At 39.1% G+C, this 144,179-nt stretch overlaps 4 protein-coding genes across 5 annotated transcripts; 2 read left to right on the forward strand and 2 right to left on the reverse strand.

Moving 5' to 3' along the window:
- Positions 1-310: 310 nt before the first annotated feature.
- Positions 311-85,333, reverse strand: LOC118565229 (oxysterol-binding protein-related protein 10-like; the record flags this gene model as incomplete). 2 transcript variants are annotated; one of them, XM_036145339.1, is given in 7 exon segments in its annotated part: positions 311-383; positions 9,806-10,040; positions 31,568-31,765; positions 42,172-42,240; positions 44,788-44,867; positions 57,973-58,148; positions 84,598-85,326. In XM_036145339.1, coding segments are annotated over 7 exon segments (1,115 nt in total), but the record flags the coding sequence as incomplete, so codon positions are not given.
- A 17,433-nt stretch (positions 85,334-102,766) lies between these two features.
- Positions 102,767-110,022, forward strand: LOC105931655 (transmembrane protein 42). Its single transcript, XM_012870416.3, has 3 exons — positions 102,767-103,119; positions 105,905-106,051; positions 106,297-110,022. Exons 1-3 carry the CDS (start codon positions 102,943-102,945, stop codon positions 106,441-106,443), a joined length of 471 nt encoding a protein of 156 aa, XP_012725870.1. The 5' UTR covers positions 102,767-102,942; the 3' UTR covers positions 106,444-110,022.
- Positions 110,023-114,997: 4,975 nt separating this feature from the next.
- On the reverse strand, positions 114,998-131,667 carry zdhhc3b (zinc finger DHHC-type palmitoyltransferase 3b). Its single transcript, XM_036145341.1, has 7 exons — positions 131,303-131,667; positions 124,343-124,674; positions 123,294-123,418; positions 122,577-122,673; positions 122,406-122,487; positions 120,173-120,303; positions 114,998-118,086 (listed from the first exon to the last, which is right to left on the reverse strand). The coding sequence occupies exons 2-7, from the start codon at positions 124,643-124,645 to the stop codon at positions 117,928-117,930; spliced, it is 897 nt and encodes a 298-aa protein (XP_036001234.1). The 5' UTR covers positions 124,646-124,674; positions 131,303-131,667; the 3' UTR covers positions 114,998-117,927.
- A 2,556-nt stretch (positions 131,668-134,223) lies between these two features.
- exosc7 (exosome component 7) lies at positions 134,224-138,257 on the forward strand. Its single transcript, XM_012870415.3, has 8 exons — positions 134,224-134,350; positions 134,442-134,543; positions 134,899-134,993; positions 136,444-136,609; positions 137,281-137,351; positions 137,469-137,592; positions 137,673-137,828; positions 138,014-138,257. The coding sequence occupies exons 1-8, from the start codon at positions 134,294-134,296 to the stop codon at positions 138,116-138,118; spliced, it is 876 nt and encodes a 291-aa protein (XP_012725869.2). The 5' UTR covers positions 134,224-134,293; the 3' UTR covers positions 138,119-138,257.
- Positions 138,258-144,179: the final 5,922 nt, after the last annotated feature.

Below are 144,179 nucleotides of genomic sequence, written 5' to 3' on the forward strand. Positions count from 1 at the left end.
AACCAACCTTTGCTGTTGTGTTTTCCTCTCTGAAACTATGCCAATGACATTTTAAAGGCCAAAAAAAGGAAAGACATTGGTCACATTCTGCAACTGAGAGGTGTTGCTCTGTTGGAATTTTAAAGATTTTGTTTTTATTACATTCAGTTGGTTTCACAGAGGGCAGCGGTATGGGACAAGACACGTCCATCCCAAGATGACAGACTAAATTTAGAGGCGAGAAAATGAAAGTGGAACATCACGACTCTCACCTCTGCACCATGGGACATACTCCTTTTCCTGAGGGCCGGGGAGGCTCGGCTGATTGTTGGAAGGAGTCAGACCTCCGTTCCTCAGCGTGTCGCCTGAGGGCGACTTTGGTACAGTCCACACAGGAACACCATCTGCAACAAAGCAAACGGTAAAGTGGCGTCAGAGCCTGCTGTCAGCTTTTAGATCGCAAAAGCAGGTCAGAAATCCAGTGCTTGTTTTAGTTCTGATGGAATCAAGAGACGAAGGAGGAAAACTCATATCACTATCAGCCATTTACATCTGACATTCACTATTAAAAGGCGCGGGATGACTGATGGAGCTGAGACACCAGGAAATTGTGTGCAAAATTATTTTCTTCTTCGTAGATATTGGATGACTGAGTGCCACATCCAAGCTTGCTATGGCAGAATGACACAATCTGGACTTCAGCCCAGCAATAATAAAATGTCTTATGCAAAAGTAAATAGCGGCACCTGTAAAGGTAAAAGCATATATCCTTAACGTATTAAATTTGTTGGTTGTAATGTGAAAAAACATGAATAGGTCATTATAAAAAAGAAGAAAAAAAGGCATCAATAAGATGGTAAGCATAAAAAAATTATCTAGCCCCATAACTCTGATATTGTTCAACAACTTAATGTCCAATCAGTCATTAGTAAGCACGCCTAGTAGTCGTGTTTATGCCAGAAACTGTAATTCAGTTTCTGCATAAACACGGACTGTCCTGTGAAGGCCTCAGAGGTATCTTTGAGAACATTAGTGAACAAACAGCATCGTGACGATAAAAGGAACACAGCAGACAGGTCAGGATGACCCTGATGGAAGTTTAAACAGGGTTTCATTTTAAAACAACACACCAAGCTTCGAACATCTCAGAGAGCAGTGCTCAATCCATCATCTGAAATTAGATGGCTCTCCTGCAAACCTCCCAAGAAAGGAGTGTTCTACCTAAACGCATGCCAGACCAGGAGAGCATCGATCAAGAAAAAGCAGCCAATAAGGCGACGGTAACTCTAGATGAAGGCTTCACAGACATGCATTTCATGGTGGGGGGATAAGTTGTTCGCAGGACAAATTATTAGCTTTGCACTTCAGAAGTCTGATCTTTTTAAATAGTGAGCCAATATGGGAGAGACATTGTTGAAGAAAAGCTAGAAGAAGTCCCAGGTACGTTGCTACAAGCCACGTAAGGGGACCAGGGCAAACATGGGAGATGTGCTCTGAATAGAAAAGATCAAAATTGAACCTATGGCATGAGGAAGGAAAACCATGGTTCACATCACAGTGAAAACTAGATAGGTGGCAGCATCATGGTTGTGGGAAAAGCTGGTCAGAGTTGACGCGGTGTATGGGACCTAAGACACAAGGCGGTTGCTGGTAGAGACCTAGTTGCAAGGTTCTGTAAAAGTGCTATTGGGAAAAGGTTTCAACTTCCGGCAGGACAACAACACTAAAGCGTCGAGCCGAGCTACAATTTAGGATGTTCAGATCAAAGTCTTCTGGTTTTGCAAAGGCCTAGTCAAAGTCCATATGGAAATCAAGTTGAGAATTTGCGACTTGAAAATGTTGCCGCTCAAAACTGGCCTCTATCCAATCTGAGCTTGAGCTTTTTTGTGAAGAGGAATGGGCAAAAATGTCCGTATTTATGAGCAGAGCTGATAGAGACGCAACCCAACAGACGGTTCTGCAAAGCATCGTCTCAGAGGGACTGAATATAAACACACACCACACTTTTCAAATTTTGCTTTGTAAATAAAGAAGTTTGTGGTTGTAACATGACAAAATCTGAGTAAGTTCAATGGGTATTACAATTAATTTATTAGAGCTGGGTTTTTAACTTGAGGTATCACAAAAGTGGGACTAGAACTGAGACATTTGAGAATATTTCAGGGGAAATGACCTCAATACATTAAAAATTACGACAGGATTATTGAATAAAAATCTGCAATGAAAAAGCCGTTTTGAAATGATGCTGAAAAAGCTTGTGTTAGACAAATCAAGGAACATTTGTAGCAGCAGCACCAGCAACAGTGGCAGAGTAAACTTGCTCTGAAGCAAATGGGATTTTAAAAATAAGGTGACCTTTAAATGTCATGGCCTGGAAACAAACAATCCCGTATCAACATTGTAAAACGCTGTTAATAAAAGACAACGACATAAGCTCAGATAGGAATGGAAACCATGAGGCAATGTTATTGTGAACACAAAACATTTTTCTTATTCAGTAACGCTCCGTTAGGTGTTTAGAATATTTGTCGTTTCGTACCGTTTCTTTTTTATGTTATTGCTTCAGAGCCCTAACATAAATTTTCACACCTTCACGTCATGAAGGTGTGAAAAACCTCGTATTCATGCTATGCATGGGTCAGCATGCACCACAGCATTTTCTTTTTGCTGCATACATGTAATTTGTACATTGTTACCAAAGCCTGGGTTGCACCCAGTCCTCGGTTGCAGGGCTTCCCAGTTTGGTAGAAATTGTAAATTTAAACAGCATATTCTTTGTGGTTCAGCATCAGTAGAGCGGTTCTGGGACTATAAAGTAGCTCTCTGTATTTATTACTGTGGATGTGTCTGTCATTTGCTTTGCTCTTTGCTAGAATAAGACCAACTCTGAACATCGATGTAATGTTGTTTAAATGTTTTTTACTCTGCTGGTAAATAAAATGATTGCATTATTGGGTGGAATAAATTTACACGCAAGGTTAAGAAATTTTGCATTAAATCAAACAAAACAGGAAAGTTTTGTGTATTAAGGGGATTAAAAAAAAAAAACAGGCATAGCAAAATGGGCGAAGCGCGCCAATTAAACAGCAGCCTCTCAGAGTAGTTTAACTTATGCGCATGGAAATTGGTTCATAAGGAGTCACTAGCCACTTTATTAGCTACACCTTTCTAGTGATTAGGTAGGACCCACTTTTGCGTCGAAACTGCCTTAATTATTCATGGCATAGATTACACAATATGTCAAAAAACAGGCTTTAAACTATGAAGGTCACTGCAGTACAATGAACTCATTGTTATGTTCAAGGCGCATTATCCTCTATGAAGTCAGTAGGCGAGGTCACTGTGATTATAGAGGGGTGGACATGGTCACCAACGATACTCAAGGTAAGCAGGCGGTGCTTAAACGATGACACAGGTTCGTACTAAAGAGCTAAAATTGAGCCAACACCATCTGCCAGAATGGTCCATTCAAGGCAGGATGGTTAAATGCCTTCATGTTCACATTCTGACTTTACCATCTGAATGTCTTTAGTAATGATTTGTTGAGTGAGGGAACTGGTAAATCAAGCTCGGGTTTGAACAAACAGCTCAAGTCCAACAAGTTGTTATAGGGTTATATTCAAACCGTAAACACGCAGAAGATTCTATGACCATCAACCAATACCATGCAGCAGAGCTTGAAACGCCATTCTTCAAGGGTCTTGCAACTTTTGGAGGTGTCCCAAATCCAACACACCTGAATCTGGTGTCTTAAATCCCTCCTCAGCAGCCAAGCTCTATAGAGTCCTGCTAATGACCTCAAGTGCGGTGAGGCCAACTAACAACCAACAGTTGCAGGAAATGGCCCTCGAGGACTAGAGTTGGACACCTGTTGCCGTACAGAGTCCTTGACTATCAGCTAAAGTATTCCAACAACTTAAGACTCTTCTTAAGGGAGTATTGCTTTCTAGTTTCACTCAGCTATGGTCTAAGTATTATCCTGAGCAGGTGAGAAGTTCAAATGGTTAGCAAAGACAATAAATACGAAGGATGGGTGCACCGTACGCATAAATGTGCACCATCCGTCTGTTGATCTCTCACTCCCTTCTCCACCTTGCTCGTGAACAAGACCCCAACATACTTGAACTCCTCTCCTTAAGACAGGACCTCCCACCCCCAACCTAGAGGGGTAATCCCCCTTTTGGTTGGGGGCACCATGGCCTCTGACTTGGGAGGACCGCTTTGCTCTCTACTGTCTTGGTTAGAGTGGGCAACACAACCATGTCTTCCACAAAAAGCAAAAAGCGAAGACATCCTGCTGGTTCCTGAAACTTGACCCCTCCCCGGGCTTTGGCTGCGCCTAGAAATCCTTTCCATGAGTTATAGACCCCTAACCCCTAGTCAATGATTGTTGAGCTCCTTTTTTCTTTTAATTAATCACCCGGAACTATTCTCCTCTGATTATCAAAGCTTTTTCATCCAGACACCTGCTGTTCTCTAGATTTAACTTCATTCCTACCTTTGCCTATGGTCACAAAATTTGTGTCATGACAGAAGGAGATCCCGGATGCAAGCGGCTGAAATGAGCTTCTGCCGCCGGGTGGGCCAGGCTCCTCCTCAGAGACAGAATGAGGAGCCTGGCTATCAGGGAGCTCTCTGTGTTCTGAATGCCCTCTGGACGACTCCCTAGGGAGGTGCTCCAGGCATGACCCACCGGAAAAAGGCCCAGAGGGCAGCCCAGGACACACTGGAGAGTACGTCTCTCAGCTGGCCTGGGAACGTCTTGGGCGCTGGAGGAGGTGTCTGGGGAGAAGGAAGTCTGGACATCTGCTGCCCCCAAATAAGACGAAGATGATGAGTACAAGTACGGGGACCATTATCAAGGTCAGGAACTGTAAAGGGATTTGTTTGACGTTCTTGCTTGGCCCAACTTAAGAATCACAGGTCCAGTTCAAACTACAAAAGTTTGTCAAGACTTATCAAGAGTCCATAAATTAAAAGGGAAAGAACTTTTAGTATTTATTAAGGGTGCATTCAGTTAGTAAGTTAAAAACAAAACAAATAATTGAAATCAAGTTCTGAAATGGTAAATCAAAGCTGAAATGTGTAATTTAATTATAAAATCAATGAAAAAAATATATATTTAATTAGCATATGAAGTTAGAGTTATGATAAAAATTGTCTAAAGGGCACTTTTCTATACTCCATGTGAATTTCTTTCATACTTATCCAGACCTGGAAAATTAAAAAGTAGTTTCCAGGGCTTTTTCCAGACAGCATAGGATGCCTGTATAAACCCAAGGATTTTCTCAACTCAGTAGACGGTCCATGCTGCGTTGCAACTTTTTCAAACATTTCAATATATCCTGCAGGTGTCTTTTGCAATCCGTGTCCTTGGTGATTCCTCTTCCATTAAATATCAACTATACTACCTGAGTATTAGACAAGCACAAAAACTGTAATATAGGGAACAGGTCAAACTTAGGGTTGGAATATTATACGGTTATTACAGATTTTTGAAAACTTTACTTGTGAAAACAAAAGCATATCCAACTTTTATTTTCCTCTTAAATTTAGCCCCAATTAAGTCTTGTTAGCTGGATGTAACGTTGCTGGAAGGTCATAAGGGTAATTGATATCAAGTCTTGATTGGGACATCTGTAAGTCACCATGAAGCCCTAGAAGTAGAGTTAATTGATAAGCGGGAGCTATCCAATGTTATTGTTGGATAGAGGCATGCAAGTGGATGAGAAGCCTAACGAATGAAACAATGCAATGAAATTGTCATGCACCAAATCTCTCCAGTTGTTTCTTCCATTTCTGGCCAGTGACTACAGGTCAGAGTTTGTAATTCTGTAACTGCAAGGGTTGACCTTTCCTAAGAAAGGCTTTCATTAAAAGCAATTCTCATTGAGAAGGCTGCAAGGGGGGGGACACGTTTGCAAAGTAGATTTCCTTTATGGATTTTCATTTCCTTAAAGGAAAATGCTCCCGTGTACTGGTGAAGGGGTGGGGTGGGCGGTCAAGCTATTTTTAGCATTGGCAGAAGGGGAAAGAGGGGGAATCCAAAAGGGCTAGAGGGAGCAGCGAAGATCCTCCGCTGCATTACCTTAAGATCTGCTCTCTGGTTTTTGACTGGCAGGTTTTTTTGTTTTGTTTGTTTGCAGGGAGCTTCCAAATTTAGATATCTACTCTTTGAAACACCTCAAGCTGACTCCAACGGGTTGATTTGGTTGTTGAGGGAGCAGCAGGTGATCCGAGGAACCAACGTGCCAGCCAAACTCAGTGAACCTCATGCTTGTGAATGCTTTCCTGCGTGAAACCATTCGCCTATCTTGCAACTCTCTTTTATCAGCTGCATGAAGTCAGGATGCAGCCCATGCTGGTGAAGCACACCACCAAAAACTCTCAAAGTTGAGGATCCAAATAAGGTACTCTTCACTGAGGTGTGGAGGGTACATGCCGAATATGGGGAGCAGCCGGACCCCCACGGGACTCATCAGCAAGGCAGCGGAAGGAAGAAAGAGGTTTGTACTTGCGGCCCGGCGGTCCCACTCCACACAACCCGCTGCAGGATACGGCAACGGCTGGCGCAAAAAGAAGATTAAGAGACAGTGAGGAAGGGCAGATTCAGGGTGGCAACCTTCCTCCACCTAAACACAGATGCAAGATTACCTTTTTAGTAGTAGGATTAAAAAAAAAAATTAACTTTCTAGTTTGAAGTTTCAAAAAAAAAAAAAATTGCCGTTGAAATGTCACTACTCACACTTTGGTTAGAAACAGTTTGGATTCACAGCATTTCTATTGGATCTTTAAAAGAGGTAAGATAAACAATTATCAAAAGCTACAATTGTTTTGGATTGATTTTCTAAGATAAGATATAAAAGGCTAAATGTTTCATCAACATAACACAAAGTAGAGTTTCCCCTTGTAAATGATAGAAAACATTTAAAAAGCTACCTGCGGAGTTAGGCAATGCTGTTGGGTTGAGGTAGCAAAATTAAGTCTATCCATTTTCTCTCTTGATATGTTCTTGAACTCCTACTGGGAAATGTTGGAATTTAATTTTTATTTTGACATAAAATCCAACTAGCATGAACTTGTTTCACATTAAAAAGGTACACAGTTTCCCCTTTGAGTTAATTCTGATATACAATTCTGTTGGAAAGTTGATGATTTGCTCACTAAAAGCATGAATACCAAGTTAATATATGGCTTTTATCCACGCATTTTTTTGATGGAAAGTCTTTTTCAGGTTTTCTGTATCTGTTGGTTTCCCAAGGCAGACAGGGCTTTTAAGCAAAGTTCAAAAATTCTAAAGATGCATGAAAGCCGATCTTTTTGAAGATCATCCTAGAAACCTGCTTTGATCATTTCAAAACTGGTAGTGAACCATGTTTGAGCCCATTCTCATGTTGGGAAACCCAGGTGTGTCCGAGTTTCAACCATCTTACCCAAGTAAGACCCACCGACAGATGAAAAAGGGTGTGCCAGGAATATCAGAAAAACCTAGAACCCACCAAGGCTCAATCCTACAGAGTAACTGGAAGATGCTGGACCACCGGTGTTACTGTTCAGGGTGAAGCAAGTTTTACATCACCATGGACGGAGAACGCCAAATAAGAAATAAGCCTTTGCTCCAAAACTGGACACCTTTAAACTCAGCTGACATGTGCAGCTGTGCTCATGAACAGGAGTGAACATGATTCAATAATTATGTTTGGAAGGGTCAAAGTAAGGCTTTCAAAACTAGAAAAACAATCATTGTAGCAGCAAGGTAGTGGGTAGTACTGTAATATGGGTCTGTGTTGCAGCAAGAAACATTTGTGAAATGCAAGTGATGGCGCAATAAATGAGGACTAACTCAGGATTCTTAAACTTCACCTGAAATCAAAACCCAGATGGTTTAAACTTTGACACAATTAGGGATACATTTCAAAAAACAGATTTTTAAGCCCAACGCCAGGCTAACATTAAATCTATAATTGGTAATACTGTTCAGAAACACTTTGTTACATTGGGTAAAACTGTCCTTCCATCCTGAAAGTAGTCAATACGTTATGTATTCAGAAAAAATAGGTAAAATATGTATCTCTATGGCAGCTGCATGCCTGAAAAATCTCTAACCAATCTTTATTGTTCAGTCCGAAGGGCATAGATTTTTCATTGTTTTGCTCCTGCCCCCCGGTACCACCTTATCTATTAACACCAGTGTGCGTGCTCGTTCCTTGTTATTTTCTGCTTGCCGCCTGCGTATGTGCACTTCTGTGTTTATGAATCCGGTTAGCTTGGCGGTTAGCTTTGGTGTTAGCTGTTCATTGTGCCTATGCTGCTCTCACTGTATATTTTGAAAATGACAGAGTCATAAGAAACAAGCCGCGTACAAGTTTATGTGAAGTAGAGGAAGGTCTCAGTAGAAAGAAATTACACCATAGTGGATTTGGGAGATTTTTTCACGCGATCCCCCTCAGGAACGGAAGAGCAGGTAAGGCGGTCTTGCGTCTGCACAGTTATTCAAAAAGGGACTTGAGGAAACTTCCGGAAAAATCGCAGACTCTACCATTAAGCTTTGGCAGAAACGACTGTTACTGAATCATAGTAAAACTTCTGTCTGTACCGAACTCCTCGAACACCAAAAGAAAAGTGTTCAAATATCCAGACAGAATGATGGCTACATAATGAGTGTAGTCATTGTTTGGTTTGCCAACAGATGTCTCAACAAATAGTTTTATGTTTGACCCAGTGAGGATTAAAAATAAATCTCCATAAATTAAAACCTGTGCACCCAATTCGTGTTTTTAAAACTCACCAAAGTTGCTTATTTTATGATTGTTTGAACTGGGCAAAAAAAATCCAAATACATAATTAAAAAAGTAAGTTTTGCATTAAAGCTCGTAATGAGTAGAACTGAGGATGAACTGTAAGATCATCTCCTGTGTAGATTGAAACTGAAGAATCAACAAATAATTTCTCGGTCACCAAGCGTTAAGAGCTGCTCAAAGGCAAAATCAATCCGATCCTTTTTACGAGGGAAAAAAACCAAAAACATTTGTGGGTGTACAGCAACCTGAACACCATAAATTGATTACAAATGTGCATCTTTACTTGGGGAAAACAGGATTAGTCCAACAGTTGATGGATCGTTGTGTCCTATAACTGGATACTCTACTTTTAAGAAGTCCTTCCAGATATTTATCTTAATTGTGATTGCTAAATAGAACCACCCTCAAGCTTCAGATGGTATAAATCAAAAAATCTTTATTAGACCAGGCACAGAGAGGCTGAAACAAGGGGAAGGGCTGACATTTGAGGCACCAGAGCTGAATGTTTTGGTAAAGGTATAATCCGTTGAGAATTAGAAGCGCATAGGTATTTTTATTTTAAGCATACCCTTTCACAGAAGGCCATTTTTCTTTCCCCGACATGCAGTTTGACATGCTTTAAGGGCTTCTGTGAACAACACCTTCATACACACTTCTCATTCATGCTTATAACTGGTGCGACTTGAAGAATTTTTGGCTTTTCGATGGGACTGACGACATTGAAGCAACAAAAACCAACAAAACAAGACACACAAACAATAAACAAGCAATCGCAAACAAACAAATGACACAAAGTCAAAACATGTAACACATTAAATGCAACATTCAACAACATTTACCGCAAACGTTCAACTTTGTCGTACCCATCAGGCATGGACATGAGCCGCAGTTTAGCTGCCCCAGCTTGGCTTTGTGGATGTAGCTGGGCTCAGGAGGCGAGGACTGAAAAGATAAGGGGGATGGGGTGGATGGAGCGGTGGGGGGCTCCAGTAACAGTACCGGAATGGGTCCCGGGGCGCACTCACCAGAGGGGGTTCCACGGCTACGCTGGGAGGCGTGGGACTGAGGAGGTGCTTGGCTGCTGTGGCTCTGAGTCTGCTGGAGGATGTTCAGGCACTCGCCCAGGCAGCTGAGCGTGGCGGCCGACGTCGCCTTGAGCAGCAGCAGGTCCTGGTCCAGACAAGAGAGGGGGCCTTTGGTGGGTAGAGCGTCAATGGAGTGGACCAGGTTCTTCTGTTGGCCCTCTGCTTGGGACATCACCTGTAACAGAGGAGAACATTGACTTTAACACACAACCGACACTGTTACTCTGAACAGGGGCAGAGTCCAGCTGCTTTTTGGTGACATTTTATAAAACATATGACGAGATTTATTTGCACGTCTACAGGCAAGGGTATGGACTTGCAGGTACAACATCTGTACCCAACACTGCATGACTAATTTGAACCCCAGCTTTAAACAATGATGACACAGTGGCAATATCCCATGTAAGTAGATATTTTTATAGCACCTGTCATGTGAAACAATTGCAAAAGACAAAAAAAATCTAATAAAACGATACAGAAAGGATTGGTAAAATTATCAGAGAGCATGGGATTAATTTCTCCTATTATGCTGATGATACCCAGCTATATTAATCCATCATTTTAAGCAGCTAGGTAGACTACAGGCATGTCTTGGAGACAGAAAAACCTGGATGACTTTTAAATTCAGACAAGACAGAAGTTGTCATCTTTGGACCAGAGTTTTTAAAAAATAAACTGAATAGTCAGTTGCTTAATCCAGATGGCATTAAATTGTCCTCTGGTGATGGAGTAAAGGGCCTTCGTGTTATTTCAGACCAGGACATGTCATTTATGCCCTATTTCCACTGGTACCTAATCTATTCAGGTCGCATTCAGACCTCCATTGAGAAGCATCTCAATAGTTAATAGTTTCTTCTGTAAGGTTAATTTATTATAACATTTATTCAGTTTTATAACAACATTTGAACATTAATTTGAAAAGGGGCTGGACCAGTTTAATTCCGTGCAATCAGCAAGTTCACAAAATGCAGTTAAAAGCCTTAGCGCAACAAGAGTTTTGATCTATATTTTACACATTGAGGACAAAAATTGTGTGGACAAAAAGATCATATTTCTCTTATTTTAGCTGCCCTTCACTGGCTTCCTGTTAAATCCAGAATATAATTAAAAGTCTCCTTCTCACATATAAAGCCCTTAAAAATGAAGCTCCACCATATACCAGAGATCTGACTGCGACGTATGTTCCTAACAGAGCACTTCGCTCTCAGACTGCAGTTCTCGACTCTGGTGGTTCCTAGAGTGGAACGGGTTGCAAATCTTTTAGTTATGAGGCTCCTCTCCTGTGGAACCAACTTCCAATTTTAATCCGTGAGGCAGATACCCCATCTACTAAAGTCTTACAGCAGAAATTTTAGACCAACTGAAGCTAATAAAGAACTTATGCATATATAAAAGTGCAATATAATTGCCTAGATATGGAGGAAATAAAAGCCTTAATAACTATCTCAAACACCAACTTTGATTATTTGAATTATTTTCCACAAGTTTTTTTTTTTTTTTTTTTTTTTTTTTTTTAGCTATTGCGTTTGGATTTACAGGCGAGTTTAAATTTCATTATTTTTATTTTTTTGTCTAATCAGAGGGACCTTGCTCTCTGAGGGCAATGATCAAATGTCTCATCTTCTCAGAGCTCAGCTGTTCCTCTTTCAGGGAGTTAAAAGCAAACTAATTAACCTCTACATTTTTCTTGTCTTCCTAAAATTGGTAAGCACTGAGGTCACTTTTTGATTAATCGTTGCTACAGACCACCTTTAAACACACACAGCCACATTAATTCACAATAACCAAGCAATCTCCAAAATCACACCCAACACAGTTTATTCTTTGACTGTGCATTTTTTTAGTGGAATGAACATATAAGGCTTTATTGTGTTTGGGGCTAAGCACCAAAGACTGAGCATGAATGTGTTATAGTCCTTAAAGGACACATTTTGGTTATAGAAGCATTTGCTGATGGAAAGAAACAAAACAAAATTAGTCAGAGCTTTAACGCACAGTTTTACTGCTGACTCTTGAATTGTAGATGTAATCAGTGGCAGTTCTGGGGTTTCATTGTGATTCCATGTGTCATCAAATCCTTGGGAAAAAAAAGTAACTCGAGTGTTAAAATAGAAAAGAATAATTTTCCATTTATTTTTGGGGCTTATGTTTCAGCTGATAATTCCAATCTAAATGGAAATCTTTATTCACTCAGGGCAGAATAGGTTATAACCTTAACCAATAAAGCTACAAGCTTTTGTGTTGTTGTTTTACCCCCTGCTAATGTTTTTCCAGTTTTCCTTAAACATGAACTAAAAAAATTGCCTTTTGTTTCACATTAATTAGACTAAGATATCAACAAGTTTTAGATTTAATTATCTTTTGTTTTTCCATCAGCCTCTGCTTTTTTTTTTGCAATAATAAAGGGGTGGTCTCGTGAAGGACTGGTTGTTTTTGTTTCTCACAGGAACTGTCCCTATTTTTGTCCTCTCGTGTTAGTTTTGTTCATCAGACTCGCTCCCGGAGTCTCACAGCTGCACGTCGCAATCGCTGCTTGGTTTCTTTGTGAAGTTTTACTGTTCAGTGGCTGCATCTTTCACACAGAACTGATCATGGTGGCATGTGGCTCCAAGGTGACCTAGTGAGCAACTTGCATATTAATACGGACTCTGCTGTCAATCGCAGCCACAATGAAGAGTCACCTTCCCTTGTATGCTTTTTAACAGCTGATGTGGTGTGTCAAAATGTTTCCTCCTTGCACATCTCCCAGGAATGTTGAACTTGTGGCGTCCCTTTTTCATTATAGGGCCATGCACTTTCAAACTGACAGCTACAGAAGCCTGCTGTAGGACTCCTGGTGACATTTTAGGCCAGTGGTGTCCAAACTTTACAATTAGGGCCAAAGTTGTGGGATTGAGAGCATTTGCAGGTCTCAACAATTAGAAAATAATAATTAAAAAGATATTACATGATTTTTTATTTATTTTTTATTTGATCAATAATATACTAAACAAGAAATATTCTAAACAAAGTAGAAAAGTAAATATTGTTGATCCAGAACATAAAAATGTTTTTTTCTTAATACGACAACCCTGTGAGACCAAACAGAAACAAAAAACAAGCTAATAATTTAAGTTTTCTTTTTTTTTTTGCTCAATTGTTTTCATCTTTTAGCTAGAATTTTTTTTAAAAAGTCTACGTTTAGCAGCAGCAACAGGACATGGGTCAGCGCTTTCTGTACTTGGCCAAGTTTAATCAATAAAATTAATAAATGTTCTAACTTTTCCCCCCTGTATAATGTATTTTCTGTTACAATTCAATTCAATTCAATACAATTTTATTTATATAGCTCCAATTCATGAAACATGTCATCTCAAGGCACTTTACAAAGTCAAATTTAATCAGATTATACAGATTGGGTCAGATTATACAGATTGGTCAAAAATGTCCTATATAAGGAAACCCAGTTGATTGCATCAAAGTCCCGACAAGCAGCATTCACTCCTGGAGAAGCGTAGAGCCACAGGGAGAGTCGTCTGCATTGTACATGGCTTTGCAGCAATCCCTCATACTGAGCAAGCATGAAGCGACAGTGGAAAGAAAAACTCCCCATTAACGGGAAGGAAAACCTTCGGCAGAACCGGGCTCAGTATGAACGGTCATCTGCCTCGACAGATGACCGACAGATTGTAGTTTGCTGTTCTACTTGCTTTTACTTCTCTGCCTGCTTTTTCTTTTTATACAAAGCGAAAGGTTGGACTCCGAAACCAAATAACTTGTTTGTAACTACAAACCTGGCAAAATAAAGCTGATTCTGATAAAATGTAAGCAGAAACATTGTTTATAAGAGAGGAATATTTTGAGTTGTACCTCACATTCTTTTTAAAGTTTCCATCTCTATACTACTTGTGTTAGCAGGCCAGATTTGATCGTACTTTGGGCCAGGCTTCTTTTTGCATCCCCTGGACATTGAAACCGTAAAGTGCTGACAATTGTTTCAAAATGTCTCTAGTCGTAGACTATTTTCCATAAAGTAGAATGATTGATTTCAAATGATCTAAATTGTGTATATTTGTCATTTCCTAAACATAGTTCTATTACATTTTACAAGAAAATGGTAAATTACTTTTTTTCCAGGTTTGTTGTTTCTATACAGTATGTTATTAAAGTTTTCAGTTTTCTTAAAACTGCTATCAGTATGTCCAAATAAGTTGGAAAAAAAGCACAAATGTCCATTGGGTGTCCTTAAGTTTTGTGACGTATTGAGCTCAAGTTTTCAGGGTCTATAAAAGCTGCAACCTTCATTTAAACCTATTTTAAGCACACAGCTTTTGTTCGTGTCTTCTTTTTTAGCACAGTCATGACTAGAACCTTAAAACCGAAGATGGGCAGCATTAAAGAAATCTGTCACTAAGAAAAAAACAAAATTTTGTAGTCTAGATGTGCAACTGTATTCAGAGGCAAAAGCTTAAAAACATCCTACTGAGGTCAGATAACTCAAAGAAAATAGGATCATTGGCTTATAGTGAGACTTTTCTGTTTAAAAAAATGCCTTTAGAAAAAGACATCTTGTTGCCTCACTTAAAAAAAAAAAAACTTGCTCAACAGCAAGGGAAGACTGTTTGATTGAGATAGTGGTGTCAGACCTAAAAATACTTATTTAGGTCATTAGGAGAGTAAAGGCAAAAAATAAGGAAAAACCTGACTACAGATGAAGTGATAGCATTCAGAGTTTTACAGATCATTTACCTTTAGTAAAAACAGAGAACAGCTACACACAAAATAATAGACATAAAGGTCACAGCTTCTTTTTTTCCAACATCCAACACGTATATAGTGTTAGTTCTGCGTGGGAGGTGACACAGCTGAGCAATAAATCCAGCGACATCCTCTCAATTAGCTGCAGGCAGCAAGTCTTCCACACAAAGAAACTACTGTGAGAAAACAGCACTAAAAAAAAAGAGGCAAATGAAACTTTTCTGAACAGAAAACTTTCTCCAGAAACACAGATCCCTCCCTGTGAGAGTTATTCCAGTCTGACTCATTTATCAGAGTCTAAATGCATCACAAAGGGAAGGAGCCAACACTGGCGGGTAATAAGCCTCTCTCAGGGCTAATGAATCTAGGTTGTTTATCAGCTCAGAAATGTTCTAATCATTAATATTGTATGGCTTCACAAACACCTGTTTCCCTGCACAAAGCTCACTAAACACGTGTCTCCATGCATCAGTTCACTGAACTGTTCTGGAGTCCTAGATTTAAAAAGAAAAAAGAAAAAAAAAGTTTGCATTAGTTTCAAGTAAATAAGATTTTTATTGCCCTGTTTACTCAGGTCAGACTTGTACGTCTTCAGGCAGAAGTTGGCTAAATATTTACATTTTCAGGGAGTTTCATAAGAACCACTTTTTTGTTAACAGACAGAATCTTGATCAATTTATTCCAAGTTGCGCCTCTTCTGACATCAAATATTTTGATTCCAACAGTAACAATTATCTAATTAACTTGGGAATTACATGCAACTAGACGTCACTGCTTTGGTATCAGATCAGGGTTTCTAAACTCAACTCATTAACTGTTTTGTTGGTTTACTGTCTGATTTTTGTGTCAACTGCACCTACAGAGGGACCCGGTAGCTTGAACAAAACCGATTTGACCAAAATTAGGGTCTATTTCATGTGCAAGGCTTGCAAAATTGCAAACAGAGGCTATACAAAAAAATATAGTTGCAAATCACTTGGTTGATCCTATGAATCTGGGTTTTCCATCGTATTGTCATACAAACTTGACTGCTTGTGCCGTCCACTGATGTACCTGTGACCAGATGAATTTAACTTGTGGCTACAGCAGGCGTGTTAAACTTCTACCAAAAGAAAAACGTATTATTTTTGCGACCAGTGAATTATTCTTTTATCAGTTACCAACAGACGACAAAACCAATAGGAAGCCACCATCGGAAAAAAACTTTATATTTACTCCTTTCAATTTTTTGACAAAATCAGCACTGCTGAGAGCACGTCACGTACGACTTGAGGTCCCAACAAATTTGTAACCAAATGATGTTCTTTTATGATCAATAATGATTTACTATTGACTCCATTCATTCTGGCTAGTTTGCTCAACATGATTCTGACACACACGCTAAAGCACCGTTAATCGGGAGCTTAAGTTGTTCTAACGGCTGAAATAAATCGCAGAGGACATGTTTGGTCTCATGACCAAAGATACGACCAATATCAGTCGATGTAAAGAGATGATCTTAGAAAACTGTGCAGTTAAATGATCTTATGAATGTTCTCTCTTTTTTACAGCCAGAGATTCTTCACAGCTAAATCCTTTTTTTTTATTCCTTAACTTTTTTTGGGAGAGGGAATCTAATAATAGGAGCATTATTTCTGCTGTGCTTCTCTCGGGTGTTGTGTCGTGCAGCCTGGCATCTCTTTGATCTCTCATCATGTAGTGTTACACGGGATATCAAGACTTTATACAACTTTTTGTTGCAAGGATATAAAAGCTACACTCCTGTGTTTATTGAAACTTTGCAGTTTCCTGCTTCCACTTACTAACAGGAAGAGATAATGAGCCAGCTGAGCTGAGCTGCCGGTACATCAGCTCCAACATAAAGGACAACGATGAGTTTGAAGGAAAACACAACTACAACATGCAACTCAGTTGAAATGATGAGCATTATATTTTTTTTCTGTGATGAGTATAATTTCTAATCAAGATTGTTCTGTTTAGAGTAGAGAAATTAATTTTAGTATAACAAGCAGCTGGACTACAAATTAAAAAAGAGGGTTTTTAAATGATTTTGAGCACAGCAAAAATGCAACAGAAAATCTTACACAAAAAAGAAAAACATTCAGAAATGTAATTGCATCCTTGTGACAATAATAATGCAGCAAATCAGAACCTGCCTTAAAGGTCCATTACTCACTGAAAGGGTCATTAGTGTGTGGCAATGCAAGTTGGAGAGTAAATTTGTTGCCATGCAACTATAAGGAATTGGTGGGAAAACAAACCATCCTCAGATATAACACAGCTCACTGGCTTTTATAGAGTTCAGTAAAATGAAGCCGCTTTTCTTGATGCAAGCAAACATGACATTTTTACACACAGCTGGGGGAAAAAGGATTATTAAACTTTGGGCCAAGGGAGACAGAAATATAGGATGCACATAAAAAAATGAAAAGGTAGGGAAAACAAATTGAACATAAGCCAGTTTTAAAGAAAATATACAACTTGACTGAGCATAGCATAAGAAAATAAGTGGCGATGCTGTAAGGATCCAAAAAGACAGGAAGCTAATTCATGAGCAGATGAAGAGTGTTTAAGAAAAAGATATAACTTAAAAAAGCAACAGATCCAGGCAGCAAATAAAGACCAAAAAAACAAATGCTTCAAAGATACTAGGAGGCGTAACACATACACATCAGGATTTGATGAAACCAAGAAATAATACAGGAGTTTGGTTCCTGGAGTTTGTTAGGTGAGCTGATTGTTCCCAAACATTCTTTTTGAAAGAACAGAATCAAACTTTGTTACTTGAGTTAGCAAGAACAAAAGCAAAGTTTTGTTTTTTTTCTTGCCAGGACATCTCACACTTCACCAGAACATCTGAAAGGTCCTTCCTCTGCAGCCTTTGGGTATAATTGTTAGTATGATGTTGCAAGAACAAGATGCAAAAACTCCCAGAGCAGCATGAACAAAGCGACGTCACTTATCTGTGTCAGCCCTGTGAAAGAGAACAACATCCTCTGTTCTTCAGGAATATGGACAGGCATTAAAGGCCTGAGAGAACTTTGTTCTCCCTCTTCCACGGATGACAGACGAGAGACATCTTTCAGCAACTCATTTCATTTCTTTCTTGGGAGGGAAATGTCTTGATTGGTCAGAAATGTAAAGTAGCCATGGTTACTTTGACATATTCTGCTGCTGTTCTATATTAATAAAGCTAATAGCCACTGCTGCATTGAACTGGCCAAAGGCTGAGCTTCTGATTACTTGCTTAGGCTGAACGGTGCTACATGTTTACAGCGAGGACGGATCCCGCTGCTTTTCAAACCATTTCCACAAACTCAGTGCTCTCCGAAGACAACAGGACCGGTGATGTTTCCAGAAATAGACAACACCCAATCATCTATCTCCGCTGTGGCGGATCGAGAGCCCAGTTGTGCTGCTGCAGCGAGAGTTGAAGTGTTGGATGAGTTCACGTCAGCTGGCTGTGACAAGCTGGCTGATGGGAGACGGTCATGTGGTCTGACTCCCAGCATCTCACGTCGAGCGGGGAGACGGATTTACACACAAAGACACAGATGGATGGAAGGTGACAGCATGACAGAGTCCTCAACACTCAACACAGGACCTCTCTGATGTGTTGTTACGTCAATGCTGCTTCCAGAGGTTTTCAGAAAGGAAACGTCTGTCAGTTTTTAGATTTTTAAACCCTAACTGGACCTGTAACCAACAGCTTATGTAAAATAAAACTATTGGGAATATTTCTGAGCATATGTTATAAGTTATAACGCTACACAAATATTTCCATAATATTGCTAAATTAGGGAGCCACCAGTCCCTGAGTGATTTTAAAGAATTGTACATATTCCTGGTTGAAAATGCTGCTAATTATCCTCTTTTTACTTATAAGGGCACAAAATAAGACATAATTAATGGTATAACCCGAGGAAAATGTACAGTCAAAGCAAGAAATATAATACAAAAATTCACAATAATATATAACTTCTAATTCTCTCTGTGCAAAAATCCTGAATGAACACAATACGAAGCACTCACACGTCACGTTTTATATCAGAGGAGGGGAATCCAGGGTCAGAAAATAAAATGTGAGTCCAGAGATTAGTTCCAACCATGTGCATTTCCAGCTCCACAGCATAGACGGGACTAAAATCATCCAGTTAAGTGAACAGGATGAAGGAAAACCAGGCAGGGTGTTTACCTTTCTGAAGCCGGATTCCCAACCTCTTTAAATATCATGTCTGAAGAGAAATCTATTCAGAGTCTGGGAGTGCCTGGTGGTGTATTTTATGGCATTTTTAAACTCTATCAGGTTTCCAAACACAATGATTATGTGACCAGTGGACTTGCCATAAAGAATTATTATATGAGCAATAGGCTTGTCATTATTACAGCAGTCACTCTGCCTTGCTGCTGTATCACCCATCATTAGAAACCTCTCCGCACCTAGCTGATCAACGAGGTGAGCATTTAAGCTTCTGCCCGTCATCAAAACAAGTAATTACTGCACTGCTTTGGTGTGGAGAGCTTAGGTTAATAGTTGCTCTTAGCACCTTTATCACCTCATCTTTTATCGTGTCACTTCAAAAAAAGGCAAAATTTGTGAATACAAACAAATTAATGCACCATCACACTATAACTACAAGGTTTTTGAAACCTAAATAGCAAAAAGGTAATTTCATATCAGACTAACGGTGAGTTATTTAAAATTTTACATAAATCTCAATAGGTCTGTTGATGGGCCACTGTGCGATGCTTATTTTTAAGTTTATTTGCATACACAGCAGATACTGGAGATCTAATTATTCTGAATGCAGGTGATGCCAGGTCTGAATACTTGCACTTCAAAGTGTCCACTTGTAACCGGAGCAGCCAGAACGCATTTTTATTCTGACAGGAACGAAGATGCAAAGCTCACTCAACAGTGTTCATCTGCAGCAGAGATGAAGCAAGTCAAACGTTCAACAATAACAGGGAGTTTCTGAATATCATCAGCCACTGTGATCAGAAGAAAATAGGATACAAAATACATTTGTGACGGTGCTGCTAGACCAAAAATCCCCGGCATGATCTACAAAAGCCCAGCCTGGCGGTCTCCACTAAGAACAGTCGCACAAACAAGCTCCCTTCGTTCTGTTGAACTTGTCAGTAAAGTTTATTGGCCTGGTAAGAACAGAGGAATAAAAAAAAAAAACCAAATGACGAAGAGGAGAAGGGAGGGTGAGAGGAAGCTAAATGACGGCAGAGTTGAATCAGGTCACAGTGAGCAGCGACCCAGTTTTCTGAACCAAAACAGTGAGAATATAAATCACACAGAGACTCGTTTTGTGTCTTTGGAGGAACCCAACACACCAAAGTGGTGCTTACTTTGGTTAATCATTACATGTTTGCTACGTCATTTATTAAAATTGTGCGCACGAGAAGTATATATTCTCCACCCACGCTGATCAATAGTTGCTTTCTTTTTGTAATTTAGCGGATCATTTAGGCATGACATTTCAATCAGAACGAGATGCAGCTGCAGAGTTTCCCATACAGAGAGGATTAGTGACTTCCAACCAGAAAATGAAGCATAATAAGAAGTAGGGCCGAACGATAATTCAATAAAAATTTATATCGATCCACAGAGGTGTGATAGGAAAAAAAGAGTCAATAAAAAGTTCAAAAGAAGAGCAGTTTTCCTTCCTTTTGCTTTCTAACCTACCATCTAGGTTAATGCTACAGTCATTGCATCCAACCAATCACAAACGCAGTCCCAGGAAGTCACCATCACCAAGCTCCGCCCCCTTCAAAGACTTCAGAGAGCACATGTTCTTTTTGCTCCTTTAAAAACCTGCAGTTTGGTAGAAGGTTGGTGAACAAAAGGTTGAGTTTGAGTTCAGAGTCTGTGTGTTCTTTACCTAAATGTACGTCATTAAGCAACAGCATAAAACGGCCAAGGCTGCATTCTCTCCTCCTGGCCTTCAACAACAGACTGATACCAACATCTTTAACAGAGGATCAAAACAGTGGTTGAAGTCAGGGCAGACTTGTTCACACAATATTATTTACGAAACGTCTCTTTCATTGCAAAGTGTATGTAAATTATCTTTATTTTTTCTAGATTTAGTGTAATTGTGACTTTGTCCTGAAAGCCCCTTATGGAATTGTATTGAAACTAACACTTGTGCAAACACACCAAAGCAGTACATCTGGTTGCCCAGTATATCAAATAAACAAAGAAATATATGTTTAGATTGTCGATATCGACAATCTAAACATATATTTAAACATATATATTTAAACTTTAAACATCCTGAAGTGACTGAATCTTCATTAGCGCAAACAGAGTTTTGTGTGGTGTTGCATGAGATCAAGCAATGCTATTTTTGGATCATTGACCCAATATGCAATTACCTAATAATAATGTTAGCAGATTCATAAAAGTTGTAGCCATGGCTGCACCTGTGAAACTCATGTTGAGGAACTCTTCAATGTGTCTGGAAAAAACCTGGCTGGAGCCTGGAAATAGGTTTTATACAGAAGTTCCCCCAATTGGAGAAAAGAAAGATCAAATCACATTTATTTACTGTTGGCATTGTCTATGATCTAGATCTAGTTCTTTTTTAGACAAGACTTATGTCATACCATAAAAGTCATGAAAGTCGTGCCTTTACAATTATGACAAGTGCCTTATAAGCCCAATAGGTCATTGAGAATAATCCTGTTGAAGCTAAAATATTTTATCTTTGTTTGTTTGGCACAGAATTACATCTTGCGACAGACTGGGAGTCACAAAGATGCAATTTAAACCTGGCTCTTTTTGAACTTGTTCATCATGTGTAGAAGACACTGCTTATCATCATATCAGAAGTGTTTTAATAACTGAATTATTCACAATCAAGTACTAGGTAGATAATTAACAACAAACTTCGAAAATGCAGAGTATGAAGATCTTGTAAGACAAACTGGAATACCATTGATGGGTCTGACAGGTTTGACCTCATTTATTTTCTTCTATCAATAAAACATATTCCAAAAACATTTGGATTAAGCAACACCTTTCAGTTCAAATGATCTCTTCGTTTTCAATCAAAGTCAGAGATATCATGCACAATGTCAATGTCAATGTCAAATTTATGTATATAGCACTTTAAAAACAAGTATAAAACTGCACCAAAGTGCTTTACAAGAAAGACAATAACAATTAACAAAACAGAATGTGAAGCGCTGCTTCAAATAAAAGCCAAAGAATAAAAATAAGTTTTAAGAAGCAATTTAAAATGATCCAGGCTGTGGGCAGATTTAACTTGAAGAGGTAAATTGTTCCACAGAATTGGAGCAACAACAGAGAAAGCCCGATCTCCTCTCCTCTTAAGTCGAGTCCGAGGAACTGTCAATAATAGTTGATTATTTGAACGTAGACTTTTCGACACAGACTGGAATTTTAAAAGGTCTCTAAGATAAAGGGGAGCTAATCTATTTAAGACCTTATAAGTTAATAAAAGAATCTTAAAATCTATTCGGTAAAAGACGGGCAGACAATGTAAAGAGGCCAGCATAGGTCTTATATGGTCACGCTTCCTGGTTCCTGTAAGAAGCCGAGCCGATGCACAAATACATGATCAGTTTGTTTTAAGGCTCAACACGGACATGTCAAAGTATTTTGTGAGAATCTGACTCCTCTCATTCAGCTTCAATATTTCTCTACAAGTACCACACATTAAAAAGCTTGTGTCTGTCCTCGTCTGCATTTTTCCCTTCCTTCCTAACTGCTTAGTAATCTTATCTCTATAATTCAGCAGCAACAAACAAAGACGCCTGGCAGTACTTACAAAAAATCCCATTCTTTCTCCAAACAAAAGATTGCAAGGGCAAAAAAAAAATGCCTCGTTTACAAATGCGTCATGGTTTTCATTTTGCAAAACCAAACAATCTATTGCAATTAATCACCTTAAACTGACTGAGGACAGCTCATTAAGAAACAACAGAAAAAAACGGTCTTCTCCCAGAGGATAAGCAGAGAAGGAAGAAAGACTCCTCGGCACGACCAGAGATTATCAGCAGCCGGAACAGACAAGTCTGATGATGGCAGCAGAGAAAATTGATGAGGATTTAGTTCGACTCAAAAGGCAAAACCTCAGGAAAGAGGTTTGAAATTAACTTCTAAGAGGCTTGCAAATGTTAGCATTCATCCTCTGAACAGGTGCAGGAGACATCTAAAAATCGAAAAAGGTTGAATGTCCTATGCCTTCAGCAATATTATGAGAAAATCTAAAACTAAATATTTTCTATCATTGCGATTTAGGCTTAGGTATGAGATTATCTCAGTTATATGACAATGATTGCAAAAATACCATGTTTTCATTACATAACACTATTAAGATAGACTTAAAATAAAAATGTAAAGCATGAATACAATCATATTTAAAGGGCCATAAAACTTAAAATTACTGGACAGTATCATCGCAGATGATTAGGAAACACTTTTCTGAGATAAGACAGTCTTTTGAGCCATAAAACAAAAATGCACTACCACACGAAAGATGATGATGTGATAATGAGTCTGTAATGCCTTGTTGTGGAAATGTATACCGCTAGTCATAGAAAACATTGGTTTCTTGATAAACAAAAACAAGCTGTTGGATGGAAATATTTTGAATGTTTTAGGGGACGCTAAATTGCGACATCCAAATGATGCAAAGAGCACTTTTTGTTGCAAAAGTCATCTACACAGAGGAGCACAATGGAAGGAAAACAGGTGAACAGGAATGGATTTCTCAACACAGACTGCTGGAAATACTCCTGGATTATAAAAATAATAAAATCTTTGAGATTTAAGAGAAAAAAAAACTCAAGGCTGAGGGGCAACACAATTCATGCCACAACAGTGGTCGATCGATCAAGCAGGGAGTCAACAGCCATTCCACCTGGGCAACTGCAGATCCTGTTTCTGGGCATTAAATCTTTAATTGCAATGGCTGTGCCTTAATGCTGCCAGAATCTACATTTTTTAGAATTGTTGGTATTTTATTTTGAAGATCTTTCAACACCATGATGATTCCTATCAGCAGTGTGAGCTCACCACAAGTGTTTTTAAATTCCTCCACAGGGTGCCGGTTTATTCTGTCTCTAAGCTACTGGTCTAAGACAACAGTTCTGAATTCTTCCTCCTTCCTGGATAAATGGCCAGGAGATTGTAAACTTAAATTTCAGCTGAGGACTTTGCTATCACTATTTTCTTTCTTGTGTAGCTATTGTAGTTTGCATGATGCTCGAGTTTGAGATTTGTCCCAAATATAACGTCATCACTCGTCTGCAGGCTTCGACTGTTTTCTTGGCGACCTTTTTGTCAATTTGTTTACGCTGATGCTTGATTAAAATAATATGTCTTGACTTCAGACAAAGAAATAAGAATGATTATCTTGAACTACAAGCCTGAATGCTGTTGAAAAGGAACAACAGGAATGTCCATGTTTATTAGCCACAAGAACCGTGGACAATAAAGCTAGCTCTTTTCCATAAGTATGTGGAAAAACAACACATTTGTTTAAATTGCTTAATTATTTAAAAAAACTTTAATTGTATGTTTTTTTTAATTAGCTTGTTTTTTCACTACTATATAAGTATATGTAACAATCTATGTCCTTGCCACTGTCAGGCCAGAATTTCCCCATTGTGGGACAATGAAGAATTTTTAATATTTCAGCCAGCTGACCGGCAGTGTCCTAAACAGGTGGAGGAGGGACAGAGCTACAATACCCTATGCTTTAATAGAGAAATTATTTTGACACTCTGGGATATCTAAGATTTTAAACAACAGCAAAGCATTTGACGGAAAAGTTCTAACTGAACTTCAGAAAACCTCAATATACCTCAATACAGACAACATGGCCAAGTTTTTAACAACATAAACCAATAATGTAAGAGCTCTTTCTCTCTCTTCCTGCGATCACTCTGGTGCCGGTGTAAGGACTAAGTGCAGCTACATGCAGAAATTCCTGGCAGATCAGACCTAACATTTAGAGTGAATCTCTTTTTAAGGAGTAAAACTGTTACATTGCCTCTACAAATAAAAAAAACAACAGCTTTTCCAGTTTTCTTCAAGCTTTTCTGCATTGTATCAAGACTCTAATAGTCTAATATAACCGTAAAACAATGCCAGGTGTCATCCGATCACATGGAGGAAACGACCAGCTGCCAAAACTCTGAACTCATGAGCAGGAAATACCATTCACACCAGGGTAGCGAAGCCTGCACTCTAATAACAACATGGTTTCACTTCTATCCTCTTATCTCATTTCCTAAAGTACACATCCTAATTTGCTGTTCTCATCATCTTCTCAGATGGTGTTAGACGTTCTCACCATGAGCACAAAAGAAGATTACATAGAAGAGATCAATAGAAAGGCATTTATGAAAATGCTTCACTTGATTGTTATTTAAAAAAAAAAATCCCTTAACAGGGGTTCAACATAGTATTGATACAGTAACCCAATGTTTTACTGAAACAGAATACAGACCCTCGTTATTATTTTTCCAAATAATTAACAAGGAATGTTTTTTGACAATGTCTGCATATTTGTTTAAACATTTTTAACCATTTGATATTAGCATGTCAAACCAGCTTTAAACCCTGGTATCTCTATCATCTAAGCAACAATACAGAAGTTGTTTATGAAAAAACAAAGAACATCCAATAACTCAGTATCTTTCAGAACCTCCTTTAGCAGCATTAACTTAATGTTTGTTTTATGAGTCATTATGGAGATATTTTACCCCCTCTCCTGTTTCCATCATAGCTTAATTTCCTACCTGACCCAGTTTGAGCTGGAAAGATGGCCTCACATTTGAGAATATTCTGGCATATAGAGGACTCCATGTTGGACTCAATAATTGAAACGTTCCTACAAGCTGCAAAAGAAGCCTAAATCATGACTGTCTAACAGCGTGCAGCTGCTAGCGGGTATAAAGTGTTTGTACAGATAAGCTGTGCTTGGTTTTCACCAACACTGGATCTATTCATTACAAATAAAGGCCTATACTTTGATCGCATCTGTTAAAAGGACATTGTTCCAGAGGTTTGTCGGTAGTAAGGGGATGTCTCCTTCATTCTTATTTTCCAACAATCACCCATCATAACTCCTATTTTTACATTTAGGATCGTAGCTGAGGTCTATAGATTCTGAGACTTCCAGATTTCTCTGAGCAGTGGATCATTTGACCTTAAGGTGTGCTTGCTGCAGCATCCACTCCCAGGAAGAGTGGCAGCTGTTTTAAATGTCCTACACCTATATATAATCTCTCACTGTATAATGATTGGTGTCAAATTGACTGGAGATTGCCTTCATCACTTTAGGACACTACATTGATGGACATTAGAAATGACTTCTCTAAGATTACAGCAGATGTATATCCACCCTGACATGACCACAATCACCTGTTTGCTCTAGAGCAGCAAATGGCAAAAACTCCTGCTGTTGGAGAGGTGGTCAAACTGATAACGATTAGTTAATCAATTGTATTTGATCACAGCATCCGACTTCCACTTACCCTCTCAGATTCAATAAAAGCAGCAAGGAGGTTCTAGGTTATTTTTACACATGCTTGTTTCTTTTGTGGTGTAAATATTGACTGTTCAACCTGTCGTCGTTCTGGTCACATGTTTTAAAAAAAATATAGGACCAGATAAAAAACAGTTAAGCAAAATGCTTAAACCCCCATAATTAAAAAAGGTTGCACTTTCTTTCTCTATGCCTATACATCCGTTTATCCTACAGTAAAGCAAATTATTTTCTGCTCCTTTATGCTAATTTTTGGCAGTACTTAAAGGAGGAGTACGAAAAAGTTTTTTTTTTTTATGTGTAGGATCCAAATCCTGGGTTTTTCTGAGTTAAAATAGACACATTGGAACTTAAAGTTATTTGCAACAGTCAACATAAATCCAACTGACTTAAAGGAGCATTAAGAAACTTCATTATTTTATATAGAAAGAACTAAAAATAGTTTTGTGAAGAACTAAAGGTATATTTTTAAATGGACTATAGTTACACGTCTCTCTGTGTTGTTTTCCAATCTCTTATTTACATAGCCGGGCCGGCCATGCATGCAGGTACGTGCACGTGAACAGCTGCCACTCAGGGCTTACCCACTCCAGGGCCCATGAAATGCCACCGCCAGGCACAAAATGGCAGAGACCACGCCCATTGGATCAAAACGTTCTCTTGCTAACATCATTATAAAATTATAAGTTACTTAATTCTTCACTAGACAAGTTCCTCTGAAAGGTGATGCTATTTTGCTGTCAATATATCCTTTGCATTTATGCAAAAATGAGCCTACGAGTGAGAAGGGGGAATTTGTTGATGAGTGATGGCCTAAGCTAGAGAAAGGTGTGGCTTGATACATACCTTTTTTTGGTCTACATAGAGACCTCCACCTAGTGGTGAAACATTGCTTATTGCTTATTTAAAGTCAACAGTTAAATATAAACTTAAAGTGTCTTAGGGCCTTTACAGATATGCACATTTCTAATCATCTGAACACGTTGTTCTGCTGACCTGTAAGCTGCTGTCTATTCATTTATCAACAGGCTTTGCCCCACTAAATACAACTCAATGTAGAATTCCTATTGCAAAACAGCTTCTAGCACAGTTCCTATAAATGTGCAAACTAAACAGCATTTCCATCATGCTTCAGCTTTATGTGAACTGCGTTTCCAGTTGCGACATCATAAATCGAACTGAGCGTCCCCTGCTGTGAAATGCACGTGTGAACCGGAGCTGGTGAGAAAGTCCGGACCTCGTTCTCCACACACTCTCTGATCTCCAAATGTCACACCGGCTTAGCTGCTAAAGAACAGCAAACCAGTGAATCCTTCCAGAGCTCCTTCTGCAGACAGCGTTCAGGATCACTCTGTAGCCTTTAGCCTCCTGTGCGCGGTAATCTGTGTCAGGTATAGCCATTTACTGCTGTGAAACTCCATACAAGAGGATGACGTATATATCTGAATACTTATTGCTTCACAAACCACCTTTTGCAATATTAATATTGATATTGCAATGACAGCATAGTTACAATATATTCCACGGCCCGAAATCAAGCCATCCATTATGAACTGAGTTTAGATGCGTCAACCAAAAACACCCTTTGTCTACCATCAATGTAGCACTCTATCGCAATCCCCCTACCTTTCCAGAAAAACAAATTTGTACAGATATGTCAGGGGATAGGATGGTAAATTGGACAAGTTTACACTTGTGCCCCTTTCTTAAAATTCATTTAGAATGTCTTTAATCATAAAAAATAGCGGGAATAAACAGTCTGCATATGAATGAGAGTCTGTTCTAACCGGCTCATTTTACAGCCTGCTGAATTCACTGTTGTGTGTCTATTGACAGACCTTTTGCAAATTAAATGAGACGAATCTATTTAAAACAAGAAAATGTTGCCGCTTTTTATTTAAGCAGCGACCCTAAACAACAGCCAAGCTGCTGTCAGAAAGAGAGGAAGGACACTAAGGAAATTTAAGCTCAAAATTCAATCCATCAAACCTTACACACCAAAGTACTGCACAGGTCCACAAAACAAAAATAAAAACACAAAATAAGCAAGAAAATGTGAGATCTACAGTAGATCTGATAGAATAAGTGAAGGTAAAACAAATAAATGAATTCAATTACAACTCTTCTCAACTGGAAACAAAAGCAAAGCTAAAAGGATGAGTCTTTAAAAGAGATTTAAAATCATTCAAGCTGCATCCTTCCAGTGAGTAGAAGAGCATCTCACAGTTTGGGGGTTGTAACAGAGAAAGCTACATCTACCTGGGTCACAGGACAAATCCTAGGAACATCTAAAAGCAACAGGTTCCCTGACCTCAGAGTAATGCTTGGAAGATGCTTGTTTAAAAACCCCAATATTATATAGGAGTTGCCTGGTCGTTTAAACATTTAAAACACCAGGAGTAGAATTCTAAAAACACTCCTAAAATCCCAAAATGTACAGGTAGGACTGTGAGGTAGATAGGCTTTGATTTTAGTGATCACCCTCAGACAGTGCATTGACCTGTTTATGAAATTTAAAATGTATCAAACAAAAATACCCCAAAGAACCTGATAGCAGTAAAACATTGTCAGCATAGCAATAAAAAGACAAATCCCACTTTCTAAAAATAGACCCTAGAGGAAGCAGATAATGGGAGAAAAGAAGGGGTAAGATGGAGACCTGAGAAACGTCACAATTCATAGGAGCCTTGGGAAGAAAACCGACCCGGGTGGACAGAGAAGCTTATGCCTGACAAGTGGGAGCGTAATCAATTCAGGGCTGTGCCCTTCACTCCAACTAACTGCTACAGACGTGATACTACAACATGACGGTCCACCGTGTCAAAAGCAGCAGTTAGATCAAGAGAAATTAAAACAGCAGGGTCACCCTCGTCTGCAGTTTAAAGCAGATCATTTAAGTCTCTAAGTGCTGTTTGTGTGGTGTGACACGATTTAAAACCAGACTAAAATTTCTCAGTGACACACCAAACATAATGAGTGGGGGGGGGACACACTGAAAAAACAAGCACAAGCAGAGGTAAAATGTTTCATAAGCTTGAATTTAAAATGGAGCTGCTTGATATATAGAATCCTAAATGTCGTCACAATATCAGCGTATGCAAGATCGCGATCGCAAAGGAGTGCTTGGGGGTAATATTTGGTAGGATACTGTATTTAAAGTGTCACGTATTAATCATCTGCATGTAGATAATACATTTGTCAAGTTGAATGGGCTTTTACTGATGTTACTGCCTACACTTAATCCATATTTTTAATGGATGAGATGCCAATAGAGGATTAGTGGGGACATGGTGTAATGGTAAAAAAAAAAAGTTTCAGATAAAAGTGGGTTTATTTCAGGATCACAGTTGAAGCAATAGTTTCACATTTAAATATTGTCCTGATATAGTGTAGCCCGATTACAAAGGATTATGGTCCAAATTAAGAATTGTTTCCCTTGTGTACAATCCACATACTTATAGGAATATTTCTAGCAAAGATGTCCCCTTCAACTTGGCATTCTGTAATGTCAATCAAACAACTCTTATTTATGTAGCCCTTTATAACACCCTGAGATGACCAAAGTGCTGTACATAAAATAAACATTTGATGAAAAAAAAGCTAGTACAAAATAAAGTACAAAATATGACAGTGCTACTGAAGGTAAAAAGCAAATCTGAATAAATAGGTTTTAAGCCTAACTTTAAAAACGTCAGTCAGATGTGGTACGAATGTCAGGAGGCAATTTGCTCCAGAGCCTGGACACAGCAACTGAGAAGGCCCAATCACCCAAGCGTTTGACATTTTTTTTAAAAATGTATACGCCAGTAACTCACTCTGGTTGCATACAATGTTTTTCTGAAAGATTATCATGTCCTATTTGTTATTTTTGTCTTTTAAGCTTTGTTTTTGCTCCATTTGTTAGGAAATATAGCCTCTTCTGTGCATATTTACCATTATCACAACATGTGACCAGGGTACGTCACTGCGCATGCATGATGTGTCCTTTTTTGCTTTTGGTAGGAGTTGTAATTTTTGTCGATTTTGTTGAAGGAGGCTCAGGGTAGGACTCACTGTAACTTGAAATGGGAGTGGGTTGGGTTGGTCTTCGACCACGGCGACCTGTCGGTTTTCTGCGAGGCATTACAGCACAGTCGGCCAGTAGATGGCGCCACGTCTGTTTATGTCAGCTCATCGCACCCATTGCTGGGGTTCTATTTACGCTCAAAAAGGACTATCAAAACATTATCTGGATGGACCCATGGAGTATATAGTCTTATTTTATCATAATCAACAGGATTTTGGTATTTTTAGTATAGGCATATAACGTGGCTATATACCTTTAAGGCACTAGTTGGGTTTCAAACCCACAAGAGTTCAGACAGATATGGAGGGGTAAGAGCATTAAAGGCTTTAAAAACAAATAGCTAATTTTTTAAATCAATCCTAAAAGATGCCAGTGGAGAGAAAAAAGGACTGGAGTGATGTGCTGTCATTGGAGAATGTTGGTTAAAACTCGGGCGGCAGCATTTTGAACCAATTGAAGATGGTTGATTGAGGTCTGGGAGACACAGACATAGAGTGCGTTTTAATAACCAATTCCCAAGCTAATAAACGCATGAATAGTTTTCTCAAGTTCGATATGATTAAAAAAAAAGGTTTAACCTTTGTTAGAAGACGTAACTGATAAAAGCTAGCCCTGACCACACACAGCTTGTCAGATCTCAAACTGCTGTCAAAGATGACTCCAAAGTTGTTCAGAGGTGCTTTAGATTTAGAGGGTAGAAATTGTAAATAAGAATAGGCACAAGCACCAATCAACAGATACTCTTATCTTCATTCAACAGAAGAAAAATTTCCCCTAACCACATCTTAATGTCAGTATTTGGTTGTGCCTGGCTATAATAGATCCCAGTGAGAACAACAACGGACCTAGGATGGAGCGTTGGGGCACACCGCAAAAAAAAAAAAACGAAAGAGAGGGGCAACAGGAGAGGACAAATCACCGATCATTACAGAAAAACGTCTATGTGACCGGAACAATTCAAACCATTGCAGTGCACTACCCCGAATACCAACATACTTATTAAACCTGAGTAATGAGTAATGTAATAAACTTTTGTTCAAACTGTAATCTACTTATTGTCAAATTTATTTCCATGTTGGAACTCTAAAATCTTATATATCCAGCCTTTAGTTTAGTATGTCAAAGTATAATTGGAAGAAATATGAACTATATCAAAACAGGAATTGCAGAAGAGATAGAAGAAAAACAACCAAATGCCAGAAAACACTTGTGTTGATGGGTTAAGTGAAGAACAACTTGCTCAGTTTGCGGGTCAAACTTTTTATCCACCAGATCTTTTGTTTTCAACTGCCTTTATGCCTTTCTATCTTTAAAAACACGCCTTTAAATGTGCTTAGCCTTTTTTTTGCCTTAGTCACCCACCTCCTTGACCTCCAGCAGCTGTCCTGGATACTGACTCTTAGCCCGTCGAGCTGCAGCTGGAGACTTGTGGTGGGTGATGCTGACGATGTTGCTGGGTGAGGCCGAGTGGCCCTGGTGCCTCTGGGAACTTGGGGATGAAGATGGAGTTAGGTGGGGGAGGAGGGAGAAGCTACGTGTCCGACCAGATGAAGAGGGTCCCTGGGGGAGGAGGAGGGGGAGATGGGAGACGACACAGGGAGGGAGAGAGTGAGTAGTGTAGGAATTTGTGTGTTTCAGGAAGCTTTGAATAACTTTAAAGTTTCAGGTCTAATTTTCCAACCTACAGCAGTTTAGACAAAAAAAAAAAAAACATTGCCCCTAAACATAGTGGAGGGAAACCCCTTTCTGCTCACATTTCTATGCGTACAAACGTGTCCCTCAGGCGCTAAAAGTTTGGGGATTAAAAATTACACCATTTCATTGTTCTCTGATAAGTAAAGAATATGCAAGGCCAAATGGCCGAGGGCCTTTGATATGATACAGCTATTTTGGTTGGATAAAAAGCATTTTAAAAAGCACCCAGCAAACTGCGTTATATTTCATTTACATTCGCCCCCCCCCCCCGCCTGTTTCCTGAGGATGTACAAAGCATCAGGTGGCAGCTGATGGGAGAGCTTCCTTCAAACAGAAAAGGACTCAAGGAAAAGTAGGCATGAGAGCAGTAACAGTGTCAGAAGCACTGGGTTTAAACCAACTACACTGCAAAAACAGATCTAAAAATAAGTAAAATGTTCTTAAAGTTAGTGTATTTGTACTTGATTTGAGCAGGTAAATAAGATTATTTGCCAATGGAATGAGTATTTTGACCCCTAATATAAGATAATTAGACATCCTGCACTTGAAATAAGATGATGGAGATGAGTTGTTCCTATTTTAAGTGCAAAAATCTTATTCCATTGGCAAATCATCTTATTTACCTGCTCAAATCAAGGACAAGTGCATTCATTTTAAGAACATTTTACTTATTTTAAGTTCTGTTTTTGCAGTGTATCCACTGGTATAACATAACCAGCCAGTACTTATTGCAGTGTTTTTAAATTATATGCACAACTGTATTCTATATATGCACAGAATGAAGCTTTTTGTTTTGGTCTCTCGCTGCACTGAAGTCACATAACATCCTTCACTCGGACGCGTCGGCCTCTTCCCCTCTGCGATCGTTTCATCCTCAGTTGGCTGACCTCTGCGCTCACAGAGGCAGCAGAAGTCAGATCGCTATCTTGTCTGCTCTTTCTTTACTGTCCATTAGTTTACAGCAGCACACCGAGAACAAGGCACCATAGATTTATCCCTAAGAGAAGCACAGGGGGTCTGGTCACTGCAGCGGTGAAAAACACCACAGATCAAATTAACAACCCCCACCCCAGAGCACCGTCGCTGGGAGGGAAAACAACAAGCCTTTGTTTTGAAGAGAAGCTGCTCGCTCTGAAAGAACAACCAGCAGATTAAACGCATGGACACATGGTCGGAACATGCAGAGCCCTCCATTTTTTAGTGCCATCCCTGGTCGAGATGTGTAAAAAGATAAATAAAAATAAATTCAGCTTATATTGCAGTACCACAGGCGTGAGCAAGCTGTACAATCTGAAGAGCTATTTTTGCTTTTACTCCTATGAAGCGTGACAAGAGCTGCGAAATCTACAGGACCGTTGGGGGGGAGATAACTTGTCAACTTGTTTCCACACACACAGTGCTGCCAAAACTATTTGCTCACCCGTGCAAATCATTGAGTTCAGATGTTTCGATCACTTCCATGACCACAGGACCTAGGCTTGCTCTCAGCACTTCAGTGAATTCCAGCATGGTACTGTAAAAGGAGGTCGCCTGTACAATAAGTCCAGTGGAAACTGTCTCAGTAGCTAGTGGCAATAGAACAAAGTGGAAGTGATTGGAAACGACAGCGACTCAGTCACGATATGGGAGACCATGTAAATCACAGAGAACAGTCAGCGGACGCTAGGTGGTACGGAAGTGGCCAAGAGTCAGCAGCTGCAGACCTCCAGAACAGTGCATAGGGAGCTTTAAAGGAATGGTTTTCTCTGGCTGAGCAGTTGCATCCAAGCCTCATGTCACCAAGGGCAGTGCAAAGGGATGCAGTGGTGTAAAGCACAATGCCACTGGACTCTATAGCAATGGAGGCAAGTGACAAATCCCTCATTTTCTGGCAATCCTATGGGGGAGTCTGGGTTTGGCAGCTGCCAGGAGAACGGCCTGAATGCATTCTATCAACAGTGAAGTTCGGTGGAGAGAGGATTATGGTGTGGAGATGTATTTCAGGAGTTGGGCTCGGCCCCCTTTACCAAAAGGTTTCCGTGCTCCTAACCTTGCAGGAACAGTTTGTGGATGACCGAATCCCGTTTGAACAGGGCTGCTTGCTGGTGTCCAAAGGAAGGTCCACAAAGACATGGAAACAGGATAATGATCGAAAACTTGACCAAATTAAAACCCAGAAATGGCTCAGCAGAGATAAAAAAAAAAAAAAAAAAAAAAATCAATCCTCTACCAGAACAAAAACCCGTTTGTTGAGCCAAGGAGAACACAAGACGGACTCCAACCCCGTGAAATATTACAAGATTAAACCAAGTGCTCTCCTATTGGCAAAAGGTGGTTTATAAAACTACAATAAAATCTACAGTAAGATTACTAATAATTGTGATGTCTGCATTTGTTTACAGTTACTACTTAACACAAACATTTTTCTCCAGATAAAGACACTCTAATAGTAATACTAACAATTGGTAATATTTCTAACATTTCCATTGTAGGTTTATGCTACTCCTATAAAACGTACATTTACTTTCAGGCTTTTAAAACATCTTTACCAGGTATTCATTTTATTCTATTCAGATGGACCAAAAATAAATAAACAAGATTATGTTAGAATGGATGTGGGTATGCATTTCTTTGGATTGATGCACTCACACTTGAAAGGATGAGTCAGGGAAGGATATGAGCTAAAAGGGTGGGCTTTTGTTGCATTGTGAAAGACAAGCTGTGAAAGAGCCGATAAGAGACGGCTTTTTTTTCCCCCCCTCTAAAACTCTCACAGAACCACCAAGAATATCAGTATATAAATAAACGGGAAAGTAGAACATGTAAAACTAGACGAGGAACTAATTAAACTCCATATCAACTCAGCCTTAAAGCTCATTAAATCTAGAAACAATTGCAGCTCTTCTTTCAGTCCAGATGCTTACCGGATTAAATTGAAAATATAACAATAATAACCCTGTGCTCTCTCTCCAACTTCGGGTTCCCGATTACTCCCCGTCAGTTTCAGCTCCCTGTAAATAAAGTCAAAATTTTAATCACTTCACAGGTGCTCCGGCGTCACACAACGGTGGGTGGATGTGTCCCCTGGGTGAGGCAGGAGGGGTAAACAACATTCGGCTGCAGACGTCTCCTTTCCTGCACCACATGAAGCATTTACCTTTTAACTTCCTGAGTTTTAATGTTTCGCCCACAGTGTAAGTGAGCGTTCCTAGGTTGCAAACAGTCTCCCTGCAGTATGGAAGCTGAAGGTAAACTGGCTGTAAAGGGGAATGTTTTTTGGACGGCTAATTGTTTTATAAGTTTAAAAGACACAGAGGAGAGTGGCAATTAGTAAAACAAATAACCAATGAGTACTGCGATAGACCGGCGACCTGTCCAGGGTGAACACCGCCTCTCGCCCATTGACAGCAGGAGATAGGCACCAGCAACCTTCAGAACCCCAACAAGGGATAGACGTGTTAGAAAATGGAGGGATGTAACCAAAGAGTAAAGGTTTATGGTCAGACTAGAGATCTGTCCTGAGTGGATGTTTAATCCGACTGAGAGAGCGTTGAAGTTGCAAGAGGTTTACAACTATAGATGCACCTCAATAAATTATTGCAATGTACAAAATATGCCATCCATCCTTCCTATATATAAAAGTAAATCCTTTTTTTTTTTTGTCCAATCCGATTAATCAGTTTCCTTCCCTTTCTCTTTCATATAAAAAACATATTGCTGAAATTATTTTTAAAAACGTACTTTTATTTCAATAATCTTGCCTGGGCAATTCAAAGTGCAGTTTCCTATGAGCTTTAAAACAAGATGGCAGCCCTGCCATAGTAAATCATGAAAATATAACAAAATGTTTGCTTCTAGTGTAATGTTCTGTTTTTGGTTTTGGTTTAGTGTTTGATTATGTTGCTTCTCTCATGTTTTTGGGTTTATTTCCTTTGTAGATTCTGTCTTGTTTTAGGGTTTTGTTTAGTCTGTGTATTGTTCTAAGTAGTCCGGTCTTTGTGTTAGTTCTTATTCTGTGCTTAGAGTTTATTCTCGGTCTTAGTTTTATCCTTCTGTCAGTCCCGTTATTGTTTCCACCTGCCTGTGGTTAATTAATTCCCTCCACTCACCTGTTTCTCTGCTTATTTAAGTCTCACTCCCTCCTCAGTTATCTGTCGGTACGTCATACTCTCATGCTTATGCACCTGTTCCTCCATCTTTTCAATCTCTGTTTTTGGTAAGAGCTCCCAGCACCTTGTTTCTGTTTTTGGATAACCTGTTCTGTTTGTTTTTGCCCAGTCAGTCCGCCTGTTCCCGTCAAGTGTGTCTGGATGTTTGCCTTACCCTTGTTTTTGGATCTTGTTTTTGTTCATCGGCCCTTCAATAAACCCAGTTAAAGAAATCACAGTGTTTTTGGCTAAAGATCGGGTTCTGTTTCATACCATTCATCACAGCTAGTTTTATTACACATCTAAGAACAGACTTCATTTAATTTGTGTATCTTCACACCAACTTTAAAATAAAGGTCAATTTAATAAATTACATTGCCTCATCTTAGGATAAAAAGATTTCCTTTCTGGAGTATTTTGACAATATATTTTCCTAAACATGTATTCAACATTGCATGCTGTTGCCAAAACGATTTCCCCTTTTGGGACTGATACAGTTAAAAGTTTCATGGAAGCCCAGGAGAGTGGATTGACAAAAATAAAGAAAGAAATAAATCTCTATTTTCCAAAATTGAATATGAGTAGTTGCAAATTCAAATGCATTGATAAAATAGATTTATCACCCAGCCATAGTTGCTTATGGTAATTATACCTATTATAAAACCTCAATATTAAGTTGTTCAGAGAATTAGAATATTACACAAGACATCAACAAAAAACACACATTAAACACAGAAGTGTTGTTACTGTGAAGAAGACGGCTGTTTGCTTGCAGCTCTGCAGCAGCCTGTCACCGACGCCCTCCCTAAGGAGCGTGAGCCACAAAAGGGCAGAGCTGAAGAGGCTGACTGTTTAAAGGGCTGTAAGCAAGCAAATTATTGGGAAGTTTGGTTGAAGGGAAAGTGGGTTAAAACAAGGACACAAGCAAGAAGGATAAGTGCAGCCAGGAGAGAACTGCAACAAAATCCACTGAAAAGACTGGATATCACTGACTCCAGCTACATTCACCAGAGGAAATGTCAGAAGCATCTTATCTGTGCTAAGGACAAAGAGGATCTTCAACACACTTAAAATGCAGAATTATGTCATTAGCAGGACTCTGACCTGCAGGCAGGCGACTTAAATCAGTAATTTGATTCAGTCGCGTTGGTCATGGTACTAAAAGTTGCAGGACAATGGGGGGTGAAGATGATGAGGTAAAAAAAATGCTTTCTGAAGGATAAAAATCAAGTGTGTTAGCCAGATCTATGTTGTTGCAATGCACTTTAGTGCAACGTTTCATATACGCATTAAAAGGCAATAGTTCACCAGTATTGCACGACATCACAGGGTAGTTCCTGGTGTACCTTTGGATCCATAAAATCAGACCACAATTCAACATTTTTGGTCTTAAAAAAAAAAAAAAAAAAAAAAAAAAAAAATCGCAGTTTAAGCTTCCTATTAGTTTTACAGGAATAATAGAGAATTTGAGTATTTTTCAGTCTTAAACAAGGGCAACAAGACAGATAATATAGTGTTTAGCATAAATGTGTTTGTAAGTGGAGCTCAGATTTTGAGAACTTTTAATGTTTTTTAAATGACAAATCTGAAGTGAGCGTGGCTTACCTTGATGTCATTTAACTCTGTTCGGGGACAGATTTATGCACAGTTTTTTATTCATTTATTTTTTAACAGGCAAACTTTGATATTTCATGCAGATGGACGCATGGAACACTGTATTTTCCCTTTAGGTGAGTGTGTTTGGTCAGCACCCACATGCAGACAGTTTTTGTGGTGATTTTGGTGATGATGCATCTTTGAACCCAACTATGAACATCCGCTTTGTTCTTATATGCAAGAGTATAGGCTAAAACCTTAACATTAAGACTGATAGATTAAACTGCTGGGTTTTTCCACCCCAATTTTATTTATATGAGGAGAAGAGGACAAATGCAAAGATGATATGAGAAGCTGTAGCTGATGGCCATCTTGCAGGTAAGCACACCATAGAAAACGAGCACAACAGTTCTCTAATTTAAATTAATAAAGATTTTGTCAGATAAATTCGTTTTCTAAAGAGTCATGCAGACTTTAGTATTGTATTTCTCTAACGGCCAAAATTATAAATATAATTAAAGCCATCTGAATTTGTTTTTGGAGCTCTAGTTATTTTAAAAAAATGTACTTTGGGGGAGTGTTTCTGCCCGTTTTCCGAGTCCACCTCAGTTTCTGGCCTCTATTATGTATTACTGTGAGATTTTGGCCATCTACAAAAGTAGCATAAAAGATATGCTTTTTAGTCCAGATTCTTAGCATGTTTCTGATTTAAAAAAATAACTAAAGTTTGTGAATGACAGCAGCAGCTCAGTGAATCAAATGGAAAAGAGAATAAAATGGATGTGAGGCAATCCCATAATCCATGTGATAATTTGTAAATTACATGATAACTCATAAAATTATATTTTTTCAGCAAATTCAGACAAGAAAAACATATAACTTAACAAGAACTAATTAATGTAGAAACATGAATGTTTAGGTGTTGAACTATAAACATGAATTTAATCATTTTAAATAAGGCTGAACTGCAGTCACAACTTGTCCGTTGCTAAAGAATGAATAGATACAACTCTGCAAATAGTTGATCCGACTATTTGCTACAATCCTACAATCTTGACCTAGACACCAAAAAGATAAATCTGAGATTTGCCAGCCTGACATTGGTATACTGCAAAAAAAAAAAAAAACCTAATCTTAATATTTCAAACTGTACCATAACCACAGTCCACATGCTATAAATTGTTGATATCCCATGCTGTCAAAGTCAACAATATGATGTTAGTTCACAATACAGTTAATTGAAGTAGCGCAAGCAACATAGTAAAGATTATTAATATTTATTATTCAAACAACAAACTGACAACATAACATTCATTACCTGAAATAATAAAGTACCTGTTCAAACAGAAACATGTTTACCAGTTCACTTTAGCTTGACTTCGCCTCCTTTATGTCTCTGTGTCCAGTTTAAGTGAACTTTAAATTCACCGACTGGTTAATCAGGCAGCTAATCAGCTTTGTGAAGCACAGCTGTTCTCCCAGCCTGGCTCAGCAGCAGCAGCAGCAAAAAGCACACTGATCAGGACGTGTTTGCATTCGCTCTGACCCGACAACACAAACATAAAGCCCTCTTGAAAATGTCAGAGTGGGGATTTGTGCTAATGTAAACTAAGCAAGTAATAATGGATGGGTTTTATTTAGCAGTTTCAGGCAAAGACAGAAATCCGGTTTCCTTTTTTTTCTAGTGGGGGAGGGCAATAAATGTAGCAGCAGCAGTCACAGCAAAATTTAATGTCATAAAATGTACAGATGAAACTAACTGTATACTGAGTAATTGGTAGCTAACCTGGTTTAAATTGTGTGGCCAAATGTATTTATTGATCATGTTAATAGTAATAATTATTACAATTCACCATCATAACCACACATCACCAGAGGATCATTATTACCATTGTATTAAATATCCAGCCAAGTAATTTAGCAATAATCAAAAACTGAACATTTTGTGTGCTTTTGCCGTTTTTCCACTCTTTCTGCTGTAACTTGCAGCTCTCTCCATTCTCTCCTCGCTCAGACGTCACACAGTGTTTAGCCGCTTCCTCCTGCGTTACACGGCAGTCTGTCACGGCGTTCAACCGAAGTAATCAGGTGAACAAAAGTGGTCTTCATTGCAAATGTTAATGCGCTTCATTTTATTGAGAAGTGGAAGTAAAGAAAATGTGAGATATGTCTTTTATTTTAGATAACTGCTCGATGGAGGTCAGTTATTTACGGTAAATGGTCCCCACTCTGAAGCCCTTTACACTACAGTCTAGGGCTGGACGATATATATATAAAAAAAAAACATATTGATTAAATAGAAATCATATTGATCGACATCGATAATTATCCAGAAATTCTAAACATATATTTTAAGTGCAGCCCTGGCCATTTTATGCTGTTGCTTAGAGACCTATTTTTAGATACAGAACACACAAACACCGAATTCAAACTTTACACTTTATTCAACCAACTTTTTACCAAATCTGCAAGCTTTAAAATAATAAAAAAAAAAAACACACAGCTCTCTGAACTCTTTGAAGGGGACGGCGCTTGGTGATGAAGCATTCCTGGGTCTGAGTTTGTGATTGGTTGGGAAGACGTAATGACTGTAATATTAACCAACATGGTCAGAATGCAAAAGGAAGGAAAACTGTTATTCTATTACTACTTTTTATTGACCCTTTTTTTCTATTATTGAGATACGTCTATCGATCGTTATATATTGTTATTGAATTATCGTCCAGCCCTACTACAGTCAGCCATTCACACCTTGACGGTGGTGAGCTATGTTAGTAGCCACAGCTGCCCTGGGGCAGGCTGACAGGAGCGAGGCTGCCATACAATCGGTGCCTCTGGGCCCTCTGATCACCTTTTGCAGGTGTTAGCTGTTGCTACAATTAACCAAGAAAGAAGGTAAGTATCCCAATTTTCTTTACAAATAAAATCTGAAAAATTTGGAATTTAATTGCTCCCACTTTACTCTCATGCCCCTAAGTAAAAAAAAAATGGTGTAACCAGTTCCTACAGACTCCTACAGACCTAATTAATAAAAAAAGGTGTGCCAGTGTGTAACTTAATCCCACTATAAATCCAGCTGTTCTGTGAAGGCATCACTATTCGCTCACTAATGTTAGCAAACATTAGTGAGCAAATTGCGTCATGAAGACCTCGGTTATAAAACAATATCTTGAGCTCCAAACACCTCACTGGATCACTGTTAAATCCAAAACCTACCAAGACATGGCCGTCCAGCTAAAACACCATGCCTGGCAAAGAGAGAATTCATAAGGGAGTCCTGGTATCGCTGGAGAGTCTGCAAAGATTCACAGCTCAGCTTAGAGAATCAGCAGACAGGACAACTATCAGTCATTTACTCCCTGACTAATGACGGTACAGGAGTGTTAACGATGCAATCTCTGTTAAATGGAAGCTATTAGAAATTCCAGGTAATGTTTACCAGAAGAATAAAAAATAACTGAACTACTGTGCCTTCATGGTGGTGGCAACGTCATGGCTTAGGAAAGCTGGAAAGATATAAGATGGATGGAGCTACATACAGGGCAATGTTGGAAGAAAACCTGTTACAGGCTGCAAAACACTTGACACAAGCGTGGCGGTAAAGCTTAGTGCAACAACACCAAACATACAACCAGAATGGTAATGCAATGGTTTAGATCAAAGCATATTAATGTATTAGGATGGTCCAATCAAAGTTCAGACCGAAATTTAATTAAGAATTTGTGCTAAGATTTGAAAATGGATGTTCACAGAAACTGTCTAAATGAGTTTGATCTATTCTTGTAAAACCCATTTTACACTCGAGATGTCAGACTTGCAGCTGTAACAGCGACGATTTACCAAAGAACTGACTCAAACGCATGGGACACACTTCAGATTTAAATATGAAAAAAATAATAATTTTAAACCACGTTTAATTTTCCTTCTACCTTACAATTATGCACAACTTGAACTGACAAACAGTAGAAAATCCGACAGCCCTTCCATGCAGTTTTTCATGACTACTCAGAGGGAAGATAAACCGGTTTCCCCTTTTCTTGCAATAAACAAATCCTGCTACACAGATTCTCTGCCAAACAGGTCTGTTATCGCGAAGTTAGCCCAGCCTCCGCTGCCGGCTGCCTCATCAGCAAAGTAGATGTGATAACAATCTTGGTGGCATTGCAGCTCAGGGAAAGATTAGCCCATGGTGGCGGCTACATTCAGGACAGCTGCAGCCGTGGAAATGTCCCACAGTCACCGAACAGGAACAGAACAGCAACCTGTCTCTGCTAGGCAAGGGGGGGCGGGGGGGGGGGGGGGGGGGGCTGCCTCTCCACTTCATTCACTTTTCTTCACTCCAATTTTCTTTCTTCTTTTGATTACTTTTCTTAACACTGCCGAACAGACTAATTCGACTTCTCCATAGCTCCAGCTATGCTGCAGTTTGATGTGCTGAAGAGGAATATGCGGAACAATAGAGCCGCCAGCGAGGCAGCGCGGCGAGTCTGGAGTGGTAATTGTTTCACGGGGAAGCGATGAAGAAGAAAGCTTGCGTTTGAAACTCACCAGGACATCTTGTCCTCCTCCTGCTCGGTCAACACTCAGGTGTTCATCTGAGCTCTTCAGCTTCCTGACCTGAAAGAGAATTATAGATAACTCTAGGATGAACATTTTTTATATATATAAATGACAGCATTTCCACACAGTTACTTTAAAAAAGTAATAACCATCAAATGATACGATAATCTTAACCGTCTAACTTTTTCCACAAATGCTCCACTGTGCAATCACAGTCTTTAATGTATGTTATTGTTATTTTAAATGATAGACCAAAACACGATTTTGGACATCCTTGAGAAGTGGAGGGAAAATGGTACATGGTTTAATTTTTTGTTTTTTGACAACTAAAAATCTGAAAAGTGTGGCATGCATTTGTATTCAGTTCCTTAAGACTCCACTTTATAGAACGACAACAGCTTGTTTATTAAAAAACTAATTTGAAACCAATTTAATCTTATGGTATTTGAGATTATGATTATTTAGCCTGATAAATGCCTCTTAGAAATATCAGACTGATTTTACGGGAAAGAATTTCTCTCCTACGTTTTATTTATTTATTTATTTTTTTTGTAGTCAGTGTGTCTCCTATGTTAAAATGATCAGGACACATTTTAGTAATTTGAATTCTCCTATCAAGCCAAACAAGGAATTTACGTAATGTTGTCAACCAGTTATTGTCTCTTGATGGTAATTTGATCAATATGTCCAAACTAAGAAGGTTAGTGTCAAATCCAGAACTTTTTGATTTTAGAGCAATTATCTTGTCTAGTCTACTGTAATGCACTTTTCACATGTATCAATAAAAAAGCCTTTTACTCTCCTTCAGTTGGTCCAAAATTCTCTAGCAAAGCGGTTACAGTAATGAAACATTTGAATTAAAAACCATAGGGTTATTAAAAACCCACCCTCCTGTGAAACGTTATGTTTGCCTCCAAGAACCCGACTCAGCCGTCCATGGTGAAAAGAATAAGCTATGATTTTTTACATAAAGAAAGACAATGTTAATACTAAAACTTTGCAAAATAAGTAATAAATGTCAAACTTTTTCTCACTTCCATGCATCACAGGATTTCACACAGTCACAACAGTGGAGCTCCAGCAGGAGCTCAATAACAAAGCTTCGGTCTCCATTGGATCAGTCAAATGGGGTTCCATCCCACAGAGACAATGTTAGCACACAGATATATAAGGAACCTTAATTATCCACTGCAGCCTATATTAAAAATACCCATGCTGAAATATTAATCCATGAAGCCTTACTGTATGTGTGTAAAAAAGCAAAGTTATACCCCAGCTGGTGGTGTAATTGCTCATCTTTTGCCTTGAGCTCCAACCCATTAGCTGTTAGAACATGTTATACATTGTAATTTAAAATATTTGTGTAAATGCTGAAAATATTTTGCGTTTCTAATATAGGGTTATCATATCATGGGAAAATTATTTAAATATTTTATTTTTATTAAGTTTTTTTGTCTTATTAATTTTCCGATCATATTTCATTTTCTTTCATTTAATCATATTTCTCATGCTCCTTTAGACGGATGCTCGTATCGAGAAAGTCAGCAGCACATAATTAATTTGGAAGCATTATTGTACTCGCTGTCTGCAGAGACTTGGCATTTCTCTGGATGACTTTTATCAAAGTCTGGAACTGCCGTTTAGTTCGCTCTGATGAGCGCTCGCCAGGGGACGAAAACCGAAAGGACTCAGGAGAGAAGCTCTGCTGAAGCTTTGTTTTTAATGCTTAAACACAATATATTTGAAGTGAAAAAGTGCTTTTCATTGGTACATTTTTATTTTAAATCCATTCCTGGTTTATTGCCACACATCACCTAAACACACCAGTTAAACGTTGCACCTTCAACCTCAAATCATCTTCAACAGGACAACTGAAAGCGTGGCATTAAATTTCTCTGGGTGATTATATTACATTTAAAAAAAAGTTTTTGCTCTTGTTCTTAAATTTGAATTTCTAAATTACTTACTATTTTCAGAATTGTAATACTGTAATTTAGTATGCCTTGTATTGTTCTGCACCAATTCTTAAATGTGTGCAATCAGGTTTCTCTTGTAAAAGAGAACTTGTCTCAATGAGACTACCTGTATGAATAAAGGATTTAATATTAATAAACATTTTCATTATTCCAGGATATAAAAACAGTTTATCAAATGGGGGAAAAAAATAATATTTGCCTTGCTAAATTCAACATAAAATATGATATTAAGAAGAATTATATCTGCAAACACCACACTTCTGTGTTAATTTAAATGGTTAGTCTCACCGTCTATAATCTGAAAATTTAAGAAACCTAAACTAAGAACATATTTAGATAGTAGGTGAAGTCAAATTTATCTTATTCTTATAGCCAAAACGCTGTGTGTTTCCGGCTGTTTGGACATAATGAGGAGGCTGGCAGTCTGTGTTTGTGCCTTTATGGTAGCAAAGGAAAATGGTCACATTTAAAAACAGACAGAAGGAGACTGCAATTGCCCAGATAAATGTCAAGACTTCCCGCTTTTTCTCTTCCTCATAAACAGAGACCCAGAGCTCCAACCCAACCAGCATTATGTTAATAATCCTCTGTGTAATGTACTGTGGAGAGCGCAGTGGGTGGTTTTTACCTTGGCACTGCTGTCAGAGTGGCGTCTGGCACAAGCTTGGAGCTGATTGATCCAGAACTGCTGCTCCTTAGCGTCAGACGCTGCAAAAAGCAGAGAAACAAAATTACTCCGACTCATCCTGAACACTCAAAACATTAGGTATCCTTTACCAACCCTTATGGGAGTTCAGCTCGAGGTCGGTGTGCAGCAATAAGAAAGTCGTCTTCCTTAAGATGGCTACCATTCGGTTTTTATTGCTTCAGTTGCAACGGTTTAACTTTGAAATTAAATTGAGCCCCAAACAGCAGCTGGAAGAGCTAAATTCTTCCACTGATGTGGGTTTGTTTTAAAATAGAAATGTGGAGGAATTTATAAATATCTAAAGAGATGGTTAAAAAAAAGGAACACACACCCTTTTATCCCCATATCAGGACATAGGCAAATTTATCTGAATTTATCTTACCAGCTTCTGCAATTATTTAAATATAAACCAAAGAAAACATATTTAACATGGTCTCTCTTTTTTAAAAAAAACAACACAATGTTAAAATGGGAAGGTTGTGTCTGAAGAATTAAGTACATTCTTGCTGATTCCAATATAAGTTCAGTGGGAAAATGGCAGCCATTAATTCTTAATCTAGCAAGTGTCAAGAAAAGCAGGAGTTTTTTTTGGCCGTTTGCTGCTCTGAAGCATACAGTTCTGGCTTTAGAGAATTGATGTATTCTGCACATAAATCTGGGAAGGTTTTTAAGGTCAAACAATCTCAAGGCCTTCCATCAGAGAAGGATTATTTACAAGCTGCAATCTTCCCAGAAGTGGGAATTCTCCCAGCGCTTGTTGATACTAAGGGTGATTCGAGAAGCTACTGAACGATGGGGTGTACTTAGTTTTAGTACATATAGCTTTCCTTTATCTCGTTCATGTTTGATAAATCATGACATTGTGTAATCTGCCTTCAAATTTTCATTAAAATAATTTTAGAATCTGGTAAAGACCAGCTCATTCTTATTGTTTTCTTAAGTATGAAATCCTAAAATTAAAGACTGTGTGCTTTCTTTTCACCTTTATTGTACAGGTATACTTTCAGAAAACAGTGGCCGTGTAATGACGTGTTTCTTCCTGGGTAAAAGTTAAAAGAAAAACTGTTTTCTTAGTCTTGCTTGGGTGCTTCATTAATTAAGTAAACCAACATTGTAATTCTAGGTGATTTATCAAATTTACATAATTTAGATATTATAACAGCATGTTACCAAAAGACAATTATGACCCACATTTTGTACAGCACAAACAAACAAAACAATAGTTGAGTGTTCTCAAATCAAATACATGTAAGTTATAATATTCATTAATGCTCTCTTTGTAATGCTGTTGGAGCCATACAGAGGAAAATATCTACTGATAAAGAAACAATATGTTGTCAACATCCCCTTTAATTGGTGGGTTTCATTTGAAATTGTAAGTAAAGACACAAAAAGGAAGATCATAAAATCCAATTAGCTTCAGTTAACAAAACTGCTAGACTGGATTAATTATCAAACCGCAAGCTGATATCTGTGCATCATCAGCTCAAACTAATCAAAAACAGCATAGCTAACTAAGTTAACCATCTCCTATGGTTAACTTAGTTATGGTTTGGTCTAGTAGTATGTTTTCTGTTTTTACTAGGGAGTCTCGACGGTGAACAATCCTTAATCCATGTATTAACTTTATCTCAAACCCTCCATCCTTCCCTAACAGAATAGACTGAACTCCAAAGGCCTCAATAAGACAGACAATCAGTCACTCAGAGCCAGATCATTACTCTATTACATGCAGACTTTATCCCTGAATACTTAGAGCTGAGGAAGACAGTAAAATCAAGCCATCCCGATGAAAATCGTGTCCTCTTCAGGGCAAAATGTAGAATAAATTCTTCAAATCTCATTTCACTTATTAATTATTGGAGAGAAATGCCTTAGATAGATAAGGGAAGCACTATTTAGAGGTCAGGTCAAGCTGAAACCATAACAACCATAACCATAACAAAACCATAACAAAAAAAACTAAGATATTCAATTTAAATTATATACAGTATAAACACTTTAAAGTAACTTATTTCTTTATACTTCTCCAGAATTTCCTGGAATATTTACTAAAGTGGTCTTAAGTCCTGATGTCCTGAAGGTCTTTCAAGGTTGTTCAAAGCCAGATAATGTTTAATCAGTTTAAGAGTTTTAACTTACAGATATCAAATGCATTTAGTTAGAAGGACTGAATCAGAAACAGACTTCCATAACTAGACGCAGTGCACAACTATATTTTCTTACAGTGTCGACGCCAGTGGCATCCTAACTTTTTACACTGTGGGGTAAAACTACCAAGTTGGAAGTATAATATAAAGTGTCATAATTATTTTTTTTTATAAATAAAAATACAAAATAGTTTAGCAGAATTTTTTTTTCTTCTGCTCAAGAATAAATTAGATATGCAATATTTTAAAGAAACAAAACAGAATTGAAATCCTTGTAAGTCTGAAAAAAGGTCTCAGAGGATTAACCGTGCCTGCAAAATGTATTCTCGCGGTATTTGTGCATTCACAGACACATGAAAATCCATCTTGTACCGCTTTGGCTTCAACAGTTTGTTTCCGAACCATAAACAGTTTGGGCCAATCACGTTGCAGTATTGTGATTTAAGGCAGGACATACCAGTGTGACAAAAGCAACAGCTACTGAGACCACAGCCGAACTAACATAAACATGGCTGTGCAGGAGGTAGCTGTTTTGTAAGAATCCACGATTTCTTATTTGAAAGAAGAACAGTAAGCAATGCCTGGACTAATTTACCTTCTTGTGGTTTTTGGCTGACGGTACTGCTTATGTTTTCGTTTATGTTTTTGTTTATGTTTATGTTTTCCGACCTGTGATAGGCGGGCACTAGGTGTCGCTTCACCCTATTAGCTTGGAGAGTTCTGCTCCTTTCCCCAGACAGATTCGATAGGAGCGGTCTCAGATTGCTAATGTGCAGAATGTTGAGTACTACACATTATGTTTTTATTGTATTCTCAGCAACAAAAACAAGAAAAAAGTTGAACAAAATTTGTTCAAGCCCCCCACAAATGGTCCCCAGCAGCACTTTGAACACCCCTGGTCTACACTGTGCAGAACATAGGTCGACGCTCACACCGATGCAACTACAGGTGAAAATAAGCAATGCAAAGCTCACCCAGGTTAACGTTGACAAATTGGCATGTGCAACCCCTAACAAGGGGCCCTCTTAGGTAATGAGCCACATCAGCCATATAAAAAAAGTTGAAGCTTCAAAGATGATGTCAAAATGAGGCTGAATTGCTGGATTTTCCAAAGTCTGGGTAAATAAATAAATCCTACAAACACATCTGAACAGAGTCACCTTTGAAAATGCATTTTATACAAGTTAAAGATAAATAAAATGGAAAATGTGCATTTATTTCAGTGCAGATAGAACACTGAGCATTTTCTATGTTGGCATACACTTTATTTTGCACAATGAGGCCAACACGCAGATGCAGTGCCCTAAATCAATCACTATGCAGAGACTGTAGTATGGTCAGACTGGACAACATCTGCAAATAGAACAGCTCAGTGAAACTAAGCAACATGCTTCTGGAATTAGTAAGACCCAAAGTTAAAGTGCTTATCAAATGAAAACTGACTGAGAGTCAAGAACGTTTTTCCCATTGGAGACACAGAGACTCAGCTAGGAGGATTAGCCTGAGTGCCTTTATGCAGTCAAAAGAACATAAAAACATTAATTAGCAAAGGTTCTGGTTCTGTCTGGAATCAATAGTGACTCAGAACCAGAACTTCAACACAGCGTTCCTACACTGACTGGAAAAGTCTGCAACGTTTGTATTGCCAGATGTTATTAAATTTAATTTAATCAATTAAAAAACTACTTTAATAATCCCAAATGGCAAATAAATGTTAATTTATATGAGTTTATATCAAGTTTCCTCAAAGAGTGGTTTAAAGAGAACAGAATCTGTTTTGAAATGCAGTCATATGATAGAGACGTCTTCAATATTTATGACCTAAGCAAAGTGTTTAGATATATTGGCGAAGGCTGCTACTCCGTAAAAGAGAAGTAATTTAGCAGCCGTCAGTCACTTTGAGTGCCGACTTTAAAATATCTACAGAGAGCCTCTGAGTGAAGAGACATCTCTCCAAAAAAAAAAAAAAATGAGACAAGTGCACCAGCAAAGATGTTTTTCTCCCACTGAGAATGGCTGCGCCTCTGTGGGAGAACAGCTTTCATATAGAAACACCTGCTCCGAGCCATATTCCTGCAATAATATCCAGCAACAAGCATCTGAATTGTTTTTTTTTTTTTTGTTTTGTTGTCATCATCCACAGGCATCTCTCATTGTGAAGGCAACACTTACCCCTCTGAATCTCAACCAGCAAAACCTCCGTCTGTGACATGCACAGCCTCAGCTGTAATTACAACCAATTAGTCGTTTATAGAGAGGAGAGCTGCCATAGGATGTGTCTATGCTAATGTGCACCTGTTCACAAGGTGACATGCAGTACAGTGCAGACTCCTACCATCATCCTAATTTCTTTGTATCTTGCCTAGGGTGAGTTCCACCATTCCCGCTCTGCAATACTAACAAATGCAATTCGGATTATAAAAACAATTATACACCTCCGGTAAACATGTTTGAACCTAACCACAACGCAGGGATGAGACCATAAGGGTAGAAACCAGTGGCTATTTTTGATATGGGTAACATAGCTTTCTGACCAGAGCGGTGCACCGCAGAAGGGTAAAATAATAGAAAACTACTCAAAACTGTCCGAGTTGCATGAAAGCATTCCTTTCTTTTTTTTACTGAGGGTCCCAACATGATGAGAACAGTTGTGGGTACTTTAAGGAAACATTTACTGTACGTTAAGCAATATTTTGCCTTTTAAGGAGTCTAGTGTGCATTTGAGCAAAGACGATCTGACCTAATATGCATTACTCTACACTGCACAGAGTTCGCTTAAAACAGCAGCCCTCGATCTGGGGTCTCTGGACCCCCAGGGGTCCGCATACCACAGGTTTCAGGTCCATGAAACGCATGTTGTCGGGCCTGAGGAGGCACTGCTTGAGGATGTGTCAGGGTTGAGCTGAGTAACACAATAGATAAATATTTAACTCCATCCACTTCATCAAGTACGGTAAAAGCCAAATCAGCTAAAATTAGGAAGTATGATAACAGTTACATTGAAATTGGCTTTATAGAGAATGAGGATCTAATCTCCACCAAATCTCTAATATTAGGTGTATTTGTATATATTTTTAAAAATATACATAATTCCTAATGTATTTAACAGTACAACAGGCTGTTTAAAAAATACTATCAGCATGAGGAATCTAAAGGGGTCCTTGGGAAAATGTTACCGCTGCTAAGGGGTCCCTAGCCACGAAAAGTTTGAAAACCGCTGGTTTAAAACACAAACTGAGATCTGTGTTTAAAAAACTTATGACCACCTTAAAAAGGTAGTTAAAAAAATCCACTGGTCAAACCTGAAGGTTCTGCAACACAAAGCTTTAGTCATTGGGTTTTGTCATTAGAGCCGGTTTGTGTTTGGTCGTGTGTGTGTGTGTGTGTGTGTGTGTGGGGGGGGGGATTAATACGATAAGCAATTACTGATAAAAGGTGGTCAATAAGCTATAGAATCATGCGGCTCTTAGTTTCCCTACCTACAGTTTCTTCATTTTGTGAATAGTGTTTGTTTAATACACCGTGACAGTGTGGACTCTGCCCATGCCATCACGGTCAGGAACATGAACTGGACAAGAAATTATCCGTCATGCAGTAACATCCAAAGAAAGGACTTAGAGAAAGCCTACAGAACTACTAATTGAGCCCACTATAAAAGATAACAAGATACAGAAGGACGGCTTGAAACTTTAGCATGCCATACTAGCTACGTCAGATACATTGGCCACTTAAAATGCTTTCCTCCACTTCTTCCTACTTTTCAGTAGGAAGAAGTGGAGTAGAAACACTGACAGCTCAATATATTGAACGAGCACCATTTTGAACTGGGAGTTGATGGGAGTAGTGGCCTAATCAGCAGCAATGACAAGACACTCGTCCTGATCAGAGTGCGTTATTTAAATTTCAGTATCCATCTCGACAGCAAGGTGAATAATATCCAAAAGCTGCAGAAAGAGACGGAGGAACCTCCTCTTCGGTCAATTAAAAGACTGCCAGCACATTACAGCGCACTGAGAGGTGTTATTGGTTATGATAATGTCGAGTGTGGGGATTAGTGCTTGGACCGGCGGTTTGGTTTGATAAAAGCCTTTGGAGATTTTAATGAGGCACACTGAACATATATCTGAATGGACAAACTGACAAGAACCATAACAGATAGGGGAGCTACCTGCAATTACAGTAAAAAGCCCATAAAACCATCAGAGTGATGATTCTCATGAATATTCTTCTTATTCAAAGCTGTAACACTATATTAAAACAGCGAGAGGTAATTTGTTGTAATCACAGGTTTAACTGCATCCCTAATTGGCATTTATTACATTCATCTACTCTGTGCCGCAAACTCCTTTATGGTACGAGTTCGTGTGGAGCAGTTAATTACTAATTTTCTCGCAAGACAACGGACAAGGACGTTATATTTAAGCAAAATAATTAGGCTTTATTAGAACAAATGCCACACTGAGGAAGTCAGAGAGTGAATCATCCGTGTTGGGCTCCTAACAAAGGCTATTAATGACGGAACTATGAAGGAATGAAAAGGTCCAATCATGAGAATATGACGGATTTTAGATCTAATGATGGCGTCCTAAAAGAGCAGATGTGGAATACTAATAACGTCTTAAAGTCAGATCTTCCTTTAAGTCCGGGATATAAAAGAGACTCAAGCGCTATTCCTTCCAAGTTGTAATGTTGATTACTTGTTAGCTTTCTTCCCCAAAAATCAAAGGTATTTTATTCAGTATAAATCTGTTTAGCATTAGTTGAGACTGACAAAGTGTACATGATTTTATAATTGAATTTTAGAAATACAGTTATTTTGTAATTAAAAAAAATGTTCATTACCTCTAATTTCGCAGAGCTTATGTGGAAGGAGACTGAACCAGTGATATGTTGGCTCATTCTGTTCTGTGTTTCAGAAGACATTACAGATAAACCCGAGCATCCTTTTCATGAGACCGTTGAGCAACAAAGCGTTTTGAAGAAACCTGTATAATACAAGTTTCAACAACATTTAGTTTACCTATGGAATTAAAGTAGTTTGGGATTTAATCGGATTAAACTGAAAGTACATTTGTAATTTTATGACATTTCAACTCTCACACCCTAACATGAATTATTTATCACTTTTGGGAACTTTCATTTAACCGTTTTCTGACTAACCCCACTGCTGACCATTAAAGGTTGTAACATGACAATAAATGACGCATTTTCTGTCCTCGCTCAAAGATAGTCAATAAAACCTCAAGTTTATACACAGGGAAAGTTAATAACTTACACCAAAGTCCACATAACTCCACAGCTAACAGGGACACGTCACTGGCTGTTTAGCTGGGGATCCATCGTAATGAGTCAGAGCACTTAACAAAGCATTTAAATTATGTGGACACTGAATAAAGGCCTCCTGATGAGCCGGTCGGAATCTTGCTGAGAAATATCGAATTGGCTCAACGTCAAACAGAAGCTTCATATGATTTATGGGTTAGTTTTCCATCACAGAACTCAGTCACACAAAGACTAAATATTATTCATCTTTGTTTGGCAACAAAACAAAAAAAAGCCCTGCAACTCGCAAATTATGTGTGACAATAAAAGCACTGTGCCCTGCTGGTTTAGAGCTGTAAAACATCCTGCTTCAGCCCAGCAGGCTGCGGTGCCTTGCACAAATTAGCCAAACTCGGTCAAATCTCTTTTTTTTTTTAAAAGACAAAAAGAAATACTAACTTTGAGAACAAAGATGCCTTTTAAAGGTTTAGTTACTTGGTGGGACTATAAAGCCCAAACACTGAAAAATGACTTCACGCTGAAATTTAAAGCCGCATTGTAACCCTGTAAAAGGTCTGTGCTTGCACCAGATCAGAGCAAGGCTAATCCTTATCACAGGCAGGGGAGCCCTTTAGAGTCTCCAGCTGTTTAAGCTAATTGAAGTTTATTATAATCTGTTTTGAGGAAAGGGGGAAAAAATGTATAGTGCTCTGAAATATATCTTGGCCCTGTATAAATGTATTCTGTTTTTGCTTTTTTGTAACCATGTCTGACAGGTTTTAGACAAACATAACACATGTGGTTAAAAGATCTCGTCTCAGGTACGTTTTCACCGCATAACAGATACTGATGAACAAGGAGAAAAACAAAAATCAAACAAACATATCTAAAATTTTGCAGAATTAGGCCAAATATGATTATGGCAATAACACTATTTTCAGAGCTTTTCGGAGCACACTTTGAACCGTATGGAGAAAACGCTCCTCCTCAGCATATATGCAGAATAGGATTACATGAGGACAAATCCTATTTGGCTCGAACAGTCGAGAGGTCTTTCCTTGTATTAGAAATATGCCAAAAATATTGTGCGGTCATTTTTTTTTTTTGCCAGAACATTAAATAACAGAGGCAATAAAACCAAACTGATCAGCATCTTTCATGTCACCTGATACTGACCTCTGCTTCCGGTTTTAGCTCAGAGAAACCCCAAAAATCAATTTGAGCAGACAAACATGTTACAACTCCCCTGGCAGATGTAAATAATCAATCATTTTATTCTTAGAAAGAACATGAAGCATGAAGGGACAGAGTGGCGAGGGACATGGAGCCGCATTAGGACGAGAAAAAAAAAAAAAAGCAGTGGAGCTCGTGTAACTGGCTGGCTAGCGGCTACATTATTGAGTAAATTTGATTACAATTGCTTCATTGTGATGCAACAAAGTCACTCTCAGCCACTCAGTCACTACAATCACCATCAGCCATTCCCTGCTAGAATACTATCCATAGAGTATCGAAGCATGTTGTAAAAATTACCGCTTCGTTACATTTGCATGAGTCTGTGAAATAATCCTTTAAAAAACAGTAAAGTCTCTTAATTTCTCTGCAAAACAAACAATTTGCATTACATCTTAACTAATATGTAAGATTACTACAAATAACAACCCATACCAATCTTGGTTGCCATGATAGGGCTGCTCAGTCACCTCGATCTTCCTGGTTTTGGCTCTCCTGCACCCCCTCATGTTTCCATCTATACATCGATTGTCTAAAGTTGCTTAGCTGGTGTCCATCTCCAGCAGTCACTGGGTGGAAGGCAACCATCCAATCATGCTCGTACCTAAGGGCAATTTACTGGACAGACTTGGTAAACGGCCCTAACATCCTCCTAATCACTCTTGGTGCATCTGTGATAAACAATCCTGCCGGCCTCCTGACTATAGCGCACTTTGTTGCTTACTGTTTAGCAGAAAACCATCTCGCTGACATAGGCAAAGCAGAGCTCACTCTCTTTCTCCCCTACATTCTCCTGTTTCACTGCCCACGGTAGTAACCTTGTGTAAGTTTTTAGCTGCTTTTGTTTTTTTAAACTTTACACTTAGCCTTTTTACATAGTGTGGTGTTACATTTTTCAGGGTGTTCTCTATGAATGTTGATTCTTCGTTTTTCCATGGTTATCTTTGATTTGTGTCTGTGTTTTATACGCAAATTCTGAGCCGGTGTCTGGCCAAAATGTCATTATGATTATATAATGACAATAAAGACTCTTGATTCTTGATATATTTGTTAATCTTTCTCAAAACCAGAGCACCAACTGTTTTGAATGGTTTCAAGCTAAGTCTTGCTGATGTTAAAAGCCAAAGAATAAAAAAGTAGGTAGTGAAGGTGCTTCTCTAATGTTCAGGGGTTGGTTATTCCATATTCCATAGTTGAGGGGTAGCAAAAGAGAAAGCCCTGCCCCCTCTGAGCTTGTTCCTGGGCCTTTGTTACCTGCAGCCAGGAGCTCACTGCAAAAAGGGAACTAAAAGTAAGTGAAAATTTCCTTAAATTAGTGTATTTTTCCTTGATTTGAGGAGCTAAATAAGACTATGTGCCAACTGAATGAGTATGTTTACCCCTAAAATAGGATAATTTAATATCCTGCACTGGGAATAAGATGATTTAGATGAATTGTTTGATTTTAGGTGCTGCACGTCAAAAGACGTGCAGCAGTGTTTTGAACCAGCTGCAAATGAGAGAACAAGGACTGACTCACTCCAACATAAAGTCCACCTGTGATTGCTCCAACTTACAGTAAAATCAAAGTTTTTTATTGGCCCAGTCAAAGTCTAATGCTGCATAACAGCAAACAGACTGTTAATGCTTCAAATCCCTCCAGTGCAGCTGAATTAAAACAATTCTGCAAAGAAGACTTGGCCGAAATTTCTCTGCAGACACTCCGGATGTGTTTTGTTGGTGCTGAGGGACACAGAACCTAAAATTTGTTTCAATGACAGTTATTTTTTACACATCTTTTGGATAATTCTGTTTTTTTTCATCAATACATGAACTTGTTGAAGCACTCAGGTTTTCTCTTAATTGATGATCTGAAATTTGATGCGTAATCTAAAACCTAATTTTGTTCGCCTGAACACGTGTGTTTCTGACATCTCACAAAGTCACTAGAACTGGAACTTCCTGTTACACAAGCAACAGCACACAACCAAGGCCTAACCGAATCATTTTCTCCACTTAGCTCAATTCACTGGATCATGAAGTTATTCGGGGAATATAGGCCAAGTTATTCTGATATCTTCCCCCGCGAGGCTGTAAGGGGGCATTCCAGCGGCTCAAATGGAGCAACAGTAAAAAGGGCTTGCTCCCGCTTCAATGGATACAGGTCACAGAGAGCAGAGGCCTTCAGCGTAGCCACCAGTGACAGAGTCCTGCTGAATTTTACCTCAAGAATTTAGCCTTTTTATGCAGATTAATTCCTTATCATCCTAAATTTCAACCTGCACTGCGAAAACGGAACTAGAAATAAGTAAAATGTTTTTAAAATCTGTGTATTTGTCCTTGATTTGAGCAAGTAAATAAGATGATTTGCCAATGGAATAAGAATTTTGCACTTAAAATGGGAACAATTCATTTCAAATCATCTTATTTCAAGTGCAGAATGTCTAATTATCTTATTTTAGGGGTCAAAATACTCATTCCATTGGCAGATAATCTTATTTACCTGCTCAAATCAAGGATAAATACACTAATTTTAAGAACATTTTACTTATTTTTAGATCCTTTTTTGCAGTGCGGCGTTAGGATTATGGCTGAGGGTATTATGTATGCCTCCTTTGCCTGATTGCATTACTAATTGGATATCATAAGTGATGTACCATCATACTATCACATCGGTGCAACACACTGGTGTGATAGTATGACGGTCTTGGCAGGGTAATGCAGTACTCTCCTGGAGGCGCATCTTTAAATCAGTCCTCTCCCCATTACATATGATGAGTATGAGAGTTCCCTAACAGATCTGAGCACGGATACTTTCTCCGGGGTAAGAGCATGGCGGTTTCATTATTGTGGTAGCAGCGTATCTGTGTCCCGGGTGCTGCATGAAGAAGCCCGATAGCAGCAGTGGCATTCATTATGTACAGCACACACACACATGCACACACTTCGAGTGATTTAATGCAACGCGTCTGGCATGGTGGCTGCAACTAAAAGGGTCTCAACAAGCCAAAAAACAAACAAACAACCATCCACACAAAAGAAATTTCCCATGCTAAGGCCCCTTGGACGTTTAGATAACTACGTGCTGCACCTCCGTGAAACAGGGCTTTGAACCAGGCAGAAGCACAAAGACGTCCAATTTGAACATAGGGCCAGGTTGCTGGCTGGCCGAAGGAAGTTGTGAGTTTTTTAGGCTCTGAAAAACAACTTCAGTGTTCAGAGTCTTGGTGGGATCAGCTTACAGCCATTCTTACAAAACACTAGGGCTGCACAATTAATCGCATTTTCAATATAATCGCGATTTTAAAAAATGCAATTTCCAAATCGCAAATGTCTGCAATTTTTGGCTATGTAACAATTAGGGAATCAGACGCGTCCTTTAGGTGTCGGTAAAATGTTTAAAGTCAGAAGAGGGTTGCAGCAGTGAGATAATCTAACTTTACTTGTTTTAGAGTTTATATAATCATACATAGCATTAAGTACAGGTCAATCAGTTTAATACACAGACTTGCTTGTTGGTTGCACTTTATATTCAACAAGGATTGATGTCTAAGTCAATTAAAAGCTGTTCTCTTGAATAATAATCTGATTAATAGAAACATTAAAAGTTCTTGTTTTAAATAGTCCTTGTTTACAAACATCTTTATTTAGAGGCCATTTTTGTTGCTTGTGGTTAATGCAGAGAAAAGTCAAAATTGCAATTTTGGTTGAAATATTTCGTAGGCAGAAGGCGACCATTTCTGTTCCAAGTTTAGATGCTGCTGCTCTTTTAGCAACTAATCCGCGCGGCATGGAAACAAATTGATTTGTTGCTGGTGAAGATTCTCAGTCATCCAAGTCATGGTCATTCCAAAAAAAAGTAAAAAACAAAGCAACTGGACTTGTTTTCCGTAGTTGAAAGTAGTTTAACTACGGAAAACGGAAAGTCCAGTTGCTTTGTTTTTTACTTTTTATAGGAAAAAATTGATTTGTTGTTTTGTATATATTTAAACAGACATGATAAAGTAAACTGGGGGTGGGAGGGGAGGATTGCATTAAATCGCAATATTAAGATAAAAAATTGCAATTAGATTATTTTCCAAAATCGTTCAGCCCTACAAAACACACTGCTTTTTTTTGTGTGTGTGTGTGTGTGCATGATCCGTTATGGCGTTCTCCCCAAGATGAGCACGCAGAGCGCATCCCCAGGTTGACGATAATGGTCAAAACAGCATGCTCGGTGCCTTACTGCTCTCAGCACACAAACCCCCCCCCCTCACCTGCATCCTCCAATGCTGCTGATTATCTCATAAATACTGATACCATCTGTTCATCCACAGTGAGGTTGAAACTGATGGTGGAGGTGCAGAAACTAACACAATGTAGGAAAAAAATATCACATGGTCCTAAAATTTCAATTTGCTTTAACCAATTGTTTTTTTTTTACTTTGTCTCAGACACAAATTTTACTCAGATCACTGTCCGCAATGCATGCCAGCCATAGCTCAGTTTGAGATCATACCTTTAAGTTTGTAAAGCTCCCCGTTGACGGAGTGCACGACGAACATGTACGGAGCCTCGTCACTCGTGGTCACCGAGGCGCCGATGAGGGGTAGCGACCCTCGGGGCTTTTGGGTTCTCCCCTGCTCGTTGATGAAGTACTGCAGCTGGCCGATATCCGGATCCAACACAAAGTACCTGCAGGAGCACGGAGACAAAGACAGAAGGGAGTTAAGAGATAAATGAAGCAGAGAAAAAGAGGGCCGAGAGGGAAATAGAAAACGCGCCATTACGGTTATCGCCGCCATCATTTTTGCTTTATGTTCACATTACAGTGAAACTTTTTAATTTTCCTGCTGCACAAACTTTTTAAGTTGTGGGAGAGAATAAAAATAAAAACGAGAGGAGGAGGAGGAGGGGGAACGTGAATGAAAGTGAGAAGATGCACAAAATATCAAAATCACACCCTCACTTTTTTTCACCTCCCATGAAGGATATTTTTAACCACAGCTCCCTTATATGAGCGTTTTGCTAATACCATTTCTCTGCACGTTGACATCTGCTTTGACTAAGACTGAGCCGACATCCCGTGAGCAGAACCCAGGAGCGGAGTCTTGGAGGATGATCCCCGCACGCTCCTGTCTGTGATTAACGAATCAAACAGAGCCCCTGTGTAACTGAATCTCTCCCTCATTTGTCTCTTACTGGAAGATTCAGCGCTAGCAAGGCGTGTAACCTATAAGACACGGAGAGGCAGACACATTTCAGACCACTGCCTGTGGTCTGAAAGGATCGGATATGATGTTCAATAAACCGGCCTGTCTGAACCGCTTAACGATTTGCGCTGGTCGTTACAGGCCGGAGTGAAGTGGCCTGAGGTAGGCAGCCCTTTTTTTTTGACCTGCATTCTGCTTCAGCTTTGACCCGTATCATCATTTTTGCAATCAGTTAAACTTTCCATCCATCGCTGCACAACCTGCTGCCTCCATTCAGAACGCCGTTAATCCTCCTCATTCATTTGCAGTGATGATTTAAGGAAGTAAAACATGAGAGAAACATTTTCCAGTGCAAACATATGGAGGTTTCTCTTTTCTGCACAACAAGCAGAAAAAAAAAAGGGAAGCTAAGCAGGTTAAATCCTCTGCCTATCGCCTCCTCTCATCCTGCCTGCAGCTAATGCTAAGTCAGTTAAGTGGATGGATGAGCTCTTCAGAGTTGTTTGGTTTGTTTGTTCAACTTATTTTCCAGCTTGTCGACACAAGTGGCAACAACTTTATTAGACAAGTCGCATGTAGCTCATGTACCAGTTGGGTTTCTCGTAAATGTGGCACCAGACTGAAAAGGTTAGGAGCAAAAGTGCAACCAGTCATGCTTGTATAGGTTATCTTGACAAATATCTGCCACAAGCAGATTTTCCTTAAACGCTTGCAGCAACAACTACACTGTTGTGTTCACACACCAATGGTTTAAACGTTGGTCTTAAATTGGTTTGCTCCTAGTCTCCATCCTCTATTGCAATGGTCTCAAACTCAAATCCTTATGCGCCGGCGTCCTGCAACTTTCAGATGTGTCCCTTTCTCTCCACGCCTGAATCAAATTGCTAAACTACCTCACTAGCATACAATCAAGCTCTGCTCACATTGGAGTCAGGTGTGTTGAAGCAGAAGTGCATCTAAGGCTACGTTCACACTGCAGGGAAAAGCGACCCAAATCCGATCTCTTTGCCCATATGCGACCCATATCTGTCTTTTCTACCGCAGTGTGAGGGGCCCAATTCCGATCTTTTCACCCCCCCCCAAAAAAATCCAATCTGTGCCACTTCCATATGTGGCACTAGTTTAAATATCGGATTTTTGCAAAGCGTCCGCTGTCTAAACGGTCATGTCGCATTTTATCCGTGTTTCGCGTCACTCTCCCGTCTCTCACATCACATCCACACACAGCAGTAGCAGTTAGCGCTCCATAAAAGACCGTTGATAATAGATGTGCTGTTTTCTTCTTACAATATTCAGTCTTCCTATGATGTGGTCTTAATATTGTCGGCTCCCATTACTAAGCTGCTTTCTAATAATAACAAGGAGAGATGTCGGCTGGTATCCGCGTTTTGTTTTCTTCTTTTTTTAGTTTATTTTTTCCAGAACAAAGCTTCATTGAACACTTCCAGAAACAATAACATTCACCATTACTTCCATAAACAGTGCACTGCTGTATGATGTCTCCTTTTGTTATCTGCGCATGCGGGTTGCTTTGAGGTCTTGAACCGTTCAGACAGAACGCCTTATGAAGATTACATTTAATAGTAGTATGAACGGCCGTCACAAAAAAAAGAAAGAAAGAAAGAAAAGAAATCTGATTTCACCATAAAATCCGATTTGATCATCAAGACCTGCAGTGTGAACAAAGCCTAAACGTTGCAGGACACCGGCCCTCGTGGACTGGAGACCACTGCTCTACGGTCTTGGACTTAGTCTCCACTCTTGATCTTATCTTAGTGTTGGTCTGGACACGGTCTCTGGTTAGGTGGTCTTTACTACAACACAACCTGGAAGAAAATTGTTTAGACTGCAAAAAAGGCTGGAGTATAACAATAGTCATGTCAATACCCTGTGGATGTCTGAAACTGGTGTTCATAGATTCTCCCCACCCAACCTGACAGAGCCTGATACTTTTTCTTTTTTTTTTTGCAAAGAAACATGGACAAAGCTAGTAAACACTTACCCCAAAAGACTTGCAGCTCCAAGCTAAAATCTGTCTCTGCAAATATTGACTCAGGAGGGAGGATACAAATGCACGGCACAATAAAAGTTTTGAAAACCACTTCTACAGAAGTGGGCTGCAGTAATTGGCACCGTTGCCTCTTGAGAAGTAGGTCCCTAGTCTTTCTGCATGGAGTTTTCATGTTGTCCCCGTGTAGCCGGTTCTCTCCGGCTACTCCAGCTTTCTCCCACAGCCCAAAAACATGACAGTTAGGTTAATTGGTCTTTTTAAATTGCCCTTAGGAGTGAGTGTGTGCGTGCATGATCGTTCCGTGTTGCTCCGTGATGGACTGATGGACTCTCACACCCGCCTCTCATCCAATGACTTCTAGACGTAAGTACCAGTGCCCTTGCGACCGTTCTAAAATAAGCGGGTATAAATAATGAGCGGATGGATGACACAGAAGCTAAATGTATCTATACCGTGTATTTCATCACTTATCTTATAACAATCTGGAAACAAACAATTTTTATATTCTGCCAATATGTTTTTGTTAAGAACATAATGTGTTGTTGTATATTATCCTTTATTAATTCTAGTATATCTGTGCAATATTGTGTTGTAGTTTAGAAACTGGAACATGAAGCATTGGTGTATTAGGTATTTCTTGACAAATAAGCTCACAGACTCCGTTCTTCAACGGAGGCATGTTCTGGTTTTGTTTCCCCGACAGGAAGCAGTGGATCCTGCTCTTTGAAAACCGATCCCCTCCCACGGCCTTGCCCCGCTTCCATCAGCAGAGGCGCTGACTTGTGTCGACCGGAGCCAACCGGGGAACAATCTGCCTGCGTCAGTTTACATCCAGCCCTCTCGTTTTCTACCCTTGCGCGCTGCATGTATACCACCCCCGACAGAACATCAAGTCCCATCACCCTGTTGTTCAGTCAGCAGAATGGTGCCTTTTACCGTTGACCCCTCCAGGCAGTCTTGGCTTTTGCAGCTGAAGCTCACTGCAGACCTCTAACATGATGAATGATGCCAGAGAGCAAACCTTGAGCTTGATACTCAGTCTCTCATGTCAGAGTGCTGCTGGTAATACCCAACCTGCAAGGCCACAGATTCAGCAAAGAGCCAAGTTTTTACTTTTGGAGGCAGATGGGAACAGCCAATTTTTTTTTTTATCTCACTATATTCAATGAATTATCTCTAAACTTTAGAGAGGGAGGCTGATTGATTTGACAGTGTTCCCACCCTTCTAAGTCTAATACAGTAATTGATATGCTGGCACGAAATACAGTTATTCTAAATAACAAAATAAGGTACTCCAAACAGATTTATGGAAGCATTGAAGAAACAAATAAGGGAAATGTATTCAGAACACAACAGAAAAAGTTGACCAACATTGTGATAACCGTAAACAGCAGTTTAAAGAAAGGTGTTTTTTTTGGTATGCAGGATGATTACTGAAGAACCGCTGCAATATATTTACTATGACTGAAATGATTCATTGAGTAATTTGTTTATAAAAATCCTCGAGGCTAAATTTGGTGCATCATCTAATCCGTGTGACTGCATCCTACTCAGTGGTAATTTTGTTTCATCAGGAGAGTATTTACTGCCACAGAACATGCTTTTTTCTTACATAAGTGTCCAAAATTGTCATGTCCACCAGGGGTGCAGAGTTAGAAGAATGTCAAATGGAGAGTTTTAACTATGTACACAACAAATAAAATAGTCCAGCCTCTCTTGGCTTTGAAAGGAAGTGACAATTTACGACTTCCTTTCCTAATATTATTATTAAAAATTGCAAGGTTTTAAATTTCAATAATTAAAGAGACAGAATATCTCAGCTATAATTAGGAGCTCATCTACCCCAAGCTGATTCAGCTTAAAGAAAATACAGTGCTGTAAAAAAGTCTAACCTTTACGAAATTTCTTCAGTTTTACCTGTGTTTTTTTATGTTGTTGTTGTTTTTGGTCACACTAAATGTTTCAGATCATCAACCTTAGTTAATACAAAAAGCATGAAAACTGAAAATAATTGGAAACTCCTAACCAATGTTTCATGAAGAATTAACCCTTTAAAAGCTGAGTCCAATAACCCCAAACATGCCTGGGCCTGACAACTGCTATACCTGTAGAATCAAGGAATCAGTTAAACAGAACCTGTTTGGCAACATGAAGTGGGTTAAAAAAAAATAATCATAAAAAGCAAATCACACCACAGTGAGATCCATAACCACAAGTGGAGAAAACATGGCACAGTTGGGAATCTTAATTGGAGTTTCTGGCCTACCAAAGTTAGTCCGAACCCAGAACATCTAAAACCCCTGCAGGCCTAACTTTCCTCGGTTAAATTCGGTGATTCAACATTAGACAAAAACAACCGACAACAACAAACAGAAAACATATTTAAAACGTATTGATGATACCCCAAACCTTGGGTTCTGATAAGGCAAAATGGATACTTTTGCATAGTGTGAGCATCCCGTTACATTTGGTGTTGAAACAGCATTTTTTTTAAAAATTACTTTATTCTCACAATGAAGCTGGGTAGTTGCCGTGGGACGGTTTGGGGCTGCTTTGGTCATTTAGATTCTAGACAACTTGTAATAGAACGGGGAATTTTGTTCTCAAATAAACAAAAAAACATCCATCCATCCATCCATGTTCCCCATCAGCTTGTAACCTTAAACTCAAAAAGATTTCATCTAAGCAGCAGGACAATAATCCGAGGAACATATTTTTTTATGTGGTTGTAATTGGAGCAATTAAGTGCAGTAAACAGTTCAAGTGAGAGTCTAAAGGGGAGGGATGGCTTTGATGGCTCTCGGGAAGAAGATGTCGGTTATTCCGTCTTCTGATTGGTCTGTACTGCTTCCCTGGAGGCAGTGGTATGAACCGGCTGTGGAAATGACGAGGAAGAGTCGGCAGCAATAATCCTGGCTCTCTTCTGAACCTGTCTGATGAATTATTTACTCCTTTATGCTGCGATGCCCCAAAATTAAATTTTTAATATAGGCTCCTGTGTTTGCATAATGACAATAAAGAAAATTCTTATCTGACTCTTACTTCAGGCTCATTGGGCTTTAAACCCAGTTAAATAAGCTACCATCAGCCTGTAAAGCTCTCAAAGTTGCTTCACGAAGGAAAATGCTTAACAATTGACTCAACTGATATTTTTGGTTTATGAGATATTTGTTAGTAGATAAGTAGATATTCCTCCTCTGTTTTTGACCAAAATTGAAATATACAGTGTTACACATTTTCTTGTAATTTTTCAATTTAACAGTAATAGAGAGAAATCTTTGTATTTCTGCTCATAGCTATTTTAACAGCAGAATCTAATACTAGCTTATGCCAAGGACAAAAATGAATATTTCATGAAAACTGCATTTAGTTTCAATTGAAATCATTTAACATTTGCATTAAAAGAAGCTTATTTGGTTTTCCCATTATTCCAATAAATCACAACAATAATTAGACTGTATAAAAAGCTTAGTCAGCCCATTTGTTCTCATTAACAGTATCACTGTTATTTCCTAATGCAATCCCATCAATGCTGCAAGGAAAGGCTCGTCAGCAGAATTGCATCTCGCTGCTTGTTTGGTGGTTAACTCTCAAAAAGTGCTTGTGGGGACAACAAAAAGAGCGAGGAAGTGAATCACCTTCGTTGTTAGAGGGCAGTATCTTGTTCAGTAGTAAAGAGACTGTCAGAAAATGTTTGAATAATCATTATTTTATCATCTTTTGGTGTGATGAGTTGCTGGTTTCAGTGTTATTCATTAATTTCTTCCAGAAATACACAGCCATAAAACATGGAACATATGAGCGTCCCACATTAGAAATGAAGCAGACAATCGCTGCCTCTCAACTCAGGTTTGGTTTAGAGTTGACAAATGCGTGTTTTTTTTCTCAGCATCCTCACATTTCCTTCAAATATCTACCTTTTCTAGTCTGCGCAAGTAATGAACGCTTAAGTTGCCCGAGATCATTTATTGAATAAATTACCCATTTATGACATGCACCACTTTGTCTTATGGGCAACAGTGATCTATGTTATGAGTTTCAAGTACCTCTCAAAGTCAATTTTACAAAACATGTTGAAGTGAATTTCAAATTCTATATTTAAGGTAGATGTATTCATACCAGACAAATTAATCGGGATGGGCTGTATAAGATTGTCAGAATGATAACCTGGAGTGACAATATCGTTGTTTCAAAGTCATAATACAGATTTAAAATAAAACATGTAAACAAATTTAGCTAAATTATTAGTAGTTTTCAAGTGTTTTTTGTGCCAAATATGATCCCTTTTTGCTGTCCTGCTCTTCATAGAGTAACACCAATATAAAAAGCAAATACTGGCCTTATTAGTCAGGCTATCTGTGGGAGTAGCCATTCTGCAGTCAGATGTTCATCCAACATGCTGTTCTAAGCTTGCCAGCTGTAGTTTTAACAACATTAAGTTTATATGAGTGATGGGTAGCACTCCTTTAGTTTCCACACCTTGACTACATATAGTTTTGGCAACTGAAAATATTTCAAAAACAGGCAGACTTGCCTTTCCATTTGCCAGCTGTGCTCAGCAACAGGTGTTAGAGTGGCATCCCTGCACCGCCAGAGAAACCTTTTGTCATGCTAAAGCGTTAAAAGGACTAAAACAGACACGGTGTGATGGAAATTGTTTTTGGTACACTTTGAAATCACTAATCCTACCTGCAAAGGATTTAACAGGTTTCTGGAATAATGGAGTCTTCATCTCTAAGAAAAATTTAGAAAAAATAAAACGTGGCAGCTACTAAAGTGTGACAACATAGACAGCCTTGGATAAAAACACAGTTTTCCAGTTTCATAGAGTTGGAAAGTATGGTATCAATCTAATTTTATTTTAAATGTTAATGACTACAACTGTTACTGCTGCTTACATAATACCAAAAACTGTTTTTACATTAACATGACTAAGTTTATAAGATGTATCTGAAGTTATTGGATTTTGAAGTACTTTTACGCCTCAGGAGAGCAAAAATACTTATAAAAGTCCTACCCCATGAACCCTGAAGCTCTGGTCACGACCTGATATTTAGCAGGATACTATTCAGTTTGATTTTATTAAGTTCAATAAAATTGTATTTATATAGTGTCAATTCACAGCACATGTCATCTCAAGGCACTTTACAAAATCAAATGTTATCTTATCATACAGACAGATTAGTCAAAAAGTTTTCTATCTTAGAAAACACAGTAGATTGCATCAAGTCATGACAAGCAGCATTCACTCCTCCTGAAAATGCGTAGAGCCACAGTGGACAGTCGTCTGCATTGTCCATGGCTTTGCAGCAATCCCTCATACTGAGCATGCATGAAGTGACAGTGGAGAGGAAATCTTCCCTTTATCGGGGAGGAAAACCTTCAGCAGAACCAGAACCAGGCTCAGTGTGAACGGTCATCTACCTTGACCGACTGGGGGTTAGAGAAGACAGAGCACAAAAAAGCACAAAACTGCATATTGATTCAGGCATCCTTTCTAGGTTACATGGTAATAGCGGATGATCTGCCTCCCTTGGACGATGTCACAGCTAACAGAACGCCAGACCAGCTGTACCTACTATGAAGAGAACAATTACAGAGAACAAAAAGTTCAATGTTGAAATAACAACAAAATGCAAATTGGAGAACAGAAGAACTCAGTAGAGTGAGAATAATAGGCCCTGATGTCCTCCAGTAGCGTAAGCCTATAGCAGCATAACTATAGAGGTAGCTCAGGGTAACATGAGCCACTCTAACTATAAGCTTTGTCAAAAAGGAAAGTTTTAAGATTAGTCTTAAAAGTAAACAGGGTGTCTGCCTCACGGACCAAAACTGGGAGTTGGTTCCACAGGAGAGGAGCCTGATGGCTAAAGGATCTGCCTCCCATTCTACTTTTAGAGACTCTAGGAACCACCAGCAGACCTGCAGTCTGAGAGCGAAGTGCTCTGTTAGGAATATACAGGGTAATCAGAGCTCTGATATATGATGGAGCTTGATTATATATACTATAGTCCATGATACTATATGTTTAGTCTAATGGACATTTTCCCATCAATGTCCATAATATATGGTATTTTTCTATAGATGCTAAAACTCAGATTAGGGCCTGTGTGATTATAGAGAAGACATAATAAGTGTGCTGGTTTGGTAAACTCAGCTCAACAAATACAGAGGTTGATGAGTGTGGCTAAGGTCTGTACAAAGACAGCTGGTACTGATTTGAATTACCTTAATCAGACCTTCAGAGTAAAAGTCACTTAGAGGGCAACATCAATCCTTAAAAACCCTCTGCATTATTGCACACTGAGCTCAGGCTTCTACAGTACTACCAGGAAAGACTTATGCCCAAAAGGCAAGGTCAAACCCATACCTGAGGTCTTTTTTTCCTTTAGCTGTTTGTTTTTGAAATTATTGTTGATGACTTGGACTGCCTGGAACCCTCATATAATCTTGTAAACATGCTTTGTTTTTCCCCCTCTTGTGTTTTCTTGAGTTTATTGCTGTGTGTAGACTTCGTGGACAAAGTATTTCAATTCAACTCTTTACAACAATTCCTCTCTTCATTGCAATTCTCTGACAATAATACATATTCTTAACATCCAACTGCAGCATCTCAAATAAATTTGGTGTCTGGACTACTGGATCATTACAACACCTTGATACTTTTTTTTCCGGACTTTCTGCATTAGATTTGCAGCTGTGTTTGGGATCATTGTCCATTCCTTCAGCAGTCAGACAGATGTTCTCACATGTGGATGGTTTCCAAGAACACTTTGGTAAGAAGAGGAGTTTAGGGTCGACTCAATGACTGCCAGATGCTCAGGTGCTTAGTTGCAAAACTAAGCCCACATCATCACACCACCACCACTGTGCTGGACTGTTGGTGTGAAATATTTGCGTTGATTTGTTCTGCTTTTTCCCCCTCCAAACATGGCACTGAGCATTATGGCCAAACATCTCTACTTTGATCTAATCTACTAAAGGACAATTTTCCAAGAGTTTTCGGGTTTATTGAGACGCAAATTTCCATACCCAAGGCATGCGAGTAGTAAGCTTTCTCTCCTGGCAATACTTCTAAGCAATTTGTGTTAAGTTTTTTATCTTCTAACTGCTCTCAGATGAACTTTCAAACATTTAAGTGAGCTGCAGCTCTTAAGTTTTTTGAAGTTTCTCCAAAAATGGCCCAGTCTGGTGTAAGGATAAACTGGCTGCAATGTCCAATTCTGCAAAGAAACGAGATATTAGCAATCTCAAGTGTTTTCCACTTTTGAGTAATCATTCCGTTTGTGCTACAATAAATTGCAAATTGGTAGTATTTAATCTTAAACCCTTTTCCAGAATGATGGACAGTAATAATTGCTTCTCTAAGGAGATTGCTGATGTCTTTCTTAGCATTATATAGTGAATATAACACACACCTGCATGTTCCATGGCAGCAAATTCCCAAAGCTGCTGAGCTTACACTTAACACTTACTTGTGACTAAATAAACAAATTTAACCAGGATCTGGTTAATATTTCCAATCAGGATGTTAGTACAAATGATCTGTTATTTTTGTTAGTCTTGACTCTAGAATATATCACAAAGCTTTAATCTGATTTGTTTATTTATTTCTAAAATCCTGAGTATGCAGAAATTCCTGCTTGCTTTACATCAGCCAACAATATATAAAGCTCGATCTGCTCCCTGCAAACATAAAGTCATAACTTAAAGCTGAGAAGTTGAGTTCTGTTAAATTCCTGCTGTATTTCCAGTTTCAAGTCATTCACAGCAAACTCTAATGGACCGAATTCCTCAAGCTGGGCATCAAAAGACTAACCTCGCATTGAAATTACCAGGACACTAACCTAATTCTATAAGTATTCTTCCTTTTATCAACAACAGACACTCACAGGAGAGCTGCATTACCTCACAGCTTTAATCAAAGGGAAGCAGTCCTGAGTGCATTTAAAATAGGAATGATTCATCCTCTTTGTGTGCTCCCTATACTCTCGACTACTTAAGAAGGCATAGATTCAGGATCCACAACTCTACATGATCAAAGCCCCATTTCGTGTGATGAGATGTTCGGAAAGAAGATTGTGAGAGCTCTAAATGTTTTATATTCTTTGAAGTGCACACAAGTGTTTGGATACCAGCTCACATTTCATAAACAGCAATGGAAAGCCAGATTATGCACGAGAAGTCCCGATTAACCAGAGCAGGTTTGAAACTAAATTTCAAATATTTTTCCATGCCTCCTAATTCGCTCTCCACCACCGTCACGCTGGTAAGCAGCTCCCAGCCACAGTCCACAATCAAAAGCTGCACGCAGTCCGGTTCTGCAGAACAAATCAGCCTCAACTACATCCAGAGTCAAATAATCACACTAAGCCTGCAGAGATGGTGTTTGTCCTGAAACTGCACACTGGCTTACATTACAGCCGCAAAACCTCCAACAGGTAAATCCTGACTGACACACAACCATCTTTATGTTTATGCAAAAGAAGCAGAGGCTTGGCAGGAACACAATACAGCAACTGTTCTGCTTCAACTTCACAACTTTCCTTTATCCCTAGCTGTGGAAAATTAACATCCTGACTGCACAACTCTGGATAATTTTACCAATAAATGTTTCTCTTTTGTTTGTATAAACAAGTATGACCATCCAGACAGGAAGGCAGAGAGAGAGAGAAATAGGTATAGTAGGTGGTCATAAAATAAACATTTGCACAATATCAAAACACAAAGGAGGGATTTTCTCCATACAAATAAAATTTTCTGAACACTCAGATATATTTGGAACATTAGTGATCATTTCTCCTCAAAAATGTAACTTTAACACACACAAAAGTTTAGTTTTGGCAGCATTAAAAAAGAAACAAAGAAGCAAGCCAGATTTAAAGAAATAGGTCAAATAGTATGGCCGTATTGTGGTTTCTCTAGCAAAATATTTTGTCTTTGTAGTTAAAGAATTCTATCACGTTTAAGGACAGTGAAAATAACAAAAATCACCTAATGTATAATTTATTTACTATTGTATAAATAGCTGAAAATGTTATTATTACACCACATTTCCCATTATTTTGGTTCTGACTCCTGTGAAATATGGCAGATCTCCAAATGACCTCTTGTTGACAAATACTTTTGTCATAATTACACATTTTAACCATCTGTGACCTTTGGCATCCAAGCCACTAAAAAAATATGCATCTGGTTTGAGCATTCAGAGTCTGAATGGGCCTTGAAATGTAATATCTGAATAGAAGTTGCACCCAAATAATCTACTGTGGTATTGTAAACATTAATATTGATAATTCTACAGGCAGAAATGAACACATTTTCTTGCAACAAACGTGTGCTCTTATATATCCGGTTCTGTTACTGACATTTGCAGTAATTGTAAATACAGGCTTCTGATGCTACCTCAAAGCCCCATCATAAGCCAATAAAAAAAGTCAGTGTATCATGATGGAGTAAAAAAAGTTTAGCGCAACAAGATGGATCTACCCAATCCTGGCAATGTCCTGACGTAGCAGAGCTGAGCCGAAAGCGTCTTTCCCGCCCTGTCGGAGGTGCCGGTCAGGCAAAACAAACCAACCCCCGGACAGAGATCCTGTGTTGTCGTCATTGTCGTATTGCAGACCTACAAAATCTCTGAGCCTCAGTGCCTGACGGCTGGTTACTGCAGCCCTCTGTTCGTTATAGACCCTACCTTATTATGCCAATTCAGTACTTAGTATTTGTTCACTTAATGTTAATTACACAGAGCTATTTTTGGTGTTGTTTGTATTATTTTACTACTTTATTTGTAATTTACTTCAGTTTTGCTGCCCAAGACTCCCAAATTTCCCCCATAGGAATCAATACAAGAACACCTGAACTTAAGGACAGAATTAAAAACCTAGCTGTATGACAGGAGGTGTTACTCTGTAATTTGGTCACCTACAGCATTACATAAACTGGTGTTGGCGTGATAATATTTGAAAATATCTGTTTGGGTTAGTTAAAACAACCACTAATCTTCTACAGGAGTCTTCTGTGAGTACAGCTATATTTGTTTTTTCACATAGATTTAGTGTGCCACCAGCAACCTGACAGCAGTGTGCACCCGGAAAAGCATCCAACATTAGACAACAGCACTGTATGCTAACCAGTGTCCACCCACGCAGAGCAGAATTAGCTCCACTCAGGTTTGCTTCCCACATGACACAAGTGGCCCCCCATGCATGCAGAAGCCGAGTGTTTCCCTACATGATGCGCTCTGGAACGTGACCAACATGCATAATCACTCCAAATGAACCTGGACTCATCTCCTTCACGTGTTTCCATAATTAAATGCTGCAGGCCCTTTTAGATATTAGTTGTTAATCGCTTTAGACACTGACCACCTGGAGACCAATAGATTGTCCAGATATTGCCATTTCACCTCTAATGGGTTTAGGATTCCATGAGCCTACAACTGCTGCAACAAATTACGTCATAAACAAATAGGTTAAACAACCAAGCTTAATATAGTTAAAAATAATAAAAAAGACAACATGAGTTAAAATGTGCTCTATTTGTGAATAATTAACTGTGGGGGTTAGTGATGAAATGGTTCAGACAAGTGCTTCTTACAGTTTACAGTGAGTTTAACATCAGACAAAAATGCCTAAGTAAATATAAAGACCAGTGTTCAAACAATGATTTCATTTATTTAGGGTATAAAGTCCATGGCCTTGTTTAGCAGTTCTGCAGCAAATACAGTGACGTAATTGTTAAAAAAGTAATATCAACAGAGAAAACTGAACGGCTTAAAAAATATAGCCCAATTATAAATATTTAGGCAGCTCCTGGAGATACCACATTGAACTTTCTACATTCCTGACTCCAAGTACTCAACAAAAATATATTTTATAGGTTAAAAACTTGATTTTGCACAATAAGTCCCCTTTAAATGTATGTTGATGGATCTAAAGGCTTTTTTTATGATGTCTCTACAAGTTACCTTTATATTGTACGTGTATTGGGAAACACTGTAATGTTGCCTGCATACTAACTACGTTCCATATCCTGCACAGTTACTGTCATTTTAACCCTTTTTCGTAACAAATGATCTTCTGACCATCTTGGGCTGAAAGTTCCCACTCAGCTCATGAGTTGGTGGTCAAATAGTCTAACAGTCTAACTCTGCTACTGTGTAAACCACTGCAAACATTTAGCTTATATTGGTGCAGACAGAGCTTCTGCATAGCTTAGCATGAGTTCAACAGGCATCATTACTGTGTACCATTTTTTTGTACTTCAGTAAATAATGTTGCAGTGGTGCATGATGTGCACAGACGCTATGTGATAATTCCATGCCATTTTGCTCATCTGTCTCTCTTTTCTTGAAATGTGAAACATTGGTTTATATGTCTGTGTATTTGGGTTTATCGGTTATGTATGTCTTACGCTGCTGTCACTGCCAGGTCACTCTTGGAAAAGATGTTTGAATGTCAAAGTGTTTTTTTCCTTAAATAAAAGGCTGGAGATCAGATCATAATGTTTATCCTACAATGTCAAATGCATAGAAATGGGATCCTGGAACTTCATTTACTTCAAATCTTTTATGTTTGTATGTCCAAGAAATGCAGAAATGCAATAGTGTGATGGGGTATGCAATTCCTTTAGCTAGATTCAGGGCTTTCTCTACATGTGATTGATTTTTTTTTACATATACATTAAAACAATGTATGAGCAATATGAGATTACAGACAGACAATATTTGTGCACTTATACCAACCATAATCTAAGTTTGAAATGGATTAAAATATCATCAAGAGTTAAACTTGAAAAACCAACACCGCATCTCTCTCTCTCTCATTTATTTATTTATTTATTTATTTATTTATTTATTTATTTATTTATTTATATATATATATATATATATATATATATATATATATATATATATATATATATATATATATATATATATATATATATATATATATATATATATATATTTGGTTCAGGGTCTTACCACACAATTCACACAACCCATCAAAACATTGTCTTGGCTCTACCAGAAGGAGATGCAGACAGGGGTTTATAAAGAAGATTCTAGACACTTGTCTACATTTTAAATCGTTCTACACACCATATAACATTTTTGACAAACACCTTTGATGCCACGTCTGGCATTGAATGCTGTTTTATGAAACAGTTATTTACAGATATGTTACTCAGAGATCATAACAGTCATTGTCTTAGTTGAGTGACCTTAAAGTAAGCACAGAGCCGTCTTGACATGACGTGAGCTTTCATATGACCATTAAGTAAAAGGTTTGTGTGCTGTTGTTACAGACACTTAATTCATTTCATATTTCATTCGTATATTTTCTCCTTCACACTCTCAAGCAGTGTTGCCAACTTAGTGACTTAGTCACCATATTTAGCAGCTTTTCAGACACCTCTAGCAACTTTTTTTTTATCCAAAAAAGCGACTAGCAGCCAAGCTAGGGACTTTTTCTGTTATTGCTGACCTCACGTGAAAGCACCAACTGTTCCCCAGTTACTGTATTGAGGCAGCAGCAAGTGAGTTTGTTCCTTTCCCTTCAGCATTGTCTCACAGACAGACAGCTACAGCTCCCTCGTCCTGAGAGGCCCACCTGCAGTCAGAGCAACGAGAGCAGAGAGAAGACCTGCTCCATGCCATTTCCACACTGCAAATGTATCATGCATGCTCAAAGCCACCGGTGATCCCGTCCTGGATTACAAAGTAGGAAATAAATATGATATAAATATAGTTTTTAATGTAGTTGCACTAAAATAATTCCCTGAATTTGATTCCCTGTAGATTAGATTACATTTAAGGTCACAGCTCATTGCAACAAATAGAAGTAGTAGTTTTACAGGTTGAACCCAGTAGTAGGTAAAATGACATCACTGCTTTGATTAGTTATGTTTTATCAAGTCTAATTTTACATTTCAACTAGCTCAAAATAAAAACTTGAATCTTTGTCGTCCATATATATATATATATATATATATATATATATATATATATATATATATATATATATATATATATATATATATATACAAATAAATAAAAAGGGAAAACTAATCTTGCTCCCTTACGCAGTATTGAGGTAAACTGGGGCCTTTGAGACTTGAAGAGAATGATTTTTCCTGATGTGACTGCAGTTTTGGCTTCAGCTGACATTTCCAGGAGGTTCGAGCAGCAATAGCTAGCTGTGTCCACAGAGTTATTTGTTTTGAGGCCACGGCACTGGCTCAGGTGGATGCACTGAAATAAATCTTTCCCATAAAGCCAGATCATCGCCTTCGGGCTCTTTGAAATTGAGACATGACAGGTAGGATCACCGCAGAAGAGAAAATCCATCTGCTAAATCCCTTCTTTTGCCTTAAAATAGCCATAACCCGTCAAGTAAAACAAAACGGTAGTACGTTTGTTTATGAATGCATTTTCACAGGACATAAACCACTATTTGAATATATTACAGTCTGTTTCATATGTTCGGTATAGAAAGTTATTCAGGTATTCTCCCATGGGTGTGCATCTAGATGCAGATCAGTGCATCATCTCCTTGTCAGCTCACAGAGAAGGGTGCAGCTTTTCCTCCTCTCCCCCCTCCACCTCTCTGTACCCTTCCCCGCTCACATACGCTGGCATCAAGCCCAGATCATATACAGTTTCATAAAGCCTCAGCTTCCTTCTCCTCTGCAGCACTGCTACAGTACATGGCCACAACGGGACACAGTTATTGTGTCGGAAAGGAAGAACTAATTTTACTGCAAGAAAAAATAAAGAATCACACAGAAGCTGTAGAACGGAAATCCTGCATAATTTATGTCAAAGCTTCTGCAAAAACTTCACTAAAAACAGACTTTAAAAAAACCCCACAGTATTCAGATATGTTATGTTTTGCTCAAAGCTACTACCTGAGCAGTGATTTTCAATTAAAAACTCACATTGAACTTCTTATGAAAAGTCTGAACGGCGTAAACTGGACGAGGCAGCGAGGGAGGGAACCCATAAATGCTGCATGAGTCACACTACAGTACAGTGAGATGCTGTGATCTCAACGGCTGTTCCAAAGAAATCCTCTGCTTAATTACGAAAGCTGCAGCAATGCCTAGACAACAACGGGCCACCCCGCTTTCACTAGATAAGGAAATTAACACCTTTATAACCTAAAAGATAGTAACTGTCCAGTTCAGATGTGGCATGGATGTGTGTCCTGGTCCAGTTGCAAGTAAGTAGCATTTAAGTACAGATTTTTTTGCACATCCTTCCCAGAAAGGCTATAAAGTAATTGAAATAGCTGTTGCTTTAGAAACACCTTTTGTAAAAAATTGTATCTATTAAGATTTCATAGAAGATGCGCTCCATGCAAACATTTATACCCTTTGAACTTTCCCACATATGGCCAAGGTTACGAACAGAAATTTCATTGCATCTTATTTTATGTGAGCCTACCAATACAAAGTGGTGAGCCACTGTAAAGTGGAAGTAAAATTATATATGTAGAACATAATACTTTATCGTTCCAACAGGGAAATTGTCCTCATTAAGTCAACAGATGACACGGGTTCTTTACATCAACTTATAATCAAAGAAATATGCAAACAAAAAAACAAGAAAAACACCAAACCTCCATCAAAACACACTTAACAGCTGACAATGTGAAGGCAGAATCAAAAACAGCAGCATCCTCTGCAGTTTGTGGCATACTACCCAATTATTCACCAGGGTTATCCATTAACTGGAGATATAATAAATACAAAAACAATTAGAACATGGTTCCTTTAAAGAAACCCAGAAGATCTAACCATTCAGCCCTGCTGATCATAAAAAGAAAATGGTATAAAATATTTCCCTTTAACACGCGTTAAGGAAACTAATTGCTTGTGGTGTTTTGTCCTGTTTAGCAGTGCATTCTACTCGAGAGCAACAATATAAAATCAATAAGAAGTGAACACTTCTGATTATCGAGAATAGCATTTGTCTTGTAAAGTGGTCTTCGTTCATCGATTTTAAGTTATCCAAACCAACGGCCAACAAAAACATCTTCATCATCTTAAAGTCCACATCAAATAAAACCTTTTCTTTAATGTATGGAAACAAATATATGGTTTTAAAAAGTTTTTCTAAGTAAAAACCTGAAAAGTGTGGCATACATTCGTAATCAGCTCACTTTACTCTGATACTTAAAATAAAATTCAATGCAACCAGCTACCTTCAGCAGTAACCTGACCAGTGAAAAGAGTCCATGTTTGAGTCGTTTAATCTCAGGAAAAATCCAGCTGTTCTGTTTCTGGCCTTAGAGGTTTGTTAGAGAACATCAGAGAACAAACAGCACAATTAAGGCCAAGGAAGAAGCAGGCAGGTCAGGGAGAAAGTTGCGGAGAAGTTCATAGCAGAGCAACACCCCAGACTTTGAACATCTCAGAGGCCAAAGTTCAGTCTTTCATCTAAAAATAAAGAGAGTAGGTCAGAGCAGTAAAACCTAACAGGGCATGGCTGTCCACCTAAACTAACAAGCCAGGCAACATGAGCATTATTAAGGGAAGCAGCCGAGAGGCCTATGGTTACTCTGGAGGAGCTGCAGCGATTCAAAGCCCGAGTGAAAGAATCTGTCGAGAGGACGACTTCATCTATTTATGAAAGAACTGCAAGAAGAAAATCCACTGTTGGAAGAAAGTCCTAAGACGTTTGCCACAGGCCATTTAAGCGACAGTAAACATGTGGATGAAAGCGCTCAGGCTTATTCAATGTATTAGAATGGACCAGTCAAAGTCCAGACCCAATTTCATTAGATACTCCGTGGAAAGACTTAAATATTGATAATAATGTGTGCTCTACATCCAATCTGACTGAGCTTGAGCTATTTTGATAAGGAGAATGGCCAAACATATTAGTCAGTAGATGTGCAAATCTGGTACAAACAAACCCCAAACAAGTTGGAGCTTTAATTGCAGAAAGAGGTGATTCTGCAAAGCATTAACACAGCAGGCTGGGTACAAATGTATGCTCACATTCAGATATTTACTTGTAAAACATTTTTACAAATAATTTACAACTTTGCATGGCTTTGTTTTTATAAGATCTCCATTTGGTAAAGAAAAATCTCAAGGGGCTTCAACATCTTTGTAAGGCACTGTATTTAACAAGGTAAAACTATTTTCTGAAACATTATTGTAATATATGTGGCATGCTTTGATCAATATTCATAAGCGCTGCAGTATTAACCCTCTTTGAAGTGTTCAGTTGAACTGGCTTTTAAAGTGGAGGTTAGGTACATTCCTTCAAGCCCAGAATCTAACCACCGTCTGTTTCGGTCGGCTGTGCTGATAGTCTCCTACTTTTCCTCCCACCTTGGCATCAGCTGAGCCTGAAGCAGAGGTAAAATAATTCCTTCTGAAAGCAGCCCAGCTGTCCCTGACACAGCAGAGCAACCACAGCCGTTTCAACATAATCAGGGCAAAACTCAGTGGATGGAGGTCAACCAGCGGACACAAAACAAGAAGGAGAAGCATGCCAACTCAACTCTGGCTTTCACAAGCAATGCCTTTTACTTTTATAAAGCACAATTCCCCAAATCATGACCAAACTTAACCTCAAGCAAAAAAAAAACAAGTGGACTTAGCAATTCATTTCCAACCTCCAAATCGTCACCTTCCTAAAAAAATAATGGCCTAAGTCATTTTTTTTTCCATTATTTTTGCCTAAATCATCTTAGTAATTTATTGTCATATTATTTTTCTGGAAAAAAAAAAGACTTGTGCAATTATTACAGGAAGATGATGAAATAAAACTAAAGCACAGACAATTCTAAAGCGAGTAGAACATTTAATGTTAAGAAATAATTAGAATAAAGTCTGAATTAAAATAATGCTACAGGTATTTGCATTGTATTAGGACTGTTTCAAGACACCACCAATATCCCAACTGGTTCTTTGGGAGGAATGTAAGCAAAAAGCCTTTTTTGTCCTACCATCACCAACATAAACATGTGGGACTTTAACTGGGATTACGTGCTTTGGTCAGGTGAGCAAGGCTGGGAAAACATCAAACGCTTATTGCGAAGCATGGCAGTGGATCTGTGATGCTGTGGGCCTGTTTTATTAAAGAAGGTCACGGTAACCTTGTTAGAGTACATGGCATCATGCGCTCGAACAAAATTCTGGTAGTGTCTACCAAAGAACTGAAAATATGTCATATATGGGTTTTCAACAAGATAACAATCCAAAACATAAGGACAAATACAAGGAGAAGCATGCCAACTTAACTGTGACCTTCAGAAGCAATTTTGAAAGTCAGTTTTATGCATATGACGATAAGCTAGATGGCCTCTAAAATGTAATATCAAAACATTTGCTATATACTGGTTTAGTATCGTATAATGAATGCAGAAAAATGCTGTTGTCAAGTTCATTCTGTGACCAGGAAAAGGTAAGAGGGATGTGGTGGGACAACCCGGCAACTGAACTTCTTTAAGTTTGAAAACTGTTGAAGCTGGTCTTTTAACTCTTTTACGTCAAAGCCAGATAAAAGGCCAGTTTAAAATCCCTCAGAAGATTTTAATGGCACACAATTTCTGAAGTTTAACCTCCTATCCTAAAAAAAGAGCTTTTTTTTCCTCTAATCACATTTTGATTAGGACTGTCGCTGCCCCATGAGTTGTTACATGTTGTTGTCAGTCAGCTGTGTACTGTAACAAAAAAGTAATATATTTTTGTGGTGAAAATTACAGATCATCATAGCTTTAATTTTGTGAAAAAGCTTATTTTAATATAGTTCTGCTGGGAAAAAAGCGAAGCCCAAAAAAGTGACTTCACATTCAAAAACAAACCCAAGAAACTGCCGACTCACGAAAGTTACAAGCGACTTTAAAGAAAAATAAGCCCAAAGTCGCTTATAATAACCTTACTAAATGCAACACTGAAGCTCACATGATCAGCCCTCGTGGATTGTAAGATGTTTAAAACCCGCTGAGAAAAAGCCACATAAACGACGCCTACCTGCACAGACGCTGCAGCCTCTGGTTTCAGGTCTGGACGTTCAAGTGTTAGCTCTTAACGACCGAGGAAATGTAGAGACCACATTTAGGTTTCTTTGGTCTGATTTCCGCAGTAAAGTCCTCTCAGTTAAAAGCTTGTATGCAACACTGACTTTTCTCTGCAATCCTTTGGGTTTTGTAAAGATCATGTCATATTATTGTCTGTTTAGGCGAGATTCAGGACAGCTCTATTCACTATTTGACCCATACAAGTAAACTATTCAAGCATTACTGCTCTGCTTGTACGACCACAAGATGGCCGCGACGCATGAGTCTAAATTTAGTAGTTTGACATCAATTGAGGAATGCCCTTCTCACAATCACAATTAACATATCACTAGTTACTCCAGCATATAAACCTTAAAATCTGACTTGAAAGACAAAACTGTTATCACTTCAACACACCATGTCGCAGCAGCAAACTTTCTGTGAGTCATATCACGTAGGTTCTCACTACAGTCATGTGCTCATTTGATTAAATTATTTTAGCCCCGCCCACTTAAAAACAGGAAGTTGCTAGTTTCGCCTGTTGATTTCCATATTTTAAACCCCTACAACTTTCAAGCACAGTGTGATCCAACAAAACATGTTGATGCTGGATCCTGTTCTGAACAGTATCACCTAGCTTGACAGCCTGAAAGTGGCTAAGCGGCGAACTTCCATAGCACGGCGTTTGCATATATTTGCCTTTAAATCACACATGCATATTCCGATTTGCTTCAAACTGGATATGAATTATCTTTGTCAACATATCTATAGCTCCATTGGATTATATTACAATTTGGGTCAATGGCACTCCCAAGAGAAACTTACAGGGCTGTATCTCTCTGATATATCAATGGATCTTCCCCAAATTTAGTGTGCTTGACTGTGAATGAATATTTGAGAGTTTGATTTGGTTATCTGATTACATCATTTTAACTATGGCCACTTATTTTTGTTAAATTCAGGAATGAAGGTTCTACATAGAGCTTGTCAAACACTTTGGCTACTGTTTACAAATAAAGAATCAAACTTTTACTCTTTAAGATAAGAGCTTGTTGACTGCTGTGTTTCGGTACATAGGGATGTTTTATGCTGTTACGGACACATGTCTCTGCCACATTTGGACAAACAAAATAGGGATTTAATTAGAAGGTCACCATTTTTGTTTTTTTTTTGTTTCCTGGTGCTTTAAGGGTGGTTACAATTAAAGTCATAAATGTTAGCGGTTGTAACTCTGTTTTCCACTTTGCCACACTGTTATAAGGAAAATATTTGAGAAAACAAAGCTTCTATGGTATGCATAGGCCAGGGTGCATTACTTCAACTGGGATATAACCATCTAATTTGTGTGTGTGTGTGTGTGTTATCTAAGGAGCAGCTGAAAATTAAATTTCAAGGCTTTGTGGGTGTCCTCAAGTTTTTTTTTTTACAACAGGTGACTATTTGAATTAATCAGAAAGTCATTGAAGTTCAGATTCAAGCATCCAGTATAACCGGGGAGTGAATCTTTCTTTGTGTAGACAGCACAGCAGGAGATTAAGTGAGATTTTATTTGGGCCACTGCTGCAACATTGAAGTTGCATCAATTCTGCATGGTACACATGGTGTTTGAATGCTGCAGCGTAGCAGAATTTTACAACATACCCTAAATATTTGTGACAGATTGACTTATCAGATGATGAAATTGTGTGTTCTACAGTCCTAAATGGGAAGAAGGAGCATTTTGTTTTGTATAGTGTTATTGTTACACCGTTAAAACAAAAGACTCAAGTTGCTTCTGGCAATAATAAAGAAAATGTGTTTTATTGGGAATTTGACACATTATTCAGTAGATGTGAGCAAAGAAAAAGGGAGATACTGCCGTGCAATCACTTTGTCACAATGCTTACTGGTACAAGACTTTGTGATTTATACTGTATATATTTTGAAAAAGAAAAAAACATTTATGAATGAATCTGAACTAGGTACAAATATTTTTGTGGTGAACTATGAACTTAAATTAACTCAGTTTTAACCAGAGCCACACTGTCAAATCACAATATCTCTGTGTGTAATATTGCAAAAGCAAAGGAAGGCTTAGATAGGCTGGTAGGACATATCTCAAGAACCATGCATTCAAACTCTGCATGGTAATAATATACATGTGCCCGTTTATGATGGATTGTTTTGAGATGCTCAAAGAAATTGTAACAATGGCAAGGAAATAAAAGAGTAAGAAAAATGTGGGTTAATTGTGGTCACTATTAGCCCATTCCTGAACGCTCCTGGATTTTTTTAACCTGACAACAGCCAGCTGTATGTATCGCTCCGCCTAGCTCCACTCACATACATCTGGGACACGGCTCATTGAAAATGATTTCCCCAACCAAATTTTTGGTCTGGCCAATCAGGACGCAGGGCGGGTGTTTCATGGATGTGACGTAGTGGAGAAGCCACCGTGAGATTCCAACAACAATGGCGGCTCGCATCGAGGAAGCAAGCGTTAGCATTGATGCTGCTATTTCCTCCGTGTTGTCCAATCTATCTGATATTGTTTCATTAAAAGAACATCAGAGAACAGCTCTGAAGGCTTTTGTTGGTGGAAACCATGTTTTCGCCCTTCTCCCGACCGGATTTGGCAAGTTTTGTTTTCCGGGGCGCGTACGCGGACGCGCCCCGGAGCGGCCGGTTAGCGGTTAGCGCTAACCATATAAGGAGGCCTATTAGTCCTCAACGCGGTCGGCCCGTGATCGACTCCGACCCGCGGCGCTTTGCCGCCTGTCTTCCCCCTCTTCCTGTCAGCTCACTGTCAATAAAAGGTGTGCCACTACAGTGTTTCCCGCATGGATTTGCTTATGCGAGGCGGAGCGGGGGGGGGGGGGGGGGGGGGGGGAGGTGGACGACACGTTTTCCGCGGCCGCCTCGCCAAGATAGCGCTGCGGGAAACCCTGCACTAGAGCCGCAAACACATAAAAAAAAAAAAAAGTTTTTTTTTTCCGGCGTCGGTCTCATCAGCGTCACGGGTTAGCTTCGGTGTGACTGGTTGAAATAGCACGTTGATAAAGATGACAGACAAGTGGCTTATCCAATCATATGCAAGGAGTTTTGATAAGGCCCAGCCTTCAGTAAAGGCAATGCCTATGGCGGTGTCCCAGATGTATGTGAGTGGAGCTAGGCGGAGCGATACATACAGCTGGCTGTTGTCAGGTTAGGATTTTTTACCCGACTAAAGGAATCCCGGGCAATTTGTGTGCTGTTTCTAGGGCTCTGAAAGACTGTGAAAAATATATTTAAATCAGCCTGATGTCTGGAGAAATTGTGAAGAAAAGTGTACTACACCTCCAGTCAAGCGGGTGGTGCTATGACAAAACCTTAAAGGAGTCATAAGTATTTTACATATACTATCCATCTGAAAATCTCTTTAAATTCATGTTTAGTAATTTTTAGGAGAAAAATGTTTTAAATAGAGCTCATTCTGACCATTTTCATCCCTCTTTTTATTTCTCGCGACAATTTGACTTGCGTGTGCGTGTGTTCATATGCCATGGTTTGTTTACCATCTCTTCCCAGTATTGCCACTGCCATGACTGTAGGTCGGTCTGTCTGTCTCTCTCTTACACACACACACTCACACACAGCAGCTGGCCGTAATAAAAGCTCCACACTTGCAGTCAGAGCAAAGCAAACAGATAAGAGAGAACCCCAGTAAAAAAAAAAGTTACACAAGGAACAGCACAAGTGCAATGCAGACGAGTCCCTGTTGGAATCGGCCCTTTCTCCAAATGGAGGCTTGATACCATCTCCACCTGGTTTTGTCCCAAGTTAACGAAACACCCCAGAGCAAAATGTCACACGTATACAAAGAGTTGCAGGGAAGCGGCGGATATGGCTTACGTGAGCGTCCTTCCATGAATGACGTAAAGCAAGGAGTATCAAAATCTTGCTTGGTGGAGAGTGTGCTTTTGTGGGTTTTTATGGTTTGTACGATTGCCCACACAAAAAAAAAACCAAGTGATTTTGACACCTGATTTGGAAGGTTTCAACTGAGGTCCAACACACAAGTGTTCATGAAAAAGTCCAGATAAGGACTCCTTTAAATTTAAAGGCTAAAAATGAAGCCTGAACTTTTGATTTAACCTTAATCAAAGTTTTTGCTGCTCTCCTTCACCATTGTCACTTCTGTTTGAAATATCCTCTTGAACCCCGCACCCCAACTATCCCAGAGTAATCTAAAAGTCTTATAACCAACCAGAAAATTTTATCCCAGAACATGTGGACCTGGGAAACTGAAATTACTCGGGTAAAATTGTGCTGCAACACACAGACTGCTTTCAAAATCCAGAGTAATGGCTGAAAGTCCATGCGATGGAAAAGGGGTTATTGTCACCACATTAATCAGCAATAGCATTGTAAAAGTATATTTCCTTGATTATATGGTACTTTCAGCCATTGGAACTGTTTTTTTATTTTTTTATTTTAGGAAAGGGACTCGCCTTTCCCACCTATGTTGTATCACCTTTTTTTTGCAATGTGATGCCATGGCTTTTTTTTTTTTTTTTTTTTTTGCTTTTTTTTGGACAGGGACAGTACAATTAAACATTGCAACCAAACAGGTGGCCAATGTCCAAGTACATAAGGCTTGTAGCCATGGGCTAATTTGCAGCCTTCCAGCTTTAGTAGAGTCACTCACACTTCCTAATTACACATAAACTTGTTGGAGGGATAATATTTAGTAATCAGCAGTCATCGATGAGTAACCCAAAGATCTTGGATTTTGTGTGCATGATTTCTTCACACTGTAGTCGTTGACTGATGCATACAGAGCTCTGCACCACATTAAAATCATTGCAAAGGATGCTTTCTGTTGTGCAGCATTGTGTGCAAAAAAAAACTAATTTCCTGCATCCTCTCATGCTGCTCATTCGCTGATGAAATACTGATGGGGTTTCATAATCAACCCAACAATTGAAACTGATGGTGGGGGCACCAGAACCTCCTACGTTTATAGGGTTAGGAGGTTAAGTAGACCTTTATGAAACATCATATGGCAGATGTCCTACCAACAGTGGTAGCACCGTGGTAGAGCAGTCAGGAAAACAGAAGTGGGGGGGAAAAAACTTGCCATGGGGTATTGCTTGCTTTCACGTGGAAGTAAGGATTTCTGACAACAAACAGTCTTAGAGATTGTGGAAACTGAAATACGGCTCACGGTCATTCTGCCAGACTCTCATGCTGTTCCAGAACTGCCTAAAAGCTGTTTGGATATGGTAAGCACATGACTTACTATAATAGATCACTAGTACCTATTTTAAAAAGCCAAACCTTAACAGACACGATAACGCATTATGACTATGGGACTTTACTTTTACAAATTATTTAGTTGGAAGCGAATAATACAAATGCTGATTACTAAAATGACGTCCCTTTCATGATTAGTTTGCAGGGTGATCTGGTATTCAGTCAAACTTAGTTCAAGAAGAGGAACTGCGCTTCTCACAAGACAGAACAACATAAAATTAAGTGGATGAAATCATGTTGTTTTGGACTTTTTTTCTAGCAATTTCTTCAACTTTGCTGCTTTAGTGTTAAATATAGAATCCCTTACCAAAACCACCGATAGCCGACATTGTTATTTTTACAATAAAACAATGATCTTCAAAAGTTCAGAATGACATCACAGTCTTGTAGAAATATGTTGTCTTTTTTTTTTTTTTTTACTGTTTTGCAGCGTAATCATGTACCTGTAACGCAAACGCCCGAGCCCCAAAGTTTGCACGTTTCACGCCCACTCTCCTCCAAAGCCCAGCCCCCAGGTCACGGTGACGCGGTGGATTAAAAAGTGCAACGTGGACGGCGCAAATAACAACACGGAGCGTGGACCGACAGCGCTCCGCGTCCGCCCCCAGCTCCATCCATGCGCCTACCTGTTCTGCCAGCCTTGGATCAGGTTGGTGTACTTGCTCAGCACTCCTTCCAGCTGCCTCCTGCGCGCATGCAGCTGCTGCTGCTGGTGGTGGTGGTGGTGGTGCTCGCTGACGCCGCTGCCCTGCGCCGTCCCCCGGCCGCCTCCTGCTCCAGCTGAGCCTCCCAGCGAGCCGGAGCCGGGGCTGTACGAGCCGCTCCGACTCGCGGGCTTCCTGGGCGACGACGACGACGACGAGGAGGAGTTGGTTCTGTTGGTCCCGGGACTGCAGAGCGTCTTGTCCATCCTGGCTTCGGGACGATAGCGAGCTGGAGGAGGAGAGTGAGGTGTGGGGGGGAGGATGGGGATGGAGTTGAAGCTGCAGCCTGTAGTGGAGGTATTTCAGCAAAGCATGTGGTAAACAGGGCGATGAGAGTCCGCTGAGCTGAAGCAGAGGCAGGGGATGTTCATCAGCTGGTTGAAGCGTCCCTCGGTGCGACGGGAAGCTGACATAATCCTCGGTGTGTTGAAGCCGAGCTCTCCTCTGCAGCAGTGAGCGCTGTGCCAAAGTCTTTCTGCTCCAGCGTTTTTTGTTTTTTTTCTTTCTCCTGCTGGGAAGGAAAGCAGAGCGCAGACACTCCCACTCCACTCTGTGGACCTGCCCCCGGATGTTACAACGCAAAAAAAAAAAAAAAAAAAAAAGAGGCAGGAAAACCCTGAGATGAGTCACGTTTCACACCGAAACACAGCAGTGTCTCGTCACAGCAGAAAAAAAACCCCATATCAAAATTAATCAGGGTATCGCGTTAAGATGCATGTCAGCAAACGCATCATGTGAAGGGAATGCATGAGGAATATAAAACAATACGAGCTTTCTTTACATATTCAAGAATCACGATTTTTTTTCATGAAAAAATGTATGCACCCACACAGCAACACACACACACACACACACACACACACACACACACACACACACACACACACACATTACAGGTACACCTTAAGAAAATCAGAATGTCGTGAAAAACTTTTTTAAATGCCATTTATCTCAAAAAGAGGAGGTCGTATCACAGAGTGAAATATTTCCAACCTTTATTTCTTGTCATTTTGATCAATACATGTTTGCAGACAATTTCCCAAAATTCAGTGTCTCTGAAGATTATTATATCGCAAGATGGTATACCACATTCATAGAAAGTTGAGTGGAAGGAAAAGGTGTGATAGGAAAAAAGAATATAAATAGACAAGATGGGATAATGAGTCTAAAATGCTTGCTTAGAAAATGTTTTTATATATATATATATATATATATATATATAATCCAGAGTTCACCAAGCGCAGGTAAAGTGGTAGTGCATTCCCCAATATGGGCGCGACAGCCTGGAAGGACCTGTATCCCCTCGTCCTAAAGTGGGTTCAAGGGGCCATTAACAGGTTATTTTCAGAAGATCTTAGAGTGTGAGCAGAAGGATTAAGTCACAGATGTAAGAAGGAGCCTGTCCAAAAGTTTAAAATTTACGCGTTACACAACGGCAAGCCAGTGTAAAGCTTTGAAGATATGAGTTATGTGAACTCTTCTGCTCGTACGTGTCAAAATCCTTGCCGCAGAATTTTGCACTGGCTGCAATCGAGCCAGGACTTTTTGTTCAGACAAGTGAACAGGCTGTTGCAATAGTTCAAACATGATGACACAAATGCATGAATCAGCATCTCAAGGTCGGTTTTTGAGTTTGGTGATGTCACCCAGTTGAAAGAAACTGTTTTTTAACAGTTTCTTTGTCACCTGGTTTAAGTCGCCTAAGTGCTGTTTGATGCCAGGAACAGATTTGTCTGGGGAAATAATGAGCACCCTCGGTTTTTTCTGAGTTTTGTTGTAGACTGTTGCCACTTAGCCACTGCTTTATGTGGGACAACCATTTGATCAGCGAGTTCAATTTGTGAGCCTCAGATGTGGTGAAGGATAAGTAGAGCTGAATGTCGTCCGCAAACAGGTGATGTGAGACATTCTCAAACTGCTGGATGATCCTGCCTAAAGGGAGCACATGAATCAGGAACAAAATAGGTCCTGGGACAGAGCCCTGAGGTCGTCCACATAGTAGCTGGTAGGATCAGACATGATATGGTTTGCATGCACAGAAAAGCTCCTGCCAGTCAGATATGATGAGAACCACTCCAAAGCAGGTCCAGTGATCCCGACGACATCTCTCAGCCTGCTTATAAGGATAAAGCTTATAGTTAGAGTGGCTTATGTTACCCTGAGCTACCTCTATAGTTATGCTACTATAGGCTTAGGCTATTGGAGGACATCAGGGCCTATTTTTCTCACTCTACTGAGTTCTCCTACTGTTCTCGAGTCTACGGTTCTCCAGTCTTTCATTGCTTGTCGTCATTTCAGCTTTTAACTTTTTGTTCTCTCTCTTTTTTCTTCATAGTAGGTACACCTGGTCTGCTGTTCTGTTAACTGTGACATCATCCAGGGAAGACGGATCACCGGCTATTACCACCTAATGTAGAACAGATTACTGGATCAATATGTGCTTCTGTGCTTGTTTGTCTCTCTTGTTGTGTCTCTGCTCTGTCTTCTGTAACCCCCAGTCGGTCGAGGCAGATGACCGTTCACGCTGAGCCCGGTTCTGCTGGATGTTTTCCTTCCTGTTAATGGGGAGTTTTTCTTTCCACTGTCGCTTCATGCTTGCTCGGTATGAGGGATTGCAGCAAAACCATGGACAATGTAGACGCCCATGTGGCTCTACGCTTCTCCAGGAATGAATGCTGCTTGTCAAGACTTTGATGCAATCAACTGGTTCCCTTATATAGGAATTATTTTGACCAATCTGTATAATCTGATTGAATTTGACTTTGTAAAGTGCCTTGAGATGACATGTTTCATGAATTGGCGCTATATAAATAAAATAGAATTCAATTCAATTGTACTTTGTCTTGTATTCACATCATCCAGGAGATCCTGTGGAGGCACTTCCCTGAGCTTCACAAGTCGATATCAGGGTTGACAGGCTCTTAATTTAATCATGATCTTATCTCTTAGGTCAGACGTTCTCACATTCAGTTTTTCTTGTACCCAATCTCTGAGGGATTGATGTGAACCCCCTCTTTCTGACTGTATGTCTTGGTTCATGTGTATATATATATATATATATATATATATATATATATATATATACAGTGTGCGAAATAGCTGTCAATGTTTGGGGGGGTCCTCATCTCCCGATTGTTGCGCAATACCGATCTAAATTTTCTCAATATGCAGTAGGCCTATAACATTATAATGTCAAAACCAAAGCCAGCTTTAATGTCAATTCTTCACATTTACCAGACATACAAGGACTCGAGAGGATGTTTCTCATTCACCAACAGTGAAACAGAAAAACTGCACAGGCACAACAGGTAAGATCAGTCCCTAATACTAAAATTTAAACATTTTTAGTATTAATTGTTGTCAACGTTACGTCTTTCTTCTGTTTTGCGCGCGCACATGGCTAATTTGCATACGCAAACAGGATTGGCTGGTTCCACTTGGCAAAAAACAGAACATATTTGTGAAAAAAAATTTAATTGAATACTGGACATGTTGAGTTAAAAACATTTTAGTGACCATTAGCAAAAAATATTTGATTTTAATTTTTTTTGACACAATTTAGGACCCCCTTTAAATTTTGCTTTTGAGGCTTTCAGGGGGTCTCATGGGTTAATCGGGGGGGTCGAGCCCCCCCGGACCCCCCCATATTTCGCACTCTGTATATATATATATATATATATATATATATATATATATATATATATATATATATATATATATATATATATATATATATATATATATATATAAAATGTGAGACTCTGCTACCGCAGTTTGATTCATTCTTTTTGTTACACATGTCTACCTGCACTCACGATTCTGTTTTCACCTAAAATCACTTTCCATAAGATAAAACCCTAAAAGCATTGACCTCCAGCCATCAGCCCGTGCTCGTCTGTACCGTCTCCATCATGGCCATGACAACCAGTGTAAAAAGGACATGCTAATGAGAACAGGACAGACAAATGTTGTAGGCTCTTGGAAAAATGGCAGGTATTGTGCTGAGGAAATCGAAGGCATACCTAATGAAGCTCTGCAGGACTCTTAGATAGACGGATAGATTTGGCTGCATGTCACAAAGATCAATAAAACTGAGTAAGAATACAGAAAAAGAAAAAAAAAATCTCCAGGCAACAGAGAGTACATGGTTGTTAAAAGCTTGTGCTTGGAGTCAAGCTTGGGTCAGATGCATTTCATTATGAGAGCGGATTATTCTGTTGTATATTAATAACTCACCATTTGTTTTACAGCTACATATTTTCTGAACACCTTTTCAATCTTCATTTCTGTTTTGGCTCTGTAGAGCTATAAATAAGAATGGTGTCTCAGGTCATCAAACATCGTTCCTTCAACAAAGTCTGTTTTCCCCTCTCATATATAGTAATTATTTTCAATATTTTGCGCAAGCACTGCTGCTATGATAAAGGGTCATGTAAAAATGTATTTATCCTCAAAACTAGCTTTATTGGTAGAATATCTACAGTGGCTTTCCAACATGTTCACTACCCTCTCAAAATCTTACAGTTGAAACCATGATGTTTAAAAACCTTAACATAACATATATTCTGTGTAATTTAATTGCAAAACCAACACAGTGCAGAGATGGGAATTTAAAGGTTAACAAATTTGAAATAACCTGGAGGCAGAATTGTTCCCACTCTTAAACTAAAACTTTGTTGACTCGCATTTAAAATTTTAACACCAAAGTTTATTGAGCTCCCTAAATAGGGAGAACATAATAAATCTGAATTATCTCAAATAAAATTCAGATACAACCATGGGACTTTCCTGAGATTTTCTTATTTGCCTTCTTTAATTAAAGCTGTAGTTTGCATAGAGGTCACTACAGATTAAATAATCTCTTTGTGCAAATATATCAGTCAGGGGAAGAGTACAAAAAAATGAATTACTTGTGTATACAATATGGCACATGTCGCCAGGTGAGGACAGTCAATATTTGGAGAAAACATGGGACTGTAGTGACATTTGAAAAGGATGGATATAGGTTTGTAAGACAAAGCCCCTTTCTTCCTAAGAAAGACCTCCAGGCTTGGCTGAACTCTTACATAATTGTGGCTTTTGGTCTGGTGAAGCCCAACTTAAAGCTGTTTGACACAAAAACACATCTTAGCCTCATGAGTGGAGCACCATAGCCACGCTAAAACATGATGCTGGCAGCACATGATATGATTCCAAGCATACTTCCAAATCAACAAAATAGTGGCGTCACCCAAAGAGGAAAGCTTTGGAGTGACCTGAGCAAAGTCCAGAACAAAATCTCTCAGGTAACCTGAAGAGGTGCTGTGGACAGCAGAGGTTTGCCAGACAGAGACGACAAATACTGCAGGGTCAGGACGTCAGATACACATAGCCAGCCAAAGTCACACATAGCCCACCAAAGTCACAACTGTAATTAAATGTCCTTAAACAAAGCATTAGTTCAAAGGTATGCACACTCGTGCCACCAGTTCACTGTTCCTTTTTTCTCTTTGCCCTTTAAATAGATAAATGGTTTGTTTTTCAGTTTAATCGTTCAGGATAGATGCCACACCAAATGCAAAAAAGACATTGAAATTATTTGTGATTGTCAATTTCATAATAGCATGGCATATAACAGGAATGTGTTATTTTTAGAGATCTACAACATTTCACTGGATTCAGACATGCATTATTCAAACTTTTGTTTATCGTTACAAAAAATGTGTTTTCCCAAGACGAGACAAGATGGAATAAAGAAACATTAAGTTTTTTTTATTTATTTATCTCTACTCATACTTGCATACTACTTCTGTGTCCATGGGAGGAGAAGAACATCAATAAATGACATTCAGCAGCATATTTATCGCGCTACGCTGCTTTTGAACATACAACGCGATAAACCATGTGAGATAAAGCTGTGACTCCACAGTCTAAATAGCATATCTCTGCTTTGTTCATCTTAAATCCAAAAAGAAACAATTTAAAGCTGTAAAATGCATGGAATTTACCTGAAAAGAAAGCTTTGGTTAATATTCAAATTTGCTTTCATAGCTCTCTTACATTACTTCTTGTGTGCTTTTCAATCTCCTCCCAGTTGGAAGAAAAATCCTGGTTCATTCAGATGAAGAGCAGCCTGTCAAACAGCTTCATTTCTTTAACAACAAGGCTGCTAAACCCAACTGTGCCAGAGGAACTAAGTTTTGCATAGATGCATTTTCACATATATGGAGTTTTAACTGGTTTTAACTGAAAGAAGATCCTAACTATAAGAAGATCCTAACAGAACCACTTTATCTACACAAAGTGAATAAGAGACCTCGTTTTAGTCTAGCATTGGAGTTCTGTTTACCTGACGCTTGCTTTTCCAAAACATGTCTGGATTTAACTTAACAGACGTTCCACAGATAAGTGGATCATTCAGGTTTAAAGACTTCAAAAGTTTAAGGAATGAATACTGGAAATAATTTAATTGCTTTACATGCTTGATGTGCAACTCTCTTGAGTAAAGTCACACAAAAATCCCAGACCTCTATTAAATTCTCTCCCTTTTGCTGTCTCCTGATCTTCATCCTCCATCTTTGTCTTCTTGCACCTAATCCTTTCTTTCTGCCCTCCACTATATTAAATATTTAAGCCAAGTTTATGTAAAGCAGCCATGATGTTCTCAGGATGACTTTGCTGAACAGGAACATGACGGTCTGAGGACTCGTATAGGAATATGTCATCGGCACAGAGCTCTAAAACATGAATGAGTTTATTCCCTAGCTCTTGGAATCAGGCCTGCTTCAGATTTATGTCAGCTGAGGCCGACCGTCCTCCTCCTCCACTCCCTGTCTGCTCTACATGAATCCTGAACGTCAGCTCTTTCAGTCATGGTCTCTTGGAGTTACGCTTTTTCAAAGGTTTTTCTGCTCATTTATTTACTGTCATCGTTAATAAATTAGAATGTGTGGCCTGATTAGGTTTATTTGTCAGATTAAAAGCACCTTTTAAGAAATATTCTTTAAGCATGTATTAAACATACATATCATTAAGACCACATTTGTGTAATAAAAATTTTGTTGTTGGTTTGATGTGATATTGCAATCTTCAATTTCCTATTTTAATTTGCTGTAAGGGAACAATCAACATTAACATAGAGGCTTGAAAACATTAGTCTGCATGTAACCAAGTTTCACTTAGTGAATAGAGTTACTGAAAGAACTTCACTTTTGAATAATATTCTAATTTATTGAATGGGTCTATATCATGTTTTAAAATGCATAACTGAAACTTATCTTAATTCTTATGTATACATGCGCAGTAAAACGTTTTCTCCTTACTGTCCGAAATTAAAACAGACCAAGTTTATACATAGTTTTTTTTGTATTTGATAGTATTGCCTTTTAAACCGCTGACTTGGTGGACACGTTTTGAGTATCCTTGCTCAACCTTCTCACCAGGGTGTCCTGGATTTTTTCCTCCAGTCAGAACCGACGTATCTAAGTCAGGAAGGTAAGCCGCCTCGCTCTGACACAGCTTTTCATCCCTGGGCATTCTTCTTCCTGCTCTTCCAGTAGGCCAGATTTTTAGGGACCATGAATAAAGATTTTCCAGTCACAGATTCTCCCCACCTGAGCTATAGATCTCTGCAGCTCCTCCAGAGTTGGCTGCTTCTTGATTAATGCTCTCTATCCTGTTAATTTATGTCATATTTTTGGTTGATATGCATTTATGCCATGATCTCTCTGTTTTTAGATGAGAGATTTTTCTTTTTGTTCACTAATGTTCACTCTGAAGCCTTCACAGAATAACTGAATTTATACGTGTACTGACGCTGGTGGACTTTTATTTACTTGTTAGGCAACCTCTGAAGACAGTTGAGTGCACTTGAGTTTATTTTTGGGTATCAGAGTAAAGTGAGTTGAACACAAAATATGAGCGGCCCTTTATAAATCTTTATTGGTAAAGAAAAGCATTTCAATAGCAGTTATTATTTTCCGTTTACTTCATAAAAATGTATTTCTTTTGAGTTGATCTATCACATAAAATACAGGATAAAGTTCAAGGCGTGTGAATACTTTAGAAAAAACAGTGTTATAATGACTCTTGGCTTTCAAACAGAGGGAAAGAAAAGACTTGAGTTTAAAGCTGAAAATCTCCTGGCTCTGATGCCTAGATTTTCCAGTCATGCTTCACCTTCCTTGACCTCAAAGCCAAAGGTACTGAAAAGTGTAATGAACAGTTGCGTTAATTGATTAATTCTGTCAGTATCCTAATTTTTAACTCGGAGCACGTTCCTAAAAAAAGGTCATCAGGAGAGCTTCAGAGGAGGAGTTGGATTTGTTCTCAAGCAGGCCGTCAGAATTTGAATAAGGACTGCTGTATGTTATCAGCCAGCTTATCAGCTCTTGGCTGTGTAGGCTTGTCTGTCCTTGTTTCAGAGCTCTCCTCGCACTGCGGCACTGCCAATCACTTTGTTTGCTCAAACACGTAACCGTCGTATCGGGGAGAGGCCAACACAAACTTAGACAATAATTCACAGAGATACACACTAGCCTTGGACTGTTTCTATATCCTGCCAATAAAAAAAATGCAACAGTAGAGGAACAAGTAACCCAACCTAATCGTTCCAGACGGCCACGGAGATGATGGCGTTTGTTTTGAGAACATTTTATCTGCTCATTGCAAACTTTACAGTCCACCCTGATGGCGCCGTAAATTGTCCCAGTAGAGAGGGTCATCTTGCGAGTAAGTAAGCACAGGGTCTGCGTTTGCTTTGGTTTCACACTAAGGAGATCTTAGTGTTGTGATTACAGGTCATGCAGGGTGCAGCTTGCAATATTCACAGACCAGAAACATTGCAACTAAGTACCTTAAAGAGCTATTGACCCAGTTTTCTGACAAGGTCATTTCACTCTGTATGTGCACACATCCGTGTTCCCTATTGAGGACCGTTTCTTGTATATTTAGTAACCTTTGAAGACAAGTGGACCTGATGGGGACAGAAGCCCTGTCCTAATGGAGCAAACCCCCATTTTTAGTGTAAGGAGTTAGAAGTATGGTGTGAATGAAGTTTAGGAGGTTTGGGCTAAAGTAAAGTGGTTAGTGATAGGGTTATTAAAGATAACCCCTTTTATCCTAGAATGAAAACCACACAACACAAGTTTTAGACATTTCTATAGAAAAGGACAGAGGAACCCAAACGGAGAACTACACTCCCTTAAGGTTTAGGAACGTCTGCGCCGGGTCATCTCTGTCCTCTTGCTTTTATTTTCACACATCAGGAGAAAAGGGTCAGGGGGGTTGGGTCAGGAGGTTACAACATGAGGGTTGAAAAAGGGTCAGGAGGCTTCAGGAATTTACAACATGGGGGTGGAAAGCAAAGAAGGGAGCAAGGGATTCCTTATCTGAGATAATTATTTGTTATTCCTGCCTAAGGTTAAATACAACAGAACTTTCCTAAAGGCAAACTCTTAAAACAAGCCAGATGGCTATAACTTGATAGAAATAAAATGATTACATTCACATTTTCCAACAGTTAGAAATCAATACAAAGTCCTAAAATGGGTTAAATTACAAACGTGTGCGATTGTTTCAAAGGAATATCTTGTTTGTGTGCCAGTGAGTACATTTTTGACTGTACTATGCACCTCAGATTGTTTCTGTGTGAGAAAGAGGGCTTTAAAAACTATTCCTATCTCTTAAACTTTTTCATCATTTGGTCAGGTCACAGCTGTATATTGATGTCACATTGTGACAGAACACAACAAGGTAGAGCGTGAATGATCCAGTGTCCAATAAGTCATAATTTTTAAATCTGAAAAGTCTGGTGTGCATTTGTATTTAGTTCCCCTGAATCAACATGTAATGGAATTACAGCTACAGCTGCGAGTTTCCTGGGATGCCACTGTCCGCTTTGTATATCTAGAACAGAATTTTTTACCAATTCTTTTTTTTGCAAGATAACATTCAGTCAGTCTTGTTACAGAATCTCAGCAGGATTTAGGTCTGGACTTTTATTGGGTCATTCTAATTGATTAAAGGACTCAATTCCTGACAGGACCTTGTAAAAACTTATCTAAGCATTTATCTGTAGTTAGAAAAGATGAACAGGGTTGGGAGTAGGGGATGTATTTCTGTAAATGGCAGTAGGACCACTGGGAGGAGCCAAATCAGTGTTTTTACCCCCGCCCCCGAAGATTATCTGTCCAATTTTTTACTGTTAGGACATAGTGACAGTTTTAACAAATATGCTGTGGCGTCTCTGTATTTGGAGCCAGTGTGGCCTGGCCCCACCAGATGTTGCTGTGGACCTCTATGCACACAATAATCAATGTGACAGGATCGTTCTTTATGGAGCAATATTGTAAAAAACACCAATATATTTCTGGTATGACACCAATAAAACATTTGTATAATCTTACAATAATCATCTTTATTGTCATTGCAACATACATTACAGGGAAATTTGTTCTCTGCATTTTAACCCATGCACTTGGGGAGCAGTGGGCTGCCACTGGGCAGCACCCGCGGAGCAATGTGGGGTTAAGCGTCTTGCTCAGAGAGGCAGAGGGGCAGTATGTGGGAGTTGAACCCAGAACCTCCGGTACACAAGCACAAGTCACTAACCACAAGCCCACCACTCCCCTATGTCTACATGTCCAAGTCTGCCAGAAAACCGACAAACTCAGTAGCCTAAATCCTCTTGAGGTGCGTTGTGGGGTCAGCCCACCAACGTTTGATTAAATAACGAACATCGGAAATCGCAGGGCGCATGCCCATCACGCTCTCCGTAGACCTCTGTGGGGCACAAATACTACGACCCCAAGCTCGCATTGTCCAATCAAAATACTGAAATTGCACACGTTACCTTCATGTTCTGCTGGAAAGTGTGCAACCATCTAGTGTCCTTGCTAGCTCAATGAAGGATTGATATGAATCTTTTCTTTTCAATAAATGAACATTATGAGTGAGCCTTTATTTTTAATTGTATGTATAAAAAAATAAATTACATTTAGCTTATATAAAATGGCATTTCTAGTGTGTTGGTTTATGCTAATTTATCTGTTTCATTTAATATTGATCAAAGTCAGGTTGTATGCATCACAAAAAATTAGTTGCTGCTAATAGGTGTTGTGTTTTTGTGCCCCACTTAACTCATCATACCAGAGACGCCACTGCAAATATGTAAAGCTGTATATATATATATATATATATATATATATATATATATATATATATATATTTTTTTTTTTTTTATTTTTATTTTTTTTTTTTTTACTGCAGCTTTAACTTCAGACTGCCATCCAACTGTTCTTTGTCCTTTGCTTACCTTTATTATGCCACAGCAGGGTATTTTTTATAGGTTTTCTTATGTTCTCATCATGTAAAGCACTTTGAATTGTCTTGTTGCTGAAATATGCTACACAGTTAAATCTGCCTTACCTTGCATAATGTTTTTATCCTAGTATCTACTGGATCTACTGACACGTTTAAAGACATATCTATTTAAACAGGCTTTTACTTTTACTTTTTGAGTTGGTTTTATCATTTCTTTTATTCAGGTGAAGCACTTTTGGATTTTTATCTGTGAACGGTGTAAAATAAATAACTACTTATTTACTACTTACTTTTTTAGCTATGGCTGTGTGTTTAGAGTCGTCTTGCCAGAAGGTGACCGTCCACCCCAGTCTCAACTCTTTTTGCTGGTTTTCTTCCAGTATTGCACTCTGCTATCCCCAAGCTCTCATCAACTCAAAGCAATTTCATAGTCAGACTGAAGAAATGCTTTGCCGCAGCATTATGCTGCCCCCACCATGCTTCACTGTGGGGGTAGCGTGTTCGAAATTATACAAAAAAAGAAAGTTTCATTTTAGTTTCAAGTGACCAGATCATCACCTGCCTGCTGTGTGCTTTTGTTTTCATGATGTTGTTTGTTCACTAATGTTCTCTAAGAAACTTGTAAGGTCTTCACAGAACAGCTGAAGTTGCACGTTTATTTATGGGTTGAATGCATGTAAATCCCTGTGTTTTTTAGTTTTTTAATTTGTAAATAAAGAAAGAAAGAAAGAAAGAAAGTCGACAACCATGCGTCATTTCCCTTTCAGTTTACGGTTATGCCCCACTTTGTGTTGGTCTATCACAAAAAAATGCAATTAAATAGATTGAAATTTGTGGATGTAATTTGACAAACTGTGTTTTCATTCTTTTCTGAGGTAAAGTAAATAGTAATGAAGCAAAAGAGCAATGCCAATTAGATTAAAACTTATTCATAGTGATAAAACAAATCAAAGTGGAAATGGGCAGAGTTAGTACACAATCAGGCCCGAAATCTGGGAGTAGTGATGGACTCAGACCTGAACCTTCAAAAGCAAGGTCAGCTTTCTATCACCTGAAGAACATTTCTAGGATTAAAGGACTGATGTCTCAGCAGGATCTGGAAAAACTAATCCATGCGTTTATATTTAGTAGAATTGATTACTGCAACGGTGTTTTCACAGGACTTCCTAAAAAGTGGGTCAGACAGCTGCAGCTGATCCAGAACGCTGCTGCCCGCGTCCTCACTAAGACTAAGAAAGTAGAGCACATCACCCCAGTTCTAAAGTCCTTACACTGGCTCCCTGTATCTCAGAGAATAGACTTTAAAATACTTCTGTTAGTCTATAAATCCTTAAATGGCTTAGCACCTAAATACATCACAGACTTGTTATCAGTGTATCAACCCTCCAGACCACTAAGGTCTTCTGGCTCCAGCCTACTCCACATACCTAGAACCAGAACTAAACATGGAGAAGCAGCATTTAGTTCCTATGCTCCGTTTATCTGGAACAAACTTCCAGAAAACTGTAAAAGTGCGGAAAGCCTGAGTTCTTTTAAATCAAGATTAAAAACACATCTGTTTAAAATTGCCTTTGACTGTTCTAGTTAAACAGTTTTACTGTTTTTAATGTTCTTTTTTGTTACTACATTCTATCCCTACTTGCTTTTATTCTATTTTCTATCTACATTTTATTATTTTGGTATATCTTAATCATGTAAAGCACTTTGTATTGTCTTGTACTGAATTGTGCTATATAAATAAATTTGCCTTGCCTTGCCTTGCCTTAGTGGAAAAACCCAAATGTGGCATTAGATTCAGACATATGCAGGTGGTGTTGGGCTTTTATTGAAAACGCATAAATTAAATTTAATAATCTTCTCTCGTGCCGGAAAGCCATAGGAGTTAAACCTCACAAGAATATTATCAAAAGTAACTGAAAGAAAAAAATTACAAAGGGCAGGTGTGAAAGATATAACCACAACAGAATTAAAAAAATTAACAAGCGCCACAGCATCCAAAATCCAACACAAATTAAGTTTCAAGCATCATAAGCCCTGAAATTATGTCTAACCCCTGGCATTTATCAAATCCTAAAAGCCTTTTTTTCTTCCATGATAAAAACCACTAGAATGCCCTTAATGCAGCTCATCACCGCTGTTTTATTTATTTTGCTTAGATCTATGAATATACTAATTAGCTCAACGCCTACTTCCATTGCTCCTCAGCTGCAGCTGCTCATCCTCCACTCAAACACCCTCCATGTTGACTATGTTATACATAAGGAGTTGCTAACAGAGGAACTCTCCCCCCTGTTGCCAGTTTGGATACAGTTGACAAGATTTTATGGATTTAGATGTGTTACATTTTTTATCCTCACAATGTGCATTTGGAGATTTGACGTTAGTAAAATGCAGTTTAAGAGAGTAAAAAGCTTTGCTTCATGATTAATAAAAAAAACATTCTCATTTGACCATGTAAACAAGACATACCTTCACCTGGGAAACTTGGCTGGCTGACTGGCAGATAGATGGATGGGTCCAAGGGTGGGTGGGTGGTTGGATGGATGGATGGATGGATGGATGGATGGATGGATCTAAGGATGCATCCAAGGATGTGTCCAAGAATGCATCCAAGGATGGACCCATAGAAGGATGGATGGATAGATCTAAGGATAAATTCAAGGACTGATCCGAGGATGGAACGATGGGCGGAAGGGTCTTTAAAGTCATGGCTGTTGGGGGTTATTATAGACGCTGTTTCTATTTTTTGCAGAAGAAAAAGACTAAATGTATTTTGTCTTTTTTATTCTGTTCCAACAGAACGAGAACATAGTGGCACCTTCTACTTTTCTTAAAAAAACATTTAGCTACATATTTCAGAACTACCCCACCCCCCATCTAGACCACTGTTAAGTCTTAATTGCAGAAGAGTCATCTTTTCCAAAGACCTTTTGATTCCCTTTACAAACTCCCCTAAAATCCCATAATGTTTTTTGTTCAGGTTAGGAAGAAGTCTTAATTTTTTATTACCTTCAGGCTTCTGCCTCTCCAAGGCCAGTCAGATGTTTGAAAATGTATCAACTGAGTTAAAGGTCATGCAAGTCGTTAGGCTAATAAACCCACTGCCTGAGACTGTTTTTTAAAAAACCCTTGGAGAAGCCGGAGCACAAAAGGCAGACAATGACATGAGAAGGCAGTGACAGACCTTAAGCTGAAATGTCACTAAAGCTCTCTATGGGTTCAATTATTGCTCAATTGAGCACAGGCAGAAGGACCCCAATTAGTGCGCTGACTTGACACTTGTGTTTGTCTGAGAAGCCTTAGGCTGGAAACTTAAAGTGAGGAGATAACAGGTAACGGCTCCAATTTATTCCTGGTGTTTCACTTTAAGCGCACTCCAGAAAGACAAAAAGTGTCAAAAAAGAAAATGGAGCACCGAGGACAGTTATCCTCTTTAAGTAGGGAAGAAGATATTCTGATTCTCCTCTGGATTGTCATTCCTCTGTACCCTAGTAATATCTTTCAGAGGCGTTTAAAAAAGAAAACACAAAACAGAGAACCGACAAAAACCTTTAGAATAAAATTATTTCATTACATAACAGGTTCATTATCTTGTTTTATCTTAGGGCTCTGATTTCATTAGAGAACTTTGATCGCGGATTAATACTTGCAACATTTTTAATAGCCTTACATAAGTACACAATTAATGCAATGATGATACCAATATGGTATATTTACAGACTAATTACAGTTTCATTGAGATTTAATTGGTTATTAGTTATTGATTTGGCGTAAAGCTATATTAATTTAAGCTTTTTTACTTACTAATCACTCAGTAACCAGTGACTGGTTACTTTTGGTCAAAAGTAACCAAAATAGAGTTCGTGCAATGTTTCCCCTTTTCTTTTTCTTTTTATTCCTCAACAGTAGATTTTTTGGAGTTCTTTGTATGTATCTCTAAAGCCCTCTAGAGACATCTACTGGCCAGAAAAGAAAACTCTTCTATCTGAAAAGGTTACAGGAAACACACTAATGAGCTTCCTTCTTAATTTAAACATTTAACATATCACAGTTAGTGTGATATGTTAAATGTAGTTGGAGGAGTGCCGCTTTTATGCGTTAGATTAAAACATAGAGAGCCTGCTTTTATTCTAAATTTTAAAAACAACATTAAATTAAGATAATCCTAATCTTAATTTGAGGTGTAAATGTTGCTGGTATTGGGGCACCAAAGTGAAAGTACTCATAAATTAAATCATAGATTAGTGTTTGCTTGGTCTTCATTGTCCAAAACAGAAAGAGAGTATATTATCATACTATAGCAATACATAATAACTTACAAGGCCGTGAAAAGGTTCCTCTAGTTTTTTTTAGCTTTTGTCACACGTCCGTGTTTCCTATCATCAAACTAATTTTAGTATCTGTCAAAAAAACTAACTGAGTAAATAATAAAACAGTGTTCCAAGGATGATTTTAACCCAATCCCTCAGTGAAAATAGAATTGCCCCTCCTCATGAATTAACTGGGATTTACAGCATTTGTTTAATTTCACAAGCCAAACTCAGGTGTGATTTCTGACAGTCCCGTGGTTTCAATAAATTCACTAAAATAGAGTCTGTCTGACAACGTGAAGAACGGCAAAAGATTTTAAAAAGCAACACATCATGCCCCGACTTCAGTAATTCAATAATAGATTGAAGACATTACATAAATAAATCAGAAAAGTTACAAAGCTATCTTTAAGGCTTTTGGACTCCAACAAACCACTATTAGAGCCACTATCCACAAATGGACAAATATGAAATGATGATGAAGCTTCCAAAGAGAGTCCAGCCTACTAGAATTACTCCAGAAGTGCACTGACTACTCATCTAAAAGTTCACAAAAAAACAAAGAACAACATCTACAGTAATGCAGACATCTCTTTCCTCACCCAAGGTCAGTGTCTACAGGAGAGTTTCATGTCAGACAGAAAAATAAAAAAAAGGTCCACACTGCTTTTGCCAAATAACGTGCTAACGATCCCCAAGTGATGAGCCTCCTGTACCAACCAATCAAACTAACCTGGGGTTCTGAAAGCATGGACTGCTAAAGCCATTCCTCAACCAGAGACAACACTCAAAGAGTCTTCATGTGAGCTAAAGAAAAAAAAATGACAGGAATGAAGTCTCTGAGGTCCAAAGTCCTTAAAATATACATTTCACTTAGAAGTCGATGTCCCAGCTAATGCAAGAAGTGTGCAGAGACACATCTAAACTCGTTGACGTTTTTATAGTCATTGGTGATTTGAAGAGCAATGCCATCTACAATTGTTTGTCCACTGTCTTTTAATAAAGTCCAAAGTTACCTCAGGCATCTACCAGGACAATTAAATAACACCATGTAATATTTCAATCAACCGAGACACTGAATTATGGGGTTGTCATGTTTGAGAGGCAAGGAGGACCCAAATGCAGAACGTGATGAAGAGGTGATTTTCAATTAATAGTAATGGCAATTACAAAAATGTTTGCAGCACCGGACGAGAGTAACACAGGCACAGAGAAACAAGGTGGCAGGAGGCAATAACTCGCAGAGAAGAGCACAGAAATTAATGTGGAAAGGATGATGGAGAAAACAGCAAATGAAAGGAGAAATCTAGGCATCTTATATACAGGGAAGAGCGAGGAGAGAAGGCATGAAGAGCAGGTGTATATAATTAGGTCATTAGTATGGGCAATAGCTAGGAACAGTGAAGGCTGTGGCAACTGAGGGAGAAAGAAAGCAGAGCTAGACTGGCAGGAACACAGCTAATAAAGCTAACAGAATCCAATAACTAACCAACAAAAATAAAAAATAAATATCATATGATAATAAACCAAAGAAGGCACGATCCAGGAACTCAAAGAACCAGGCCAAAACACAAACACCTGGAGATCGTGACAGAGTTTTTAGAAGCAGGAAGCCATAATCTTCAAGATCACAAGAATAAACACTGGAAATAAATCACTCTATGTGTGACTTTTTATCTTCCCCTCATCCAAGCTCAGGTTGCAGGGGTAAAAGGCTCAGTAGGGAAGCCCAGACATCCCTCCAGGACAGGCTGGATATATGGCACCTCCAGCGAGTTCTGGGTCAACCCTGCAGTGTCCTTCCAGTTATACGTGTCCAGAAAAACCTCCAAAGGGAAGCCCCCAGGAGGGATTCTGATGAGATTGTGTGCCATTAATCTAATGGAAAATTTAAATAAACCAACAATTTACTGATGTTTCACTTTATTGAGATGTACCTCTATTACAATGTGTCCTTCACTTGTCCGTCCAACTTAACTGCCAATTTTCAGATGTTGCTGATCATGTATGCCTATATTTAAACATATTATTTAAAATACATATTTATCTGAATTATTGTTTATGGTTCCTTATTAATGGAACGATTTTATCCAAGCTCATTGACCCATTCAGACTTATACCAGAGTGGTTTAATGTAATCAGACTAAGAACTACAGCTCATCAGTATGCTGCAGGGGAGCAGAGGTCTGGCAGTACTGTTCAAGGACTCTCGAGCACTTACTCACACTCAGGGATATTAAATTAGTATCGACTGTGTGCTGCTTCACTCAGTATTTATAAGAAATTTGTTTCAGGAATCTATTCTTTAAAACACTGCATTTATTGGGCAAGCTGGTGTAGTTCATTCTGATTCCAGCTTGCTTTGGAGAGAACTCATTATCTCTAAACACGGGTACAAAACGTGGAACTGCAACGCCCAGAATGCCACAGGAGCCCAACCGTACTGTGTTTCTGCCACCGTGCGGCCGTGGGCAGGAAGTGCAAGGAAAAGTGCTCATTCATTCGTACGGTCACTACCATGCAGGCAGCTCAGTCAGGACCATCTGCAGCAGCAACAGCAGACATGTAGGGAAATGACACAGAGCATCTCCAAAGTGATCAAAAAAAATGGACTGAAGAATAATGTGCCTCGGCTGTCATCGTAACCACCGCCACCATGTTCCCGGGAGTTTTCTATGCATTGCTGGCGGGTTTCCTCGGAGCCGTGGCGTCGTCGTCGGCCAAACTGTCCCTGGGAGCCGACTATCTGAAGGGAGTCTGTGAAACCGGACTCCGGACGTGGGGCGAGCAGCGGAAATTCAGACATGCGGACGAAACCACAGCATGTGACCGGGTGAGTCCGGGCTCTATTCACTATTAGTAACACAGCCAGGATGTCTGGGAATGGACCGGTTCTGTTATTGAGGGGGGGAATCTGGAGAGCGTCTCCTCTCATCCATGAGGTCCTCATCGTCAGCACCATGGACAGCGTCACGCGACGGACACCCTGCGGCATCCGCTCGGGTGCCGCGTCCGCGTGCTGAAGGACGATGCGGCTCGCGCGGGATCGCGTTGTTCCGTGAGCGCGTCTTGTGTTGCTGGTGATGGTGGCGGGTGATTCAGAGGGAGTCGGGTTTCTGCTGTGACCTTCCATCTGCCTCCATGCGTCATCCTGGTGATGTAAAAAAAAAAAAAAAAAACATCTGCAGACAGGTGTTTGGTGCGCTTATGCCAGTTACACTCTGCTGATCAGAGTTAGTGCGAAGGCAGGGGGTTAGAGGGTAAATTAAAGGACCCTAATTAAAATGCAGCACATGGTTTTTATGCGTCACATCAGGATTGAGGTATTTCAGGCATACCAATTAGGGAACGGTGCAATCCTGTGGGATATCCTGCTTTAACAAGGTCAAATTCCCGGTCCTGTATGGCAAGCCAAGCTATCATATCATAGCACGGTGGGAACGTCACTTCAATCACGTTTTCAGACGAGATAAGTAGTATTAAATGGACATAAAGACATTTTAATGATTTCTAGACACCACTAACTTTGTTTATGTTGTGTAGATATAATTTAATTCTAGCTTGTAAGGACGTTTTTTTATATAGTAATCTAGATTGAATGTAGAAACCCGGTTTCTACATGCACCGTTTAAAAAGACACAGCCCATGGTGAGGCATGATTTTCTCATCGTGGCTCTTGGCTGTGGAACAGGCTTCCTGACCTAAGGGCACCTAAAACCATTAATGTTTTTAAACGCAAACGGCTGCTCTTCTGGGTTTAGCATCCAGCTGATCTTTAGTAATGAAAATTGACTACCTGTTAATTTATTTTTTGAGTCAATCTGGTCTTTATTGTTATTGTATTTTAGTCTGGCTTTGCGTTGATTTAAAATAAATTATTTTAATTATAGTTATTCCTCTTATTTAATTGCTGTGAATAAAGAATTTGCATACTAGTTATTCTAATTAAATGACAATTTTAGTCCACTTCTTGATTATTTACTTACTTTTTATTATTACTGTTATTGTTATTGATTTTATCCTCTGTCAAGCACTTTGTGTTGCCATCATTATGTCTGAGAAGCGTTTTATAAATAAAGACTAATGGATTGATTGACAAAACCTTTTTTGCCTTACTATCTGAAATTAAATCTTGCTTAGAGGTCTTTTGTTGCAGGTTTGTTAGAATTACCATAACTATTTCTATTAGCTAAAGTCTAGAATGACAGATTTCTGTTGCTAGCTTAGATCCCTGTGGTATTTGGTAGCCTTGCTACACATTATGTCTGCTTGGCTTTTAACTCAGTTTGAGAAGTTGGTTTTTATTTATATATATAATTATTAATATTATTTGTATCTTTTTTATTAGTTTTATATTTCTGTATTTTATTTGTTTTTATTGGTGTACAGCACTTTGGTCAACAGTGTTGTTTTTAAAGTGCTTTATAAATAAAGTTGTATTGTACTGTATTGTATTGTATTGTATTGTATTGTATTGTATTTCCTTGTAGGCTGTATGACTTGGGTCAAAGTAGCTTACCTAGCATAGCCTGCTTGCACAGCTTAGTTTTGCTTAGCTTATTTCGTTATGTCCATGGTCTTTGTCAATTGATTAAAACTTCCATGTGCAAAACAAAACCTAAAGAATGTTAACTTGGAATAGGATAAATAAATTAGCACTATAAAGTTAATGCACAAGCAGAGATTCCATTCCATTATTTTTCTTGGTTACATATTATTTTATTTTATCATAATACTTTTTTTCAGTCAAGTATTTTTTTTAAGCCTGTTACTTTAAAAATAGTTTCTTACCCTGTTGTCTTTTTTAAGTATACTCCATGGGTTCTTTGTCCAGCTTGTTTAGCTGTGATCACCTGGATCGTGTTAGTCTTTGTCTATTTTTAGGATTATTGGTTCATAGATAAGGAAGTCAAGTTGATTTTAGCTATTCAGCACCTTTCACAGATAACAATTGCAAATGGGTTCATAAAGAAGACCATAAAACATGATTATAAAGGGGAAATTTAATTGAATTTCAAAACTAATTAAATGACAGATAATTAAAAACAAACATGCAGTAATATTTTAGAAGCTCCAGCTTCCCTATGACAGGATTAAGTGGGTCTAAAAAAACACTAAATGATGAATAAATTATTCTTATTTCCTGGTTTATTTCCTCTTAGGTTTTTCCCTTGAAAACATGACATCCATTATGTGTTTCCCTTAGACTAGTTTGCTTTCATAGAATTTGCTTGCCACACATTTTACCTTCAGTTTACTCTGAACAGTCAGTGTCTTTAGTAATGTAATGTAATGTAATGTAATAGTAATATCATATTTATTGTCATTGAAACATACATTACAACGAAAAATGTTCTCTGCTTTTTTTAGCGCATCACCCTTGGGGAGCAGTGGGGCGCCCGGGGAGCAATCTGGCTCCCCGGGCGCCACACACACACACACACACACACACACACACACACACACACACACACACACACACACACACACACACACACACACACACACACACACACACACACACACACACACACACACACATATATATAGAACCATGTATGGAATAACCTTTTGCAATAATACTGTTAGAAAATGTTTAAATTTCCTTTGTATTCTAGCTCCACATCCCTCTGAGGCTGCTTTGTGGCGGTCTCCTTTTCACCTGCAACGCTGTGATGTGGACCTTCCTCGCCAAAGCACTCAGGTACTCCTCTTCCTCCACCCGAACCACTGTGACCACCACTGCCTCCAACTTCGTATCTTCCGTAAGTAGAAACATGCACAGTTTTCTCCTTTTCATCCCATTAGTTTAACCACTTTTTACTGTTGGGGATAAAATAGATTTAAAGGAATAATTTCTCTCTATATAAGCCACCGTATTATTGGAAGTAGGCCAGACTATATTATAAATTAGCTCTCTATTTATTACTTGCTGGTTGTTTATTAATTTTGTTTTCAGTTTAAATCTTGTGAAAAAAATGTGTTTGTTTTTCCCCCCCTCCCATTCTAGGCTTTCCTGGGCCAGCTGATCTTTGGGGAACCCCAGATAACACTGTGGTGGGTCGGGATCTCTTTGACCTTTTCAGGTCTGTTGGTACTGCAGAGGATTTCACCACAGGACAGGCATCAGACTGCAGTCACGACAAAGGACGATTAGCACGTTCTCTCCACTAGCTGGCTGTGCTGTGTTCAGGCTGACACCTGCTCTGCTTTTAACAAAAGCCAAAGACAAATAAAATCCGAAAGCAACGGTTTTATTCAACCAATTTGCTCTTTAACTGCAGCCCAGGTGCATAATTCAAAAAGCTGCAATCCTTCAGTGAAAGAACAAGAGGTCTTCCAGTCATGGCATTTAAAATAAACCAATCCCCTTTGTCTAATGTTTTAAGATATGTTTGCCGTTAAAGGATCCACTTATATAGCACAGCTACACTCTGGCTTGTGGAGATAAACACATGCCATAAAACTGATGCCTGGTTCCAGCTTCTTGCAAGCTCTTAAATCATTCTGTGAACAGGTTCACAATGAGAGAGAGAGAGGATTATTTTAGCTTTACATCTTTTGCTGTATAATCAGACAACTATAGCACAAAAATCACGAGGTAAAAAAGGATGGGACAGAAATATAAAGACAAAAACAAATAATGGAATGTCTTTGAAAAAAAAAGATTTGAAATACTCCACAGTTGGGTTGGGTGTCAGAGGTTGATATCATTCTCATGTTTGTGGAATAAACAGTAAGATATTGTCAGTAGCTAACACAACGCTGCAGTCCATTTACTTTCCAGAACTAAAACTTCAGACAAAATCAACAGGAAGAGCCTTTAAAATTAAAAATCAAAGTTGAAAATTTGGTGGCTTCTCACATTGTACTGCCTCAAAATCCAATACAGTTGCCACATATTCAGAGGGCATATGTCATCATTTCATTTACAACTTTTATTTTTCAGCTGTCGCCACATCAGTAGTTCATCATGGCAATTTGTATGTTCATGTCTTAAATTGTAAAATGTTTTTAAAAATGACCACATAGCAGCTGAAAACCTAGCAGAAAGTTGATAAAGAGTGATGGCATTATGCTTTTAATGCCAAACTCTGTCATTAGTGCAAAACACAGCGGCCGTCCAAGAAGAAAATAATGTTAGCAAAGTCTCCGGCTCAAATTTGAGTTCATAAAGGGATTCATCCAGGCAGGAGGAAGTCAGAAGAAATGTTTTATGATAGCTTGAAGACCTGACGGACCGGCTTTGGAAGGGAAGACATGCATTCTTGTTTTGAAAACAAACGTGGCTACCAAGGCTTTTTTGTCATCCAACAGTATTTTCAAGATTATGTTATATTTCTGTTTCATGCTTTATTATTTTATGGTGTTATGGCCCTAATTATGATATATTTACTTTCAAAAACTGTAAATGGAATTCCAAAAGTTTCTATCTCCAATCAGTCACGCACAGTACTGTACGACCTCTCTTGGTTAACATGTTACTACAGTGTTCGAGCAACAGGAATACACACCTCATAGTTACCTTATTATGATGTAATTAAAAATTAGACTTAAAAAAATTACAGTCCTTTTAATTTCTGCTAGTCACTGAAAGCTATTTAAATTGATTCATGCAAATAAAACATTTGGCTGTTTAATCACCTCTCCTGTGACATTTAATATGGCCACAGAAATGTCAGTGATATCACTGTTTTCATTAGTCAAAAATAAGTGCATTTTTGTTGAATTTGGACCTATATTTTTGGAGGTAAAGGCCACTGGTTTTGTAAAAAAAAAAAAAAAGAAAGAAAAAAAGAAGAAAAAAAACTGTGAGGTCATACTTTGGCTTATGGACTGATGTTTTTGACGTGTGATGCTCAGCATCAGTGAGCATCGGTGATTTAAAAATCAAAGGTCTTATGCAGCAGTCGCTTTATAAACATATAAATATTTTTTAAATTAAGTGTGGGTCACAAAGTATACCTTCCGAAAACACTGCAGTATTTACTATAAATTATTCTTAAAATAAGGCCTTAATTTAAGAAACACAAACAAAGCTAACAAGCACTGTGCTGCTTTTATAAATTGTGAGAGCTCAGTGCTATAATATCTTAAAGGCAATCAATTAAAACTGTACAATGTGAGACGAAAGAAATACTTGCTTGTACAATTTAGTGCTAGAGCAGAAAAAAATGACATGCGTCAAACAGCGATCTTGGTCCAAAACGGAATGAAAAATAAGAGCTAATTTTAGTGAGTGAAAAATTTGGGACACACGTTTTGTTTGACTTCTAACATATCAGTGTTGTTCTAGGTAATTGTGGTCAGTAGCAAAACGTGCACAAGATTTATTTCCTGCTTCATAAGCGTAGCAGTTTGTTTTCTACATCGAAAATAGGAATGGCCAGTGTCTCCGCTGTTCTCTGCGCAACTCTACCTACAACCAAACATTGCTTAGCCACAGCACACAGAGCAGATCATATGACCCAAAAACAAAGGAGGCTGCAGCAACCAACACAGTCTCTCTATTACAGTAGAAGAAGTGAGAAACATTTAGATTGTCTGGGAAACAGCAGTTTTTTGAGTCTAACAAAAAAATATGACCGCTGTAATGCCGTTTTGCAATTCGCACACATCATTGTACCATGATTTAAAAAAAATCATGGTATATGGCCGCACAATATGCGGCCATATACCTTTCTTGCTAATGCTGTATGTGTGGCTGATATGAATTTAGACGTAATACCAACAACAGGAAACAGGAGTTCATTTTATTTAATGACTATACCAGTTACTTAAAAAAGCCTTGATCGGTACGTCACCATTTACTTATTAAACCTAAAGGTTATGGCCGTCTTTTTTATACAGCATGTCCAGGAATGAGGTAACCCATTTAATAAGCATACATGTTATAGGAAGGTAAATGCTAAATCTTATATACCATCAACGTTACTGGCAGTGATCATTATCTCACAGCTGAGCAACCCCTTAATGCCTATACTTGTCCTTTAGCTACTGTGACGCTCACTGCATTCATTGTACGGCACTGTTTAAGGAAGGCCCGCCCCTGGCTAACAAAGTGCACTCTTATTCTTAGAAACTGATAACTGTTCTAATGTAGCGCTGCGAGGCTTTCTCTCTGTGTTTACATTTTGCCATTTCTTTGTTGTTCTTACTTGAATCTCAGTTTCTGCACATGACTGTGAAACGTACTGTGTGTTGATTCTAAGGCAGCTGCTGCACGTCAGCCACATGACGTTTGTGCACGTTTTTCTCCCCCCCCGAAATGCTGAATAAATCACACCAAAGCATCCTCGAGCATCAATCAGCATCAGAGCGACATACCTGTGAATTATTTAAACTCAACGGGGGTCCGGCGTCAGCTTCTTTAATCACCTGTTTGCTAATTTATATTATGAACAACGCTCTTTAGCATATAAATTCTGTTTTTTTTTTGTTTTGTTTTTTTTACTTAGTAGAATTGAGTATTTCCTTTGACATCTTAAGGTTATAAAACTTGACAACTGCAGGATTACTGTAATTCCAATAACAGTGGTGATGTCCATCTGGCCTGCATGTCTCCGCTGCCTGTGGTTGACGTTGGAGATCACACTGTGATTGGTTTCTGACAAGAAATTATAAAAATGTGTAACAATTAGATATGTTTCAGTCATGTATGCACAGATTTGATCGAATATGTTTCATAAAGCAGCTTTTGACAGGGTTTTAGGTTCACACTAAGTCGCTGTTGTTTGAAAGTATATAACATTAGTACATAACGATAGCTATAGTACTTGTATGTAAAATCCCACAGAGAGGATGCACAAATATAGGTATCCTTCCACTGGTTGCTGTGCAGGTTTTATACCCAGAAAAGCATTAATCCCTGTTAATGTGACGGGGCGGCAAGGTGATCATAATGTTAGGCTCTTTTGTTTGAGGCAAGCCAAGACATCCAACGGTTTTTCATCTCGTTTTTTTGTCTCCGTGTGTATGTTGCTATACTTACGGAGGCTTTTTATTGTAGTTGCTATATTACCGGTATGGGACGAGCATTAGGGTGCTTTAAAAAGTATTTACCCCCAGATTTCTTCTGTTGTTCAGTTTGCGTTCATACACATTTTTCTATCGCACAAAGATAACCTGAGTAAATGTAGTTTTAACATGATGTTTTTCTTTCTGAAGAAAAAACGTAACCTAGCCCATTGAGAAAACACCATTGCTCTCAAAACTGAATAATTGATTATTCCACCTTTGGCAGGACAAGCAGCCATCAAGCGCTTTCCATGACTGGAAAGGAGTCTTTCATGTCGGCTGTTGAGGCACACTCTGCTTTGCAGAATTGTTTTTGATCAGCCAGTGTTTCAGATGGAGAAACGACATCTCAGTCAGATTTTAGAATTAGCTGACATTAACTTTCAGGACTTTCTGATAGAGAGCAGAATTCAATGTTTCTTCTCCCAATCAGTTGGGAGAAGTTGCCCATTTCCTGAAGCAACAAAGTCTTGGACATGATCAAGATGTTTCTTTGGTAAATTTGGGATAAGTCTTTGTGTTCTTTGTAGCAGGAGTGTTGCCCTTTAAACTCTCCAATAGATGTCTTTTTGTTCCTCTTTGGTTCTGAATTTCTTTAGATTAGGTCATGATTGGTTACTTTTTGAAATCTTTAGGACTACTTCATGCTATCAGACAGGCTCTGTTTAAGCAAATTCATGATTCCACAAGTCTGGTATGTATGGCTAGGGAAATCAAAGAAAAAATAGATTGACCACAGTTATGTCATGTTTTAACAATTACTTTATCACTTTTGGCAAGGTTGGTAATGAATCAAATAATTGTAAAATAGCACTTTTTTGTTTACTCTGGCAATCTTTGTCTGATATAAAAAGTAATTCCCCTGAAACATTTAAGTTTGACAAAGTTAAAATCCAAAACATAAAATATGTCATGAGGCAAAAATCATGGCACTACTAATTCCACACAATCTCTTAAAAAAGCCCATCTGCTCTGATAGTTTGGCCCCTTGGAAGTGTTTGCCTCTTAGAGCTCACTCATCTAATAAATTATTTAGGATACAAGCTACTGTATCCAAAGAAATATTGCTTTTTTGACTGGGGAAGCATACAGATATGCTTGACTATATGTCAGATTTCCTTAGTGAGGTTAGAAACTTGGAGAGATATCTAATTCTGGCTTATACACTTTCAACTACTGATAACTTCACCTGCCTATAAGAACAAAAAGTAAACAATTATCTCAGTGTCATTTTAATTAAAACGAGATAGACTCAGAGGTGGATAAATGGTTAGCCAGCCAACATTTGTATGTGGGCCCCATAAGGATTTTGAACAGGCTTGGTTGGGGAGTTTAGGCTCACAGGGAGCTACTTGTAGAGGATGTGGGTTCAATAAATACAGTCCATGATGGCAAAACCAGTTATGCAGCTCTTAGCGAGTCACAACTGGGTATTAATAAAAATAATTTCAGAACAACACATCTTGAACCCATTAGGGAACCCTTTTCACTCATTTCACTGTTTTAGGCCATTGAGATGGGACAACTTTGGGTCAAAACCACCAAGACCCAATTTTTAGGCCAATTTCCTACCAATCTGGATCCCATGTGTATAAGTGTAAAAAAATACACTCACTGGCCACTTTATTAGGTATATCTGTTCAAAGGCTTGTTAGCAGAAATTGTAAGACAGCCAATCACTCAGGAGCAACTCAATGCTTTCAGGCATCTAGAGGTGGTGTAGACAACTTTGCTGAAGTTCAAACGGAGATCAGAAGGACAAAGAGAAATAGGATATGAGTGACAAGAAATGTCACTTAAGCATATCACTAACTTATGGTCTTCTGGGGTTTACACACATAATCATCTCCCAGGCTTACAGTGAAGGGTCTCAAAAAACATCCAGTGGCAGAAGATCACACCTTGTGCCACTCCTGTCTTGATAAGAACAGGAAAGTGAGGCTACAACTCACACAGGCACAACAAAAATGGACAAGCGGAGGGGTCAAGGCTGCTGATGGTGGTGGTGTAACGATGACGGGATATTTACTTGGCACACTTTGGGTATATTGGTACCAACTGATCATGATTTAAACACTACAGCCTAGCTGAATATCCTTGTTGACCTAGCTGAACCATCCTTTTAAGACCACAGTGAGCCAATGGGTGCTTCCACAAGCGGGAAAAAAAGCACTGTGCCACAAAGCTCAGAACATCCCAAACTGGTTTCATAACATGTTCATTCGATGGCCTGCACAGTAAAAGGATTTCAGTGTAATGAAGCACCCTTAAGATGTGGAGGAGCAGGAGATTTTCACCATTGGTGGTGCAAACGACAAATCTAAAGCATCATATCAATACAGACTGTCAAACCCTCAGGAAAGGTGTACTTTAATAAAGTGGCTTGGCAGAAAACAGTAAGCAAAAGTTAACAAGTATTTCTAAACCACTGGAATGATGATACTGAGTTTGTTTGCAGTAGTTTTGGCTTTTGGCTACAAAGAGACTGGAGTACTTTTCTACCAAGGTTACTCTCCATACTGCAAGTATCACCGAACGTTTTCCAACATGAAGATGCCTCAATAATGCATGGGACTGGTTGGTATTTTCTTCTTGAGTTTCAGCCCGAGTGTAGTTGCCTTAGAACAATATTTGCTTTTAATTACAAACTTTATGCCTGGCTTGTCTCCTGTTAATGGCATGACGAAAAACCATGTAGCAATCTGTTAAAGCATGGTACATACACTGTAAACACTGTCGTGTGAATTGATTAAAGACAACAAAACTGTGTCACCTTGACATAAATGGGAGGCTCTGCAAGAAAGCTACATTTTATGAATTTAAATTAAAACCATTAGTGCTACAAATTAAATGTTGACTTGAGAAAGATCCTGTGTTGTTAAAACTAACATTAGTTTGCTGTGCATCCTCTCACGATGAAACACGATGATTTCCTTTTTTCTAACCTGAAAGAAAAGGCACTGAGCATTTCTTTATACAGGTTTAGATTAACAGCACAAGCTGACGGTTTCAGTTGGTGAGATTTTCATGACAAAATGTATTTCGGTTTATGTAAAGTGCAAATAAAGTGTTAATGGTTCCTATTTGGAAGGACATGTAAATTGCCACTTAAACTGAGTGAAGAAACACTGTTTAATGAATCAATAAAAGCCTCATCTGACAAACAAGGTCGTTCTCTGCATCATTCGGGTGTTTTGTGAACGTTTTCAAAGCTCAATCAATAGAACTAAGGTCTCACTTAGATTTTTGTAAAAATGTCCCTCACTTCAATACAAAGATTACAAAGTATTTTATGTAATCAAGGCTGACTGATAAGCATCTATGCCTCACCAATAAAAATATAACTTTAACAGTAATTATGTTGTAAAACTGCCGTCAGCAGCAATCACAGAGGTCTTTTGCGTGTAATACGCCTACAAGCTTTGCACATCAAGAGACCAACTGAGCTTTAGCCATTTTGCAATTACTTCAGTGCAAGAAGAGTGCCCTTAAACATGTTTTTTTGGGGTTTTTTTTAAGTTTTGCCACAGATTTTTAATATAATCCAGGTCTGGACTTTGTCTTTTCAGTCCTTAAATACATTTTGCTGTGTACTTGGAGTCTCTTGGAGTGCAGAAAGTTAGAATTTATTCTCTCCAGGTTCTGCAAAGACACCTTAATATTCTGTTTGGGACATATTTTTTGATTTGTTAAGTTTTCTCTGTTCTCTATTATGTTTTTTTTTTTTTTTTTTTTACAATTGCATCACAGTATTTGCTGCAGCGATGCTAAACAAGGTCAGGGACCTCCAGCTAACCAATTTTGTGAATCCACCATTTTTATTTTTTGCTGTGATTTTATAGTCCAAGCTCAGAGATGCCAGGGCTACAAGTGAGTAAGTGTAAATATCCGGTTGTTCATTTCACCTTCCCCCAGCATACAACAAAAATGACCGATCGAGGTGGAGTGGACGCTCTGCAGCCTGGAGAGGAAGCGGGGTGTAAAGTGCCTCTTTTGCATTTAAAGAGACGGCACCAAAATGAGTTGCTCTAAGACACACCTGAGGTAAAGTAACGAGGACCTCTAAAAAGCATTGCAGTTCCACTTATATCTATCAATCTATCTCTCGATAGATAAATATATCTCTATATAAAGATATATACATAGTATTGTGCTCCTGCCACCATATTCCATGGTGTGTATGGGATTTTCAGAGTATTAGTATGTATATGCATATATAGTATGTATATGCATGTATATGTAGCATATAGATGATGGATACATAGATTGATATCACATCTAAATGATTCAATTATGAAAAGGAAGGCATTAAAAAGTATGTCTCTTTTAATGGCCTATGAATAAGCTTAGATCTAAATCCCTTCATTTCCCTCAGGCTGATTATTTACGGTTGTTGTGCTGCTGGAAGCGAACCTTTGGCCCAGTCTTTTACAGCGTTCCTACAAGTATTCTTCTGTACTTTGTGCGAGCCATCTTCTCCTAAGCTCTGAGCAGGTCACCTGACCCTGCTGAGAGAGAATATGTATCTCCATAGTCTTGTGCTCCTTCCACCATATTCCATGGTGTGTGCAGGATTTTCAGAGTATTACTGTTCTGAAAACAAAGAGTTTTTGTACAAGTGTCCCAAGTCAGGATCTGCTCGAAGGCAAAACCTGTTGTTTAAGTAAAGTAAAAGTAATTAAGTTCAGGCAATAAGGGATTAATTCTTTAATGACTATTCAGCAATACTGTAACTTAATGTGTTTTTTTTTCATACTGAACCCTAAAACAAAACAGTTTAAATACATTTTCCATTACAGAAATAGATCTTATATCATTTGAAGTTTGTTTTATTGACTTTCCCCTTTAAAACATCACAGTCAACAAGAAAACCACAAAGAAAGCAAAATTAAAACCTGAAAACAGAGAAACATACAGAGGAGTTTGGAGGAAAAAAAAAAAAAGAGAAAACCTGTAAACTTGTAATATCTCCAATATAATGTGACAATTATAAAAATAAAAACAATTTAAACGCCTTTATATGACAGTCACAACCTTTTAATCTTGAAATATTTAAGTCAGAGTCTCAAGACTCAATTTGGCAACATGTACACTCATAGATTTCCTTTTATGTGCATTTAGATGTCTTTAAATACAGTAAGGCTTAAAAACACACAGGCAAAGGCATTTTTAGTGTTAAATACTCCAAAGTGTTCATTTTCCTCTCCACATTATCGTCCCTTGACACTCAAAGCAAGCCTTTCTGTTCTTTCAGGCCTTAACTCATCTAAATGTGACTCAACATTTGAACCTGTAAGATTTCACTTTTTGGTTTCATTCAGGCTAACGACCAACTACAATGACAAACTGCATTCTCCACAACAGCTGGTGAGGGGTTTGAAGAGGCCAAGCGGATCATAAAAGGATGCTGGTTTAATCTGCCATCTGAACAAGTGAAGTCAACATTGTTGCAAAGACTAAAATCTACAAAATACCTCATTTAAAAATGTTACAGGTGCTACAAATAAACTCCACTATTGCTTTTCTTGTTTTTGTAAGCAACGATACTCAAGACTTATTCAACTTATTCATACGTCTGATTGGAAAAGACATGTAGTTTAACTTTCGTTTCAACAAATATCAGCATTTTTATTGCGTGGATTCACAAATCATAAGATCCGTTTCCACACAGAACCGGTGACATCCACGCCTGATCATGGTAATGTTCATCTCCAACGCATCATGTTGGACCCGTACTAATGTTAGAATGTCCTAAAAGTAGTGAGATATGACACGTTGATGCAAGACAAGTCGGTATTTTTGAGTATTTTTATGCAGGTTGCGCTTCTTTCAGTCTTGGGTGGGGAAAAAAAAACCTTCTTAATTCAAGATTTCCTCTGAACATGTTGGACTAAATACAAACGGGATTTTATTGCTAAGTGCCAAGAACAGATTTACCTCACCTCTGATTTTGGATGTCTACCAGGAGCTTTACAGCTGGGAATCTTTTCAGCTATTTAAAGACGCTTTTTCTCTCTAACTGTATCTAAAGCTCCAACACCATGGAGGCAATAAGCAAAATAAAACAAGCAATCACATGCAAAACTTAATTTTACCCAAACATATCTATAACTGCTAAAAGTTTTTTTTTTTGCAGAGCTGTAGCACCCTCTACATTTATTGGCAGCCCATGTAAAGGTTTGTAAAGAGTTTTAATATATATATATATATATATATATATATATATATATATATATATATATATATATATATATATATATATATATATATATATATATATATATATATATATATATATATTAAAAACTTTAGTTTGAGTACATTTATTTATTCAGTGGGTAAAGAGAATCCTAGAAAAATCTATGAAATACTACCAGCAACAGAATGTCTTTATCAATTAGTCATGTTTCTTTTAAAAATGTGACAGACAAGAGAATGTGCCGTTTAAATAAAAGGCAAATTTGTTCAAACTTATAAACTTGCACATATTATCTATAGTCAGAGCAATGATTAGAAAATTTAAAACAACTTTTTTCACACAACAGGGGAAGATAGTGCTGAGAGGTTAAAAAACAAAAAAACAAAAAAAATCTCAGAAGCTGTTTGTTAGAAACTAAAGGAAACCGTTTAGTGGGATATTCAGCTACAGTGGGAAGACAAATTTATTTTACAGATGCATCTTCACTGGGTGTGCCAATAAATCTGGAGGATGCTGCTCATAAAAAAATAGCATCACTTCAGTGCTTGACGTGTGGGAGAATCAAACCGTGCTGTGATATGAAGGATTATAACTCAAACCAACAAATGTTGGGTTATTGCTTCCGCTTTAAGAAGATTGCTTGCATGTTTTACAAATAAAAATAAACCAAAATCTTCATATAATCATATGTGATTTGTTCTACTTTTATGGCATTCTAAAAAGGAGGTGGAGTTTTCTGTAGGGAACAAAATGGGAAAACATGCATCAAACTTCCTCTTAAAAAGACATTCCTGAACAAATCCAGCCTCTGAATAAGGCTACTTTCTCCCTTCAAAAATAATGTAAACCAGTGACCACCCGCAGTGTCGCATTAAGGCAATAAATAGGAACATCAGATGTGCCGCTTGCTAAGGGGAGCGTTCTAAGGCAAATCATCTGCAGCATTCAGGAGTAGATTATCGCAAAGACACTAAAACAGCAAATTAAGAGAGAGGATTGTGAGATTATTTACAGGAAGACAAATCCAGGAGTCCATCTCCATACCTGGGTCATGCTGGTCATCAGTTCACACGATTTGAATCTAAGAAAGAAGGAAATGATCCGACATACTGCAGACAACAGAGCTCAGTCTTCTGGGGGCATTTTTTCTAACGCCAGGTTGGTTCCCATCTTTCAGCTGGTTCTTGTTCACGGTGCAGCTTCTTCATGCCTATAAATCTCAATAATCTCATTCAGCACCAAGAGGGAAACAGTAAAAACAAAGTTAACATGAAAGAAACTGAGAGTTCACAACAAAACACCGGAGAATATCCAAACTTCAAAAAAAAAAAAAAAAAAAAAATCCCCATAATTCAGAAAGGAGAGAAAACGAGTCGCCTAAAATGAGTTCATGTCCAGATCACGGGTGCTTTCAGTTTCCAGCTTTCACACAATGTACTGGTACATGTCGGCCTTGCCGTGGTCCGGCTTCGCAAACGGGCTGAGCCAGGCTATAGAGAAGGGGTGGCCGAACACCACCTTTAGGTTCATCCATTTGGACTTTTTGGCCCATCTTCTCTCCTCCTTCTTTAGCTGCTCGATGCCCTGCAGAGGTGGAAAAAAAAACTATTTAATTTTAACATGCAAAAAATAAAATTTAAAAAAACCAGCAGGGAAATTAATCGTGTTTCAGTTCCTTTTGTCTTCCTCCCATGGGGCGTAGGTGACTCATACTGAGCATTTGCAGATAAACACACTGAACTGCAGGCTCCATTACCCTGAAATTGACTAAGACAGATGATCTTTGTAGTGAATATTATAGCGCTGAGTCATGCTTGTGGGTGGTTAGAGCAGAAAATGTACTGTAGTCAACCTTGGAGAGAGCTGGAAGTGGGATTAATTCATTTCCACGGAGCTAAAGTCTTTGGGAAATTTTAAAAATGAAAAATAAGCTGAAGGAGTCAAACGGAGTCTACGTCACTGCCCACGCAGGTGCAGCTCAAGATAACCAACGGCTCTACGTACGAGACGAGGCAACAAACGAGAAGAACTGCAATCAGAGCGAGTCAGTGCTGAGAGAAAAAAAGACTTGACTGGGGTTATTTTCACACCAATGAAACCAGTTTCCAAACAAATCTGCCATCTTTCCTTATCTCCCCACATAATGCAAGGAGCTCACCACCCCAGCAGCATTTGCAGGGTCTGATCCCACTTCCTTACCGGAAGCCTCAAAGTGGAACAAAAGAGTGTTCTCCGAAATGTATGTAGACTGACACTCAACAACAAATATGTTGGGTTCCCTAAAAACATTTATTTCACTTGCATGTATCGGGTCCAACTGTTTAAAATGAAGCCTGGCATTAACAGCACAAACCCATTTAATCCATTCAACACATCATCCACTGTATTCATCTGTCCCAAGCACCTATTGCTCCTTTCAATGCGCCCATCAGAGCCATTTAATGCATCCATCTTTTCAATGCCTTCGCCATTTCATCCATTCATTATTTTGATTTGATGTAGCCATCGATCCACGCCCTAATCATCCATCGCTTATGCCTTTTTCAGTGTACTAATCTCTCCATACCTCTCTCCCTCCCTGACGTTTAAATGGTAAGTGGACTGAATTTACACTACACTTTTCTAGCCGTACTCACCAATCGAAGCACTTTACATTAGAGCCAGATTCAACCAACGTCACTCACAAATGTCCACACATTCGTACGCCGATGTGCCGATTAGAAGAAAACCTGGGTTTATGTGCCCTGGAGCACGTCGATATGAGGCATGAGAGAGCTGGAATGGAACCAACAACTTTCAGATTGCAAGAAAACAAAATTTTCCCACTGAGCTTTTATTCCCTCCATTTAATCCATCCTTTTGTGTGCCAATCCATTTCACTGTTGCCGACAGGAGGTGTCCAGGAGGAATCGTGATCAGACACCAGAACCAGTCTCCTCAATACAGAGGAGGGGTGCCTTGACTCTGAGCTCCCTTCATATGATGAAACTCTGCAGCTTCTTTCTGACTCTGAGTTTGACTCATTTCAGTCACTCAAATCCAGGATCCTCTTGTTTCGGTCATGATCTACATCTCATGGTGAGAATAAAACATAGAAGGACTTGTCAACATCAAAGCTTTGCCTCTCCGGCACGCCACTTTTTTTAATACCACGATCAACCATGAAGGGTGAGATAGAAAGAAAATAAAGTATTTCAGCTCACCTGTTTCCCACCTTTTCTTTTTTATTAGCAGAAATACCAAGTCGGCACCTCAAACTTACACACACTTTCAATAATGAAATAAATGTTAAAATATCTGAAAACAAACTGATTAAAAGAGCTCAACTTTCTGTAACTTTCTCCCAGTTAGTTACAAGAAAGAAAAAAAAATAATCATCAACTTACTTATGATGGAAACACCTGTCTGCTATTTTTTCTTTTCTTTTTTTTACAAAAAGTACAATCACTCTTGATATGTGAATATACTGTAGTTTTTGGGTAAAGCTACAACAAAGACATTTTACAGTAAACATGGCTAGAGTTTTGAAGCCCTGACAGTTAATCCTTATGACATAAAGCGATACCACTTTCACGTTTAAAGAAACGACCCAGCTGCACCTCAAACTCCTTCATTTTTATAATTCTGTTTTTGGTCGGGCTGATTGATGTGGATGGATGAGGTAACTCACCGTCTCATCGGTACAGATGGAGTGGACCTGAGTCCCAAACATGACTGCAGTGAAGATCAGGAAGAGCAGACCCTCAAAGCAGAGGAGGATGAGGAGGATGACTGTTGCTGGTGGTGAAAAGTTGCTGCACTCTGAGAGGAAATAAGGGTTTCTGTTACCTTAAAGCCAGAGACACATCTCATCATAACGGTAAAATTGGCTAGTTATACACTTTAAAAGAAACATTTCTTTCTTTGTTTAACCTGAAACCCTCAAAACATTACATTTAGGCATGACATTTAGGTACTATATGTCCCCATCTAGTTTACTTGAAAGGTTCATTTCCAATTTACAGATAATAGTTCCTACTGTTGCTTAAGAGCTTATAGCTTCCTAGGTTAGCAGAACAATCTCAGTTGCATAACTGGTGATTCCCATCAACACACAGGATACATGCGCGACATTTAAGGTGGAAAGTGTCATCAAATCATTTTTCTACCCGTTCCTCAGACCCAATTCTTGTAGGGTGACCTAAAGAGAATCAGCAACTTCTTTCACACACTTAAAGGCGGGACTTAGGCGCCTTTTTTGCCATCTTCACGTGTTTTGTAAAACGACTGATGCAACAATCCGAGGGTGAGGGTGGGTGGGGGTTAGTCACAGGCCCACATCAGCTGACTTGAATAGGGGCAAACCGGCTTCACAGGTCAGGGGAGTGAAGTGCTGATGGTATATGGTTTACATGACCAGCCAGCCAGCCAGCCAGCAGAGTAAATGAGATCCAGGAATCATTTCCAACAAGAAGAGTAAGATGTTCTGAAAACAACGGTATGGAGAGAGCTGGCGACCACGACGTACGACTCTTCTGTCGTCCTGCATTACCGGCTTGTTTTCTGATATGACTGACTCCACGTGTGATTAACGGATGGACAGAGGATGCTCATCTTTGCTGGGTTATGACAAACATTTTGTTCTTTTCTCAAAAGGTTTTTGTGGCAGCTGTGATTTTATTCAAAAATAAATTGCTTCCTAACATTTCTTTTTTTGAACCACAGAATAAATGCACCCAAATTAAAAATGGTAGGTAGGGCTGTGGTGATATGGACCAAAAAATTACCTCGATATTTTTAAGCTGAATGCCGACGTACAATATTTATCTCTATGTTTTTCTTATCATAAAGTAATTATAAAAGCCATCTCTGAATCAAAGCTTTATCCCAAATCTCTCACAGGCAGGTTTATTTTTATTTTTTTAAACAAACAGCTGTAGATAAAATTAGAAACGGCTGAAAAATAACCTAATGGATTACATAAAAGTTTAATTATAACGCAACATAAGCCGTATTCGCACACGATTAGTTTTACCTATGGACCACATTAAATTGTAATAGTTACGTAGATTGTCTGTGTTTTTTAATCCTGTGCAAATGCGCCATGTAAGTAATTTGTAAAGTAAAAATTCCCCCGCAAACTGCCTACTATAGGCATCTCTGGGATTTGGGCAGAAATGGGTCGGATCCGATACGTGATTAGATGTTTTGTTTTGTTTCCTGATGCATTTTTATACGCGTTTGGTGAAGAATGGAGGCTGCATTGGACTGTTTAGAAAACCCTGAGCCCTGGAACAGCAACACCCTATTGGAAAACAAGCCCAGTAAGCAACCCCCTCACAGTAATACAGCCTGGTTCTATACTGTGTAAATGCAAACGTATTAAGTATGGGGACAGACGGCTCTCGCTGTCTGGAAAAAGCAACAACAGCGCAAGGTCTAGTTTTTGTTGCACAGTGCGATTGACAAGAGGAGGGGTTCTGTTAGAGAAAAAACAAGCCCAAATAAGCAACTGCACGTTAAAAAATTAAAAACAAATCTGCTACAAATCTTGATATATTGCCCAGCCCTGATTTTTACAAATTTGTTATTGTAAGATTATGCTGTTTGCAGTAATAGATTACTTAACTTTAAGTCTTTTTGCACCTTTTTTTCCTAGGCTTTTGCTCGATGTGATGTTTCTCCAGTCTCACAAATTTACTTTCAACATAATAAACACAGCAATCCAAAAACAGTCAGCCTCATCTTAAAGCATAAGTGAATATAATTGGATGGTAGTTAAATAACATGAGCTTCAGGCTTCCCGGGTAGAAACTGGAAACCACCACATAAAATTATAAAATAAGCTCATTAGCAGAATGTTGACAGAGGCAATAAATCACAGAAGGGGGATTGCTTTCACATTAATATAATCAGATACTTACTTGCCCAGTCTTCTTCAAAGCAGAAAACAAAGTGGAAGGCAGCCATGAGTAATGCGTGGAAGGATATTAGTGCAATGTACATCTGAAAACAGACAGGTTTAATGTGACTGAGGTTAACAGGATCAGTAAATTCTTGTTTTTGTTTTTTCCCCTCTCTCTCTTTTTACTTACTGTAAAGAGCACAAAGTATTTCTGGTTGTTCTCTCCGACACAGTTGTTCACCCAGGGACAGTGGTGGTCCATCTTTTTGATGCAGCGTTTACACACACTGCGGAGGCATGGATAAAAGTCGATGAGGTTATGAAATGCACCATTCTGAATGTAGAGCCCATTTACAATAAATACAAACACAAATCAAGTAAGGAAACAGAAACAATGTAATTCTTCCACAGGTGTTGCCAGCAGCTGTGGAGTTGCTATTTATGTAACAACTCCTGATGTCTCACATGCAAAAGCTGAAATATTACTTTTTTCACCTGTTATTTTATTAATTTTTTTTACAAAAGCGACCGCTTAGAGCCTAATATCAATAGAAGATTGTGTATTTCCTAAAAGAAAATAGCCACAATAATGACATCTATTTACTCCCATTTTTGGCTGTGAAACACTTTGACTTCCTGACTTTATAATTTCAATTAACTCTCTGGTGTTTTTGCACTTTTACTGCCAGGACATCCCAGAGAAACACCCGAGCAGCCACACAGGGAATTCCCACCATTAAGTGTGAGTCTGCAGGGAAATGTTGCACAAGCAGCCTTAAAAAAAAAAAAAAAAACAGTGAAGGAAACACACACAGGGGAAGGGTGACAAACAAGCTGCAGGACAAGCGATCCCAGGGGGACACTAGCAGTAAAGCTAAGCAGCTTGAAATGTGGCGTTTAAATCTACCTGCAGTGGTGAGCTCGGTCCGGCTTGATGCTGCAGCACTTTGGACACTTGTACACCACCTGTCCCGGTTTGAGCTGCAGACTTTCGATGAATTCTTTGGTTGCGTTCCCTTTGGGCACAGCTCCCTGCGAGAAAGGAGAGTAAAGACGGAATAAAAAAAGCTATTTAGCTAAATCATCTGTCACAGTTGCTCATTTGTAAATATAAACAAATATAAAGAGGAGGGGGGAGTGTTTCACAATTCATAGCGAACAGATTTTCCCCATCGGGAAAAGATTTTCACTATGAACCTCCTTTGAGGTTGCACAGCCAAATTAACCAAAACAAGCTATTTCTGCATAGATTAGATATACATTCTGAAAATATGGCCTTTAGGGCACTTATTATGTCATTTTAAAAAGGTAGGCTGCCAGAGGTTCCACCCCAACAGTAAAGAAAGGTTACTTTTCTGTCCCGGTGTTTATGAGTTTTGAAAAGAATTTCAAAGATTCTTTATTGTCGCCGCGTGTTACCGTGGGGAAATTTATTTTTTTTTCTACACCGGCTAAGAGTACACATAAAAGACAAACAAGCAAAACAAGCATTTTTTTCCTTTCTCATAGTGTGCAAAAAATTAAAAAGATGGAGATTCAAAAGTTTGTATCAGAGTCCAAGGGCTTTGGTATCAGTCCCTCTGGTATCAGAATTTGGCCTTTGCTGAACTGTGAGTTAAATTTAGGACTCATTTATCTACATTTTATCCTTCATATACAATGACCAATTTACTCCAAGGAAATCTAAAAATAATTGTGTCTATTTCCCTAATAGAAACTGTACTCTCTCTCTCTCCCCCAGCAAACTACAAATATCACAGAACATTTATAAATTAGAGGCAGGTCCGGCCCAAAGCCTGGGAGTAACAATAAAATGGTAGAATTTAGAGGTTTGCACATTTCATTTAACAGATAATACTGATTTCTAAATAAATACACTAAAAAATATAATAAGAAATTGAACACATGTCTATTATAGGAATGAGTGTTTTATGGGTTTAAATTATTGGGACTGACCGGGTCTGTGCACATCGCCTTGGCGTGCGAGGCGAGGGCGAGGAAGGCGAGGCCGTTAAAGAGCACCCCGTTAAAGAGGCTGTAGGCCACGCTTTTGGCTGGCAGGAGCAGGACGAACACCACCACGAACTCTGCGTAGAAGACCAGGAACCAGGTGATGATGCCGCAGGCGATGCCGCAGCCGTCGCGGATAAACCACATGGTGCCTGAGCTGCCGCGGGGAGGAGGGGGGGCGCAATGCTCGGGCTTCAGGTATCCGGCTTGCCGCTCGATGTCTCTAGTGCGGTGCGCCGGGCTCTTCATCCTACAGCCCCCGTGGCTCCGATCTCATACTGCAAAGGAGACAGATGGAGGAGGGGGAGGAAGGACACGGGGAGGCAGAAAAGGAAAGGGGCAATCAGGTGAAATCTAAACATAAGGAGAAGCATACAAGTATTTTAACCATCAACCGTCTGCAAATCTGGGTTTAGGCCGAAGACATTTTCACAGGAAAACTGAGGAACCCTGAAAAGCAAAGTCCTCTGTAGTTTTTATGCAAACAAACATTCACTGTGAGATTGTGGCATACTTCTACCGTCGCCAGGTTTTAAATCTACAACCTGCAAAAACAAGACAGACTGGTGGACAGGTGGAGGGATAGAACATTTGATGGAAAGACAAAAGGATGGACACACCAATGAGAAGGATGGATGGACAGACGAACTGGCGAAGGGATGAACGAACGAATGGATGCAAGAAGAGATGAATGGATAGACAAACGGTTGGATAGATGCAGGACAAACAGATGAATAAACACATACAGATGGATGGAAAGACAAAAACAGATAGATGGATGGGTTGGTGGATAGATGGATGAAGAGAAGATGGATGGAGAAATATGGGGATCCGAAACAAAATCACTAGGAAAAGGGTGATGTATAAAATCTTTGGATTAATGTACAAATACATTTAATTAAATTTCATACTGAAGTATTTTTGTTAGTTCTTTTAACATCTAGTATTTGTTAAACCCCTTAACTAACCACAATAAATAAACAGGTACAAAATGAAAGCAGAATGAGACAAAATGTGGGATTAACTTGTTGGACAAGCGACTTGCCAAGAGTCCACTCACTGGCTAAATCTACTAATTTCTTTACAAACCTGTATTTTTTTTCCTCGCCAAAAGCACCATTTGCCTTTAAATGAAATGCCAGAGAGAGAAATGACTGCTGTCTTGTTTCTAGCCAAGTTTGGAAGCATCTTGCTCAATAATTGGAAGATTGTGAGAAAAAGTACCCAGTTGTTGGTTGCATGTGTTGATTTACCAGGCAAGCAATGACTTCTTTTTGGAGAATATAAATAATTTCCTTTCAGATTACCATCTCAAAGTTTTTCTTATCATAAACCTAAGATCGACACAAAAAAAAAAAAAACAGCCTTTAAAACAATGAGAGAGGCCCTGAAACTGATTGCGCAACCAGGAAGCGTCCATAACCATCACTAAAGTTAATGATTTCTCGTCAATCGACCGGGTCTGGCGAGTTCTCCCAGTGAAAGGTTGCTTCAACAATGCAGGACGACCTCACAGAAACTGAAACTCGTCCCACTTGTGGAGCTGAGAGAACAAAAGTCAAAAGGACCACAGCCTGTTTGCCCCTGTAAGGATTCCAGAGTCATGGAAAGCTGCTCGCAATGTATTCGGATACTCATCATTCATTTATGGGCATGTTTGACGGCCCGTGGCTAAAACACGTGGTGACAGAGCGGTGAGATGACGGCACCTAATGAGGACAGGCGGTGTTAAACCCAGACATGTGAACTCCACAGAGACAAACCGCTCCTTAACGTCCTCACATGGTTTCCCTTTAACCTCATCTGGCAACTGAATGCAATGGTTTTGTGGACTGAGCCAGCAGGTCCACGTCTTCCTAAACAGTCAGCAAATCACTGTTTTTACTGGAGACATGCGGCATGTTTTATTTATCGCTGGGGGTGTTCGGCTGTTCCAGCACAACCGATGGATTCTGTGGACATTCGACATCAGCGAACGCATAAGAAACTGAACGCATGTCTGCAGGTAGATGGATGAAATTATTCACCTCAGTGTCTAAATAATTTGAACGAAAAGTTGATTTATTTCACTAAACGAATCAAAAATGTAGAAAAGTCACTCATCATATTGGTTACTTGCATACATTTAAAGTGTTAATTTCCATTCATTTTGATGATTAGGTCTTACTACTAATGAAAACCCAAAATACAATTACAAAATTTAAATATTTCATAAGGCTGGTGATGCATCCTTCTGTATCGAGGCTTGGACGCGTCCAGGAAGGTTTTCTGTGAAGCACGTATCGCGCCTTGTGTTGATGACGCATGCGGTGTCGTTCGAAGCCTCGTGAAGCGGTCAAACCAGGTGACTGAGTCAGGAACCGGGTTGCCAGTTTACGCGTGACACCAAAGCTCTTCAATATTGGGTTGTCTTGGGACTGTATTGGCAATTTATGTTAGCATCTTTGTTGGTCTTTGTTTCCCCGTTGGGGCCAGCGAGAAAGATGAGATTCTCCCTGTCTAGAAACATTCTGATCTCATCTCACCTACTAAGGTAGGCACAGGGCAATAAATCAGCACTAATAATAATAAAATCACTAACATAATATCATTAAAAAAAAAACACAGCAGCTCTTGCATTCTCATTTCTGGTGTTTTAAAAAGATGATGAGTCTATTGGGCTCAAAAGAACTTGGATAAAATAATAACGGCTCATCTATGCTGAGGCGTTATAGAGCCCTGCATTAAAACAAGGAGACTAACCGAGGTGGAGCAAGCTCAGGCGAGTCATTTTAGTTATGCAAAAACAAACAGCACACACATATACAGTCGTGTGGTACACTGCTTTATACTTTACTTTATATTAAGCTGTGGTGGAGCAAAGATTTAAGGAATCCAAGGAGAAAACCGAAGCTATTGCGACGAAGGCATCTGCAGGCAGTTTGACATCAGATATGTGGATCTCTACCAACAGATGGGTATCTAGCAGTGACGTGGCATTTTAAAGATGCAAGAACTTCTTTAAATTTTTCTGCATTAGGGATGTTGCCTTTCCTCGATATGCATGCTGCTGAACATTTGACACATGTAACTTGTGTCAGAGTAGAGTAAGGAATTACAAAGTTACTTGCTCTGTGACTGATGACGCAGTAAATACATGGGGGCTGCGTCTGGGTGTAACAAACTGTGGCAAAAACTTTAAATTTACTACTAAACAAAAGAGCTTTTGATCAAAACACTGTGCTGTCTGACATCCAGAAACACAGTAGGAAGATGGTGGGCGCTGTGTTTTAATCAGCAGATGCTAGCACTGAGCTTCAGATGTGAAAAATTGATTTTAAATCATTTCTTCATTTTTATCTGTTTGATGTATTTTGTCATGCAGGACAGTGTTTTTAAGTTCCAAAAAATGTGAATAAATGTTTTTCAACATTGTACAATCACTGTGATCAGTTCTTATGCAGTAAATGTTTAACTGAGCAAAAGTATTGTTGAAATTGCACATACTTTGTTAAAAACGCTGAGGTTATTCATAATATATTGTGTAAAAGTGAAATTCATTTAATATAAAAATCAACAACAAGTCCACTTTAATTAGTTCTATTTAATCTTGCAGTGAGTTAACTCGTGTGGCCCTCTTGAGATCAGATTAAGCTGAATGCGGCCCCTAAACCAAAATGAGTTTGACACCCCTGGTCTAAATGGAACCCTTTCGTTTTAAGTTGCTGCTGCAGGGACCCTTGAATCGACTGTTTTTTTTTTTTTGTTGCCTAATTTTAAAGGAGAGGCTGACAGAGGTGCAGGAGCATATGGGCCGGCCTTCACCGAAGCCAAGTCAGGCGGCGGACCGAACCTGGAACAGCGCATCCCCAATGCTCAGGCTCAAAAAGCCATTCATCTATTATCAATGCTGCACCGCTCACTGGAGGACGAGGACATGGGAGTTATCCTAACTCCGGAGGGCGAGACTCTGAGGAGACAGCTAATGGAGAAGCTATGTACTTTGCAGTCAATGAGCATAATGTAACTGGCGCCACTGCTCTTCCTGAGGTTTAAAAAGATCGGCTTGTTTAGCCCTAACAAAGCGGCAGTCGCTGAGAAAAGGCTCGCTCCAGAGTGTGCTGCTGTTTTACCAAACTCATCATCATCAGAAGCTTCTCACTCTGTGACTCACAGTACATAAATACATTATAATTACTTGTATTTAGTCACTTACAGTCTGTTTGTCTTAGGTAGCAAACTGTAGCAGCATTTGGACACCACAGTACTGCCGACAAGGACTCAAAATGTCACTGCGGACGCAACAGTGGAGGTCCAAACCTACCAAATGAAGCAAACACTGGAAGACTGCAGAGTGCTGGAAGGGGCAGAAAATGTTCAGCCCAACTTATATAAACTGGCTGCTGAATTGCTGCCCCCTTTCATCTGTAACCCTGAGAAAGGGCATTTTCTAAAGCAGGCAAAAAATCACCAGAAAATAAGAAACTACATGACGTAAACTAAATGTCCATCTTGGTGCTGGAGATGCCTGTTGGACACTTAACATGTCCAAATCCAATCCCTCTGTTTCATGGCTATTGTCCACTTGATTAGTAGAGTAAATGTAGCATCAGGGAGAATTGGCTCATGAGTGGAGTAAAATAAAAGTTCAGGTAATGTACAGTAAATTAACTCAAGGCCAGGACTATTTCTTACATGGATCGCTGCATCAGTACAGTGTGAACGGACAAATGTTTGGATGGACAAACAAAAAAACACAGATGGCTGGATGGATGCCGAGACAAACGGGTGGATGGTCGTATGAAGAGATGAATGGATGGATGAACAGTAGGGCTGGGGGGGGCGATATGGACCAAAAACTAATATGGTAATATTTTTTGATGGATGTGAGAAAAAGCGGAAAAATAAACTGGAATTAGGGCTCTGTGACTTTGCCAAAAATCAAATTGCGATTTATTTCAACCACAATCACTTTTTTCTACATTAATCACGAGCAACAAAAATGTTAAAGATGTTTGTAAACAAGGACTATTTACAACAAGAAATTGAGAAAAAAAATGTATTAATCAGACTATTATTATTCAAGAGAACAGCTTGTTGAGTTGAACATCAGTCCTTGTTGAACATAAAGTGCAACCAACAAACAAGTCTATGTATTAAACAGTTTGACAGGTACTTAGTGCTATGATGAGATTCCTGAAAGTTTCTGGTCAAAAAAAGTAAGATTATATAAACTCTAAAGGCTAAAGGACACATCTGATCTATTAATTATTGCTGACCTCTGCACTTTGGAAATTGTTTTGTGAAATTTGTGTAATGCAATTGCGATTATGTTGCAAATGTGTTTAATTGTCCAGCCCTAACTGGAATACCTAAAAGTACAATTAAAACACAACATAGACCATCTTCATATAAACAATATAGTCTCATTTTAAAAAATCTCAATATATCACCCTGCCCTAATGAACAGATGCCTGGATGGAAGAGGATATAGACAGTGGTATGAGGAGATGGACGGTAGGAAGTGTGGCTGATGATAGTATAGACGAATAAATGGTAGAATTAATTGATGGATGGTAGTATAAATAGAAGGATGGATATATTGCCAAAAGTATTTGCTCACCCATCCAGATTATTGGAATCAGGCGTTCCAAACACTTCCATGGCCACAGGTGCATAAAATCAAGCACCTTGGCATGCAGACTGTTTTTACAAACATTAGTGAAAGAACGGGTCGCTCTCAGGAACTCATTGAATTCCAGCGTGGAACTGTGATTGGATGCCAGTCATGCGGGGTCAGACGATGCTGAAGCGCATAGTGCGAAGAGGAAAGCAACTTTCTGCAGAGTCAATCACTACACACCTCCAAACTTCATGTGGCATTTAGATTAGCTCGAGAACAGCACAGAGAGCTTTATGGAATGGGTTTCCATGGTCGAGCAGCTGCATCCAAGCCATACATCAACAAATGCAATGCAAAGCGTTGAAACAGTGATCTAAAGCCATAAAGACATGGATGGCAGAGTCTGGTGTGGATGAACTTGACTGGCCTGCACAGAGTCCTAAACCCAACAGAACATCTTTAGGGTGAATTAGAGTGTAGACTGAGAGCCAGGCCTCCTCGTCCAACATCAGTATGTGACCTCACAGATGCACTTCTGGACAAATGGTCCAAAACTTCCCATAAACACACTCCTAAACCTTGTGGACAGCCTTCCCAGAAGAGTTGAAGCTGTTCTAGCAGCAAAGGGTGGACCGACGTCATATCGAACCCCTATGGATTAGGAATGGGACGTCACTTAAATTCATATGCGAGTCAAGGCAAGTGTGGGAATTCTTTGGCAAAACAATGTAGATGTCAGGATGGATGGTGACCTAAACTTTTAGAAAAAAGGCATATGAAATATAAATACTTTTGCATGAATTTGTGCATTTAACACAGTGTGAAGGGATGGATGTCCGGATTGAGAAACAGATGGAAGAAGAAATAGAAAGATGGCTGAATTAAATTTTTACAAAAAGAGATATGACATTTTTTTTTGTTAATGGGACCTGAAAAAAAGAATCCTAAAATCAAATCCCATACTTTTCCAGACGAGGACAAACTCTTCAGCCCTCGTATAATATCCAGCTATTGATTCAAGAAGAAGAATTATGTAAGTAAAATTAAATACGATATAAACCTTAAAAACGTTTTTTTTCTGCTAAACTATTTGTTTGGGTGACATAGCTAAATTAACAATGTCACACCTTGAGAATCCTTCTGTTTTCAGGAAGATTTAAGGCTAAAACTTCAACCAGGAAGTTAACTCTGGCAGCTGGAACAGAGCATGGAGTCTTGGTTTTCCAGCATTTTAGCTGGAAACGGGCTCCACTGGCATGTTTTTTCCCCCAATACTTTTCTTTTTACTGGCTAAAAAAACTCACCTCTTGGTTTCCCCGGCTTCCTTTATTCCTTTCTTGTGGCTCTCTGCTAGTTTCAAGCTTTTTCGGAGAATGAAAAGACGCCAACCCGGGGTCGGCGTTTTGCTAGCTCAGTCCGAGCTAACGCGTCTGCCGCCCGCACAGCTGTTGCTAAAGGCTGCCGCCCTCACTGCCGCCTCTGCTCCACACTGCTGTTTGTTAAGTTGTTATCTCTATACAGAAAAGTAACACGCTGTTAAAACCCGATTTCGCCCCGGTGCTTCCCTACTCGGTAATATCCAGAGAGCTCTGCGGAAACAGGAAGACAACAAATCGGATCCATCCAACCAGGAAGTCTCCTGCCCTCTCGGGCAGAGAAAGGGCGTGTATGCCCTGAGCTTGGTCTGCCAGGCTGCTGTCACACTTTCAGTGAAGGCTCCAGTTGACCAATAAAATCAAGACAATATTTAACCTATTTATTTTATAGCCTAAATTATAGAAATTATTTTTTTTAAACAGGGAGAAACCAGCTGGATTGCCATCCGTAGTTGGCAATCCAAAGTTGGCAATTAAGGGAACATGAAAAGTGCAACTTTTCATGTTCCCTTAATGTATATTTTTAACATTACATACAGAGCTGTGGGGGAAAAAAAGTATTTGCCCCCTTGTGGATTTCATCTGCTTTTGCCTTTTTGTCACACTTACCTCTACCAGTTTCACTTAATGAAGTTATTTCAATGAGCTGGTGAAGATTCGCAGTCAACCAGGTCATAGTCATTCCAAAAAAGTTTAAAAACAAGCTGTGAAGCTTGAAACTCCACACTACTCCAGACATTTTGAATTGAGAAAGCTTTCTGGATAGGAAGCGAAACGTCTTCAAACTTAAAAAGTCCAGTTGTTTTTTGTTGCTTTTTAACTTTTTTATATATATTTTTTTTTTATTATTTCAATGAGTAAATACAAAAATCAGTTTCAAATAAAATATCCTGTAATAACAGGAAATGGGGGGTGGGAACCTAAAAAGTGATTGTACTCCACCTTTGACAATAACAACTGCTGTGAAGAGAGTGAGGGAGTTCACAACAATTACTGTATGGATTAAAAGTAGCTTTAAAATGGGTGTAACTACTAATGAATATTCCCTCAATGTTTATTCATCCATCCATCCATCCATCCATCCATCCATCCATCCATCCATCCATCCATTGTCTTCTGCTTATCTGAGATTGAGCTTTCCAGGGGAGAAACCCAGACATCTCTCTCCTCAGCACCATCCTCCAGCTCATTCTGGAGCATCCCAAGGCATTCCCAAGTCACACGGGATATAATATGTCCTGCGAGTTCTGTGTCTTCTCCCAATGAGACATGCTCAGAAAACCCCCAATGGGATGTGCCCATGGGACACTCTGATCTACGACGGAGTATTAGGGCCACACATGAAGAGAAAAAATATTTTTGCCATGACGAGATTAAACTCGACATGTCGACTTTAAAGTCGCCATGTCGACATTAAACTCGCCATTTCGAGAATAAAGTTGATATATCGTGGCGAGTTTAATGTCGACGTCGACTTTAAAGTCGCCATGTCGACATTAAACTCGCCCTTTCGAGAATAAAGTTGATATATCGACTTTAATCTCGACATTCCAAAGTTTGGAGAAAAGAGCAACCGCGCTCCACAGCTGCAGTCTCTGCGTTTTAATTAAGTGTGAAGGTAGTCTTTGCCGTGCTGCAACTGTACAATCATCACTGGAAGCGGTGGCCTACCAATAACGTAACGTCTTTCCCTAGTGATGCTTACCCGGGTTCGCAGTTCTGAATTTGAGATTCTCGAAATGTTGAGTTTAATGTCGACATGGCGACTTTAAAGTCGACATGTCGAGTTGAATCTCGTCATGGCAAAAAAAAAATGTCCCTTCATGTGTGGCCCTAATACTCCGTCGTACTGATCAGATGTGCAAACTCCCTAAACTGATTCTTTATTTTTATTCTGAGAAGCAACAGCTCTTCTTTGAGCTTCCTCCAGATAAAACAGCTTCCCACCACATCTGAGCCCGACCACTCTGTGGAGGAAGCTCATTCCAACCACTGGTATCCAGGATCTCCTTCTTTTGGTCATGATCCATCCCTCGTGACCACAGAGGAAAGTCGAAACGTAGATGGATCAGTAAATCGAGAGCTTTGCTTTTTGGCTCAGTTCTTTCTTCTTCACAATGGACCAGAGGCAAGGGTGCCGCCAGGAATTTTGGGCCCAGTGACAAAAAAAAAAAAAAAAATCAAAATCACCCCAAAAGGGGCCCTTCAAATTGTCTTAACTTTTACCCCCCTATATGACACCCCTGACCAGAGCAATGCCTGAATTACTGCAGAAGAAACCCCAATTTGCCTGTCCATCTCCCGTTCCATCCGACCATCTTGTGAACAAGACTCCAGTATACGTTAACTCCTCTGCTTGAGACAGAGACTGATTAGTTTAGATGTTTAGCAGAAGAAAAACAGGAATGGATTGTTGAACATTAGAAGAATGTTCGCAAAAGGTAACTGCGAAGTGGATGGATGGATGGATGGATGGAAGGAAGGAAGGAAAACAGTAAAACATGTTTATTTATGAGTAATTAAACGGAAAAGTGAAGGAACCAAATAACATCACGTGGGTTATCCACTATTTTGTACCCATGATTCAAATTTCTAAAGGACTGAGCAAAAGACAAATAGTTTTGAAACTACGCTCATGATCCTGGTTACAAAACCATCTACTGCAGAGAAGTTACTTACTAGACAGAACTAACCAACCGCAAAAAACAAAACTAAAAAAAAAAAACGAATGAATTATTACGTAAAGCAAACAGCTGTTTCAGAGAAGAAAGTAACGATTATTTTTGGTGGAACGAGCCAAATGATTTCGGATGCCACAGAAGAGTTTGCGAATTGTATCACTGGGTGGCGCTGACGAGCGTATTTGATCGCAACCACGAAGAAGAAGAAGAGAGCACAGAAGAAGAGTGAAAACACAACATGGCTACAGTACAAGTTAGCGAAGCTGAAAAAGTGTACATCCTACATGGAATAAGGGTAAGCGTTTGGCCTCCTACGGGAACCGGGAAGGTGAAAGGTTAAAAGGGTCTGTTCTGGGAACTGATGTGCTTTCTGTGGTCCTGATCAGGATGATTTACGGGTGGATGGAAGAGGCTGCGAGGACTACAGACACATGGAAGTAGAGACAGATGTGGTGTCCAACACAGACGGGTCTGCTAAAGTCACTCTGGTAAAGATAACTGTCCAATCGCCATTATGCCTTATTTCTTATATATGCATATCATAAAACACATCCAGAAGCTATGTTAGCGATAATCGCTTTATTAATTCAACTTCATGGATTTTTACTGTAAACTATTACCCCAAATGTAATTTTAACGCACTTTATATGTCAAATTATTATCTAATTGAATAGAAAACTAATCAGTCCAACATTAAATAGAAAAGGTCCAACTGATTCCAGTCTAGTCTTTCAGTCACATTCAGTTCCTGTTACACTAAGTTCAATTCAGTCCTGATAATAATACAGTCCAAACCCCACATACGTAAGTGTGTCTCAGATTGTCTCCCATTCATCCTCTCAGGGCCACACTGCGGTTCTTGTTGGGATAAAGGCTGAGATTGGAAAACCGAGGCCTCTCATTCCAAGCGAGGGATACCTTGAATTCTTCGTGGATTGGTGGGTATGGTGTAGACTAAAGATGTGTTCAGCAACAAAGTTGCCGCTTTTGCATGCTGTCACTTGCCTGATATATCTGCAGCAATTCACAGAGCGGGCGACAAGCTAAAAATAGAGTTGTATAATGTTATCTTCACTTCCCTGCCACTCCAGTCTCCTCACTCACTCTTCTCCAGGCTTGATCCTTTCTGGACTTGTCTTGGTGGTAATAATTGGTCAAGTCATACAACTCAGGCCAACCGCAGACCGCCACTATCAGCTTGTCTTCCACGTTGAATGAAAACAGGTTAATCTCTGCTGCGGTCCTTCACTCCACGTCACAGCCACATCCAGTTCCTGATTGGTTGTCGCGTCGCTGTGGCTTCTCTGTAATCAGCAAAATTGTGCCTGTTGTGTAGCTAGAAATGTTGCCTTGCATCGTTCCTGTGTTGCACCTGTACACAGGGATAACATGTAAATCTGTCGCTCAGGCCTCCATTTTTGTGTTTCGTGTGAACTTTCCATCCATCCATCCATCCATCCATCCATCCATTTTCTAACACATCTGTCCCTTGTGGGGTTGCGAGGGGTGCTGATGCCTATCTCCAGCTGTCAATAGGTGAGAGGCGGGGTACACCCTGGACAGGTCGCCAGTCTATCGCAGGGCAAACAGAGACAAACAACCATTCTCGCACACACTCACACCTAAGGAGAATTTACAGAGGCCAATTAACCTAAGACTCAGACTGTGGGAGGAAGCCGGAGTACCCGGAGAGAACCCACACATGCACAGGGAGAACATGCAAACTCCATGCAGAAAGCACCCAGGAACCATGAAATATGCTGTCTACCACAAAAATCCTCAAAACTGTCAAAAAAAAAGTTTATGCAGTGTATTTAATGTTGTGAACTGCACCAATTATAGCCTAAATTATTAGGAAATATATACATGTAATATAAATTTCAGACAACAGAAAAATCCTAAAATTCTGAAAATTTACTTTAAGATATAGTTATCTCATTTGAATAATTTAATAAAATATGGAAGAGTGTAGAGCATTCATCTCTTCTTCTTTTAAGGCCTGTTGTACTATAACTATTTACTGCTCAAATGGCCTAATGTTATATATTTGAAACTGCTGACAGTATTTAAGTGACGTATATGGCACAGAAAGTTATCTCCTTAATGTTTTGTTTCCTGTAACGTGTAAAAATATCACTGAAGCAAACCATCACAGAGATCCAAACTTTTCTGCTACTGATGTTTAAAAACCAACCACTAGAGGGCAGTGTTGAGTAGCCTCACAATTTTGGCTACAGATACTGTTTGCAGAGTTTCACATAACCATAAATCTCAAAGCCCCTCAGCTCCGTCATATTTAATGTAGAAGGAATAAAAGCCCTCGATGAAATGTCCTGTTTTTTTTCCACCATGTTTTTTTTTTTTTTTTTTTTTTCCTCTGGTTATCAGCTCAGCCAATGCAACCCCAGAGTTTGAGGGCAGAGGAGGAGAGGAGCTGGGGACGGAGCTGAGCAACACCCTCTACAAGGTCTTCAACAACGAGCACAGCTTGGATCTGAGGAGCCTCTGCATAAGTCCTGGAGAGCACTGCTGGGTGCTTTATGTGGACGTGTTGGTGAGTTCCAGCCTCCAAACTCACCTCTCATTTACCTTGGAGGAAACAATCCAGCTCATTTGCTGTGTTTAATCCAACCACTTAGTTTTCATTTTTTATTTTAGCATCAAAAGGAAGAACCTTGAATAAGTATGATGAGACTTTTTAAATATGCCCCGACTGCAGTGAGTGATCAGATTTATTTAAATTAAAAAAATTGGGGAGTTTAAACAATAGTTTGTTGTCCCACTTTTAAAAGTGTGGAAATCGCTGATCCCACTTGCTCTATTGTTGAGTGTCTCCATACCTACTTGGAGCTTCTCTTCATGGGCTACCTGGGAGTAGAAAAGTCCTGGAGCTCCAGAGCCCCAGTTGTGTGTGCAGGTTAATGCAGCTGTAACTAGTTGGCAACGCTCAACTGCACACACCCTCTGTGGCTCATTTTGTGTTAATAACGTGACCATTCCTGTTTTAAAAGCCACATTACGATGCCTAAAATCAGCATGGATACGCCCTCGCCCTTAACTGCCACTGGGCTGTGATAGCACCTGTCTCCCTGTAGGTTGGTGGATCCAATTAAGAGATGACCTATTGCTTTATCGAGGGGTTGTGACCACCAGGCCTGTTTTAAAAAAAAATAAAATAATGAAAACTCCAAACAGACCAAATTTAACATTGTGTTCCCTCCTCAGCTGCTTCAGTGTGACGGAAATTTATACGACGCCATCTCGATAGCGATCAAGGCTGCTCTCTTCAACACAAAGTGAGTTTGTAATTTCTTATTACCCTGTCAGCTTTGATTTAAACAGATTTTTTTCACATGCTAAGCAATAAGTGTGAGTAAGAATAATGAACCATGTTCTGGATACCTCACTGACAGAATCCCCAGAGTCCACATATCGTCGGATGACGAGGGAGGGAAAGAGATCGAGCTCTCGGACGACCCCTACGACTGCATGAGAGTCGATGTAGAAAACGTTCCCTGTATAGTGACTTTGTGCAAGGTAAGCCCCCCCGCGGATGCGTTCCCATAGAAACCGTGCTGCACGCCAATGATTAATGTCCTCTGGCTTTGTGGGTTCAGATCGGCCACAGGCACGTGGTGGACGCCACTCTTCAGGAGAAGGCCTGCTCTGTGGCGAGCCTCATCATCTCCGTCACGCACAAAGGTGTAATCACCTGCACGAGGAAGGTGGGGAGAGGAAGCCTGGACCCAGAGAGCATCTGTGAGATGACAGAGGTGAGAACGCTGATCCCTAACTCCTGCTTTTTGTTCTACTTCAGACTTGTCTTTTGTGAAGGGGTAAAAAAAACTACCAAAGTAAGCAAAACAAACCATTGTTCTGATTTAAATATGCATAAAAGTGTCTTTAGAAACCAAGTTTGCAGCAGATCGTCCCTGCCATGATTTATTTCTCTCTACAGGCAGGAAGACGAGTGGGGAAAGCTCTCCACTCTCCTCTCATGAAGCTTCTGCAGCAGGAGGAGAGTCTGGGCAAGAAGAAGCAGAAAGTTGGCTTTCTTGGTTAAAACCACTTCATTATGCTGTTTGTGTTTACGTGTATATGTCATTTTCTAATAAAAAAATACTTGTAGACTTTTCACATGCTGCACTTTTTACTAATGTGTTTAAGTGTTAAGAGAAGCCTGATTTGTTAACCACTGAGGTCAAAGTAGACATGTCTGTTTGAATAGAAGGCCCTTCTTTTGTGGAAAATGCCTGTGGATCAATGGTTAAGAGAAGCTTTCATGCAATAAGGAGGTTTTGAGTTCAACTCTAGTTTCCCTCTGTCACATATCAGTGTGTAAGAAACCTGGCTATAGATGTGTATCTATCAGTGTATGAATATGTGCAAGTTAATGAGTACAATAAGGTGAATGTGGCTCTAGTATAAAGTGCTTTTGAGTGGGTGGTATGGCTAGAAACGTATTATATAAATTCAGTCCATTCACCATTGTCTATACCAACTTAGCGTTCTGCTAATTAGCTGAAACACTGAGTTCCTTTAAACCAAGGCTGAAAAGCCACCTGTTTACAGTTGATTTATTAATTTCAAGTTGGGATTAGTGTAGTATTGGAAGACATACATGAACTAATGTAGCATGCTCTATTTTTCATTTAATTTTATTGTTTTATTTTGGTGAATCTGACATTTCATATTTCTATGAAATTTACGCCATTGGTTTAATTTTCTTTTGTTCTCTTGAATGAATATTGATATGGACCCCAGGAAGAATAGCAGCGTTGAGCTGTATCTAATGGGGATCCTCAATAAACAATAAACACCACCAAAGAGGAAGTGATCACAACTTCCAAGAGGAACGTCAGATTTCAGCCAAATTTTCCACACTTCTTGCCAAAGCACATCTAAGCCTGGCTGAGGATTATACTTGGTTCCCCCGGGTGGCAAACTGTAGAATGGTAGGTGAGTTCCACCTAGGAACGTAGCTGGCGATGCTGTGCTCCCACGGTCGCTACACAGGCCATGGGTCACTGAGCCGAGAGGCGCTTGCTGCTTTAATTAGAAAAGATTTCACATCTTGTAATAACATGGCTGAAAAAATAAGAAAAGAACGACCCCTGAAACATTTCCCCCAATGTAGTATTTATTGATTAGAAAAATGTTTGTGTTGTGTTACACTCTGCTCAGCATAAGATTAAACAATAAATCTTGATTTGAATAAACAGTGATTATAAAACAAACACATTAAAATCAAGCTATTACAAGAAATGTAAATCGATATAATGGACGTCAGATGACCATCTACTGTGATTACATGCTGGTTATGGGTTTAGTCTGTAGTTTAGTGGGCTGAGTTCATGTCTTTGATTTGGGGGAATCGGGTTTGACTCCTTGTTGTTTCAGAAAGTTGCCAAGTCTGCATGTGTGTATTTAATGACCTGCTGTGGTAACTCCTGAATAAGGGACCAACTGAAGAGACTTACTCACACATGCTAATTATTGATTTAATTATTGTGAAATAAATTGATAGATTCTGAGATAACTGAAAATTAGAAACTGACACCAGTAAAGTCTAAAATGTATACAAAATCAGTTTTGCTGAACACGTTCAGCATCTAAGCATCAGCAGAAATATTTTCTTAAATAGTAAAATACAAAAGGTCAAAGATGAATTACATCACCTGGAGCTCAGCTTCCTTCATCAGGAAAAGGTATGCTACATGGTTGAAAATATTTGACTTTTCATCTTGAGCTCTGGCTTTGGACATAGACTGCACCCACCATCACAATCCTCAGGTCATCGTTGTGTTAAGGGCTACTGCACCCAGTTGGCAGTGAAACACCCTCGGTGGACCCAGATCTTTTTACCCGTCAGGCGACCCCCACTTTACTATTACTTTGGATGCAAGATGCATGAAACAGAAAAGTATACTTCAAGTTGTATTTTATCTACTAAAGACAGAGAAACGGTAACAGACACATTAGCGCTGATGGGCTCTTGATCGGCAAGAAGCCCCGATTGCTCATCACACAAACATTATCAATCGACACAAGGAAATTATGTATTTCCTTGTGTCCGGTGCTATCCAAGTGTGGCAGGCAGTTCTGAGTTAAGCAGGTCGTTCCACTTGACCCAGTTGATATCTTAACAGTTGTTTGTTAAGTTGGTTCCTGTAAAACGGAAAATGTCAATTTCAATTAGTGTCATCATGTTGTACACAGAACTTCAGCTTCTGTGTATTTGATACTGAGAAAATAATACATAGGAGACCCTAGGAGGCACTGAGGTAATCAATGACATTGATGAGAATCAGGTTAATGTTACAGCTGTCGATTTTCAGCCATTAGATCTCAGTTTGAATTATTGTCATCATTCTTTTGAACACAGAATTTTAGCTATTGTGTAATTGGGGACATAAGAGATAATACTTTGGAGGCCCTGGGAGGCACTGAGGTAATCAATGGCATGGATAAGAACCATATTTAAGTTAATATCAGATATTTGAGTACACTGTATGGTCAGTGCATATTCTAGACAAAGGATTTGGCCATCAGAAATCTGAGACGAAAAATAGTTGTTGTTTTTTTTACCACTGATTTCAAGTTTTTGGTATTTGTTTTAAAATACTAAATTAAATTCAAACCGAAGCCTTTCATATTTGAAATATTAAAACCACAAAATCTCAGCCACAGAGAAACAAAACATTTTTTTTTCATATTTCACTTCAGGAATATGAAACTACAACCTTCATATATCATGTATTGCTAAGACAAATTAAAGCTAGGCAGGACAGAATAGGAGACCTGGCCCAGGTGGTGAGGACAACACAAAAGGTTGTGGGACTGTCATAGTTTGGGTTTTGTTTTGGTTTAGTTTTGTACTTTGCTTAATTTAACCTGTTCACCAGTCAGTATTTAGTCAGCTCAGTTTACCTCTAAGTAGGGGTGGGCGATATGAAGAAAATCTAATATCACGACATCTTTGGGCTATATCGCGATACACGATATATATCACGATATGTTCAAATAACCTTGAATAACAAATGTTTTTAGCCAAAAAGTGCCTAAAGTTGCATTGGCATATCTCATATTAACGTGTCAATTTTTGTTGTTTGAAAAATTTATTGCAAAATAAACATTAATTTAAAATGTTATATTTTAGCCATTTTTTAACCACAGCTGCACATAGAAGCTTTTCACAAATTACAATATTGTCACATTAGAGCTCTTTTTCGTGATCAACACTGGACCTTAAAAACAGAACATCCCAGCGGCCAAAAGGAACACCAAGGAAAAATCTGACACAAAATAAACCTGAAATAAAAGGTGCTCTTTTGTGCTTAAGACATATAAATCTGTATAATAAATATGTGACAATCCCAAAAACAAAAGCTTGTATTGTGACTATAAAATCAACTGACCTGTCGCAGCTACATATTCAGAGCATCTCAAAAATATTTCCGTTGCTCTTTAGGTGGTGGGAAATTTTAAACAAAAGTGTTTTTTTTCTGTCATATGGGATTTAGGAAAAGAAGACGCCAGTTTCAACAGTTTCACGGCTGGTTTAATTGAAGTTTTCTTCGACACGTGGAGTTTACAAGAGTTGCACTGCATGACGTTTTAGGTGGAACAAATTTGTGCTACTGCTACCTTTTGTGACAATGGTGTTACGGCATGTTTTGCAAAATACCGCATTTTGTTCGACATCCATCTTGTGAAATCCTAAACAACTGCCTGAAACGCCTGCTGTCGCCATGGTTCTCGTTGTCTCGTCAACGTAACTAATCGCACGAGTACGTTGTTGTGTGTGCATGTTTGCGCCAGAGCGCTTTCTGGCTTGGAGGCGGAACAAATTATGCGTTCACAGAATGTGGGAGAAACTACACTCACAGTGAATTAAATACAACGGCTCAATCTTGCCGTGAAAATTTGCATGCGATGGTCGCGATAAAGCCATTTTCAATATCGCACCAAGGAAAACTCGAGATACATCAAGTATATTCGATACATTTCCCACCCCTACCTCTAAGTCACCAGCCAGTATTCTATCAGTTCAGTCCACCTCTCAGCCAACACTCAATGAGTTTGCCTGTCACCAGTCACTAACCAATCAGATCTGTTCACCTCTCGGCCACCAGTCTGCAACCAATCAGTTGGTTCCACTTTCGGTCACCACTCTCCCTCTGATCAGTCTCACCTGTCACCCGTAATTGGTCTTCAACTTTGGTCACCTGTGCACTCCTCTACTTATACCTGCCTCAGTCCACTCTTGGTTGCCAGATTATTTCGAGCCATTCGGTGATTCTAGTCCAGGGTTATCTGTTTCAGTGTCTGCCTGTTGATCTGGCCCGAGTCACCCCCCCCCCCCCCCCCCCCCCTTATATTCGGAGACAGCCTGATCCCCAAATTACCTGTTTCCCATTTGATCTGGCTGTTTTCCCTGACCCCTGCCTGTTGTGACTACCTGCCTGTTTTGCCTAACCCTGTTCTGCTTCTGGACTATCTGAGCCTGCGTGATCGCTGTATGCTTATCACGCCTGCTTGTTATCAAACTTGGATCTGTTACCCGACTCTGCTGCTGGATTCTGCTCTGGTTATTCATGTACGTTTGTTTATCCGCCCTTTGACTTAGGACTGTCCCCTACTACGACCTCGGCTCCAACCAGTTGGTTAGACTACCTGCCTGTTATCCGGATTCCAACCCAACACCTGTTTTTTAATAAACCGTCTTGTCTGGCTGAATACTGGGTCCTCTGTTTCAGTTCATGCAGCATGAATAGCCCCTTTTCATTTACCATTCAAAGGCCTGGGGATTTTTAATTCCTGGGTGGTGTTTCCATACACATTTACCCAGCTAATTTCACTTTCCTGGGGCTTTATTTTCTTGGGGCTGTGGTCTGTCAAGCGACCCAGTACTTTGCTCTGCTTTCCCGGGCCTTGCTGAGGGTGCTGGGTTTCGTGGAGCAAGAAAAACTGTCAGCCACAAGGGGGAATAAGGAAAATTAAGGAGCTGACTAGTTTACAAACCTATCGCTTTTGTAATCTTAATTTATCACAAATAATAGTTTAAAATGTTTTTAGGTGAGAAGGCACATCTCCAGACTTCAATGTGCAGTCAGTTCATCAGGATTATGAGCCAATTTTATGTCAACCTAGAGTAGAAAAGAGCAAGCCAATATGGCGGGGACGCATGGCTAAAATGACTGTGAATAGAACTTTTTATGATTTGTGGAGTTTTTTTATTTCTATGTTTACTCTATAAGTTAATTTACAATGGGCCTATTATGTTAAATTGTTTTTAATCATTTCAAATGCCAACCTGAATCCTCTCTCATGCTTACATTTCAGACATACCAACATAACAACTTAGATTGTTTCATCCTCCCCACAGCGGTCACAACTTCCTGTACTGTACTTAAGTATTTTCCCCTTGCTCTCCCGCTTGTCATTCACATTTAATTGAAATTGCATCCCTGTGAGGGAGAAATTGCAAGAGGGAAACTCCGGCATTTTGTGAAGCACTTGTTCGGCCTTCCTGCTGCATGTAGGATAGTTTTCTGCATGACTGCATAGTACCATTGAAAGGGGAAGAACTGACAAAGAAACTGGGACATGCATGACATTTCAAATATATCCTACAGGCCGCAAAATGGTCACTTGTACTCGCTGCAGACAGAAGAATTGGCCTCTCTAAATTCTGCAGAGGTGTGAATGTGTGCAAGAATGGTTGTTTATCCTGTTTGTCTCTGTGTTGCTCTGCGATAGACTGGCGACCTGTCCCGGGTATACCCCAGCTCTCGCCCATTGACAGCTTGAGATAAGCACCAGCACCCCTCGCGACCCCACAAGGCATAGACGTAAAGATGGATGGATGGATGGATGGATGGATGGATGGATGGATGGATATTTTTGCCTCTATGGTTAACTGTGGATATAAATGACACTTTTTTTGGCAGCGAGAACAAGGGATTTTTTTGCGAGCTGTAGGATATAGTTAAAAGGACATGCATGTGCCAGTCTCATTGTCAGATCTTCCCCTTTTAATGGTACTATGCAGTTATGCAGAAAACTCTCCTACATGCAGCAGGAAGGCAAAACAAGTGTTTCACAAAATGCCGGAGTTTCGC

Source organism: Fundulus heteroclitus, chromosome 13 (assembly GCF_011125445.2).
Source record: "Fundulus heteroclitus isolate FHET01 chromosome 13, MU-UCD_Fhet_4.1, whole genome shotgun sequence".
Classification (NCBI taxonomy): Eukaryota; Metazoa; Chordata; class Actinopteri; order Cyprinodontiformes; family Fundulidae; genus Fundulus; species Fundulus heteroclitus.

Bases quoted from the DNA above. Each gene is read 5' to 3' on its own strand.
- exosc7 (XM_012870415.3), top strand. From the start codon at position 134,294: ATGGCTACAGTACAAGTTAGCGAAGCTGAAAAAGTGTACATCCTACAT. The intron at 134,544-134,898 runs GTAAAGATAACT...TCATCCTCTCAG, and splicing joins GGTCTGCTAAAGTCACTCTG to GGCCACACTGCGGTTCTTGT. The intron at 137,352-137,468 runs GTGAGTTTGTAA...CCTCACTGACAG, and splicing joins GCTGCTCTCTTCAACACAAA to AATCCCCAGAGTCCACATAT.
- zdhhc3b (XM_036145341.1), bottom strand. From the start codon at position 124,645: ATGAAGAGCCCGGCGCACCGCACTAGAGACATCGAGCGGCAAGCCGGA. The intron at 123,419-124,342 runs GTCAGTCCCAAT...CCTTTCTCGCAG, and splicing joins AGGCGATGTGCACAGACCCG to GGAGCTGTGCCCAAAGGGAA. The intron at 120,304-122,405 runs GTAAGTATCTGA...ATTTCCTCTCAG, and splicing joins CTTTGAAGAAGACTGGGCAA to AGTGCAGCAACTTTTCACCA.
- LOC105931655 (XM_012870416.3), top strand. From the start codon at position 102,943: ATGTTCCCGGGAGTTTTCTATGCATTGCTGGCGGGTTTCCTCGGAGCC. The intron at 103,120-105,904 runs GTGAGTCCGGGC...TTTGTATTCTAG, and splicing joins AAACCACAGCATGTGACCGG to CTCCACATCCCTCTGAGGCT. The intron at 106,052-106,296 runs GTAAGTAGAAAC...CTCCCATTCTAG, and splicing joins CCTCCAACTTCGTATCTTCC to GCTTTCCTGGGCCAGCTGAT.